Raw genomic sequence first — 107,500 nt, forward strand, 5'->3', positions numbered from 1 at the left:
ACACACAAACACAACAACAACAACAACAACAACAACAGCAACAACAAAACAAAGCAAAACAAACAAAACACAAAACGATGCATGAATGAAAAAAAAAAAAAAAAAAAAGAAGAGAGAATCGATGACAATATTATGTATTTCTAAAGGAACTGTGTTTTCAGTCCACCAGTGGACTGACAACACAGCTGTGTATTCAGTCCACCGGAAATAACAATATTTAAAACGGACCAATTATCGATAATGACGACATTGATACTGAGCCTATTGTAAGGTAGTCATCATCAAAAGTGGATAGGCATAACATATGGCAATTTGACGGCTTAATAATATCATTTACAGCGTTTTATTTACTCTCGGAAAGTCTTGAGTGAGAGTTGTTCGAAATCAGGAGCCTGAAATAGATATCAAATCTCGATACCATGGTTGCCAGATAACCATTGGCCTGGCCAAAAATTGACCACAGAAGAGAATAATGTTTCTATAAGTAATCTAAAATTGACATTTATATCTATTTTTGATGTTTCCTGGTCCGTTATAATTTTTATGATTACCAAAACCGATCAGTTTTCCAAGGAGATCATAGTTTTAGTATTGTTTGCCCAAGTAAAGTTCTATTTGGTCACTTTTCACATCGATCACTGGCCTCGGGCACGCCTGTGTACTCCCTTGTTTGTTTTTGTTTTGTTTTAAAGGGTTTTACGGCGCTTGCAACACATTTAGGTCATATCAGCTCCAGTAAAAAGGAAGAAAATGGGATAGTAAAAAGTTATAGAATTGCAATGAAAGCATCCAAGAATAAAGCAGACAAAGGGGAATTTGTTCAAATAGGGAACAGATGTAGAATCCAAGAGCGCACTATCAGTGTAATTAATTTGAGATCACCCAAAAGTCTCATCCAGACACAAGCACAGGTCCTCACTAAGAGGGATACACTCAAATGTTTACAAACCATATATAATACATAAACAAAACATAATACAGTGCATGAAAGAGATGATTTACAGGGGGGGGGGGATATCATCTCCCAAAACTAACTATACGTACATTTGACTGTTTCCCTCCCAGTCAGGGTATCCGGTCATGTCCAGGGCAAAACCAAGCAAACTCATTCCAAGACAAGGACAGAAAGCATGTTGGAAAACAGACATAGGGGGATAGAAGACACAGAATGTACCTCTCTGCCCACTGTGGGAGTGTGTACTCCCTTGGCAAAAAATTCTTAATTTTCAAGTTCAACACGTTGACGCCATTCCTGGTGACTCGAGAAGTTTGATCGACTTTTAAATTTGTAAAAAAATGATTTACTTTTACTCACTTTTAAGATTATTATTTTAATTTAGAACACAGTGAGGCGTCAAAATGTATTGCCTTGTGTATTTCTTGTTGTACATAACAGTATGAATCCGGAGAAAAACGAACAAACAAAACAAAAACCAACAAAAAAAAATAAATAAAAGAAAAATAGAGTGCATCTCTATAGTTATAGGGTCTTGAATGTGTTTAAGGGAGCGTCAGAGAGAAAAGGGGGGCGGGGGTGGGAGAGATTGGAGATAGCGTATAGAGAAATAGATAGATAGATAGATAGATAGATAGATAGAGAGAGAGAGAGAGAGAGAGAGAGAGAGAGAGAGAGAGAGAGAGAGAGAGAGAGAGGGGGAGACTGCTTTGTAGCTACTTGTACTCGATTTTTTAATTTATTTTGGTTCCTATCCATATTTATAATGTTACAGCTTGGGACACTTTTGGTGTAGACAATATCGACGTGAGCAGCAAGGAAGATGACTGTACATTCTTTTAAGGACTCTTTTGTTTTTAAAGGTTTGGTGGCGCTTATAAAACATTGAGGTCATTTTAGGTCTAGTAGAAAGGAAAAAATGGGATGCCAGTCAAAAAAATAAAAAAAACAGTTTTAGAAGACACGATAGACGATGAACAATAGACCAGTCCTACAATTCAAAGGACTAGGGATGATTTTGAAAGAAAAGGATCTTGGAAGAAGACAAAGACAAGATTGCCCGGGGGGGGGGGGGGGGGGGGAAAGAGGGGGAAGGCCTCGAAGCACAGCCGTACTCAAGGCCAGTGATCGATGTGAAAAGTGACCAAATAGAACCTTACTTGGGCAAGCAATACTAATACTCTGATCTCCTTGGAAAATTCATCGGTTTTGATAATCACAAAAAAAAATCTAAAGGACGAGGAAAAATTAAAAATAGATGTAAATGTTAATTTTAAATTAATTGTAGGAACATTATTCTCTGTGTGGTCAATTTTGGCCAAATTGGCCAGGCCAATGGCTATCTCGCAGCCACGGTAAGAATCTCGTCAATGTTTGATAAATCGGTTTCGAGAATTGAGATCTATTTCAGGCCCCCGGTTTCGAACAACTCTCAATCAAGATTTCCCGAGAGTAAATAAAACACTGTAAATTATATTATTCAGCCGTGGAATTGCTATAAATTTTATGCCTGTCCATAAAAACACTACGATTTCTGATGATGCCTATAATAGGCTCGGTATCAAAGTTGTCACTATCGATTAAGGTAAGTATAGACGATAATTGGGTCCTTTTTAAATATTTTTATTTCCGGTGGACTGAATACACAGCTGTGTTTTCAGTCCACTTGTAGACTGAAAACACAGTTCCATTTCTAAAAGGAACTGTGTTTTCAGTCCACAAGTGGACTGAAAACACAGCCGTGTATTCAGTCCACCGGAAATAAAAATCTTAAAAAGGACCAAATATCTTATATAGAGCAGTAAAGTTAGGTGGCCCAAACGTAAACAAAGGTCGAGAAGCACGTGGCAAACCACATGTTCCTGTCTTGACAGCTCACGTTCCAATGTAAATAATAGAAAAAATAACCTTTAAAATTTGGCTGTTAGGTGGCAAAAGAAACACATATTCATAAATACTCGATCATGCATCAAATAATGTCTAGATATGGATATTTTATGGAACAAAAGGTAAAATTTTCTAAAATTTATCAAAAGTTACAGTCTATCTATTTTTAGACCAGAGCAAATTATTGCGCTGGTGTGAACAAAACGAGAATTATTCGGAGCCTGATTTTCATAATAATTTAGCCTTATATTATTATTTCTGCAACTGTTAGATTTTATGTAAACATATTTTCAATACTGAAAGTGTATTGCCTACAACTCAAACTACAAAATTGGGAGACCTATATTATGCGTAAATTATTCCGGTCCCTAACGGAAATCACTAGCAACTTGTTATTGTTTACGTTTGGGGCACCTAACTTTACTGCTCTATAATTGATACCTTAATCGATAATGAAGACATTGATATTGACCCTATTAAAGGCATCATCCGAAATGGACAGGCAAATAATTTATGGCAATTCAACGGCTTAATAATATCATTTACAGCGTTTTATTTACTCTCGGGAAGTCTTGATTGAGAGTTGTTGGAAATCCGGCTCCTGAAATAGATCTCAATTCTCGATACCGATATATCAATTATTGACGAGATTCTTTGCTTGCTGCCAGATGACCATGGGCCTGGCCAATTTGAACAAAATTGGCCACATAGAGAATATTGTTTCTACAATTAATTTAAATTAAGATTTATATCTATTTTTAATTTTACTTAGGCGGTAAGAATTTTTGTGATTATGAAAACCGATGAGTTTTCCAAAGAGATCAGTTTTAGCATTGTTTGCCCATCTAAGGTTCTATTTGGTCACTTTTCACATTGATCACTGGCCTTGAGCACGCCCGTACCTTGAGGCCTAAGGCCTAAGGCCTTCATCCCCCCCCCCCCCCCCCCCCCCCCCCCCCCCCCCCCTCCCACCCGTCCCAGTCTTGACTTTGTCATCTTTCAACATCCTTTCTTTCAAAACCATTCCGTGTCCTTTGTCTTGTAGAGCTTGTCCATTGTTCATTGTCTATCATTTGAACAATGGCTACTCAGACGCATGAACCCTCGAGTTCTTCGCTTGATTTGTATGTTGGAAGAAAGTTTCTAAAACCATTGTTAATTCTCATTTGGTGCGTAGCAGGAAGCAAGAGGTGACACTGGGTAAAAGCAAGGGTGGCACACTTATCTACGCAAATAAATTATATAAGAATATGACCATTATCGGAGTTCTTATGATCAATGGCAACTACAAATGTTTGCACTTGGAACAGTTCTTTCAATGCAATGGAAGAAATAAATCCATCAGCTATTCTATTATTTATATTGCTTTGTTCATGTACTACGTGTTTTTGTTTTATTTTTTTATTTTTTTTTTATATTTTTTTTGTTAGAACAGTTTATTTGACGGAATAGCAAAGTTGATTTGCCAATAAGGAGCTTTCAGTCTAGCTGCTAGGACATTGCTTTGCTCTTGGATCTATGTTATACCTACTTCTTTTCTCTGTCAAATTAGTTTCCCTTTGCTTTAAATTTTCATTTGGTGCGTTAGCAGGTAATTGCAGGCTTGACATCTGAGTGCAATTGGAATGGACTGTTTGAACATCATTATTACGGTATTATTATTATTATTATTATTATTATTATTATTATTATTATTATTATTATTATTATTATTATTATTATTATTATTATTATTATAGTTGTATTTTTTATTACCATGCACTTTTCACTACATTTTGTCTTGCCTTTTGAAATAAGGTCGTTTAATAAATATTGGACTGAAATCAAACTACATACAACCTATTTGTTTAATCTTTTCCCTCATTGTTACTTTGATTTTATGTCACTCGTTGCATCTTTGTATTCTGTTCTCGAATTCATGAACAGCCACTTGAATATAGGGGGATAATTAATTCCAATAAACATTGTGAGATTTTGTCCTCATCCTGGAGTACTGTGGGTGGAATTCCCCTTAGGGTAGGGGAAAGCTGACTGTCTTGGGTGGTTGTTGATTGGCCCTTTACTTTGCTGTCTTCCCCATCGCCCTTTTATCATTTATTCTTTCCATGTTCTTGTTCTGGAACAGAATTGAGACCATGTGGCTCCCCCTGCCTGGAATCATAGAGTAGGAGAGAGATAGTTAAATGACTTTGCCCAGCATTTGACATGTCTGTGAGAAGTGATACTTTTTTTTTTTTTTTTTTTTTTTTTTGTAAATCATCTCTCTGACTCTGAGTCTTGATAAAATATGAGTATGAATAACCATCTAGTATTTGTCTCCTTTTGGCGAGAAACCCCGTCTCAATGTCTGTGTGTGTTGATACTTGGTGGTCATACATTGGGTAGACTGCTGTAGGCTTTATTCTTAGGTGCCTGTGACCCAAGATTGCAGGCATTTTTTATGTTTTGTGTACATTTTTCTCTTTCATTAAAACGACCGCAAAACGTCATAATCACACCCCCTTCGGTGGACTCTTCATCGGTCAACATCCTGACTAAACTATCACTTTTTCCCTCTATACTAGACCATTTGGATTCCATGTCATTTACTGTCACCTCTTTGTGTACAGTTCTTCGGGACCCTTTTGTTTAGCCTGGGCCTGGGATCTTGAACGAAACGGTACATATGTTAGCTTTTATAATAATTTCCATTTGCACCCATTTGAGTGTATGATATGCTATCTACGTAGGTCTTTTAAATGGCGAATTTGTCCCCAAGTGGTAATTGCCCCCCCCCCCCCCCCCCAAATCATGAACAGGGAGATCACTTGCCCCCCCCCCCCCCCCCGCCTATACGTTTTTGCTCCTGTCTTGGAATAAAATTACTTGGTTTTGTTCTGGCCCTGATCGGAGACCTTGGCTGAGAGGAAAGCAGTTATTTGTGTAGTTAGTTTTTGGAGATTATGGGGTTTCTCTCCTTGTAAGTCACCTCTTTGTTTTGTAATTTATGTAGGGTTGTATTTTTTTGTTGTGTGTGTATAATGATTTGTAATCGAGTCTATCTGTTTCAGTTGTATCGTGTCCTTGTGTCTGGTGAGACTTTTGTGTGATCTCAAACTAAGTACACGGATGGTCCGCTATTGGAATCAACATCTGTTCCCTTTTTGAACCATTTCCGTTTGCCTTATTAATTTTTTCTCGTGTGCTAATATAACTTCCTTTCTACTATCCCTAAAATCACCTCAATGTTTTATAACTATTATAAGTGCCATCAAACCTTCAAAAACAAAGTCCTTGAAAGAATGTTTTCCCTGCGGCTCACGCCGATATTGCATAAACCAAAAGTGTCCCAAGCCCGTAACCTTAACTTATAAATAAAAATAGGAGCCAAAAAAAATATTTTTTTTAAATCGTGCGGGTGCAAGTAGCTACAAAGCAGTCCTTAATCTCTCTCTCTCTCTCTCTCTCTCTCTCTCTCTCTCTCTCTCTCTCTCTCTCTCTCTCTCTCTCTCTCTCCCTCTCTCTCTCTTTCTGATGCTCCGCTCCCTTAAACATATTCAAGACCCTATGACTATAAAATTTTGTTCTCTTTCCTTTTTTGTTGTTGTTGTTGTTGTTGTTTTTGTTTCGTTTTTCTCCGGACTCATATTGCCACGTACAAGAAATGCACAAGGCAATAAATTTTGACGTCTCACTGTGTCCTAAATTAGAATAATAAACTTAAAAGTGAGAAAAGTAAATAAATAAAAAATGTTAAAAGTCAATCAAACTTCTCGAGTCACCAGGAATGGTGTCAACGTGTTGAAGTTGAAATTTAAGAAATTTTTTGTTAAGTAAGTACAAAAAAAGAAGAAAAAAAATTAAGGAAGAAAGACAGAAAATATGCCTAGAAAAGTAACATTTTTTTGCATTACTAAAAAAGTGTATATTTCATCCCCAGCCAGGCGGAGTTGTCGTTCTAGTAAGGTCAGGGGTTCGAGCCCCAATCACCGCTGCGAAGTTTTTATTCTCTGTTGTCTTCTGGTACTTTCCTACTCACTTCATTTCTTGTTATTATCAACATAAGTGCCTGCTCCACTCACTTTTTGAATTAAAAATTCACCCCAAATACCGGGGCATACTCAATGTGTCAATCGTTTTTATGTTACATGTTTGTGTTGAGAATATTGTCCATTAAGCTTAAATGCTGGCCAACTAAATTCGCGGCGTTTGTGTATGTTAAACCCGTGACCTCAAGTAGTCGGGGAGAGAAGGCTCTAGTTAGACTAAGCTTTGAAGTGCCTTTTTTTTTTGGGTCGTGGATAGCTCATACGGTAGAGTCACGATCTCCCCGGTCAGGCGGAGTTGTACCAGTAAGGTCGCGGGTTCGAGCCCCCATCGCCGCTGCGATGTTTTTATTCTCTGCTGTCTTCTGGTACTTTCTTACTCACTTCATTTCTTGTTTTATCAGCATAAGTGCCTGCTCCACTCACTTTTCTGTATGTCATCCGTAACGCTGAAGGTACGCTCTGTTCATTTACTCCTCTTTGGTATACAATGATGACGTCACACGAGTAAATAATTGTGTTCCATGATTTCCAGGTTGGATTATTTTAATCCAAACAGCCTATTTAAAAAAATTATTTTTGACGTCTTTGGATTGTCATTTGAAGTTTGGATTTTAAAATTATTTTGCCTGAAAGAAGTTTTCAAAATAACATTTTATTTCATGCAATAACAATAACTGCGAACAAAGGAATTTTGTCAAAATTTAATTTTTCCCCTGAGATGTAGATTTATTGCATCTTGTAAACGTAACACAATTAGAAAATAATTAAAATACTAATGGACCCAAATAATACAAAGAATCAACAATGTTATGCAGATAACTTAATTTCCCACTAAACCTTCCATAATTTAAATTGTCAAAACATGCATACACGGTAACCGGGCATATTATAATCTCATTATCCACTTACACGTTAATCGGGTACCATACTTATCGGGGTTGTGGGGGGGGGGGGGGGGGACCTCAGGCCCACCCATTGTTTATCTTGTGGTATAAATCTAATGTAGGAAACAAATCAACCAATCAGCCAAGTGGTGCTGAATCTATGGCAGACATCGACGATCAGGACTCTTCAATCCTCCCTGTGTTCTGATCCTCCTGGCAAGATGATGTTTGTTTTATTCATCATTGCAGTAAACGTCCTGAAACACGCGTTACGTATAGCCTGAGCATTGTCAACCTATGCTCCTATTCCATCATTTTTTTCTCTCTCAACTTCATTCTCTGAACAGATGGCCAAGGAATTTCAATCGTTTTTCTCATTTAGCATTAATTATATATCTTATCATGTCTGCTCCAATAAGTCCTGGTTAATCACCCCCTTTTCTAGAATATTCTCATGGTTCTTGTAAAAAAAAAAAAACAACAACAAAAAAAATAAAACAACACATTCCTTCTTTCTATTTCTTGGTTGATGTCCCCTCACAGTCGCTCAGACAGGGATTGATCATATGTCTCTTTATTTACGTATGCTTTAGTGCTAATTCAAATATTTCTGTCATTCATTATTAGCTTCAAATTGTTGAAGTGGCCAATTGTCTCAAAACGGTATCATGTTGGGACGAAGAAGATGACAAGAAGTGAATAAATTGTTAAAATGGTCAGAATAATGAAATTAATTATGCACGTCATCAACCTAGACAGTCTCATCCATGAGATACATAAACATATCGCAAATGTCATATCTTTACTATTACGATTTTGCTAGTATCAATATCATTCCGAGGTAACAACGTTTTTAAATGGTCGGTCACGAAAGCATCATAAATTTTTAAAAGGCATGTTTTTCTATCTACCTCATGGAGGATTTTTTCAATCAGATTATATTTGATATTTAAGGTGATTGAATTTATAAGCTTATTTTATTTGTTGGGAGTTGTGATGATGTCGCTTGCGGAAACTGTCGATTTAATCGAAGAAACAAAAACACAATGTGTGTGTAAGTGTTCTGTAAAAGACGGCATACACATTTCCTTTGCAAAAAAACCGTTGGTTTTATAAAAGTCGACTACTATTTACTATAGAGCAGTAAAGTTAGGTGCCCCAAACGTAAACAAAGGTCGAGAAGCACGTGGCAAACCACATGTTCCTGTCTTGACAGCTCACGTTCCAATGTAAATAATAGAAAAAAATAACCTTTAAAATTTGGCTGTTAGGTGGCAAAAGAAACACATATTCATAAATACTCGATCATGCATCAAATAATGTCTAGATATGGATATTTTATGGAACAAAAGGTAAAATTTTCTAAAATTTATCAAAAGTTACAGTCTATCTATTTTTAGACCAGAGCAAATTATTGCGCTGGTGTGAACAAAACGAGAATTATTCGGAGCCTGATTTTCATAATAATTTAGCCTTATATTATTATTTCTGCAACTGTTAGATTTTATGTAAACATATTTTCAATACTGAAAGTGTATTGCCTACAACTCAAACTACAAAATTGGGAGACCTATATTGTGCGTAAATTATTCCGGTCCCTAACGGAAATCACTAGCAACTTGTTATTGTTTACGTTTGGGGCACCTAACTTTACTGCTCTATTACGATAATAAAATAACATTAACTAATGCTGCAAAGTGAAAATCTTCCACCCTATTTTATTTCTCTCGGAAAAATCATCAACATAACAGCTGTAAATACATAATATTATGTTCATTTTTAAATGTTTCAACCCTACAAAGCCTTAATACACTGCTGGACATAGCCCTACGAGTACGATTGCAGAAGAAAATCGACGTCTGAGTAGTGCTCCAGTCCAGTGAAAGCCGAAAGCTGAAACTGAAACTTGATTACTAAGAACGACCCTTTTTTTTTTTTTTCAAAATAATTATTTTGTGATCAAAACTATAAACAGTTGCAACAGGCATGTCTACCCTATCTCGGTGATATTTACAATTTCGCAACCGCCATGGCGCTTCTAACAAACAGTCTGGGAGTAGATGATCTTGACGACTGGTTTAAAATTGGACTCGAAGAGAGTAGGAAAGAACCAACAGCAATCGCAAAATCTGCTTTGGAAGGGAAGCTCTTTAACTCAGCAACAGGTCGTCCGTATACACAGGAAGATTTACAGAAAGATGTGGATGCCAATACTCCGAAGTTCAGAAAGTAATAACATTTTAATGATATGATTTTATTTGTCTAGAGGGAATAAAACGAGAGGTTTTTCACATTGTGCGTGAACTTAACAGCAAAAAATCAAATTAACCCGAACCGTAAATGATAAGGCCACATAAAAAAACAAAAAACAAAAACTGTCACTAGACAAGAAAGAATGGGTCTTAAAGACACAAATAAAAATTATGAATCATTTGAAAAACAATAGATACTGCCAATACTAAAGTTATTTATAATCACAATACTTGCCCTGACAAATGGAAAAAAGAAAATGCAATAATTACTCAAGATTTCATATTCATATTCATAATACACTTAATGATGGGGATATCCAAATTATCTTTTAAAAAAATCAACTGATTTGACATATGAAGTCTACTAAAGGTGTATAAAGAATTTTAAAAAAAAATTGATGATAACCTGTATTAAGATTTAAAAAAAGTTGTTGTGTAAAAAAAAGAAAAGACTAAACACTAATCTTAAAAAACAAAAAAAAAACTAACAAATTTTAAAAAATAATAATAAAGAATTCCCAGACACAAACCCTAAACATGGCAATTTTCTAAGAGATATTGTTTCATCTCTAGATTCATTTTTATTACGGGGCTTTCAGATTTTTTTGTACGAATCTAATCTACACTATACACACAATTTTCAAGCTGAGGCATCCAGACTGGATGCCCTTCATTGTTGCAGTGGCTAATAATGGGTGCCATCAAGGCAACCGCTGTGTCCCTTTGATGAAATTTAATGTGTTTGAAACATAATCATTTTAGCCTGCTATTCTTCTCTTTAATTTGTTTTCTTTTGTCAATTATATGTTACTACATTGTATTGTAAATTACCATTCAAATAAGATCTGACATATTAATCAAATATTTACATGTTGTTGCAGATCCTAGTCTGACCACCAAGTTAGTGAATGGCGGCAAAGGTTGGTAAAACAACTAAGGTCAGCCAAGCTTTACCAATATGTACATCATGATCTCCATTCTTTTCCTTTCCACATGACGAGTGACATAGAGAAACGTAAACAATCCAAGAAATTAGAAGGATGCAAACAGCCCAAGAAATGCTTGCTTTGTTGTATGCCTATACCAATTGTTTTTTTTTGTCCCAGAGAATGAGGGTGACAGAGACTGTTAGGCAATCTTACAAGTTTTTTTTTTCCTACAAAGACAACACTGTTCACGACCAGGTGCTCATTTTACACCTGAGTATGATGATAGAATTTGAGTAAAAAGCCTTTTCCAGGGACTCAACTATTCGCTGCTTAGAGTGGGATTTAAACCTGGACCTTCTGATCCAATGGCGAGAATCATACCAATAGACCACATAGCTGCAACAGTACATGATTAAATAATTATTGCTTTGCATTTCAGGCATCAACAAGCTCCAGAAAGACTTGACTATGTTGCTGAATACAGACGCCAAGATGAGGAAGAGTTGTTATCATCACATGCTGCTAGTGTATGTATTTTTTTAAAGACAAAATTTTCAAGTTTTCAATGCTATATAGATTTAGTAAATATGAAATTATACTATAACTTATAATTCGTTTTTGATATTACAATTTGCAATTTAAGTCAATGCAATATTTTATTATTGAATTTTTGAATAAACGAATCCCTAAAATATAAGTTTATAAGTGAATTATATTGAATATGGATCCTTGGGATGAATGCCACAATTTGACATTTGATTAAATAGTTTAGATATACAACTTCAATAGGGTTCAATAGTCGTGATGTCACATCTCTCGTAATGACGCATAGTAACTTAGTAACTGGTTCTAAACTATCGGAACACTGGCGGGTGCCCTTATGAAATACTTCTCCGACGAGGATAAAAGTGTATCCAGAGGAGAAAAACATAAATCTGATCATTTTTTACTTTTATACATTCTGATCACATGACATGTAAAAACGTTTTAGTCAGCATGAAGAATAAAAAGTACTGATTTTCTTTGTTTAGAACCAAGCTGCTCGTTGCTGGGCAGACGTGACATCAGACTATTGAATCCTATTGTCAGTTATTAGATATACAGTAAAAACTGGTTAAACCAAAATATGTTGTCATTTTTTCCTCTTTATTTCTGTCAATCAAGTATCGATAAACTGAAAGCCACTATGCTCACCTATCTTTAAACTGAAAAGAAATTGCCAGATAAATGAATAACCTAAGAGAAAAAAGTCCCGTTACAACTGTTACTTGATGTGCTCTCTTGTATCCATTCAACCCACTCACATAGCTCCGTTGACACCCTCTCCACTTTGCCACCAACTCTTCCCGCCCCCTGCCCACACTAATCCACAACAGCCCTATTCATGTCTAATTGTCTCTCTACTCCACCACTCACTTGCCCCTCCCAACCAATCTCACTCCGACTGCATGAGTCTATTCTTACTCGATGGTGAGAATACAAGAGCCATAATGTTGTAACTTCATAAAGATGATTTTGGAGTTATAAAACTATTGCTCTTTGGCACCTACTACCACTACGCTCGTTTGTGTGTACATATAGGTACACAAACACCCCCCCTAACACACACTCACACACAAACACATTACATTACTTTAACCACAGAGTCACATAGTTGAGGAATTTAATGCTATGCATTGAGTGTGATAGTGGGATGAATGATAGCAGTGGAATAATAATACCCTTGGTAAATCATGATAACTTTTTGAGGTATGTTTAAACCGAACTAGAATACCAAGTCCCTTGAATTTCGGTTTAACTGGTTTTTATTGTATGCTCAGGACTTAACAAGAGTGTGGTGCTGTTGATGTCTAAAAATTTACAAGAATGTTCTACTCTTCTGTCATAACTGGCATTCCTTGTGATAGTGACAAGTTTAGCCTTTTATAAGCTGGACTGGAAACTAAAGAGTTGATCATGAATTTAAAGTTCACTATTGGAGTAGTTAATCAGTTTTTCTTTGCTACAATGCATTTAATTATTTTTAATAGTTTTGATTTTTATTATTTTATGATTAGTTTTGAGTAAAATTGAAACTATAATAAAGTAAGATATGTAGATATTATGATATGAAATAGAAATAATGTTGTATAATAAAAGAAATTCTGGGACCAAATTTGTTTTGTAACTTTTAAACCCATAAATGACACTATGATATACCTCGCTTCGTTGTATGTTTTGACATTATAGGCTAGTGGACGTCTATCCCCAACTGCCAGCTCGGTTTCTGACATGATGAATAAATTGGAATTGGACAGCACTGTTGTTGGGAGTTCTGTTGCTGTACCTGATGATCTTTTACCTGAAGGAGCCACAGATGTTTACAAAAACTATAAATTTGAACATAAATACACAGATTTGCCTGTTCTTAACTGTAAAGAAAGGGTATATATTAAGTTTTCTCCTTATAATTTGTTTTTTAAAATACTGGTGAAATTTGATTCATCTAATTGTTTTAATGCCTATATTAATCTTTTTACAAACACCACCAATATAAGTCAATGGTTTTTCTCCTGTATTTAGTTTTACTACCATTTTACTGACGCTGATATGACCTGAATGTGTGGCAAGCATCGTAAAACAAACAAGAATAAATTAATTGCATATTCTAGCATTGCTCCTCTTATAATTTTTTCACTGTTTACTGCTTCATTACACCCACAGATCTTTTGTTTTAAACACCAGTGACTTAAAGAAAGTATCCAAATATCTGCATAAGGATCAGGAATGGAATTATTTTTAAAACCTTTTGTTATGGATAAAGAATATCTCTACTTATTTCATTTTGAACTCGCATGTTTACAATACAAACTTCAACATCTGATATCCAGGAATATTACTGTTCTCTCTTTCAGCATTTCGTAATTAACTTAAGGATATGTTTTATACCCTTCTGAATTCTCTACTATCCTTTTCGAATGTGAGATGAATTTGTTTTATCTTTTCTTTTTTTTTTTTTTTTTTTTTTTAAAACAGATAATGGGAACAATTGAAAGCAATCAAGTAACAATTCTTCAGGGTCCCACTGGTAGTGGGAAAACTACTCAAGTTCCACAGTTTATACTTGATTACTATGCTAAAGAATCCAAATATTGTAATATTGTTGTGACGCAGCCAAGGAAAATTGCAGCTGTCTCTGTGTCTCAGCGTGTTTGTGATGAACGAGACTGGGATGTTGGCAGTGTTTGTGGTTATCAGGCAAGGTTTTGAAAATTTTTTTTTTATAGTTTTGAACATACATACTGAATGTTTAAGGACCATAGAACTCTTGATCACAAAGTAAATTGCTGTTTTGTAATTTGAATTTTTGTTTTATTTTTATAATTACTTTAAATATTAATAAGACCACAATTTATCCTAATGTAAATCATACGATTGTTTAAGTATATCTGTTGATTTAATTCTTTCTTGTACCTGTAGGTTGGTTTGGATCGTGAAGCCAGTGATGATACCAGAATACTCTATTGCACCACTGGTGTTTTGAAGGAGAAATTTATCAACAAAAAGAATATGCATGAATTTACTCATGTGATTTTAGATGAGGTAATATTTCATATGGATTTTTGTCTATGCCATGTTATTTCAGTTGCAATAATCTCTCTGTTTCTTAGGCATCCCCCCCCCCCCTTTTTTTTTTTTAAATAAAATTATTATGGAATTAAGTATGTTAAGTATATTATGAATCGATGTTACTTTCATGTTAACTTTGGATTTTCATTTTGAAACTAATGATTTACCTTCATGATTTGTCTAATGTATGCTTATTTTTTTTCCCCATAGGTTCATGAAAGAGATATTGAAACAGACTTTCTTTTACTTATTGTCAAGAAACTATTAAGAAGTAACTCAAGTCATGTCAAGGTAAGTTTTCACTGGTTTTCATATGTTTACTTGAAGTCCATTGCACAATAAATAGTCTTATAAATTTTGATTTCATGCTGTGTTTGAAAGAGCCATCTGAATTAAAAAAAATAAAGTTCAAGGTCAAATCTGGCCTGGTACTTGACATTACCAGATTTTAGATTTTAAAAAAATGTTAACTTGATTAAGATTCAGTAATTTAGAGACTTGCTTACTGGCATTTCTATTTTAACAGATTTTACTGCATCTGTACTAGTTGTAGTATTTCTTTCAAACAGGTGGAATAGACAGAGTGACGTCATGTACATCAAGATATTATTCCCTTCATATTTAACACATTTAGACACACATTTGGATAGACTTTGTAGGTATTGATTAGAATCATGTATTTCTTGTAAGGCAGGCTTTATAACTTATAATTCTGTATTTGACAAATGTGAATTTAGGTTTACAAATCCATCCTTGCTAAGTTCATTTTATCTTTTCACTGATCTAGGTTATCCTCATGTCGGCCACTTTTGATACAGATGCATTTGCTGATTATTTTGCCATTCCAGTAAGAAATCATCTGGAACCAGCTCCTATCATCACTGTTGGCAGTGTCAATTACCATGTATCAGTATTTTTTGCAGATGAATTGAGTGGAAAGCTTGGAGAGGTATGTAATAATTGAGAAGCGTTCATTTATTTACAGATTGTTATTATTTTGGTTTGAATTTTACATTTAGAGAAAGAACTATGGAGTTGGACATGATGACACTGATCTGGGCTGCATACTTTCTTTTCAAACATTCCCCATCTTTATATAAATAAATGATTTCAATTTTTCCATCTTCAAATAAATTGGATGTGCTCTCAGACTGAATTCAAATGCTCATGCATACCAGGCACAATATTACTACAGAATAGTTACTTTAATTTAAACAACACCATTTTACCAATATTGTTTTCATGAGACCAATTTTCTAATAATTAGCCGAGGACACAAGTCAGTAAAAAGTTCTTGTGGCTAGCGCTTCATTGTAATAATTTGAATGATTAAAAAAAAAAAAGGAATATGTTAATGCTGTAAGTAAATTCACTTCAAGCTTAGGGATCAATTTTAGTGGTACAAGTGCATCAAGTTTTCATTCTACAAATAAATATTTTAGGTATGGACTTGAAATTTCATTCATTTTGCAGTGGAAAATCTGACTGGCATCTGTTAAGTTATTGATTAAATTTTTGGACACTCCTCGGTCCCTTGATCTTGGAAAGGTTGGAATGCATTATCACTATCTTAGAATAGAGACCAATTCCATGCATTGTGGTCTTTTATTTTCAAGGTAATGTAAGGTGTTTTGATTTTGTTCATTTTAAGAAGACAGTGAGCCTCAACAAATATTGTTTACTTGTTAGATGCCCTCACTTTCTCTTCATTGCAGACATGAGTGACTAAACTAAGGATGAGAACCAACTGTCTATTACATTCCCTGCTTATGTATAGTACAGAGCTGCCAACCTACCGCAAAAAATGGGGAATTTTACGCATTTTCAGAGATTGTACGCTTGTACGCATTTCCCCCAAGATTGTACCCATTTTCAGTGTATGGAGTTACTTCAGTTTTCTTTAGTATTATTACTAGCATATTGAGAAACCTTGGTGACCGAGTGGATATTCATATATTTTTTACCAATTATGATCTTCATGCTGGGAGGTAGAATTCTGAAAGGATTGGATTAAATAGTCTTGGGAACATCATTGTTGCTGCAATTGAGCTTGTTTGGTGTGACTTTATGTAAGTTTACCTTCCTCTTACTTTCACATTGGTTGGTTTCCGTCGATTTCAGGATTGTACCCATTTTTATGAAATCTCCCCCATTTTGAGGTCCCATTGTACACATTCTCATCAGATGGGGTTGGCAGCTCTGATAGTAATTGTTAGCATATAGCATCTTTGCAAATAAATGGACCTAATGGATTAGTTTATTGCCATCTCTTAAGTAGATTATCTAAACTTTGATTAAGCATTGTCATGACAGCTTACACATTTTATTACAGGTGCCTCCAGTGGATGAAAGTAAACCAGCAATATGTGAGGCCATGTATGACATGGTGATTGGGCTCATTAAAGAATTTGATTTGCTTGAAGAAAAGGAGCAGGGGTAAGAGAAGAGGGTGGGAAATCTCCAGAGCTTCTTAAATCTCTCAACTTATGATAAAATAGTGTATAATAGTGTAAAATGCATGTCATATGAAATAACCTTAATAATAAATCATGCTAATTTCTCTGAGACTTATGTGTGATTATTATCGTTGTTGTTGCTGTAATGATTATTGTTGTTATTAATATTTCATTATACCGTGAGCTTTGTACATTTATGATTCATCCAATCATGAACAATTTTCAATAATACTTCAGTGGTCTAAAATAGTAATTTTCGACTTTACATTGCCGTATTGATTTATTTCTTCTTATATTCAAAGTTGTGTGTAAAACTGTGAATGATACAATACAAGCTATCTGAGATTTTGTTATTATAAACTATTATATAAGGCATTTAAATGATAATTCCAATATTCAGCCTTTGATCAGATAAGATAGTGCTACGAAGTTTCAGTCATGATGGCTCATTAATGGCAATTTGAACGTCAATAGATATATTAACAGGTCAAATAATGACAAAATAGTCTTGGTAAGACCACGACTAAGTTAAAGTTAATTTGCAAACAACCCTTCCCCATTTCAGGAACTTTCATTTCCACAAATAAGATGTGTTGAAAACATTTCAGTCTGCTCACAAAAATTGTAAATTCTGTCTATTCTTCATTTATAATATTATTAGAATCCATGTCTGAGTTGTCCACTGTTCTAATAATTAAAAAAAAAATAGCCTTTTGATACGGGGGAAAGTGCTATGCAACGGCTATATGTTATTTCTATGAAAATAATTTTTGCTTTAAGTTAATTTTGTCATTATATTAAAAAAAGAAAAGAAGCCATAATGTAATTCATGTTTATTAATCCCTCCCCTTGTTTTTTTATAACTTCTTTTCCTTTGAACAGGAAGAGGGATCCAAATACAAACTTTGCCTCAAACCGTGGCTCAGTACTTATTTTTCTACCTGGTAATTTCTTTGTTTCTTTATTTAAAAACAAACAGACAAAAGTTTATGACCTTGTAACCCAGTCTGTACGTTAAGATCATCTGACTCATTGGGTTTAATTATCAAAGAGAAGTTTAATACTTTAAGCTGCAAATCATTCTCTATCAGGGTCCATTTTAATGTAAAGCTGCCAAATCCTTTTTTTTTGTTTTTTTGTTATTGTTTTTAATGTGTCTTACTGGGTGGGGATCCTGACCTCCCATAGCGGACAGGGAGGTACATACTGTGTCTTCTATCCCCTTATACCTGTTTTCCAACATGCTTTCTGTCTTTGTCTTGGAATGAGGTTACTTGGTTTTGTCCTGGCCCCGGTTGGAGTCCTGGCTGGGAGGGAAACAGTCAAATGCATAATTATTTTTTTGGGAGATGATATTTTTTTCCTGCTAAATCATCTCTCTGTTATGTATTATTATATTTGTTATTTTTAATCAGGTCTGTAAATCTTCCGTCTATTGTCGGATTGCTAATATTTAAAAAAAAAAAAAAATGATAGTAAAAATAAAATTCGTAATGTCAAAGAACAGAACCAATAAAAAATAAAATAAAAGACTTTTATTTCATTCCTTGAAAAAATTAGATTTTATTCCGTTTCAAATGCCGACATAAAAAAACAAAACAAAAAAAAATATTTGTCGCATCAAAGACAAAACAAAACTTGCCGCCTATCTGTTAGCTCTAATATTATGCCACCTGCACGCTCCGCTAGACGTGAATGTATTCACTGCCTGGCCACCGTGCCACAGCCAGCGAGAGAGGGTTGCGAAGTTCGCGCGAGTCGTATTCACACACACACACCCAGTCGGTAAATAACGCAAGCACAGAAGTGTGTCGAACCGGACCGGAAGGTTTCTCTCTATTTTGCTACCGACACACATGCATATCTCCGGTTTTCATATCTTTTTCTCTATATTTTATTGGTTCCATCCCGATGTGAGACGGGAAAAAAATAATGCGAAATAATTATTTTTCTTCGAAAAATATATTCGTCTTCGAAAGTTCTCACACGACCGCACCACCTCCTCCTCTTCTTCTTCTTCATCTTCTTCTTCTTCTTCTTCTTCTTCTTCTTCTTCTTCTTCTTCTTCTTCTTCTTCTTCTTCTTCTTCTTCTTCTTCTTCTTCTATAAGAATTAATCCAAATAAACGAAAGAATCAGCGTAAACATTTAACACAAATAGGAGCAAAGATACGCAGCTTCCCGTGTCAAGCACGAGATACACATCCTTCAAAAGGGTAGGAATTGTTCTCTTCCTTTCATTTTACAACTAACACAGACCTGGACCCTCAAATTTTACCATAAAATAAGGACCTCGTTATAAATAAGTAGGGGAAAGTGACATGATTTGACTAGTCAATTGATGTGTCATATCTGTGTTCCGTCCATATTTTTGTCCTGTTGTGTCTATTTTCACTTGTTCAAAAAGTTTTGACAATTTTTTCACCAACCATTTACAGGCCTGTTAATGTATAGCGTAAGCATTTGAGTGTATTCCTCTTCGTTGGATTATGTGCTTGTGTCCGGATGAGACTTATAGGTGATCTCAAACTAAGTACATTGGTGGTATGCTCTTGGAATCTACATCTGATCCCTATTTCTTCCTAGTGCCCCTTTGTCTTACTTTGTCTTGGGTGCTTTAATTGTAATTCTAGAACTTTTTACTATCCCATTTTCTTCCTTTTTACTGGCGTTGATATAACCTGAATGTGTTGCAAGCGCCGTAAAACCCTTAAAAACAAACAAAACATAATGTTTCTTAAAACATTTCTGGTAGGATTTTTAAAATCTTGTTTTGTCCTTAGAATACTCTTGATAATTTGGTGATAATATGACTAATCTGAGAAGTTCGAATTGTGTTTAATTATTGAATTACATCATAAAGACTTTGAATTCCAGACTGATGCATATGCATTTGTCAGGACTATTATTGTTATTTCCATAGGATTAAGCTGAATTTTAAAATAAAAACGATGAAAACGTTTGTTGAATATTTTTTTTTCAGAACAAAAAAATACATATTTTAAAAGTCTTATCATGTTTTACTTGTGTTATAGGCTCTATTTATGGTATAATTTAGGATTCGTGCACTTTATCGGGAATGAGTTAGAAATTTCAAAGGCAAGAATGCAAAAATCTGTTTCATTATATCCTCTAAGTGATTCAACATTATAATTTCCAATTTAGATATATTTTATAATTAATAATTTGCTTGCTTTTTTCATCCAAAGTTATATTTTTGATGAAAAAAAGGCTTTATGGTTCGGCTGTATGTCAACTAGATATTGTTTTACATCCAGATTTGTCATACATGCCAATAAGCTCTCGTAATGAGAATTTAATTGAATTAGTAATTAACCAAATAAAAACAGGATGCTCATTGGTATGGTTTTATATTGCAGTATTGCAGGCTTAGTTTTAAAAAAAAAAGAAAGAATTTTAGGGCATCCTTTTCTACTCATCCTCTACTTGTTATAATTATTACTAATATGTTTCTTCTTCTTCTTCTTCTTCTTCTTCTTCTTCTTCTTCTTCTTCTTCTTCTTCTTCTTCTTCTTCTTCTTCTTCTTCTTCTTCCTCTTCTTCTTCTTCTTCATCTCATTATTATTATTATCATTATTATTATTATTATTATTATTATTATTATTATTATTATTATTATTATGAATTGTTAGCAATAATTTTCTCCTTTTATTCCCCAGGTCTACATGAGATCACAGATATGTGTACAAAGCTCAAGCCTCTTGAGGACACACATTTGTAATGATTAAGTTATTTGTTATATAGAATTTGTTATTGTAAATGTTGCTGCTCGAAGCTTGAAGAAATAAATAATAACGTGAAGTTGAATGTAAGCTTCAATTTAATTACAAAAACAGATTGCTACTAATTGCCAGAATGTTGATTAAAAAAAAAAAGGCAATAAAAATTAATTATGAATGTTTGATTTTGCTGGCATTCTTCAGGTTGGTGCCCTTTCTTCTTCAATTTGAGAGTTTTCTGATCCTTATGATGGAGATTTGACTTTTGTGGGACACATTTTGGCAGGGCTGCCCGTTGACATCCGGGTTGGTAAATTGCTGATCCTGGGTCATGTCTTTGGTGTTTTAGAAGAATGATCTGTTTTTGTAATTAAATTGAAGCTTACATTCAACTTCACGTTATTATTTATTTATAGAATTTGTTATGGAAGCTGTGGAACAAAAGAAAAATCCAAACTACATAGAACCCTCAGAGAGGCTTCAAAAATAATTAACACAGACCTTAGAAGCCTTGAAACAACTTATATTAATGCAGTTGAGAAGAAATCTTTTAACATTATCAACGAAAAGAGGCATCCGCTGAGCGAAAAATTCCAACTTTTGCGCTCCGGAAGACGGTATCTAGAAGCAAAATGTAGGACAAATCGACATAAGACAACCTTCATTCCAACCGCCATAAAATTAATTAACAAATCTTCTGTGGAAAAATGAGACAACCAATGAAAATAACGAGAAGCAGTGTCGTGAATCATCATCATCGACATTGCTGCCGTCGTTATCATCATCATCATCATCATCATCATCATCATCATCATCATTATCGTAGTCATCATCATCATCATCATCATCATCATCATCATCATCATCACAATCATTGCCATCTTCTTCTTAATATAAGACACTATGTTTATAATATGGTTATCTGCTGTCCCAGCAAATATATCGTATCGTTCTATCTGTCTGTCTGTGTGTATGTATTTATGTATGTATGTATGTATGTATGTATGTATGTATGTATGTATGTATGTATGCATGCATGTATGTATGTATGTATGTATGTATGTATGAATGTAGGCATTTATATATGACATGCTGGTTTGTATGTATGTCTGCATGTATGTATGTATGTATGTATGTATGTATGTATGTATGTATGTATGTATGTATGTATGTATGTATGTATGTATATATGTTTGTATGTACGCTCATTTCTTTTGTATACATGTGTAGAAACAATGTGCAAGCGTGTATGTTCGTGTATGGCTGTGTCTGTATTTGTAAATGTGTTGATGTTCATACCATGAACCAAACTGAGCATTGTTTACCTCACATGAATTGCCTTTAATTTGGACAATAAAGATTATTATTATTATTATTATTATTATTATTATTATTATTATTATTATTATTATATTTTATTATTATTATTATTATTATTATTATTATTATTATTATTATTATTAGTACAATAAAGCATATCTTACTGGGGACTGGCCATGTATGGAAAGAAGTTTGATGCAACATGGCCCGCTGGAGGAATAAATGAAATATTTTGAAATGTATTGGTTTAGGTAAAATAATGGAAAGATGTTCTAAATTTTAAAAAATGTTTATCTCTCTATACTTGACAAAGACACAATAATGATAAATAGATGGTTTTATCCCATTAACGTTGATAACAATACTCATTACTTTTTCGCTCTTTTATCTGTCAGTCTGTGTCCAATTCCACTCCACTCTTCCATCACATTATTTGAACAAAAAAAAGTGTTCAGAAGTCCAAAACATGGATACAGAAAGGTAAATGAAATAATAAATAAAAAGACAATTTATAATGATATAAGATAGATTCGATTAATTCATGAAGGAAATAGCATTATATTTTATTAATGGCTCCTGTTTCAACAAATAGTTCAATTCAATTCACTGAGCTCATAATATCATTGCATATACACAGGTAAGAAAATAATCACCCCTTCCTATAGAAAACTTTTCTATTATTCCCAGTGTTTAGCTATTTCATATGAGTTGAATTGTATGATTTATCTGTTCATATGGAAGAAAATTCAACTTTAAGAGTAATGTTTATTTCAATTTAATAAGTCAACATATTTGAACAGGGAATGGATACGACATTGTCTAGCTGTATTTAGACGCATTTGACACCAGAAAGTGTACAATAAAAATCTGGTTTTATTGAAATTCAAGGTACTTGGTTAGCTATTTTGATTAGACATATTTGGTTTAAGTATAATGACTAAAGTCATTTGTTGTTAAGTATCAAGGAACTATTTTCAGTCATGAGCTCTGCAGTTTTCTGGTTTATTGAATTGCCTTTGTTGTTATATGTTGACATTATCACACACATATTGTCACTGTTTAATCTGAGCGAAGTGTATGACAGTAAAGATGTATGAATGATTAAAAAAAAAAGAAAGAAGGAATAATCAGATTTGTAAACAGTACAGTGGAAGCAATTCTTTTTTGTTGAGCACTAGTAAGGAGACTTACACTTTAACATTTTTTATTTGTTGGCAATGACAAAGAGAACAAAATTACATTTCAAGACCTGCCACTTATACTGATTTAATCAGTATTTACAGATTTTTTAATAAGCCAAAATTTAATAAATTCTGAATTTTTCTCACCAGATTCAGATGTTTTTACCACATTTTTTAGAGGAGAATGGAAGAAAATTTGGTTAATTTTGCGAGAAATGGATATGTGACCAAGCAGAATGTTATGCGTTAATTTTAGAGAAGTTTAAAGTGATATAATGAATATAATGACACTAGGGGTGAAATTATACATTTTGTGTAGATCCAGATTTTTCCCCCCTTTAAATTCCCATTTTCCCCTCAAAAATATATAGATTAAAAAAAAAAAATAGATTCTTGCTTGTGGTAGGTTTGTATCTCAAATTAATTCATATTTATTAATCATATGGTTCAAAGGTTTTATTTAAATATGTTTTACCATGTAGATCTCTCTCTCTCTCTCTCTCTCTCTCTCTCTCTCTCTCTCTCTCTCTCTCTCTCTCTCTCTCTCTCTCTCTCTCTCTCTCTCTCTCTCTATATATAATATATATATATATATATATATATATATATATTATATATATATATCATGTATAATTATTTTGTCATAAACTTTTTTTCCCTCTCATAAATATTTTTTAGATTATTGTGTCAACCAACATTGCGGAAAGCTCCATCACGGTTCCAGACATCAAATATGGTCAGTAGGACTAGAATTAGTATTTAACTAGAAAAAAGTATAATTTTGAATCAAGAGTACTGCAGTGTCTGGGATGAAGGAATGTCATCCAGTCAATCAGGATGGGATACCTTTAGTATGTATACTTGTGAGGCGTATTATATGTGCAACTTCTCCAGTGACCAGTTTTCCACTCCACTGTATTTGTTGTTATGCCTGTGAGCATACACTTAAGCCCCATTGCAATGAGGTGGCAACTAGTGTTTGAAGAAAAAAATGGACAAAAGGACTGGATAGGAAAAAAGTGGTTTTAAAATATCTGAGAGAAATTATCCCCCATCAATCCCACCCCACCTCCCAAAAAGAAAAAAAAAGGAGAAAAAGATTTGTCCTGCTGCCTATTGGTTCAATTTGTTAAAATATTTTTCTGTTACTTTGTTATGTTTGATGTGTTTTGATGTATATGACGATGTTGTTAAATGATGGCTTCACTTTTCTAAAGTTCATGTGAGTAAACCATCAATTCAAATGCATGTGTCAATACAGACATGATTTTGTTATGGAATTCACAGTTATTGATTTCTGCTTGACCAAGAACTTGTGCTGTGATCCAGAGACAAACTACACCCATCTCCAGCTGGAATGGGCTTCCAAATGTAATACAGTACAGAGGAAAGGACGAGCTGGTCGTGTATCCAATGGACGTGTCTATTTCATGGTTCCAAGTTGGTTTTATAATAATGTTCTGCCAGAATTTGGAATCCCTGAAATGCAGGTAGGGGTGGTTTAACTGTGTCTGATTTAACATCATAATTTAACATCTTTATTTTTTTCTACAAACTCTTAAGACATCGTTCAACTTTACTGAAATACTTTATTTATTTATGTTTGATTCACCGTAAGTTAAGAAAGAAAAATGTGACTGGTAATTTGTTGATATTATTTTAAGAAAATTATATTTTAAAATGTATCTTCTCTTTATCAAATTGACAGCGCTCACCTCTGGAGTCCCTGATCCTGAAAACAAAGATTTTTGACATGGGAGAGCCAAAGGCACTCTTGGCTCTTGCACTTTCACCACCAAATCTGGAGGACATTGAAAGGACCATTCTCAGTCTAAAAGAGGTTGACCAATTTATTATTTTTTTTCCCATCGATGATTCTGAAATTCAAATTCGTGTTGTAGAACTTTGCTTTAATTATAATTTGTTTAAAATTTAGAGTTTATGAAAAAAAAGAAAGAGAAAGAATTACTCAAATCATGTACCTACTTTCAAAATCCATACAAATTTGTGATTTGTGTCAAAGCTTACTCCTTCGATTTGATATTATTTAAAAAATTGGACAAAGCTTAGCTCATTTTTTAGTGCATATATATTGGCTAAAATACAGAAATACCCGAAGAAGTTGAAAATCATAAATAATAGAAAACTAATTGCACAGTCATCACTACAAATGTCCCCTCCTCTTATTCTTTTCCCTCTCTGAAGGGTCTGAATCAATCTGTAACCCAATTTTAGTGGAAATTAAAAAAGACTCAAAAGCTTCTTGCAAATTTAAATAACAGGTAACTTTCTGTGAAGTTACCTTAAATATTCATTTTTTAGGTTAGGCTCTTGTCGCTTTTCTATTCCTCAAAATATGTTGTTCCTTCCTTATAAGCTTTCTGTCATTTTCTGGAGTAAGACAACTTGATTTTGCAGGTTCCCTGATTTGAATCCCTTTCTTCACAGGAGACTGTTAAAGAGGTTCTGTTGGAGTTTTAAAAAAAACAACTTTTATGAAATCGCCTCTCTGAGATTGGACCTGTTGGGTGGGTCCTTTTGTCCTCCCATAGTGGGCAGAAGGGTCACTTGTGTCTTCTATCCCCCTATATCTGTTTTCCATCTTGCTTTGATTACAACTTGTATTACTTGGTTTTGTCCTGACCATGGACAGAATCTTTGGCTTGGAGGCAAACAGTCAAATATATAGTTATGGTTTTTGCAGATTTATTTTTTTCCTTTGTGAATCATCTCACAGTCATGTACTGTTATAATTTTTTTGAAATATAATTGATTAATTATGGTTTACTGTACTTGTGTATGGGTGAGACTTTTAGGTAATCTCAAACTAATTACACTGATGGTATGCACCTGGAATCTACATCTGTTTCCTATTTAAACCATCTGTATTCGTCTTACTTACTTTTTCGTATGTGCTTTTAATTGTAAATCTATAATTTTTTGACTATCCCATTTTCTTTCTTCTGGCACTGACATAGCCTAAATGTGTCTAAAGTGCTGTAATACCTGTAAAACAACAAAAACAGATTGTACCAGATGTTTTAATTTTATTGACCATTGTGTGTACCCGTTTCAGCAGAGATGAGATTTAAAGGTGGGTGTTGGTGATGGATGAGATTTAAAAAAGTTTATGCACTAGACCCAAGGTTACGTTGTTGCAAAAATTTACTTCTGCTTTCTTTGAATAGGGCACAATTTTATTTATTTTTATTTTGCTCTTGTCACCACACTGTACCTATTAACAATGAAACGTGTCGAAATTTGATATATGGTGAGATATGATATGATATAATGTTACTAATTGCCAGAATGTTGATTTAAAAAAAAGGCAATAAAAATTAATTATGAATGTTTGATTTTGCTGGCATACTTCAGGTTGGTGCCCTTTCTTCTTCAATTGGAGAGTTTTCTGATCCTTATGATGGAGATTTGACTTTTGTGGGACACGTTTTGGCAGGTCTGCCCGTTGACATCCGCGTTGGTAAATTGCTGATCCTGGGTCATGTCTTTGGTGTTTTAGAAGAATGTATTATAATAGGTAAGTGCTCAATTATTATTTCTCAAATGCTTGTTTTTTAAAATTATTTCTTTATTTCTTTCTTTATTTTTTTGGCCATGCTTTCAAAACTTAACTTGGTTAATATCCACCATTAATAGTAGTTGTTGTGCTGATTGTAAAATGAATGGGATATACAAATTCTAATAACTATCCGTTTCATCCTCAAACTTTATTAAGGGACAGCTAAGAGCATATTCGAAGTAAATTATGCCCACATTTTATAATCTACATCAACAACAGATTTAATGGGTGTGGAATTTACCTCATTCATCATAATTGATCGGGCAGCCGCATTATATACATCATATTAAGTGGTTACCAAGGAAGAATTAAAGTCTTTGTTTTAGAATTCTTACGTTTTTGGAAGGCCAAAAAATAATATGTGTCCAATGATTCTGTAAGGTAAGCTCTCAAATTTTAAGGGTTTTACAGTAACCTTATCTATCATCTATTTGATGTGATACCATCTTCATTTCATAATGGAACAAGGAAATAAAAACTATCTTGATTTGGCAAATTAATAAAAACACTTCCAATTTAGTTATATATGTAGAAACATTTTCAAATTTACCTGCAACTTGTGGTCAGATTTTGACTTGAATTAAAGCACATGATTAATTTTGACATAGAGTCTGTTGATTGTTCACAGTGACATCACATATTGTCAAAAGCCACACTCATTGAGTTGATTAATAATTACCCAATGATTCTTCTCTGTGATCTAATTTTCAACAGCCGCAGCACTGTCTATAAAGAGTATTTTTGCAAGACCATTGCATTCTAGGCTTCAGGCATTTAAGTGAGTAATATGAAATAAATTATTAACATTGTTAAAATGAATTTGACCATTATTCTGTTGAATGATTTTTTGTTTGTAATAATTTCAATTTCCTCTTACTTGAGGATGTTTGAAGAAAGATATGCCTTTTGGGTGTAAGTTCTAATAATCTTTACTCATGTGATTTTCACATGTTAGGAAAGCGGCTAGACCAAAAACAATAGTGAAGAACTCTTTTTTTTTTTGGCAAGAACTCATTTCTTTTTTGGCCTCAATTTGATCAAGGCAGATTTTTTTATAGAATTTGTTTTTGCCTGTTTGGGTTCGATTTTGAGGTTATCAAGACAATGTCAGTGTCTTCTGCTATGAAAGTAAGTTTTATTTTGATTGTTGCCCTGGATTATGTTTAAAAAAAATAAGTCTAATGTATAATCCATATTTGTTTTGAAGCCAATAATTTGAATCTAACCTAAGATGTTCATTGTGTATATAAATCGAGCATTGATTGAAATATTTTGTTTGTTGCTCTTATTCTTCCTGTTTACCTTGGCAAATTAAAGTGTGCTATCCTGAACAGAGATTATTAGAGTTGATATCTGTAGGTTCTCCATATATCGCCCTACTTGTTTCTTTAGCTATTGTTTGTGGTCTATATACTGCTTATACTATAAGTGTTTTATTACGTTTCTATATTTTATCATTATATTCCAAAGCATTGTCTCTGTTTTGTTCTGTAAAGGTTCACTCTATTCTCAGTTCTTTTAAAATGGCATCAATACACCTTCTATTTTGCTATTATCCCTGTCTTTTCTGTAAATTTCCAATGTGAATCATGTAATTCTTGTATCACTCTTCATTTAAGAATATATAATCACCAAGTAAATTATTTTAATTGTTGATGTCATTTTAAGATATTAGTAATTTATTTAGCTTCGGCTGGAGAAAGGTTCAAGTCTTTGATGTTCAAGAATGGACATTTTATTTTTGCCTATCTATTTAGTCATTTACTGATCAGTAAGATACCGTTACTGTTATGCCCAATCTTCATGTGACATTTATTGAATTCATTTTTATGTTAAACTTGTTTTTTCAAGGCGCAAATTGAGCTGGTCTGATAATTCTCTCAGTGACTGCATAGCCATTGTCAATGCTTACAAGGTAATTAAATGTATAATGACATTATAGTTAGTTTAGTTACTTACTCTAATTTGATTTTTAAAAATTTAGTTCTCTTTTTTTTTTGTCTTCTTTCTTTATCACGATGTCTGCTTTTTTAAATGGTTGATATGAAAATAATTTACATTTTATACTTCCTGTTGTGTTTTGTAAAATATTAGATAAAGGCTAAGGCATTTCAATTTGAGTACAGGATTGCTGATCTAAACTCAGTGGAGATATTGTACTGACCCAGTGGAATTACTTATTTTTCACAATGGATGATTGGTCCAATCTTTTTATACAGCTTTTAATTTTTCTAGTTATATTGTCCATATAACAATATTGTGTTTGCAAGTTCCTTTGAGTTTTTTTCCAGATACAGGAAGGAATTCATATTGAATATGTCGCCTGTTCTCTTCAGACTATATGAATATTTGATAAACTTACAATGATCTGAAGTGGCTTTTTTTCAAATATCTTACATATTAAGAGCGTCAGACTCTAATCGTGCAAGCGCCATATGCAGTAAAAAATAATTTCTTAGCTTATATTAAAGCCCAACCCCTCCCTTATCTTTGTGACCAACAGAGACTAACCACAATCCCATTATTTGGCAGGAATAGTTATGTAGTTGCACTGTTTTTATATTTTTCTTAAAATCACCTTTCTCACACTTCCACGGTTATAGTCGTACTTTGGGCAAATATTCCTGCTTATTGTATTATGTAAGTGTGTGTGTGTGTGTATGATTGTGTGTGGTATTAATGAATTGTGCATATGTCTTGTCTGTGCATGTAAGACTATTTGTAAACTTTTTTTTCATGTAACGAAGTGAAAATTTACCGTATGGACACTAAAGATTTATGAAAGTTGTTTTGATTATTTTTCTGTTATAACATTTTAATCACTGCGGATTAAATTATTTAAAAATAAATCCTTTCCAATATTGTGTCAATTGGATTTAAAATTATTTTATTGGAAAAAGATTTAGTTTGATTCTTCATTTGACTGTCATTTTGAAGATAAATATTTGGCATACAGAAGAATTTTCTGATATACTAACAAAATTACCAGATGATTTTCAACATAACAATGAACTAAGAAGTCACAAACAGACGTGTAAAAGATTTTAAATGTAAATTATTAAGGATAACTTACTAAAAGATGTTTGGATTAGGGTTTTAAATTGTTTTAAAATTATACTTTTAATCTCTATTCCGTTAATTTATGCAATATACCTCCCTCTAAATTCCCCTGGCTGAATGATCTGCACAGTTGTTGTCTCGTCTCATATAATGATGATCCCTTCCATATATGGCATTTTTTCTTGTTTTAGACTGAGACTGTATGGCATTGTCTGGAAAGAATCTTTTGCTGACTGGGAAATTGATTATTTCCCTTCTTAATAGGCTTTTTTTTCATTTTTCAAATATTTTGGCGAAGACCATTTTATAAAATGTTTAGATTTTGAAAATGGTGTAATTATTTAGCTGTAAATTACTGCAATAAGTTTAATTATAATACATTAACTGTGCATTATATGTGATAGGTCGTTTCATATAAAATGTTGCTGTCTTACATGCATTGTAAGCCATTTATGAGAAAGGCATACATGGTAAAGTGCTAAATAAATGCCATATTATAATAATAATAAAAATACTACTACTACTACTACTACTACTACTACTACTACTACTACTACTACTACTACTACTACTACTACTACTACTACTACTATACTACTACTACTATATAATAATAATAATAATATAATTATTATTATTATTATTATTATTATTATTATTATTATTATTATTATTATTATTATTATTATTATTAACAATATTATTATTATTATTATTATTATTATTATTATTATTATTATTATTATTATTAACAATATTATTATACATTTTGATGCTTTTAAAAATAGATTTTTGTTTTGTTTTGATGTTTCTTACTTCTGAGCCAGAAATTCTATGACAGCTCTTTATTTTTGACAGGCTTTTTTTGAGATCGCCATTTTGAAATGATGATACCAAACCATAAAAATTTTAATTCATTATGAAACACTTAGAGCATGATTGTAATTATGTTTCGACCATTTAATTTCATTGTTTCTTAACTGGGATCAAGTCGTGCTGTTGGTATCTTTTATTTTCCTCGACCAAAAACTTTGCTCCTCATTTTGCAGTTCTGCACTGAGGCTGATGCCTGTGTTATTTTGGGTCTTTGCTTGAGATAGATCCCAAAGAAAGAGGGGAGGATGAATATATAGAATTGACAAAAACAAAATTTCTACATTCTGACTCCATAGGCCTTAGGACTGTGAAGGACTACTTTCTACTTTATTGCTACTGTTGTTAAGCTTTTTTGTTTGCTTCTGATTGAATAAATATTGTAGTCATTGAAACATTGTTTTTTAATCTTTATTATTATCACCAGGTATGGGATAACCGAGTGAAGACACAAATGTTTCAACGAGTTGGTGAAAGTGAGCGAGAATGGGGCTTGAAAAGTTATATTCAGATTAAGACAATGCAAGAGGTATGAAATGTTATAACTTTCATGAATATATTTTTACCTATTTATATTTAAGTTTTAGTTGATGCCAGGCTCATAGCTTTACAAATATGTTAAAATGCACCTAAGTATGATGTAAGGTCTTGTTCGATTCTCTAATGTGTCCATTCTGAACTCTAGTTTTTTTCAATCATTATGATAATCTAATTGAAATTGAATTACTATCAAGAAACTTGAATATTATATCTTCGCTTGATATATCTTTAAAAAATATCAACTCACACTACTAATTAATCATGACAAAAATGTTGATATTCAAGCAAAGGAATATGTAAATCTGTTGAGATGCTGTCACAGTCACAGTTAATTTAACATGAGAGAGAGAGACAAATTGACAGTCCATTGATCAGTAGGAAAAATGTGTCACTCTACTCATAAATTTTAAAATTAAATTTTGATAGGATTGAACACCTTCACCCTCTCCCCACACCCTATGATTTCTCCCTTTTATTATTTTCATGATTTGGTTATCACTCTTTATGTATGCTATTTCCTGTACTCATCATTTCAATTTCAAATGTTTTCTCATTAGTGCCAATATTCAAAATTTGTTTTTCTCTTTAGGTTCACAAGTTAGTAGTTGAATTGAAGCAAAGACTGGAACGCTTCAATATTCTTTTGCCGCATCAAAGACCAGAATTCAAAAGATCACACACCCACCCTGTAGAAAGGCTGATGTTGAAGGTGAATTTTTATTTAACAGTTCTCTTTTTCCATTACTGATTAATTTACAAGTGTAATAGTAAGTCATTCTTCTTTGCTTCAAGAGTGTGTTAATTCAACTTATTAAAGTCTTTGAGATACTCCAAAAGTGAGTTTGTCAATTCAACTGATTAAAAGTTATTGAGATATTTCAAAAGCCTAATAAGTTTTCAAGGAATTTATTTTACATTGCTGCATTTCATTGCATTTTTAGTTCATTGAATTTTATAGTTTTCACACTTCTGATATGTACTTCTTGAAATGTTAAGACGCTTAATATTTTTTTAAAATCGTGTGCACAGATTGTTTTATGTGGTGCCTTCTACCCCAATTATGCTGTCAAAGAAAGTGTGGATGAAATGGAGGCGGTAAAGGCATTATGTAGTAATGATCCACGCAGAACTGTCTTGGTTGGTATTTTTTAAAATTTTTCTTGAAATAATGTGATATTCTGGAATAACAAAAATTAATGTTCTGTCTGCAAAATAGTATCATAGTGATTCCTTTTGATCGAAAATTGAAAATAATTTCACTGTTCTTGAATATTTGATATTTATTTTGTTTCCAAAATTGGCATATTTTATAATTCAATTATTGGATTATGTCATTGAAAGGGTGACACTGAGTAAATTCATCCTCTTTTTTTTAAATTGACCTATAAACACAGCTTTATATTTATCTTTAAGCAAACTATTGATTTGATTTTAAATTTTTAACAGAGTCCAAAATTTACTGTAATTTTGGTTCAATTGATAGTATTTTTTTCCCATAGGTTGAATTACACCTGGTCACTCCTATTAAATAACCTTGGATAACATGAAAATTCATATCTTTGCTTTTCTTGTATTAGGTAAAAGGTTTGCCTATGAATGAGGGTGTCTTGTATGGAAATCAAATCAAAGACTTATTCAGTGTATGTTGGGAAGGTCCACCACCGTCAATCAGCTTTGGGGACACAAGGTATCATTGTAGTTTATATAAAGAGCGCAATCATAATGTATCACTATAGAGTGTTATACCCTGATACCCAACAAAATTACGTTTTTAGAATATATTATTCTAGTATGTTAGCAAATTGACTTCATCTTTGAGTTACTGAAATATAGAGGAGATTGCTGAAGTCTTTTTGAAATTTGACTTCTAAAAATCATTCCTAGTGGAAATGGACCTGTCTTTAAGATTGTGGGGTTTTTTTTTGTTCTTTCATTTTCTTTTTTTTTTAACTTATAACTGAAGAAAAAGAGACTGTATTGAAACATATATTATTTCTTATATCGATTTATTTTATCTAGCAAATTTCATATTTTGTAAACATTTGAAAAAATGTCTTTTCCAGAGCGTTTGTAGAATTCAAGGGAAACTTTGAGGGAAAGCAAGATGGAATACACCCAGGGGTGTTTTGTGCTTTGAAAATGAGGTGAGTTTATTACATAGTTACTTATAAACAAAGCACAATTTTCACTTCATCCTTTTGCTTATCCAACATGATCATTTAGGTTAGGAAAAGAAAAAATACTGGAATGGATTGCCTCTTTTTTTTTATTATTCTTTACTTCTCTTTCTTTCCTTTGAATAATTTTATTGTTTGAAAAGTCTTTAAAAATGGAACTTTGGAGGATAAAATTGTCATTAGTTTTGAGATCAGCTATCATGATACAATCCCATTAAAATGTAGACTCTGGTTGGATATTCACAATCATATGCCTGTACACGAAATTCTCATTGATAAAACACCAATCAAAAGCTTATGAATTGGCATCAGCATGTCTTCACAAAGGCTAAGGGCATTCAAAACTCAAGCAGTAAAATTTCGAATTGCGAAGCAAATTACAAACAAAATTGTTTTTAAGATTTACAAGATGTTCAATTATTTTGGTTGTGTCACTAAAACCCTTGAAACAGACATTATGTTTAATTTCAATGATTGTCTTTTGGTTTTATTGACCGAAGATGATGTTCTCAGCTCCAAAAGTTGTTGGAAGATTGAGGCTAATGGGGAAGTTTTAAAGCACTCTGAGTGTAATAAAATAAAGGGAAATGGATTTTAAATGCTACATTTTCTTTGTTGTCATATTTTTTTGTTGAAGATTCATACAGTTTTTGATAGATAAACTGTTAAATTGAGGGAATTTTCCAATTAGGAATCTATGTATTAATTCCATTGGAGTTTAAAACAATTAAATATGAAATCATTGTGATTTCTGGCTCAACATTTTTCCATATCTTTTGTAATATCTGCTCTTGTAATTAATACTTTATTTTCTTGATAACTTTTCACCAGAGATCTTCGTATTCCTTTGGCCATTGAAATGCTGGATAAAAGTGAAAGTAAGAAACAGCTTGAAGAACTGGAGAGATCAACATCATCATTTCAAAGAAAAGGAGAACTTCGTACTAACAGGTAGATAGAAATTTTTCATCAATAAGTCTTATTAAAAAAAAAAAGAATTAAATAATTGACTTTAAGTGGTTGTGTCTGATGAAGAGTTATTATTGACCTGATAGGCATGCAATATAATACAACATTGAATGTGATGTTTCATAGTTTTACTCAATTATTTTTTTTCTCATCTTTTCTTTTACTTTTAAAAATTTTATTTTTATATATATAATATTTTATTTGTTTATTTTTTTTATCTCTTTTAATTATTTTCAGAATAAGAGTTGAAAGTGACGGAGATTCCATGGAAGGTGCGAACAATGTTTCTATAAATCCACAGATATCCACCTTGCTGGTCAATGTAACAGAGGTAAAATTTAATGGCCGTTACAACCTTTATATTGCTAATTAAAGATGTTGTTGTATGGAGAGGGACGATTGACTAAACAAATTTTTTAATGTTTTAAATTTGACTATGTTGGATCTTGCAATATTGATATTTATGGTTGTAAATTGTAAATGTTAGATTCAAAAGTTAATTTAATTTGATGGAATGAAATTTGCAAAAGGAATTCAAAATGTGACTATAAAATCATCTTTCCATTCTTCATGTGTTATATATGGATTAGAACATTGGGCAAGATTCAACTGTTAAATTGTATATTGTCTTCATACCATAATAATAATAATAATAATAATAATAATAATAATAATAATAATAATAATAATAATAATAATAATAATAATGATGATGATGATGATGATGATGAGATGATGATGATGATGATGATGATGATGATGATGATGATGATGATGATAATAATAATAAAAAAAAATAATAATAATAATATATGGCATTTATATAGTGCATTTTCATCACTGTGTGGTGCTCAATGTAATTTACAAATAAAAACAAAAAAATGTCATTCTCAACATCATTTATGTGTTTCTTGGTTGTCCACCCACTAAATGGGGTATTGTTTTATTTTTCTAAAATATGATAAATAAACAATGATTTGGAACTACCTTTTACTCCTTATTCTGGCCACATGTCCAAACTATCTTTACCTACATATCACAAACAAAACAACTGATGAATTTCTAACTGGCTTTTCTTAAAATTTCTTCATTTCTAGTTTGTTTTTTCTTCCTATATTTTCCCTAGACATGATATGTGTAATTCCTATTTTTTCTCCAGACATCTTAAGTGAAAAAGAAACATTTAATTTGAATATCTGATTTCGATCCCCTAAAATGACTCAGTCTTTGAGCATTCTGAGGAAAAACATATTGTAATGATATTACAATTTCTTAAATTAAAAAATAATTATTCAAAACATCCGAATGATAAACTTCTCTGATATACGGCTCATGCTTTTCTTATAACCCACAGGTTATTGAGTGTGGCCATTTTTGGGGCCAATGTGATGAATATCAAAATCAAGAACAGCTACAAAAGATATTGATAGAATTGAACAGAAATGAGAAGCCTTTGGAAGTTAGTATCTTTTTATTATTAATTCTTCTTTCTCACACAAGTAGTGGTACTTTATCATTTTCTAAAGTGCATAAATAAATAACCGAATGATTTAATGAGAGAGAGAGAGAGAGAGAGAGAGAGAGAGAGAGAGAGAGAGAGAGAGAGAGAGAGAGAGAGAGAGAGAGAGAGAGAGAGAGAGAGAGAGAGAGAGAGAGAGAGAGAGAGAGAGAGAGAGAGAGAGAGAGAGAGAGAGAGTTAAATATATGCAATAAAAATTATTTTTGATTGCTATTCTAGCCACCAGTGCACAAACCGCATATTGGAAGTATGGTTGCTGCACCATTCATTGATATCACAGAATGCTACTACAGAGCAAGAATTGAGAAACTTAGTTCTGAACGGATGGTATTTGCTGATGGCAAAACTCGGAACATCACAAAAGCAAAGGTATTAACATCAATAAGAAGATAGAATAATATTAGAATAATTCAAAAGTGAGATAGAATAATTCAAAAATGATAATTAATAAGAGGGAAATTTAATAAGTTATTAAACTTTAACTGTTCTCAATTTTTCCCCCTCAATATTTATACAATGTTTTAGTATAATTGTAAGAGAAAATTATGTGTTCTGTAAAAAACCTGTTACCACTTACTTTAATCATTAACACTACTGCTTTGTTCAAGTAAACAATGTGTTTTTTTTTTTTTTTTTTTTTTTAAAGGTCTTCTTTGTTGACTATGGAAACAGTGAAGAGGTTCACATTGATCGATTAAAACAAATTCCTGAAAGTGTACGAAGTATTCCTTTCCTGGTATGGTATTTATCTTTACCTTTCTTACATTTAAATTTATGTTTTACACTACTCAGCTATGCATTATGGGTTTCAATGAATGAATTAGCACCAACAAACATCAAGTATTACAGACATCAGAAATATGCTGTAATTGGTTTAAGACAGTCGCTTTACTTATAAACTCCATTTTTAGATGAATTTCAAACTAAGCCTGATTTGGAAAAGAAAAATTTTCCCTGGTCCTTAAGGGTTTATTTTAATCAGCCCGCAGTTTATCAAATTGTAATTCTGATTTTGTTTAATGAAAAATCTTTATTGTGATATTGTTTAGATGGATTTTCTTTTCTCATAAAAATGATATATTGAGTAAGTTTGCAATATATGATTGGTTTGAAGAATGGTGGTTGGAAAACAGAAAATGCAGATATTTACTCTAAATTGCTACTCTCTTACCTAGTCTGTTGAAATCACTAGGATAAATGCGACTTTGGGGATTGTAATAGTCATAGGCATTGACCTGCTGGATGGTTTTGTGTCAAATAATTAATTAAATGATTGTTGTTATTTTACAGCTTTTGGTTTGCTTTTTTTGTGTGGCTGTGTATTACATATAAAAGATTAGGTTAAAATTGTCAACATGGAATTTTGTGTACATTTAATCGGGAGGCTATATTCAGTGTGTGAAATTAGCATTTATGTTATGCCCAAAGAAGCAAGAATACCAAGCAAAACTTCAAATTCTTCCTCTCCCTCCTCTTCCTCTCTAAGTCTCTCTCACACAGACACGCACATACACACACGCTCTCTCTCTCACCCCCCCCCCCCCCCCCCCTTCTCTCTCTCTCTCACATACACATTCTCTCTCACACACACACACTCTCTCTCTCTCTATCTATCTCTCTCTCTCTCTCAAACACACACACTCTCTCTCTCTCTCTCTCTCACAAACACACTCTCTTTCTCTGTTATAGAATCTACATCATCATTAGTGTTAGTGGAGGTTATTTAAAAAATGTAGAAATATTCCTAAATTGTCACAGTGACCCGAGTATTAAAGAAATAAAATTTTTAACGAATGATTTTCTTTTATAATCTTTCCAACAAGGCAACTGAGTTTTATTTGAAGGAAATTCGCCCATCAGCAACTTTCTGCCCTGATGGAATATGGAGCAACCATGCCAACACGTTCTGCAAACAAAGGATATTGAACAAGACATTCTATGCCAATGTAAGAGAAATATCAAGAATTTAGATTTTTTTCTGTTTTATACTCAAGAAGTTCTTATGTTGTAAAATGTTTGTCTTTGCCATGAACTCTTTTGATGACACTTTTATCATATACTTATCAATGAAATGAATCATATTATCTTAAGCTTGAAAATTTTATAGTTTAATTTCAAACCAAGTCATTTAGGTGTTACAGTATTCAAATTTTCTTTCATTATTAAGTTATTTATTTTAATCAGAAAACATCATTTTATGTACTATATCATCTCAAACTTTAGGTGTTTTCAGTACTTGATAATATTGTGAGAGTGGAACTTGTTGAAAAAACTCCCGGTGGTCGAGAAATAATCGTCAATGAGGAATTGATTCAAAGAGGATTTGCTGACAGAGCTGAAGAATCCTATCTTTCTCTGGTAAGATAAAAGTATCTCAGGTGCAACTTGGAACTACCTTTTAAAGCACAATATATGAAAATGCTATATAAAGTAAATGTTTTTTTTTTATAGAGAAACAGTTAATTCGTTATTCATTATTATCTTTTCTTCATGGTAATTTTATTAAAAAATATTGTCATAAGAAGACTCAGTAGTAATAAATTATATCTTGTATGTCACGATATGATATCATAGGTCTCTTTCTGATCTTTTATTACTTATACAATCATCATCATCATCATCATCATCATCATCATCATCATCATCATCACCATCATTATCATCGTCATCATCATATAAATTATGATCGTTTATACTTTCCAAAATATGTGTAGCAAAACCATGAATGGAGGGAAAGCCAACAAAGGGGAGAGCATTCAAGACCGTCTGAAAATTGGCTACAAGTCAACATTCCATCAATGTCAAGTGGTCACAGGAAACATAGAAAGAGTAGAAAGGTAAACAAGATTTTAAATTCCTGTACAATTTTTACTGTAGTTATATGTTTATCATAATAATCCCCTAATTATATCATTAAAATGTCTACACAAAATATAATCTATTTTTCTTTCAGATCAATCTTTCTGGTCCGATTAATCCATTGGAAATGTCATTTACCAGCACCACTCTCAGTGGAAGACACAGGTATTCTTATTAAAAGTTCTTCTTCTTTTTTATTGTAATTATTTTTCATTTTCAAATTGAATATAAACCATATTACATTTATAGATATTTGTATACCTAATCAGACTAGACGTTTTGTGGTCTTAAATTTTGTCAGCTAATTTTCATTCATTTATTTAATTGATCAATGTATAAATAGTGAATTTTAGTTTGATTGCTGTTGTGTTTGCTACCATTTTACCCTGTGGGCTTAGTAAAGCAATACTAGATTGGTTAAAGATGTATTTTCGAAGCTTACAATTTAAATCATATGTCTTTTCCAACACAAACAAAAGTGCCAGTTATATTCTTTTTTTAATGAAGCAGAATATCAAATGGGATCAAGGTTGTATATACCTTGTATTGGATAAATGTTTTTAACCAATTCAGAACCGTGCGATCTTATGTGGAAAGAAATTATTCCATTTTCAATAGTGATTTTTAAAAAAAGGTTAAAAATTAGTGATTGTTAATAAATGTGTAAAGAAACTTTTTACTTTGAAAGGTGATTTTCATTATTTCCATTATCTCGAAGTGGAAATGATTCTGCATTCTCTTTTTTTGTTTATTTTTGTTTAGGAAGACTAGGATGATATCCTCAAAATTTTGAACATGTTGCCGTCCATTCATATTTTCTTACACAAAATTAAAATATTGTTACCCAAGTATAATTACGCTTTACTGCTTGCTTTGTTTTTTTCTCAATGTACTTTTGCATAAGGAAATCAGCATTCATTCAATTCTTATGAAAACACTTGAATTCTCCATCAGAGTTGTAAAAGTGGATCCAGAGAGCATCAACTCAGTGGCTGTTGACGAGAATCCCCAGAACACATTCAGTCGCTTGATGGTGGCAGCCATGTTGAGTCTAAATGCATCAGGCACTGCCATGATTGCAAGGGAAACCACCATTATGCCTCAAATTCCAGGACTTCCTGCCTTTGTCACTCTTCTTTTTACACCATATGCAGAATTCCGGTATGTATATACAACTTATTTATTTTTCATGTACAGTTAATAATTTGTATTTTTTTTATTTTTTTTAGTAATTAGACAATATTTCCTTTTTTGGTGAATTTGTCTATTAAAGGGTTTACAGCTTTGATTAAATTAAGATTAAGAGTCGATATTTTGCCCTTTTGCAGATTGAATTCCAAACAAAATAAGTACATTGGAGCTCTCTGTGGTCTCGGTTTTGATGATGAGAATCGACCCATTCTGCCTGATCATGACATTGAGTTGACATTTGAAACAAGTTTTGATGATGAGGACATCAACATGGTAATGTGGAAATGGTTACACCACTGCATGACTTAATGTCATAGATAGTAGAGGGTTCAATTTGGTGAAATTTTGTATTGCTGCCTTATTTATCAATCCGAAAAGTGCAATGCTACAAATCCCTTTTTTTTCAATAAAAGAGTACTATTCAAGTTACCAGGTAAGCTATGTAGCTTCAGTGGGATGATAAAACAAAATTTGGTAAAAATTGAGTCACCAGTCAGTAACTTCAAATTATGGATTGTAAGACTAGATTGATAATAATAATAAGGGGCACTGTGGCACAGTGGTAAGGTCTCTGCTTCTTTTCCAGAAGGTACAGAGTCCAGCTGAACTGTGTGACCTTCACAAGTCTCCTTGCCCAAGCTCACTCTGCAGCGCTGCACTGCGTCTGATGCCAGGATTATTCCAGTCTTCCCTTGGAATAGATCTTAAAGACAAATTTCCCCTTGGGGATGAATTTATGGAATTTATGTTTTTAAAGCCATTCATCATATTTTTATTTTCATTTTAATAGCATATCTTTTTTATTTGCCTATTATCATTAGCCACTCTAAAATAATGCTTTTCAAATGAAATGGTGGTAAAATGTGCTTTGTTGCTTTACATCTCTCTGTCTCTCCCACTTTATATAGTTGCACTTAAGTAGTATAAGCGATTGTTTAATTAATTGCTAGCAATAGCTTTAATCTAAATGAAGCAATTAGGAATTGACAACAGGGTTGGAAAACGGTTTATTATAGTTTACATCTACACAATTAAATCAGTGTATTTTAAAGAATTGCCTGTATGTACAATAACTTGTTACAATGAAAAACTTGCATCATTGATATAAAATAAAGGGGCTATTATTCTGGTTTAATTTTTGATTGCACTGCATGTAATGTCCTAAAACTTTAGAAAATCGGTAAAAATGGCCAAAAATAGTCTGAAGTATTGTTAGTGTTCAACATGATTGTTCTTCTGAATTCAGAACTTTTAGAGATTTCAGTCCACTTTTCATATATTATTGTGTTAGTGGAAAAAAAACCTCACTGCTAAATGTTGACTTAACATTGTTACATTGTCCGTCACAAGTTTCTTAACACATTATTGTTTGGACTGTTTTTGATATTAAAAATAATATCCGATTCACTATAGGTATGACTTTTATTGTAGGATTCTATTTTCTTGTGAATCAATTCACCGAACGACACCTATTATAAATCAGCACAAGGGCTTCCAGCACAATGAAATCTAAAGTCGATATAATTCAATGGCCATATGTTTTGAACTAAGCAAACACAATTCTTTAATTTGGAGCCAATATACTCTTTTATACTATTTAAAAATGAAGTGAAAATCAGTTTTCATGATTGGTTTGGTGTAGCTATTTACATAGAGCTGGTTCCAATTAACAAGTTATGCTATATTTCAATTTCAGAGATGATTGTGAAAGAAAGGTGTGGGTTGATTTTCTTATTGGAAAATGTCTTGTTTTCAATTTTGAAGCTGTTATTTGGAAGAATTAATTTTGAATTAAATATTTTGAAATCAAAATTAAGACCTATATTCATAACTGAGTAAGACCCACATTTAAAAAAAAATCATAGGTTCTGTTAATACTTTCTAGTACACTTAAATCAAACTTTGTTTTCTCAATATTTAATTGTAAATTGTTCTTTTTCATTAGCATTAACCTGTTTCCTCAAAACTATTTTAAATAAAATCTTTACACAGATTAATGCAATGAGAAAATCGATCAATAATGCTTTAAGTACAAAGGCCAAAGTATTCCCTTGGGGTATGGAGCATACAATCACCAATCAGGAACAGACCAGAAGTATTCTTATGAAGTAAGTACATATAAAAAGACAGGCTCATTCCCATGCGCTGTTTGTTGGCGGGAGATGAAAACAGTATTTAAATAGTCAAATTTGTCTGTCTTATCTTATCTTATTGAGAAGTGACATGCATGCATTGGATGCCCCGCATTTCAGCCCAGTTAATTCAGATAATATATTTTAGGGAGGTCAATGACCGAGGTATTATTATACAATGCCTCCAATACTAGGTCAAGGACTGAGATATTTTAAACTACATCAGGTTTGTAGTATTATTGTGTACTGTTGGCTACTGTCCCTATGTTTAATTTTGGCAGTGTGTATTTGTGTGTGTGCTTGTGTGCCTATTATTCCATTCCTCATTCTCCCCAAAATGTCCCTCATTTTGACTTTCTGAACTTGGCAGCCCCACAAACAAATCTGTTCATTACATGATTTATCTTCTGGACCTTGTGACTTGGTACTCTCTCTCTCTGGGGGGAGGGGAGGTGGGGGGTCAGGCGCTCATTCATATCCAATTGGGTAATATGTATAAAGTGATTTACCCATGGACACAGTGCCAGAGTGAGAGGGTTTTTGTTTAGTTTTTTTGAACTTTTATATAGCGCAATATCCACTAAACATGCTCAAAGCACTTTACAAAGGATCACTAGCCAACAGCAACACTTAACATGTGGAATGAGTCATGATATTGCAAATTTTTTTTCGGACATAGACAACACTGTAAACGGCCAGGTACTCATTTACAACTGAATACGTTGAGAAAATGTGAGTAATGAGTCTTTTCCAAGGTCTCAACTATGCGCTGAGCAAGGTTCGAACCCAGGACTTTCCGATCCGAAAGCGAGTGTCATACCACAAGACTACATAGTCGTTTTTGTGATTCTTGAATCAATCTGGTCACTCACATCATAATCAAGATTGGTTGACGTTTATTACAAGAACAGACTTTGTACCATTGAGCCACTGCTACTTGCACTGAATGCAATGGAGAAATCTTTGAATATAACCTCGTACTCCTAAGTGAGTATAACAATGTATTGTGCAAGGAGCGAGAGAAAAACTCTAAAAATGGACTTAAAAGCTCATATATTTTCATCTTCAATTTATTTTGTGAGAGAGTAGAGAGAGAGAATGGTCAGTCAGACAGAAGTGAGGGAAAAAAACTATGAAGATAAGCCCGCTGAATACATGAAGCAGTGTTAGTGTTGAGCCCTTTGTGCATGGGGAAACCACGGAAAAGTGCATTATAAGTGTAAATATTTATTTTTCTAGCACGCTATCCAAAGGATAGCAAGTAATTGCTATTGTCCATTTCACGCTTTAGAAACTCCGGCTCCATGGGCTGATTGGCTCTGAAGGACTACTTTTTTTTTTTAATTTAATTTTTTTTTTTTTTTTTTTTAAATGGCTGTTGGTTTATCTTATTTTCCTGAAAAGATTATTTTTCAGTTGATTTTTGGTTTTAAAATAATTTATTTACTATATTTCTGATTATTGTAAAGTTAAGAAATAGAAAGTAATATTGTATCACTATCTATTTTCTTTTCAATGTTTAAATCATGGCTTTCATATTTTTCTTTTACTACCATATGCCTTATTAAATGTTGTATCTATCATCAATGTTGAAGCTGCAACTGCAACAGGATGGGTTGGATTCGATGTATTTAATTTACTCTAAATAGAAAAGTTATACAGATCCAAAATGAAATGCAATAAAACAGGAAAAAGAGTCTGTTGTTAAATTTACTCTAAATGGAAAACAAGTCTTTTTTATAACTTAAATGCTTCATTCTGTATTAAAAGCAGTATGTGACCTGCCATGTCGATTTGGTATTATGTCAGAATGAATTAGTGAAGAAAATGGAAAGTTAAATGATCAGAATCTTGAGATTTAAATTTCTTCAAGCACAAAATTCACTATTATCTCCTGAATCAAAGCATTTGATTTTCCTCAAATTTGATAAGCTAAGCTTGAAATTCAATTTCAAGCATGAGGATCACATCAGCATAACAATGTTTTAAGATGATTGATCACAGATGTGGATTATTTAAATTAAATTGAGCTTTATATAGCGCAATATCCATAAATGTGCTCAAAGCGCTTTAAAGGGGTCCCTGGTCAACAGCAACATTTAACATGTAGGACGGGACATGACGCATGTTAGGCGATATTACAATTTTTCAGACAAAGACAACACTGTTAACGGCCAAGTACTCATTTTACACCTGAGTACGGTGAGAGAATGTGAGTAAAGAGCCTTTTCCAAGGACTCAACTATGCGTGGAGCGTGAGGCTCGAACCCAGGACCTTCCGATCCGAAAGTGAATGTCATACCACTAGACCACATAGCCGATTATTTGGATCTATCTTCCCCTTTCAGAATGTTGAAAAAAAGACGAGAAGCTGTTGAACCTGAAACATATATGAAACTGTATCGCTGGAACCAGGTTGGTGATTTAGAATTAGAAATAAATTAATGTAATCTGAGTTCATATCAGAAAGAAGACATTGTAACCTACCTAACCTCCTCTTTCTGATATGAACTCAGAACATGGTCCTACATTTATCATTTTAAATTATCAATATTTTAAAATGCAAAGACAAACTCATTCATTCAGCAGACAAGTAAAAGAAAATTCCATTCAGTTTATGGGATTGTTTTTTATTGTACAGATTCTCGTTATTTGGAAACCCACTCAATTGGGGTGTGAATGAGAACTTGGCTATATACAGTGTCAGATATTGTAAAACACACACACACACACCAGAGAAAAAATTATGTATAAAATATGACCTGCAAAATTTAATAATAATATTTTCTTCTTTTCATTTAAGTGCTAATGCTTTAGTTCTATACACATTTTAATGTCATTAAATCAAAACTTTAAATCAAGTGGTTATGTATTCTTTTTTCCAGATAAGTCCCGATCAAAAGATTCCTATCAATACCTATGATGATGGGGATGCACTATTTGCATTGCATCAACCACTGATGTTGTCAGAGGAACCTCAGCGTGGAATGGCTGTAGAATGGAAGGAGTATTACATCAAACATTTGGCATTCCTTGAGGAAGCTGTCAGAAGGTTGGCTTGCTGATAATTTCATACGTCCGCCAACCATCTTAAAACAATGTTTATTGGGTTGAGATTGATGCTGAAAATTGAATTTAAAGTTAAAAATCACCATAATCACAAAATTTTAGCTCTTCACAGTTCATGGAATGGCAGTCATTGTTTTTAATAAAGCATATTTAATCTCACTTAAATTTCATCACTTTGATTAAAATTCAGTTTTCTGCGTCCTCTAAATGCTAACCTAACACTATTTGAGGCAGTGGGTCACAAATTTGAATCTCAGATTATCTCTTTTCCCCTCTTTTACCCCAGCCCCAACCAGTCTTGTCTCCCCCCCCCCCCCCCCCCCCCCCCCCTCACCTTCTTACCCCTCAATAGCTGTAAATTTAATCCCCCTACCAATTATTACACCATTTAGACATCTTTTATTTGAAGTTCTATGCAGTGGAAATACATGTGGCTATAAAAATTATCCAATTTCTCTTGCAAATAAGTGTGCCTAATTCGAAAATGTAATTATTTAATTTTCAACTTCACACACATACTGACCAGTGACATTGACACATAACTAGGCAATCATGCCTTCACCTTCCTATTGCAGAAATACTTATAATATTTGAATTAAGTGTGAATTAAATTATTTTGCGTTTTATATGTTTTTTGTATATTCTATTACATGATAATAATATTTTTTTCTTCAAAACCTCCAGCCATCGGCGCATACCAGTGACCTGTGAGTTGTGTCAGATAACAGCACCAACATCCCAGATTCTTGCTGTTCACTTGGAAACAGAGAGGCACCTAAGGAAATTAAACAATCTTCAAGCTGGAATAAAGCCATGATCAAACTAAGTGATCAATTAATCTTTACCATACCTCTTTTATTGGTAGTTATATATGACTGCTGAAAGAAAAGAAATCGGTTATTTTTAAATTCACTGACTCGTCTTGTTTTTATTTAATTTTCCCACTTAATAGTCATGGTGATCTAAGTGACAATTAAAATTAGAAGGTCTAAACTTAATTTTTTAAAAACATTTTTTAAAACTTCGATAATGTTGTCATTGGTATAAGTTATTAAAACTAATAAATAGAGATGCCTAAATGAGTCAATAAAATGGAGATAAAGATAAAGGGAGTAAATCTGACTCATGAATGAACAACACAAAACAAACGGCGTTTCGGCCCTTGGCCTTTTTCAAGTAAACACAGAATACATATACAGTAAAATTACTTTAAACCGAAAGAAGCTAAACCAAAAAATACCTTAAACCGCAAAGAATTTAATAAATTGTACTAGTTTCTTCATTATCTTTGTACTCATTCTTACGATGAACCGAAATACTTCTAAGCAGGACTTTCATTAAACCGAAACAACTTCAGAGCACCTTCCCTTTTCTCTGTCTATTTTTCTTCAAAAATTCGGGAAGATGGCCACACGTAATAATGCCCGGCAATAATAAACAAAGAGTGTAAGTACCTATAAGATGAAGGTGAGTGGTGGGGGTGGGGGTAGGCAAACACTTCAATCACTGATCTTGGGCTTGGCCAACACCACAATCGCACAGATTGGAAAAGGAAGACAACGGGTGACTGGCAGGCGAAAAATGAGGAAAGAGGGGGAGTTGGGGTGTAGAATCATGCAAGCGAGATGTTCTATGTAATTAGGCCTTTGAACCTAATGCTTTTCAACAAAAGAGGGGTGTGTAGTAGACAGCTTAGCATTGACACGCCTTTTCATTTTCATTTCACTTCACCTCTGAGTAGTTGCACATCATTCATTATCAATTATCGCTCATGAACTTTCGATCTTAATTTAGCTTTACATTTTACTAAAAGAAAGCACTGTGCTTACACACGTTGGAGTTTAAAATCAAAATACTATGTGAAGTCGGTAATAAAAAAATTGAGAAGGAGATATGTAAAAAACACAGCATCCCGAACTCAACTCTTTCAACAATTTTGATTGGAAAACGAAAACCCCCAAAAATATTTTTAAAACACACCCCCCAAAAAAAATTTTGTTAAAAAAAATAAATTTAAAAAGGTTATAAAGACGGCATTTATTAAACAACTCCATTTAAGGCGAAACCCATGATATGATTAAATGAGCAAATTCCTTAAATAGTTACTACCCATGAAAAACATCGCAAAACGGGAACTTGCTTTAAACCAAAATGTCTTTAAACTGAAATGGTATAGAAGGTCCCCAAAATTTCGGTTTAAAGTAATTCTACTGTATATTTATATTAGATTGTCATAATAATATAGGCGAAAATTTGTAAATGTGTGTGTGTGTGTGTGCAATGGAAGAGAGGAAGAGAGAGAGAGATGACGTAATGAAATCAAAACTATATATATATATATACATTAGAATTACTTTAAACCGAAATTTTGGGGACCTTCTAAACCATTTCGGTTTAAAGACATTTTGGTTTAAAGCAAGTTCCCGTTTTGCAATGTTTTTCAAGGGTACGGTAGTAACTATTTAAGGAATTTGCTCATTTAATCGTATCATGGGTTTCCCGTTAACTGGAGTTGTTGAATAAATGAAGTCTTGTTACCAGTAAAAAAAATGTTTTTGTTTTGTATTTTTGTTTTGTGTTTTAAAAATATTTTTGGGGGTTTTTGTTTTCAATTCAAAACCGTTGAAAGAGTTGAGTTTGGATGCCGTATATTCTACAGATCTCTGTCATGATCAACTTTTTTTTCATCGACTTACATAGTATTTTGATTTTAAACTGAAACGTGTAAGCACAGTGCTTTCTTTTAGACATCTTTTAGTAAAATGTAAAGCTAAAATAAGATCGAAAGTTCTTGTGCGATAATTGATAATGAATGATGCGCAGCTACTCAGAGGTGAAGTGAAATGGAAATGAAAAGGCGTATCAATGCTAAGCTGTCTACTACACATCTCTCTTTTGTTGAATTGCCATTAGGTTCAAAGGCCTAATTACATAGAACTCCCCCCCCCCCCCCCCACACACACATTTAAACTGGAAATGAAATGGCATGTCAATGGTAAGTTGTCTACCACCCTCCTCCTTATTGTCATCACCCTCATCTTAAACTTACGCTCTTTGTTTAATATCACCGGGCATTATTAGGTGTGGCCACCTTCCTGACTTTTTGAAGAAAGAGAGGGAAAAAAGGAAGGTGCTCTCAAGTTGTTTCGGTTAAGAAAGTCCTGCTTAGAAGTATTTCGGTTCATCGTAAGAATTGGTACAAAGATAATGAAGAAACTAGTACAATTTATTAAATTCTTTGCGGTTTAAGGTATTTTTCGGTTTAGCTTCTTTCGGTTTAAAGTAATTTTACTGTATATCAAGAATAAAGTAGGGGGAATGGGGGGGTTTATTTAAGAATACTAGACAGCAATAGTGTTATTAGTGGTCCCCTACCTTCGCTGTTAAGATATTGAAAGAAAAGAGAAAAAAAAAAAAAGTGATTACTCTCTGTACATGATTGTCTTGTTTTGTTACATTTGAAAATATGATTGCTCATTACACTCACACATCATAATTTCACAGAGATTCACTTCCCTGTTATTTTAATCCATAGTCTACCCAATCATACATATTATATCGTAATCCCTTTCACCCTTATTCATACATTTTTAAAACTTGGTTATTTCAGTTCAAATAAAAACACTTGTGAAAAGCAAATTGTTCTAATTTTCATGTATCAGAGAAGTTGAGAACTAAGCTAATTCATACTTTCTGAACATTAATTGAATATCATTTATTTATGGATTTTTTAAAAGGATAAGCATAAGTTCACTTTTAAAAGTTAATGCTTAGCAGATCTTAAGAGGTTTGGCATTAACTTTGTAAATTCGTTACGCATAAAAATTGTGTCACTTTTGTAAAAATGTACATGAACATTAATTTGTTGTTGATTAATAAAGTTGTAAAGATACTATTTTGTGCTTTTGTTTAATAAGTCTAAATAAATGACGTAATATTCTCTTCTTCTACTTTCAAAGGACCTGAATGCAACCATGAAGAAACTTAGGAAGGCCTCAGTAAAAAAAAAACGTTTAATGACAATTTTGTCTATTTGTCTGGCAACATGCTCATAGGGAAGGAAAACTTCCCTGTGGGTTGGGAAGTTTCTTGATATGTCTACTATTGCTGTCTTGTGCGTCTTCTTATGGTTTTCTGTCCATCTCCTGGAGTGGGACTGGTTTTACCTTGTTTTATGACTGGGATTAATTTTATTACTTTTTTTTAATATACTGGAAGTATGTTATATTCTGTGAAAGATCCTTTTTTTTACAGTAGAGCACACTGTGATGTACATGCTTAAAACGAGGTTATGAAAATAAGCAATACAATTTGAGCCCCGTTTTGTTCCAATCATCATTTTAATGAAATTACTGTTATATATAGAGCTATTTTTTTTCTTCCTCATATTGTTATTTATGCCATGCTCTGCTGCAGTTTTTGCACTAGTACATAAGAGATCTGTTTCTACAGTCTCTCAGCCTATCTCACAAGATAGTGTAACCAAATTTAGACCACTCTACATTTATCAGATTAGCCACTCTACGCCATTGGGCAAGCACTTCTGTCAGTAAAAAACAACTTTCAAAGTCGGTGACATAAAACCCTTTTTTCAGCATCCCTGTGGACACAATAATGTCTTCTACCTCTATGTTAAAAAATTGTTGCTAGAGATGACATTCATTTTTTGGGAACAGGTAATAATCTAAGGGTCAAAATCAGGTGGACATAGTAGGGGTTGGTTCAGTATTTCCAAGCCTTAAGACGACAAGAGTTGGCACGTCATTCACTGCTCCTTTTCATCTTGGTTCAAATGAGACATATTAAACCTCATTTTCTCCAGCTGAGCTGAGCATTCTATAAACTGATGCATGAGGCTCCAAACTTCATTAATTTTTTTCCCTTAAATGTCTTTCCGTGGTCTACTTTAGTGACCGTCTTTATCACAGCAGTGTTTGCATCACTATATACAGTCACTTCCAATCTTTGACATACCCCATAGTCTACGCTAACTTTGGTAGTAATTTTATCAATGAAGAGTGGTTATTTATTGTTGATATGAAAGCTGGTGTATCGAGTTATTATTAAGTGGGCTTGCTTAATAAATCTATTAAAATAAATTATTTCTATTCTTTTTCAGAACTCGTTATTTATACTATACTTATGAACAACATATGAACCGAATGTATTCATCTGCAAGTCTGATTATGATAATCCAAATTATTAATATGGGCTCATTGTTGTCAATTACAATGATAAAACAAGCCCATTTTGCATCTAGCTATCAGACCTGCAAATATGTACCTGTCTGAAAGAACTCTATAGGCTGCTAAAACCAATTTTTAAATGATAGTAGTATTTCTCCATACTATCTATTGCCTGTTAATTTTTTTTTTTTTGATCTCATAAATGGTAACATTCTTACATGAGGGAGATACCCCGTTGGTTGGGTACCTAATTATTTCCCCTCTTGCTACCTCGTCTGTCTTCTCCATGCAGTTTTCTGGCCATGGCCTGGAGTGGGACAGTTTGGTTTTGCCCAGGCTATGATTGGGATTCTTTTCGTTTCATTCCTAGGAAGCTTTTTTTTTCCCTTCTTAATTTTTACACATGCACCAACACAAACTCTTATGGTAGCTTTAAATCCCCTCCAAGAGGAGGAATAATGTTGTGGTGTACGTAATAAGACTAAGGGGTTAAAGAGACTGAACATAAGCAATCTGACAACAGATAAAGGAAACGCCTAATAAATACTGCTGACTGGAAGGGGTAGGTACACACCTCCTGCGAACCAAACTTTTCAGTTACATAAACTGCAGAAATCATATTCTGAGGACTAGGATGAGCGTCTTATTCTTAAGACCCTCCTTTGTGGATAGGTCACTCTTGCAGTCTTCTATTCCCATGTTTTCTTTTTTCCAGGTTTCTTTCTGTTCTTGTCTTGATTTTGTCCTGTTTGTTTTTTTTGGCACAGGTCCAGGCATGATTTCTGTCTCCAATTAGGCACAGACGTAACATTTCATCTACCATTTACTCTTCTCTTTTTGTCATCTTTTATCATCCCGGCACTGTACTGTAATGACCTATTTGTTTAGTATCAAGGGCAGTTAAACTTCTAAAAACAAGCAAAACAAAGGGTTACACTCAAAAAGTGACTACAATGGAATCCGCAGAAAGTCAACACTTTTAAAGTCCTGCTGAAAGTCAACATATCTTGTTGGTCACAAATTTTCTGCAAAGTGTGTTCGCTTGATAATGGATGAAGTCAAAGTTGCTTTAAAGTCAACCAAGTCCAGATGTGTTGGCTTTATCAGAATTCCACTGTATATGTATTACTTTTTATTTCTTTGATTTATCCTTTCTAGGATGCTTGAATTGAATGTTTTCAAGCTGGATGATGAGTTAATCAAAATCATAGAATTTAGATGCAATTACATCTGCTCAAGAATTAATGAGAAAATAGCACAAATTGAGAATGGAAGTTGATATCAAGGGCAATCTTCTTCTGTGTCTTTTCTGAGACAATCTTAAAATGTACAAATAGGCAAAGTAGCTATTTGGCCAAAATACCAATAGCCAAACTATATCATAAAAATGTGAAAAGAAAAAAAAATCTTACACTTGACTGTTTCCCTGCCTAACAAGACTATGGAAACTGCCTTTGCAAAGTAAAACAGTCTATTTCTGGAACAACGACACAAAGGAAAGAGGTAAATTTCTGACAATGGGAGAGAGTAGCAGAGACGTTTTTATTTTTATTTTGTTAAATATCATTCTAAGATAAAGACTGAAAACAATTTGAAAAACATATACAGTACAGTGCAACCCCTGGATAACAACATGGCCCAGAACCGGAAAATTATGTCGTTATTCCGGGGTTTTCAAGATGGCGGCAAAAGGGGGCATTTTGAGACCCGTGATTACAGTGCCGGAGAGAAATCACGTCCTAAAAACGTTAGAATGTGTATTTCTCCTGTTTACAAAGGGTATACCAATTCTGCTTTAACTCTCCAATGGGTATTGTCATTGTTTTGATTGTAAACAGTGCCCAAATCCATTTGACGAAACTAAAAAAATAAATTATAAAAATCAAGTGCCAACATGATAATACCACACAAGAACGCAAGCACACATCTCATTTAGTTTTGGTTTTAATTCAAGTCAAATCCATGCGATACTGCTGATGAGTTTTGAATACCAAAATTTTTATTGAAGTGCATCAAAATTCACAAGCACTTAAAAATTAGTAGATCTACATCTTGTGATATTAAAAACAAAAAAAACTAGGATTAACCACAATAATTTTTTGTCAAAAAGGAGGCAAATTTATCAGTTCATCTGTCAAACTCAAACAAAATCATAACATAAAATATCACAGTTTCGTATATTAGGCACCACTTCTTGTGTACATATATTCTTAAAATGTTAATGTTATTTTTTATGACTTGCCCTTTCCTTAAAGCTATTTTTTTTAAATACCTTCTATTCAAGAGATCTTGCTTTATCTTTAGTACTGTAGGCCAGTGGTTACGGATCTTACAAATAAGACTTTAATAAATTAAAATGGTAAAACTAAAACAGCAAAAACAAAGGTAAAAAGAGTAAACTAAGTTTACCCCTTATAATTGTGGCAGATTAATATCATCTCTCTATAATCAGATGACATATAAATATATATATTTATATATATATATTTATATATATATATAGATAGATAGTATGCAGATGACGTCACTCATGCCTTTGTTATTGTTTTTGCCATCCGCGTTTGTGAGTTGTTCTCACTAAACTGTATTAACCAGACTATAAAAGTTCATGGTTACACAGAGTTTGTGTGTTGGTCCGTTATACTTCCGGATGGCAATGTTGTGAACTCCTTGGCCAAGCGCATTCTATCTATCTATCTATCTATCTATATATATATATATATATATATATATATATATATATATATATATATATATATATATATATAAAGTTAACATGAAGATTGATAGAAGAATGGATGAGAGATATGTGGACAGGGGAAAGATAGAAAGAGAGGGACAAAGAAAGAGTGAAAAAAAAAGAAGAAGAATAAGAGAGAAAGAGAGGGGGAGGAGTGTGTGTGTGTGTGTGTGTGTGTGTGTGAAAGAGAGAGAGGTTTAATTGACGTTTTTTTTTGCTTCTAAATAGGGGCAAGTTGTTATAATTATCTTTTTAAACGGAACTATAACTGTACTACCACTCTTGACCTAATTACAAATAAAATCTAGAATCAGCACCCCTCCCCTTCCTTTTCGACCATCAATTGCCTTGTCTCTCTTACGACATCTGGCGCCAGTTTGTCTAGACTGACGCTATAAAAATTGGAGTGTCACCAAACTTCATACAACTGAGCACAGGTGTCAAAATGACATAAAACATGTTAGTGAATTTTTCACAGATCCACCACTTGACCTGAGCTTTTATCAGAGGAAAATGTTTGACACGGCAAAATCAGTGGAATATTTCTGAGAAAATCCCAAAATCCCGGAGATACACGGAAGATTATCATCACTGTTATCTTTTCCATCATCATATAGATGTAGAGAAGAAAAAAAAATGGAAAAAAGTATGTTTCAATATGAAGCAGAAATCAGGAATTTACAAGCAACAAGTTTGATTATATAAAAAATCCCGCTATGGTAATTGAAAACGCTCAAGTTTGTTTTGAGGGTTTACAGCGCTTGTGACACATTTAGGTCATATAAACACCAGTAAAAAGGAAGAAAATGGGATAGTAAGAAGTTCTAGAATTACAATTAAAGCACCCAAGAATAATTAAGACAAAGAGGAATTGGTTCAAATAGGGAACAGATGTAGACTCCAAGAGAATACTAACATCAGTGTACTTAGTTTGAGATCGCCTAAATATCTCATCCTGACACAAGCACATGTCCCCACTAAGAGGAACACACATGTTTACGAATCATATGTAAAACAAATACAGTGCATAACAGAGATGATTTACAAGACAAGTATATCATCTGTCCAAACTCTAACTATACATTTGATTGTTTCCCTCCCAGCTAGGGTATCTGACTAGGGCCAGGACAAAACCAAGTAATCTCATCCTAAGACAAAGACAGAGAGCATGTTGGAAAACAGATACAGGTGGATAGGAGACACAGCAAGTGCCTCCCTGCCCACTATGGGAGTGGGAGGCCAGGAACCCCACCCAGACGCTCTGTTTAAGTGGAACCTGTGAAATCTGATATGCCCATTGCATCTGTTTTTCTTGCTTTCTCACAACTTGGCCCTTAAAGCCAATGGAGATGGATGATTTCCTGCTTGCAAAAATCAAGACCTAGAGTTATAAAATTATGGATATTTCAGATAAACAGGATGCCACCAGGGAGGAGAGACTTGAAAGAGGCTGCTGTGCCATTGTGGAACTCACATTGGAGTCTCGTAAGACAGGCTCAGGGAGGCCTCTACATAAGTTTATAAACCATTAAATAAATGTTGTCTCAGGTCTTAACACATTCTGCATCATCAGACTGTTTTTTTTCCTTTATCTTTTTCTTGCCCTTTTTCCTCATTGGAATACTGATGACAAATGGCGCCATGTCTGATGAAATGTAGTTTCCTATTTTGGAAATGACTCGTTTGACAGATGCATTAGATTCAAGAGATTGCAGCACACATTCCTCCAATCCTGGAATATGATTGTCACAATTCATTGAGATTTCTGGTTTGTCTGCCAAGTTGAGACTGAAAGCAAAAAAGAAAAAGAAAACTTCACAAAACAACATGGCAACGAATAAGAAAAGGCAGCATTGTTCATGAACATCTATATTGGCTAAAAAATAAATCAAATTTTAAAATTGAACTTCAGGGGTTAGAGCTCAGCTATTCCTTAGTTTAATTAAGTTACAGTTACAATTGGTTTTAATATTTGCTGAATTAAAGTTGTCAAATACTTCTGAAACTAGTGATTAGAAAGAAATGCGTTTGTACAAAACCAGACCTTCTTCATGGTCCAAATTATACGAGTAATATGCTGGTTCTGATTTAATGCCTTACCATATTGATCTAAGGTTGGAGGAAGTCAGATATTATGTATAAACCGTAAATAATTTCATAGAACTCTCTCTCTTCCACCCCCTCCTATTTCTCTCTGTACAAGTTAATATTTCAGACCAAATTTTCATTTATTCTTCACTTATTTTTATTCTCACCTCTGAAGTAACCCTATCATCAATGATTACTTTCGTTGCTAGTCAAATATAAAACTAAATAGAGGCAAAAACCGTTGGCTAAGCGAGAACTTGACTACATCTGGGAAATTATCCAGCATGCCAATTGACATTTAATTATGAAAGGGAGTTTAGGAGCAAAGAAAGATAAAAAGTAAAACAAAACAGTTTTGTATGCCATCAAACATTCTCTCCTAATAAAATAACATTCCATTCCAAACAAACTTACTGAATATTTAGATGAGGCAGCTCTGAATGAATTTTGAGTCTTGCATGGACTGCCTGACACAAAACTGTCATGGCTAAATCTTCTATTAGTTTTCTACCATCATGTTTAGAGTTGTAGGTGACATTGTGAATTGTTGGATAATCTTGACTCTCTGCTGATGTTGTAGAAAGTGGAGTTTCTGTTGTGATATTATCAAATGCGTTAATATTAGAATGAATCACAAGAAGAAATCATAATGTTTATTTTGACAAAAATAATATCAATTTGTTCCTAAGATATTAAGACAGAGTAAAATAATCATCATACATCGCTATTTGCTTAAAATCAACACAGAAAACAAACAAAAAATGATTGCCTTTTGATGTTTAATGTCACACAAAAGTGTACCACAACAATATGAATATGCGCTTATGGACTTGACTACTTCTCTGTGAGTGGGTAAAGTGGTTTGGAAGAGTACTGCTTAGCACTTTCCTCCCTGTCTGTCATTCACATTTGAACCAAATTATTTTATTTTCAAAATGTAAATGAATCAGTTCCTCTATGAAATTACATATAAGGCTGTGGAAATAATCAGGGCTTTAATACAGTTGACTCTGCTTAATCGCACACTCTGCTTATACGCCACACATTCCTGAATAACAGAATTTTTGCGATATAATCACCCTTCTTAATCATACACCTTCTCCGCTTAATCGCTACACCTTGATTCCATCTTGATTGGAGAAAAATATTTTTAAAATACGCAAAAAATTAATGATTCGATCAATTCGTTACAATGAACAACAATATACGCATCAGCAGTGAACTGATATCTCAGCAGCTGCTCAACTCCGTTTAGCCACAGAAATGACAATGTCTGGATAATGTAGATTAGGATGAGTCATCAGAGTGTGACACACTACCCCCCCCCCCGATAAACACTGAAAACTTGACATGCTGGACAAACTATGCCGCTTTATCCAAGAATAATGCTTGACAGAAGATGCACCAACATTAGAGACAAGTGTTTATAAACAGCTTGCACAGAATAGAAAGCAATCAACGCTCCACGATTACTATTTTTACAAACAATAATGTCACATTTTGTTGTCGATAAAACATGAAAAAGAAAAGAAAAATAGAAAAGAAAAGAAACATTCTAATGCGGCCATATCTTAAACATGACAGTCCCAAGCCCGTAGAAAATTCAGAGAGGAAGGTCCTACATAAATGCACATGAAAGCTGGTGCTTAGATGCTTTTATTTTAACTTCTCAGCTTAATTGACACACTAACCCGAACCCCCGAGGGTGTGTGATTAAGTGGACTTGATGTAATATTAAAGAAGGAAAAAATTGGATCTTTCGGGGTTTTTGACATCAAACAAATTGACTTCTTCCAAAGTGCAGTGACTTTAGAAAAATACGTGGCTGATGAAAGCTGTAAAATGTTACTTTACTTTCATTATTTTATAAACAAAGATGAATTTAACAGCCTATAAAAAAAAATAATAAAAGAACAAAGTATATAACAAGGATTATTTCAGACAAAAACCTTTTGCTCAGAAGCAGCAAAAATAATATACACTCCAGCATGGTTTCCTCGAACTCATTCAAATGTCCCAAATTTTTTCCTTATATTCTTTATCATTCCATTCCTTTCCTTCCTAGAACTAATTTTTATCTTGAACCAATTTCATCCAGTCAGTTTTTTAAAAAAAGAAAAGAAAAAAGATTAATTAACGTTTTTTTTTAAAAATGCAGCCGCTGATTTTGGCTACTGATGATTTACTGTGACCTTGACAGTTCCGTTTGTAGCTATCTACACTGCAGGTGTGTGTATACAATATTATACACAAGCAGACACTCAAAGACTATATCACTGTTTCACATAACCGACACCCCCATCAAGTCATCTTTGGCAAGGAGTTTGAGGAAACCGTGCTGGAGTGTAGATGGTAATACAATGGTCAAGTCCTTATGACATGCCTCATAAATGACAACAAAACTAGGTTATTAGCCTGAGTGGATTATTGGGCAAAAACACCAAGGACTAACACTGAAAAATATTTAAGTGGCAGAAAAAAAACAAAGAGTTAAGACGACCAAATTTTGAACAAGACAGCTCTACAACAATTTTAACAGTGTAAGAATCCACTACTTTCCCTTTGTTTTGTATTATTATACATTTCTTTTTCTTTTTCATGTGTGTGTGTATGTAAAAATCCTTTAGATGAGACCCATTTGGTTTAGACTACATACTTCGACTCCTCAATTTAAAAGACCCTATCTGTCATCGACCATTTGATCAACATCGGCTATATTCTCCCCCCTTCCAACCAAAAGACTATATCCTTCATTGATCATTTGATCAGCGTGGGCTACACTCTCCCCTCTCCCAACCAAAAGACCCTATCTTTCATTAACCATTTGATCAGCATAGACTACAAACAACCCCTTTCGTTGACCATTTGACCAGCACAGACTGTCCCCGTGGAATCATGCCATTTTTTGGGCAAATTTATGCCAATATTAAGGAGACCTTCCATAAGCTACTACATCCCAAGTCTTCTTCCGATGTTATAGAGGGGGTTTGGGAAGATGGAAACTTTTTTTTCAAAGTCTCCCCCCTCCCAAACCCCCTTCTAGACGTTCTAGTGTAGGGGGTTTGGGAGGGGGGAGACTTTAAAAAAAAGAAAAAAGTTTCCCCCCTCCCAAACCCCCTACTAGAACAAGAATACTTGGGATGTCGTAGCTTATGGAAGGTCTCCCCAATATAAACGTAAATTATGCCATAAAATCGACATTATGCCATAAATCCGACATTTATGCATGTTCTTGCATGCTTTTGTAACCCACAAAACCTAATTTCTACAATAAATATGAATTCTTATATGTTTAAAAGCTACATTTAGTTGTTTCGTTTCATTAAAAACAATTAAAAAGCAGAAATATATACCAGACTACTTGACAATGTAGAAAGAAGTAGGTACACAATTTTAAAGAACATTGATTTTAAACCCTTAGCATGCTACATCAACCTCTGTGGCAGAGTAGCGTGTTAAGAATGGGTTAATTTAAAAAATGTCACATAAAGTAGCTAACGTTTACATGGTCAAATGATTAGGAAAAAAATAAACCAAACCAAGATACACATGAATGACAATGATAAATAAAAAGAAACGAAATTCCAACAACAATATTTTATTCTTTACTGTAGTAATAACAACAATAGTTGTAATAGTAGTAGTGGTAGAGGTAATGGTAGGAGTAGTAGTGGTCGTAACAGTGGTATTAGTCGTTGTAGAAGTGGTTGTAGTAGTAATAGTAATAGTAGAAGTGGTAGTAATAGTAGTAGTAGTAGTAGTAGTAGTAATAGTAGTAGTATTAGTAGTAGTAATAGTAGTAGTAGTAGTAGTAATAGTAGTAGTAGTAGTAGTTGTTGTAGTAATGTAGTAGTAGTAGTAGTAGGAGGAGCAGTAGTAGTAGTAGTAGTAGTAGTAGTAGTAGTAGTAGTAGTAGTAGTAGTAGTAGTAGTAGTAGTAGTAGTAGTAGTAGTAGTAGTAGTAGTAGTAGTAGTAGTAGTATTTTTATCATTGCATACTTAGCATTAAACTATAAATCATATTAAATTTGATTTTGACAGAAAAAGGATTACATTTTGTTCTTTCCTGAAACTGCTAAAATTCTTTTTGGATTTTGGTCAATACTTGTACTAACATAACTTGATTTCGGATCACCAAGCTAATTATTTAGTCAACTGTTACACAAGCAGCATCAGCAAAATAATCAGGTTTTTGTAAACACAAAAATATCATATCTTACGTGTCTTGCAGAATTTTTGAAGTTCAGTGTACCACATTTTTAAAACAGTCTCTTCATCTTTAAAGGATGCTGAAATACAAGTTAAGAATAAAATGTGCATTTCGAAATGTCTTGCATATCATACAGAGATTATACAATGCAAAAACACCCCCCCCCCCCCCCACAAAAACAAACAAACATAAAAACCCACAAAAAAACCCAAACAATTTACAATTTCAGCAATAGTATGAAAAACTACTTAAAATCAATAAAGTATGCTTGTTTTCATACCTTAAAAACAATGACCTTTTGTTCAATTTCTCTTGTGAACCAAGTTAGCAAGTTAGTTTGACTTTCTATTTGAGTGAAAATAACATAAATTATGACCTTAGGAGAGAATATAGACACTCCTCCTTTTGTTTTCAACAATCTAAACATATGAACAAATCTTTTCAAGCATGAATCTCTCTTATCAACATCTACAGCATATATCATATACATGATATTACCTGATAATAATTGCTGACCAAGATGCCTTGCCTCTAAAGATAACCTTTTGTCATGATACTGTTTTTCAAGTTCTTTCTCTTTGAGCTCCAACAAGTAAATTTCTTCCACAAGAGGTAAAATATAACTGTAACTGAAAACAATAGAAAATATTTATTAAATCAAGCTAACAAAAACATTCCTGTGTGATTAAAATATTTCATGACAATCTGGGTGACTCAGCCCAACTTTCGGTATGTATTTTCGTTTTGTTATCTTCACTATTTTTACCTGAGCAAATCAATAATCCTCATTTCGCTCACCTGGATAAATGGATGATTTTTGTTGACACTGCACAGATCTGCCAACTTTTCTAAATCAAAAAGAAGGAAAATCTTCCGAAGGTTAAGGAGTGACAAAAAATAAGAGACAAACCATAATGCACAAATTTCAGAATAAAATAGAAAACCAACTTTTAAAAAACAAAAACAAATAAAAAAAGAATGTGAAACATGGAGGCCCAATGACATAAAAAATTACAGAGACAATGACATCACAAATTTAGTAAGATACAAGAAAATGTAAATACCGCAGAACATAGAGCAAACTAAGCAGGAAGTGGAAGCAGTCTAAAATCAATGTTGGTTTATCATCCTTCGCAATTTAGGTAAAAAAACAATTAACAAAGTCCATGATTGAGAATCCTCCAGGAAAATTAAATAGTAACAGGCAAGACAGTAAGTTGGATGTAAATCCAGGAATTCTCTGGACAATACAGGATGGTTGGCAGATCTGACCGAACATCAATAATCGCAGTCCAACTTGTGGAAGGTGGACACCTATTTCAGATATACGTGTCAGAGAGACAGAGAGAGAGAGAGAGAAAGAGAGAGAGAGAGAGAGAGAGAGAGAGAGAGAGAGAGAGAGAGAGAGAGAGAGAGAGAGAGAGATGTTTGTTTTTTTGTTTTTAAGGGTTTTACGGCGCTTGCAACACATTAAGGTCATATCAGCGCCAGTAAAAAGGAAGAAAATGGGATAGTAAAAAGTTCTAGAATTACAACTAAAGCACAAAAGAAAAGGTAAGACAAAGGGGAACTGGTTCAAATAGGAACAGATGTAGATTCCAAGAGCACACCGTCAAAGTACTTAGTTTGAGATCACCTAAAAGTCTCATCCAGACACAAGCACAGGTCCCAACTAAGAGGAATACACTCAAATGTTTACCAATCATATAATATAATATGTAAACTAAACATAATACAATGCATAACAGAGAGATGATTTACAAGGAAAAAAAATATAATCTCCCAAAACTATAACTATACATTCGACTGTTTCCCTCCCAGCCAAGGAACTCCGGCAAGGATCAGGACAAAACTAAGTAATCTCATTCCAAGACAATGACAGGAAACAATTGGAAAACGGGTATGGGGGGATAGAAGACACAGCATGTACCTCCCTGCCCACAATGGGAGGTCAGGATCCCCACCCAGAGAGAGAGAGAGAGAGAGAGAGAGAGAGAGAGAGAGAGAGAGAGAGAGAGAGAGAGAATCAGAGAAAGTTGCTAAGTGTGTGTTATGTCCATTCAGTACTGAAGGACGAGTTTTCTGGCTCAATCTTTAAATAAACGAGCCTTTACAGAGTACAGCAGTTAACTGGTTAAATAATGCATTCTCACCATGCAGCAATTTCCTGGGGTGGCTTCTTTGTTACACGAGAAGTTTCCTTTTCTAATGCTCTCTTTTCACTCTTCAAACGCGATATTTCAGAGTCAACATCATACTGCTTTGAAATCAACTGAAAAGGAGAGAAAAGTTAGAAAATGTGTGATGGGTTACTTTTAAAAAATAATTTAAAAATGGTAAAACTTGCCACCAAAAAACAATCATTTGATTCTATTTTTAATCATAGCAACAAATATTGAGCAAGTTTTAAGCACAGAATGGCAAAAGCCATCAGGTTATGAAGGTTTTGCTCTTCAACCTAAAATATTGTTAAAATCATGTCTTGAAAATTCTCCATATATAACCTATGGAAGGCCTTGTGAAAGCTCCTCATGCTAAGGGAAAGAACCCAAATATTCCCTCAACTAACCATAAGAAAAAATATAACCTAGTACCTTTAACTTATCCTAATAGTAAAAACAAACACCCTAGCACCTTTAATAAGACTTATGATTAACTGGAATAGAAAAAATATGCTCCGACCTAGATCTAACCCCAATAGAAAAAAATGAAGTTCCTAATCCCAGTAGTACTGTGAATAGTGATTTCACTGTGGAATCACTATTCGCAGTAGTAGAAGTGCTCTCCCATCTCTGAGAATTAGTCTTTGCCCCCTCACTGAACACAACAATGTATTTTCTATTCAAAATGGCGTGTTGTCAAATGGCTTGAAGTTGAATGAGAGTTTGTTAGTTTGAGAAGGAAAGAAAAGAGGGGATGATTGAAACATTTTGTGTGAGTTAGAATTGAGATTTTGAACATTTCAACTTTTCCTTCTAGTCTGAAACTTGACAAAATCATGTTTTGTTTTGTTCTTGTTACCCCATCCAATCCATGAAAAATTCCCCATCGCCACCTCTCCGACTTAATCATTCGTTCACATCTTGAAATCTATCAGCTTATCTGTCAGATTACTTTAATGAGAATAGTTCTGTCCCATTTATTGTATTATTTACAGCTAGTCAAATATATTTTATAAAGTTCCAGGAATCTCTCTCTCTCTCTCTCTCTCTCTCTCTCTCTCTCTCTCTCTCACACACACATATGCTCTCGCTGTTGCTGATGACTCATATCTCAGTGTTCCTGCAAATAATAGAAGTTACTATATCAACAAACTACCTCTACTATTACAACCACCACCACATCATCATTACTACCTCAAGATCGTTATGAAAACTACAGCAACCACCACCACCTTTACATCATCCTCCTCCTCATCCTCATCGCTACCACAGCCACTACTACAACCACAACCATCACATCATTACTACCACTACCACAGCGACCACATCGTTATCAAAACTACAGCAACCGCCACCACCATTACATCATCATCATTTTCCCTATAGTCATCATCACTACCACTACTTCATCATCAACAGCACCACTAAAATCACAACCACCACTACACAACAACTACAACAGACACATCGTCATTGACAACGAAACGCAAAATAATAATAATAGTAATAATTAAAAAAGATTAATAAAAGATTAATCAAATAATAATGATAAAAAAATAATTAATAATGTAGTTTATTTATATTTTGCGCCCAATCAATAAAGCTCTAGGCTCGAAGGCTACTACAGGAAATACAAAACGAACCCGCATTTGCAGTACAAGTGCGAATAACGAATACGAACGCTATCTACTTTTATCAACACAACTGCAAATAACTGAATAACGAAAACGAACGCTATCAACTATTTGCAGTACTACTCCGAATAGAGGTGGCCTAGAAAAAAAACCACCTAGGACTGCTTTCAATACTTCACCAAACAAAATGTCGGTGGAAAACCAAAATAATGGTCGTATTAAGGAAAGTTTAAACTTTCACTTATCTATCAAAGTTTGTTCTAGAGTTTTAAAAAAAATGCCAATCTCTATTGACGAACTGAATAAACTAATAATAACTATAAAAGCATGACATAGCAATATACACAGTGAAAATTCAAATTGAAAGAAATGCTAACACGAGGAGCTTTCGGAAAGCGTCCCTAACGTATGCCATTTGTATGATTAAAAATTAAATAATAGTATGATCATGGCATGGCCATGGGTCTTCCCTGAGTGGCGCCTCCGCCTAGGCCTATGTGCAAGTTCTCCCTTTCTGTTTGTTTTTGGCCACATGACGGTAACATACATGAGTTGGCTTCGCCATCATGGAAAGAAATACCAAAAATACTGACTTAGCCTTGGCCTAAGCTGCTGACTATACTATTAGCCAGTAGATTTTTCACCAATCAAAATATGGAATTTGTGACACATCTTCACACGTGCTCGGACAAACATAGTTGGTTGTTTATAAACAATAACGTGAACGAATTCGACCTCCATCTGATCATTGTTATTGTTTTTATATTGACAAATGGGTGACTAAGATCTAGATATCACACGATTTTCTCGATCATATTATATAGGTGGCGTTTTCATACACCTCCGTTGGAGGTGTACAAAAACGCACCGTTTTTATGCACCTCCGTTGGTAAATTAATGAAAATGTTGCTGCATACGTCCATGAGGTTTAAATAGTTTTAGTTTTAGATTGTAGTTTAGCACGCTGCTTAGTGATTACCAATGTACTTACGTTTATACAATGATAATAATAAAAGAATAATAACAATAATTTTATAAAAATCAAATGTAAAAAGAAACATGGCACACAAATACTGATCTCAAATAAATAAATAATTTTAGAAAACTAAAATCGAAGTTGTTTAAAAACATGTTAAAAAGTTTCTGAAAAAACAAAAGAAAGAAAGAAAAAAAGCAAACAAAAATAAAGTAAATTAAAAAAAATTTTTTAATCTACAATGGGAATCGAACCCGCTACTTTCAAGGTTAGAGTCTGACAGCTTATCCATTGCGCTACGGAGCCACCTGACTGTTCATCACATTTAATAAGGTTTTTCTAAAACATTATTTTACCTTCAATGCAACTTCTATTTTCTGGTTTTATATTTTGATTTTTTAAATTATTATTATTTTTATATAAATTTATTAACAAAAACTTCCTGCAAATATCACAATATAACTTTCGCCATGTCCAAATACAGCAACACAATATCGCTGATGACATTGGGTGGGGTGCACATGCGTGATGGAGGTGTATAAAAACGATCCGTTAAGATAACACCGTCAACGGAGGTGCATAAAAACACTACGTATTATATATAAAAACGTTTAAAGTTTACACATAGAGTTAGAGGTCTAGTTTTCTGTGCTGATTCTACTGATCAAGCGGTAGAACAGTTGGTATTTTACTCAACCCATACCATCGATAGTAAAACCTATGTAGCTTGCTGTGTCTACCAATCACTGCCATTGTTTATATGATGACGATTGTCCGAGAGGCGTGGTTATCTACCGAAGAACGCTGTGATTATCCCCAGACAGGTGTCTGGGGATAATGAAAATTCGTTATCCCCAGACACCTGTCTGGGGATAACCAAAATTTATTATCCCCAGACACATATTTGAAACTCCGCTCCTTTAAACAATTATCCACATTCCAGAATATGGAATGTTTCCAAAATGCACATAGAAATAAGGAAAGTTAATAAAATATCTATAAAAACATAAAATTTACCAACATTAAATCAGTTGTTACTACATATACAATATGCGTCGACCTCGAAGTGGGTGTCATGGCCGAATTGTTTAGTCGTCTGCCCTGGAAGTTTTACCAGAATCGACGTTGTGGGTTCGAATCCTGGCTCCGCCACTTTTTTTTTTTTTTTAAAATTCCGTCTTCTTTTTTTTTTTTTTTAAATTCCGTCTTCTCTTTTTTTTTTTGTGCGAGTCTATTCTTTTCTCCTTTTTGTTTGACCTTTTGTTCCGCTTCTGAACATGAATTTCTTAAAATTGTTTTTATTTTTAAAAAAATTATTGTTTGTTTTTTTCTCCTCTATCCGACCATTTGGTCGCTCTCTGAATATTTCTGTTTGTTTGCTTTTTAATTATTTATTCTTTTTATACACTTTTTGAGATCGGAGTGGGGACGAATATGACAATTTTCTAGAAACTAGAAATGAACCAAGAGAGAGAGAGAGAGAGAGAGAGAGAGAGAGAGAGAAGAGAGGAGAGAGAGAGAGAGAGAGAGAGAGAGAGAGAGAGAGAGAGAGAAACAGATGTCTGGGGATAACGAATTTTCATTATCCCCAGACAGGTGTCTGGGGATAATGACAGCCCAGCATTTTCGTTATCCCCAGACAGGTGTCTGGGGATAACCAATTTCCATTATCCCCAGACAGGTGTCTGGGGATAATGACAGCCACCGAAGAAACTGCTACTGCCACTGCCACTGCTCGGGACTCGGGCTGGAATGATGATGAATGTGAAGAAAGCATTAATTACCTCATTTACTTTAAACTGGAAATCGTGAATTGTTCGGCCTCCTTTCAACATATTTGGTTCTTGATTTGCCATAGCACATTTGGAGGGGTGGCACTGAGTCCTTGTCTTTGCAGTTTGTTGCTCTTAGCACCAACGAACTGGGGATTGTTTACTCTTCTCTGCTTCGAGTGCTGAGCACGGACATTTTTTTTGGTGTGAGTTATCTCCCTTCGGCTGAGTTAATCCAAAACTATGCTCAAAATATCGCGGCTTATGATGACGACACAAGAAACTGTTCTAAAAAAAAAAAACAAATTAAAGATCTAGCTCTGTTGGGGGATTCCAAAATAAACTATGGAAATTAGTTTATGTTGATTTATTGGATTAAAATAAACCTAAAATAAAACACAACAGGAATACATTCTGCTTTGGTTTTGTTTGTTGTACAAAATTTGTACTTCCGGTAAATTTCTTCCAACTTCCAACCAAGCGAAGATTTATTTTTGATTTCTAAAATACAGTTCTCAAACTGTTGAAGTCTTGTTCACCGTCGGCTGATTCAAGATTACAATGCCAAAAACATCTTTTAAGAAAAAGAAATACAACGCCCGTTTTCCACCGGTAGTATTCACATATAATATATTGTTACAAGTTACAGTTACAGTCTACACAAGTAGGCACTTTGATAACTCCAGTCCAGTGGCCGCCGAAAGGCTCACTGTAAGGTGAAACTCGTTTTTTGGAACTTTATTTTTGACCCTTTACTGTGTTGGTCACCTTGGCGTTATTTGTGAACCTATGTGACTAATTTTGGTATCATTATAAAGGGCACAAAACAAGCTTTCTAACGGTGTATTTCATTCTCAATTCCTGATTGTATTTCTCAGAAAACTTATGTAATAAAAATTTATAAATTTTTGAATTATAACAACTTTTTAAATTATGGATACATTTTAATTATACTTCATACATCGACAGACAATTAATTGAAGAAAATCTCTGCCAAATTTCATACAAATTGATATACTCGCTCATTATTTTATTTTTCCCGCCACCAACCCCACTTTGTAGGCCAAAAACTAGGCACTTTGATAACTCCAGTTCAGTGGCCGCCGATAGGCTCACTGTAAGGTGAAACTCGTTTTTTGGAACTTTATTTTTGGCCCTTTAATGTTTTGGTCACCATGGCGTTATTTGTGAACCTATGTGACTAATGTTGGTATCATTTTAAAGGGCACAAAACAAGCTTTCTAACGGTATATTTTATTCTTAATTCCTGATTGTATTTCTCAGAAAGCTATTGAAATAAAAATTTATCAAATTTTGACTTATAAGAACTTTTTAAATTATGGATACATTTTAATTATACTTCATACATCGATAGACAATCAATTGAAGAACATCTCTGCCAAATTTCATCAAAATTGATACACTCGCTCATTATTTTATTTTTTTCCGCCATCAACCCCACTTTTTTTAACAAAAACCTCATATTTTTTTCCATTTTCATTTATCCTTAATTTTGTCCATACTTTTCATACATGAAAATGATTTATATGAAAATAAAGCTTATTTTCTCACCTTTAAAATGATACCTAACACTTGCCATTTATTTTTTAATTGAAACAAAATTACTGAAAACAATAAGTGGGCCATGTTGACTGCAAAACTCAAAATTTCCCGATAGCCGCGAGATGCTGGTTTTGAGGCAGCAGTGAGATCACAGATTCTCTCTGTAAAATTGACAAAAAATGTCAACAGAAAAATATAAATAACTCTGGAACCGTAAGTCGTAGATAAACAAATAAGGTATCAAATTTTATGTTTTTTCAAGTCCCATCCCCCTGACTGGGTCAAATTAAGATATTTTGAGTTTGAAAATTTTATCAAAGTGCCTACAAAAACCTCATATTTTTTTCTATTTTCGTTTATCATTAATTTTTTCCAAACTTTCCATACATGAAAATGATTTATATGAAAATAAAGCTTATTTTCTGACCTTTAAAATGATATCTAACACTTGCCATTTATTTTTGAATTGAAACAAAATTACTGAAAACAATAAGTGGGCCATGTTGACTTGACTGCAAGACTCAAAATTTCCCGATCGCCGCGAGATGCTGGTTTTGAGGCAGCAGTGAGGAGATCACAGATTCTCTCTGTAAAGTTGACAAAAAATTTCAGTAGAAAAATATAAATAACTCTGGAACCGTAAGTCGTAGAGAAACAAATAAGGTATCAAATTTTATGTTTTTTCAAGTCCCATCCCCCTGACTGAGTCAAATCAAGATATTTTGAGTTTGAAAATTTTATCAAAGTGCCTAACACAAGGAACTAGAGATCAGTCTGTCTCTAACGACAATTCTAGCTCAGACTCAGGCAGTGGTACAGCAACGATGTCCCTGCCACCATCTTGCTTTGTTTAGCAAAAACCTGGTTGCCACATTAGAATTAGCTATTCTTGTTGAATAGTAAAATGAGGAAGCGCGGGGGGGGGGGGGGGGGGGGGTAGAGAGAGTGTTCATTTATTGCGCTGCATAACTCAAATTCTAATCTATAAATGCTAAGTTAGAAGTATCTATAGAAGTAGAAGGCAAAGAGATAATTGTTGGTAAACAGTAAACGGAAACGTCCATTTGGCACTCCAGCAGTGAACTGATAAATCGCCTAGTGGCTGTGACCCGATTTTTTAAAACTTTTGAGTGATGGGTCTCAGAAAAGTTCCATAGATTTTTTTGTGTATGGATTTAATTTTAATGATTTATGTTTTATTTTCATATTCATGAGGAATTACCCTGTCACTGTCTATTGTTTGGTGTTGTTTATGTTTAAATCAATGCCAATTTAGTATCTTTTGATCATGGATAAAATAGGGTATAATTAAGCTTTAGATAATTTAAAAATTAGAAATTTGTAAATCAAATTCCAATAAGGACACGTGATTTAACTATTAACATCTTAACTTTTTATAGGCAGTTTAGTGAGCAGCAGCAGTGGCAGTCAAATTGTGACCCAACTCGCCCATAGGAAAGTTGTGACTGGAAATTGCTGTTCAGGTTTTGGGGGGTTCAATTAAAGATGCATAACTTCGTTATAAAGAGGAATATCGCAGATATTTTGGTATCATCATTTTCGTCTTTCAATTTCCTTAATGGTACCAATTAAGGAAAAATCCATTAAAAATTCCAGAAGTTATATGAAGTTAAAATTTGGCAATTTTCAAATGCATCTATTTTTTTATTTACCGCGTTCGTTTTTAAAATAAAACCGCTTGTTTTGAGAATAACATCTAAACTTTATTCATGCCAAATTTCAGGGCTCTATATCTATGCTTTTTAACTCTGCACCGAAATGCCATGTATCTTCTCATCATGGCTGCCCGACGATATCGAATATTTTGAATTTAGTCCATAATATTTTCAGTACTATTATTTACTTTATTTTCATTTTGAATACATACTTTCCAACTTTTTTATGGGCATTTTGTGGTTTTTGTTTTAAAAGTTCGTATACAGTGATGCCAAAACTCCGGAAGAAACTCAGGTCTGGAGCAAAACATTCCGGGCTCCGGGCAACTTCCGTCAAATTCCTGTGAGGTCAATTTGTTCCAAGGATACCCCCCCCCACCTTTGCGACTGCCACATCATCATCAATGCCACTTATTACAACTATCATCACTACCACAACTACTGCAACCACCACCACATCATCATCATCATCACTACCACTACCACAACTACCATCACCATTACAATCACCACCACCACATCATCATCACTACCACTACTACTACAACCACATCATCACCACTACTACTACTACTACTACTACTACACCACCACGCCACATCATCATCACTACCACTAATACCACAACCACCACCACCACATCATCACTACCACTACTACTACAACCACCAGCATCACATCATCACTACCACTACTACTACAACCACAACTATCACATCATCATCACGACTTCTACTACTACAACCATCACCACATCATCATCACTACCACTACTACTACAACCACCATCACCACTACATCGTCATTACCACTAATACTACAACCACCACCACTACCACATCATCATTACCACTACTACTACAACCACCACCATCACATCATTACTACCACTACTACTACAACCACCAGAACCACAAAATCATTACTGCTACTACTACAACCACCACCACCACCACATCATCACTACCACTATTACTGCAACCACCACCACCACATCATCATCACTGCAACTACCACTACTACTACAACCACCACCACCACCACCACATCATCACTACCACTCCTACTACAATACCACCACCACCGCCACCACATCATCATTACCACTACTACTACAACCACCACCACCACATCATCATCACTACCACTAATACTACAACCACCACCACATCATATTCACTACCACCAATACTACAACCACCACTACATGATCATGACCTCTACTACAACAACCATCACCACATCATCACTACCACTACTACTACAACCACCACCACCACTACATCGTCATGACCACTACTACTACAACCACCACCACAACTACTGCAGCCACCACCATCACATCATTACTACCACTACTACTACAACCACCACCACCACCACATCATCACTACTACTACTACTGCAACTACCACCACCACCTCATCATCACTGCAACTACCAATACTACTACAACCACCACCACCACATCATCACTACCACTACTACTACAATACCACCACCACCACCACCACCACATCATCAATACCACTACTACTACAACCACCACCACCACATCATCATCACTACCACTAATACTACTACAACCACCACTACAACATCATCATCACTACCATTTGTACTACAACCACCACCACCACCACATCATCATCACTACCACCACTACTACTACCACCACCACATCATCATCACTACCACTACAACTACAAGCACCACCACCACCTCATCTTCATCACTACCACCACTACTACTACAACCACCACGACATCATCATCACTACCACTGCTACTACAACCACCACCACCACATCATCACTACCACTACTACTATAACCACCACAACCACATCGTCATCACTACTACTACAACAACTACTACTACTAGGTAGTCCAAACTGCCCCGATAACGGGTTCTGGACGTAAAATGAGCTGATTTCCATCAAGTTCCCACTTAATCTTCACCACGTATTTTCATTGTAAATGCAATGAAATATATATCAATAAAAAGATCAATCTTTGATCTTTCCAATGATATATTTGGTTTTAGCATGCACAAAAAACTGACTTTGTGCTTTGATAACGAAAATAGTCACTTGAGCCGTTTTTTATCGCTCGCCGAAAAAAAAAAATCATACCGCCTCAACGTAAATAGCCAGGCAAACTGCGCCGTTCGTTCAATCTCGCCCAAACTGGTTTCAACAAGATATGAAGTGAGTAGAAAAGTGCCAGAAGACAATAGAGAATAAAAAATTTTTTTTTTTCGCGGCGGTGGTGGGGTTTGAACCTGCGACCTTATTGGTACGACAACTCCGCCTGGCAGGTGAGAGCGTGGCTCTACCGTGTGAGCTATCCACGAACACAAAAATATTCGTTTCAAACCCAAGTCATTTCTAGATCCCTCTCTCACCCACTTCTGGGACCGCCGATTCGTTCGCCCACCACCATCGCGAAGTATTTTGACCAGCAGTTAAGCTTAATAGCCAATATTCTCAACACAAACATATAACATAGAAACGATTGAGACATTGAGTATGCTCCGGTGTATGGGGTGAATTTTTAATTCAGAAAAGTGAGTGGAGCAGGCACTTATGTTGGTAACAACAAGATATGAAGTGAGTAGAAAAGTGCCAGAAGACAATAGAGAATAAAAAATTTTTTTTCGCGGCGGTGGTGGGGTTTGAACCTGCGACCTTATTGGTACGACAACTCCGCCTGGCAGGTGAGAGCGTGGCTCTACCGTGTGAGCTATCCACGAACACAAAAATATTCGTTTCAAACCCAAGTCATTTCTAGATCCCTCTCTCACCCACTTCTCGGACCGCCGATTCGTTCGCCCACCACCATCGCGAAGTATTTTGACCAGCAGTTAAGTATTTCCGGTGGCGCTCAATGGCGACGCTTGGTTTTTCATTGCTCTGTTGTTCATCAGTAAAAGTTTGTATTCTTGTGTTATTATCTGCCATCGTTTTTGTATATGGACTTATTATTTGTAATTGGAATACAGGTATGACTATATTTAAATATTTCTATTTGTGGTACCTATTTCAATAATGTGTAGAGCATGAAAAGTTACAACGAGTGAACAATGTTGTTGTGTTCGAAATAAAAACAATATGGCGACCGTCGTCTACACAAAAAACGAATTGCTTGATATTGGACAAACAACAATCAAAACAAATGATCGAAAAGGTTTTATTGTTTCAATCAAGAAAAGAAAAAGAGGAAAACGTGGAGGCGTCAAGCAAAGAATTCGAAGAACTGGTAAAGTACCACTACCTATGATTATACTTTCAAACGTTCGTTCTATCAGAAACAAGCGGACAATATTAGCGCGTTGTGTAAATTTGATCCTGATTATGAAAACTCAAGCATACTGTGTTTTACAGAGTCATGGCTTTCAGACTTAGATACAGATAAAAGTGTAGAATTGGAAAATTTCATAATACATAGGCGTGACAGAGATAGCTCAATGACAGGAAAACAAAAAGGTGGTGGTATTTGTGTGTATTTCAACAAAAACTGGTGCAAAAGCTGTCGAACTACACGTTCATTATGTGAAAAGGACATCGAGCTCATTTCCCTCTCTCTTAGACCCCACTATTTACCTCGGGAATTCCCACTTATTTATGTCATTGCTGTGTACGTCCCTCCTGATGCGAATGCTAACACAGCTTTACGGGTAATTGAGGAGGAATCATTTAATTTTTTAAGAAAACATCCTGATGCCCCCGTAATAATTCTTGGTGATTTCAATCACTGCCCTCCTATAAATTCTTTTTATCAACACGTCTCTGTTCCTACCAGACGAGATAAAACCCTGGATCTGTGCTATACAAATATTAAAAATTCATACAGAAGCGTTCAAAAAGTAAAAATAGGAAATTCAGATCACAATAGTGTGTTGTTGATTCCAACCTACAAAACTAAATTAAGACAACATAAAGCGATTGTGAAAGAAACTCGTCTTTGGTCTACAGAAAATATAAACAAACTCCAAGGTTGTTTTGACTGCACAATATGGGATGAACTCATGTCTGATAACATGTCACTGGACGAATGGGTTGATGTTGTCACGTCTTATATTCATTTCTGTTGTGATTTGTGTGTGGACACTAAAAGGATTAAAATATTTAACAACAACAAACCTTGGGTCAACAAACGAGTTAAGTTATTTATAAATATGAAGAAAATCGCTCATATGAGTGGGGACAAAAAAAGCAGCACGAGGCAGAAAAACAATTAAAGAGGGTAATTTATGAAGAAAAACGTAAATATAAAGATAAAATGGAAACAAACCTTAAAAATTCAAATGCATCGCAGGCGTGGAGGATGATTAAAGAAATGGGTGGCGTTAACAACAAAAAGACAGATTTTAACAATGACACACATATGAATATCGAGGAATTAAATAAGTTTTACTGTCGATTCGACACCATTGACAACGTACTTTCAAAAATTAATATCATAACAAAAAATACGTCTCCTCCGCCAGAAATCGAAGAAGAGGCGGTCATCAATGTTCTTAAATTATGTAAAAAGAAAAAAGCACCAGGTCCAGATGGACTTAGTGGGGAACTCATTTCAAACTGTAACAACCAACTAGCTGTCCCTTTCTTGCCTATTTTCCAACGTTCAATAGATGAACAGAAAATCCCAATTATATGGAAAACATCGACTATAATTCCAGTACCCAAAAAGAATCCACCAACTCAGCTGAATGATTATAGACCTGTTGCTTTAACATCAATTATTATGAAATGTCTGGAAAAAATTCTGAAAAGAGAGCTGTTGCAATTTATATATGACCAACACATACTTGATCCATATCAGTTTGCCTACCAACAAAATCTTAGTGTGGAAGACGCACTCCTCACAGTGATGCATTCAATATCAAATCACTTGGATGTTTCACCCGCCAACTACTGCCGAATCCTATACGTCGATTTTTCGTCTGCCTTTAATGCCATGAAAACCAACATATTAATCAGTAAACTGCATGCTCTAAACCTTCCCCATTACCTCATCAACTGGTATAACAACTTTCTCATCGATCGCCCCCAACATGTCAGAGTAGGCTCAAATATATCATCAGTAAAAACTCTTTCAAACGGATGCCCACAAGGGTGTGTAAGCTCACCTCTACTTTACATCCTCTATACAAACGATTGTGTGGCTAGCTTTGATAACTGCCAACTCATCAAGTATGCTGATGACACCGCAATACTCGGCCTGCTCAATGATTCCGTCTCCGAATTTAAATACACTGAGCAAGTTAGTAAATTCAGCAAATGGTGTGCCGATAACTGTCTAGAGCTCAATGTAACAAAAACAAAGGAACAACTGTTTGATCACAGAAAAATAGGAAAAAGAGCAAGACAAATAACAAAAATTAACAATCAGGCGGTTGAAACTGTTGAAACGTTTAAATACCTTGGTGTAATTATAGATAACAGTCTAAGATTTGAATCGCACACCAACAATGTCATCAAAAAATGTAACCAGCGCTTGTATATACTCAGAAAATTAAGGTCTTTCAATGTGAACAGAAAGACCATGATACAAATCTACAAGTCATTAATATTGAGTATCGTTTCGTTTGGCATCACAACGTGGTATGGAAGCTGTGGAACAAAAGAAAAATCCAAACTACATAGAACCCTCAGAGAGGCTTCAAAAATAATTAACACAGACCTTAGAAGCCTTGACACAACTTATATTAATGCAGTTGAGAAGAAATCTTTTAACATTATCAACGAAAAGAGGCATCCGCTGAACGAAAAATTCCAACTTCTGCGCTCCGGAAGACGGTATCTAGAAGCAAAATGTCGGACAAATCGACATAAGACAACCTTCATTCCAACCGCCATAAAATTAATTAACAAATCTTCTGTGGAAAAATGAGACAACCAATGAAAATAACGAGAAGCAGTGTCGTGAATCATCATCATCGACATTGCCGCCGTCGTTATCATCACATCATCATCATCATCATCATCATCATCATCATCATCATCATCATCATTATCGTAGTCATCATCATCATCATCATCATCATCATCATCATCATCATCATCATCATCATCATCATCATCATCACAATTATTGCCATCTTCTTCTTAATATAAGACACTATATTTATAATATGGTTATCTGCTGTCCCAGAAAATATATCGTATCGTTCTATCTGTCTGTGTGTGTGTCTGTGTGTATGTATATATGTATGTATGTATGTATGTATGTATGTATGTATGTATGTATGTATGAATGTAGGCATGCATATACGATGATATGCTGGTTTGTATGTATGTCTGCATGTATGTATGTATGTATGTATGTATATGTGTTTGTATGTACGCTCATTTCTTTTGTATACATGTGTAGAAACAATGTGCAAGCGTGTATGTTCGTGTATGGCTGTGTCTGTATTTGTAAATGTGTTGATGTTCATACCATGAACCAAACTGAGCATTGTTTACCTCACATGAATTGCCTTTAATTTGGACAATAAAGATTATTATTATTATTATTATTATTATTATTATTATTATTATTAATAGCCAATATTCTCAACACAAACATATAACATAGAAACGATTGAGACATTGAGTATGCTCCGGTGTATGGGGTGAATTTTTAATTCAGAAAAGTGAGTGGAGCAGGCACTTATGTTGGTAACAACAAGATATGAAGTGAGTAGAAAAGTGCCAGAAGACAATAGAGAATAAAAAATTTTTTTTCGCGGCGGTGGTGGGGTTTGAACCTGCGACCTTATTGGTACGACAACTCCGCCTGGCAGGTGAGAGCGTGGCTCTACCGTGTGAGCTATAAAAATTTTTATTCTCTATTGTCTTCTGGCACTTTTCTATTCACTTCATATCTGGTTGTTACCAACATAAGTGCCTGCTCCACTCACTTTTCTGAATTAAAAATTCACCCCATACACCGGAGCATACTCAATGTCTCAATCGTTTCTATGTTATATGTTTGTGTTGAGAATATTGGCTATTAAGCTTAACTGCTGGTCAAAATACTTCGCGATGGTGGTGGGCGAACGAATCGGCGGTCCCAGAAGTGGGTGAGAGAGGGATCTAGAAATGACTTGGGTTTGAAACGATATATTTTGTGTTCGTGGATAGCTCACACGGTAGAGCCACGCTCTCACCTGCCAGGCGGAGTTGTCGTACCAATAAGGTCGCAGGTTCAAACCCCACCACCGCCGCGAAAAAAAAAAAAAAATTTTTATTCTCTATTGTCTTCTGGCACTTTTCTACTCACTTCATATCTTGTTGTTACCAACATAAGTGCCTGCTCCACTCACTTTTCTGAATTAAAAATTCACCCCATACACCGGAGCATACTCAATGTCTCAATCGTTTCTATGTTATATGTTTGTGTTGAGAATATTGGCTATTAAGCTTAACTGCTGGTCAAAATACTTCGCGATGGTGGTGGGCGAACGAATCGGCGGTCCCAGAAGTGGGTGAGAGAGGGATCTAGAAATGACTTGGGTTTGAAACGAATATTTTTGTGTTCGTGGATAGCTCACACGGTAGAGCCACGCTCTCACCTGCCAGGCGGAGTTGTCGTACCAATAAGGTCGCAGGTTCAAACCCCACCACCGCCGCGAAAAAAAAAAAAAAAAAATTTTTTTATTCTCTATTGTCTTCTGGCACTTTTCTACTCACTTCATATCTTGTTGTTACCAACATAAGTGCCTGCTCCACTCACTTTTCTGAATTAAAAATTCACCCCATACACCGGAGCATACTCAATGTCTCAATCGTTTCTATGTTATATGTTTGTGTTGAGAATATTGGCTATTAAGCTTAACTGCTGGTCAAAATACTTCGCGATGGTGGTGGGCGAACGAATCGGCGGTCCCAGAAGTGGGTGAGAGAGGGATCTAGAAATGACTTGGGTTTGAAACGAATATTTTTGTGTTCGTGGATAGCTCACACGGTAGAGCCACGCTCTCACCTGCCAGGCGGAGTTGTCGTACCAATAAGGTCGCTGGTTCAAACCCCACCACCGCCGCGAAAAAAAAAAAATTTTTATTCTCTATTGTCTTCTGGCACTTTTCTACTCACTTCATATCTTGTTGTTACCAACATAAGTGCCTGCTCCACTCACTTTTCTGAATTCCAAACTGGTTTCATAAGACACGTAAAAGAGGGCCGATTATTTTGGTACCAAATAGTAGTAGTTCTTATTTTTGGTTTTGAAAATATCGCATTTTTTATAACTTTTCAAGGCTAATTTTCATTATGATCAAGTTCTATTTGGTATTTTTGGAAAGCCGTATTTTTCCTTTTTATAAATACGAAAACAACACTAAAAAATGTCCAACGGCGCAGAATGCTTAAACCGAAACAACGCATCACTTTATGAATGAAATTCTTTTTCCCACCGGCCGGCAGCAGTATCAGACGTCTCCAATGGCTAACAAATAAATCTCGCCTGAATCAACGCTACCGTTCGAAATTTCTCGATACAAGGTTCTGACAGGTAAATAAATATATAATTCACTTATTAATATCATAAATTAAGAGGTATTAAGTTTAAATTTGTTTATTTTATTGTTTTATCCAACATCGTCCTCAAACCCATCTTCTCAAAATGGCTGAACTCTGGGTCCGTCTCAGAAAATGAAGAGCCTATTTATTTCTGATTTTCAGAATAAGCTGTGATACAGTAATTTGCTTTCTTCAAGCATTATATTTATTAAATAAATTAATTTTGTGTTACTGGCAATTAATTTTAAGCCACTAGAACGATTTTTACAACCCTTACAAATATCTAAGAAAATCCAAGATGGCGGACATCGATGATAGTAGTGATAGACAGACCTGGAGGTAGAGAATTATTTTCCTTGGCTAGATTATATATTTCCATTTGTGAGTTGTTTACTACTTCACAATAATGTAAATAAATATGACTTATTCATTTTTTATAGTTGACTCTTTATAAACATTATTTTTTTTCTTTTCATTGACTTTAGAAGGATATTCTGTTTTGCTGAGATTTTTTTTTTTTAATTTATGTTTTTTATTGGAGTGAGTTTTTTTTAAAAAGGAAGCAACAAAATTCCAAAAGTGAAAAAATAAGAGAATATCGGTTTAAATTTAAAATGTCCTCATTTTTCCTAAACATATGAAAAACATTAATTTTGCTTTTACTTTACTTTGTTTTAAACAGATGATGACCAGTACAGGTCCCTTAAAAGGACATTCCTGGCTGTGGGAAAGGGGAGACGGGCAACCTTACCATCCGTCCTGCATAGAATGATAAATAAACCTTGGTTTTAGCTATTAAGACATGTCTTGTTCCATTATTTTGAGAAAATAGCTTCTCGGCCACCACTGGGTCTGGGTACTTTTGTCCAAATTCTTAAACTTGGCAACCTTTTTCCTCTCTTGAGTTACTGATAATGATCTTACAGAACTTATATATCACACCATTCAGATAGAGCTTTAAAACCTGATTAATTTGATATATAATATGTCATCCTATGTCAACAAACAAAAAAGTTACGACAGTTTGAAGTTGCGTCTTTTTCGCATGTTTCGGCAACTTTTTGGAAACTGCTTTTCTGTGATTTTTCTGAACTTTGAAAAGTTATTGTGGTAAAACTATTTGTAACCACAAGCGATTTTAGATCTGTATCTATAGTAATAATGATTTTGGGGTACCCCAAACTTGGGAAATTTAGTATTTTTAACTTTTCCCGTTTTCGGCCCAAAATCCATGATTTTCAAATTGCCATAACTTTTTTAGTTTTTGACCTAGGAAGACAAATCAAATATCATAGTAATCAGAATAAAAAGTTCTACAAGAAAAACATTGAATGGGTGTGTTTCTTGCAAAAAAAAAATTCAGTTTGGACTACCTACTACTACTATTACAACCACACCACCACTACCGCATCATCATCATCACTACTACTACTACTACTACTACTACTACTACTACTACTACTACTACTACTACTACAACCACTACAACATCATCACTACCACTACTAATACAACCACCAGCACCACATCATCATCACGACCAGTACTACAACCACCACCACCACATCATCACTACCACTACTACTACTACAACCACTACCACATCATCACTACCGCTACTACTACAACCACCACTACCACATTATCATCATTACCATTTGTACTACAACCACCATCACCACCACATCAACATCACAACCACCACTACTACAACAACCACCACATCATTATCATCACGACCACAACTACTACAACCACTATACCACCACCACATCATCATCACTACCACTACTACTTCAACCACCACCATATCATCATCACTACCACTAACAACAACCACTATCACATCTTCATCATTACTACCATTATTACTACAACCACCAACACCACATCATCCTCACTACCACCAGTATTACAATCTCTACCATTAGGTTTTGGCGCTTTGCTTCATTTGAAATAAGGAAACTTTGGGATTGTGTTTGGCAATGTGTTTATGTATCATGAATCATAATATAATTCTTATCAGTTATCTATTTAGAACTATAAAATATGTAAACACAATACCATTCCAATTCCTTTTTCTTGTGTGCGGAAATTCCTCTTTCCGCATTGAAATTCCTATGAGTGGTGTCTGAAACTCCTGTGAGCCAAATTTACAATTGGCGTCTCTGCGTATATTTCTTCTCTTTGTGAAATTCGATATTAATAAATATCGATATTTTAAAAATACCAATTGCTTTGATTTGATTTTATTTTGCCATCAAGTCATCAAGTTTCTTTCTCATATGTTTAGATATGTTTATTATCATTTGTATTCATATTCTAAAGGCCTTAGCCTCAATAATTATTATGGTAAGAAGTTCTACTAGTTATAAATTTTGACACCCCTACACATTAAGAGAGAAAGGGGGGGGGGAGTGGGGGAATAAAATTATATTAATTGTCAGTTCAAATGATGGAATAGTAATAAACCCGAAGTGGTTCAGCAGAATTGTTTAAAGTATTAAAATTAAAAGCCAGAACTTTCCTTCTAATTAAAATAGAGAATCCATTTCAAATTTAATTGAACTTTTTCAATCTACCATTTTATTTATATGCAGTTAATAAATTGCCAGAGGTAAAAATAAACTCATTATGTCATAACGCAACATGTTTATATCTTTTCATTTAAATACTCTCAAACCTTTTTTTATTCTCTATGTATTAAATCAAAGAGGGGAATTATTTGCAATTGTTTCAGTGAGATATTGGGGATAAATCCAAAGCCAAAAAAGTGATACGGCAAATTGTTTCTTACGTCTTTTAATTATGTAACATTTGCATCATATTATGTAATAATGTGTTAATTGGAAATGTTTATCTTCCTCTTTATTAATGTAAATGCATTGTCCTCGATAAGACAAACATTTTGGTATACAATATGTGATAAGAACTCCATATTGACTGTTTTAACCATTTTTTATTAACATCACGCGATTTCGGTCACAACTTTGCAATGGTAATTTTGGGGTAAAATCGGTCTAAAATTTCAGACTTTGAACTGCCGTAACTCTATTTCTAATCAAGATAGAAACAAAATTCAAACTGTTTTGTAATCTGGGTTGCCAGCTCTTTCATATGACATTGGTTTCAAGTGTGTGACTTACATTTAGAATTTCTATTAAACTCCCTATTTTTTAATTAAATTAAATTCACGGCATTTTGGAAATAACAGCGACATCTAATGTGCGCTCCTTATCATTGACTTTCTCAGTCGTATATGTATTTTAATGCTAAAAGTTTCCTATCAAGAGCTATTTTATTATATTCATATATGTCTTTAGCAATTTTAGTTTTAAATTTTAGATTATTCCCATTCCTTGTTTTGGCAGTACGGAATATAAATGTATTCTTTCTAATTGAAATATAGTATCTTGAATTCATATCCGCGCATAAGTGTAATTGGAAAATAATTTTTTAAATCGCTGTATTTTTGGATATCAAAGCCGTGAACTAATTTAATTGAATTGAATTTTTACTTTTTTATTGCATTTCACATGATAAATCTGCAAAATAAGTTCACTGATGATGAATTTTTGTCATTGAATTATTTACTTGACAATCCCATGTTAAATATCTGAGAAACAAATGCTTTTTTTAAATAGTGGATTAATCTTCGTCATATTTTTTTCTTATAAGTTAGTCAACAATGATTTGTGTTGCCAGGATGGACCTGAAATTTTTCAATTTTGTTTTTATGTTTTTAAAAAATGGCCTTTAAAATTTCATTGTGTCATAGTGAAAATGATCTTCGCATACTTGGGCTGAGAAATAGATTTTTATGTGAAGAGAATCTGCCATTGTATGAGGATAAAAAATTTCTCTAGATACAAAGAAACTTTGAATTTTTGTTTTTCTTATGATTGATCAAATCCGATCTTTTGCCTTTACTTGACCCATTGGTCTTATAAGGTGTATTTGAACAAAATTTGCCCTGTCTGTATCATTACATGTTCCAACTGACATTTTTTTGATAATAGTATTTATGATATGTCCACAGGCAAGAATTAAAAAAATTATGCAAATGGATGAAGAGGTTGGAAAAGTTGCTGCGGCAGTTCCTGTCATCATTTGTATCCTTTTGAGTGAATTTTTTAAAAATGAATAAAACTTGCGAAGATTGTCCATGATCTTCATATATGTGAAATATGCTATAAAAACTTTTTGGATTAATTTTATTGCTCATAACTTGATATATAAGGTAAAACGTATGTTTTGCACTGTGTTGCCCATGACATCTTAAAGGCTTCCACCCTGTAATTTATGGGGTCAGATGTTTGGGCCCATGGTGGGGCTTTTGATTTGTAGATTTTATGGGACACCCTGTGCAATAAAACGGAGAGGGCGTGTGATTAAGCAGAGCAATTGTATAATGATACAATCCAAGCCGGTATTGGGGACACCGCTTAATTGGGACGATATGTCGGGAACCGAGCCGTCCCAGTAAACCGGCTTGGACTGTATTATGTTTTTGAGTTAGTAAATTATTTAGGGTTGTAATTATCTTATGTGTTATAAAACAGAGTTTATATATATATATATATATATATATATATATATATATATATATATATATATATATATATATATATATATATATAATCTGATTTCAAAACCTTTTGCATACATCAATCTCATTCGGAGGACTCAAATACTTAGACACCATCAGTACCCGAATAATAATTAGTCTAAGTTGTCCTTTTTGGGGAGGAGAGGGATGTTTTATTTTTTGGGAGGGGGGGTTTCTGGATTAGGAATTGGGGCAAAATCAAGGGAATTCAAAAGTTTTTAAACAATATGCATTTTATATTTACAACTTTGTAACTCAGAGTATAGGCCTATATATTAGTTATTGCATAATCATGTTAATTTATGATTTTTTATTCACAGTCTAAACATGTCTAAATGTCATTTCAAATTTCAACACACTTAAATTGTTCTTATTGATCTGTCTATGGTGATTTCAAAGCATATTTGTATAGAATTCGAATTATCTTATTCCTAGTATCATTATTGGTCATTATAATTATGATAAATTGATCTTAACAATTCATAGCTCGAGCTCTGGAGATGTTCATTGAATCCCTTATGACAGAATCTTCCAAGGTAACTCAGGCAAAGAGTGCAAAAACCTTATCCACATCCCACATGTAAGTTGATGCTAATAAACCATATAATAATTGTAATTATGATGGTTTAATATATTTATATATATAGCACCAATCTCGCATTGCCACAGCTCTAGGTACACATTGATAAGAGGAAATTATACATGCTACACATAACAATTGCAAAAGTCAGGAATAGGTTATAAAAACGTTTAATAGTTCTATTCATTTAATTATTTGGTGAAAAAATAATTGATAAGATGTGTTTTAAGGTACTTTTTGAATGTCACAACTCTCTTTGGGTGATTAACATGCATAATCTCTCACTTTTGTGAGTGATTGTTGAGAATATTGTTCAACTGTATTTTTGCAAGGGGGATCTAACAATAACAAACCTTATCACCCAATTTTGGTGGACAGAAGAGTCAGAAAAAAAAAAGAAGAAAATTTGACTGAACCTACTCTATAAGCAAAGAATGTTCAACTTAGCTTAATGCTTTTTTTTTTCTTCTGTTCAGCCATTAATTTTTTTAGTGAGTGTCACCATTTTTTCAAGTATGGATACAGTGCATCTGGATATTAAATAAATCAGATACAACTAAGGGATTTAAAATTCCCACTCTACTTTTAAAAAAATAAATAATGAATGGCATTAACATCTAACATTTTTAAAGGTGTAAGGTGAGATCCCTTGAAATTGCCATGGCTGAAATATGCAGTCTGAGTCAAGCTTGGTGAAATTTTACAAAATGAAGACAAGTGGCTGAATCAGAATCTATTGGTCCATAACTTGAGACTTTTAAACACAATTGTTGAACAGACAAAAGAAATTGTCAATTTTTTAAGCAACCATTGTCCAGTGTTTTTTTTTTTTTTTTAAGACAGGCGTGTAAAGTTTTAATTGCATCTTCTTTTGTCAATTTTGTAATATTTTGACTATGTTTCATTTGTTTTGGGTTTTTTGTGTGTGATCTTGCTGTTCATTTATTTCTATTTTATTTTTTTCAGTAAACAGACTATAACAGGAACAAAACAGTTTGATTTCCTTCGAGACTTAGTAAAGGATGTTCCTGATCATCAAGTTGAGGAAAATGGAGAACCATTGCTTGAAAGAGAGCCATCTACTTCGAAAAGAGGGAGAGGCAGGTTAGTTAAATTCTCTAGGTTGAATAGGTGTTAAGCTATTACAAGTATTAGACTTGAAAACTGTTTCTCTTTTTTTAAAGTTGTCATACTAACTTTTATTCAATACTTTTAAAAGTCTGTAGATTGTGATATTGAATAATAAAGTCAGCATTAGCTTTATTTGTGCCGTACGGTTTTCTGATCAAATCATTTGTGCTCTGGCAACAGATTCCCCACTCTCTCTCTCTCTCTCTCTCTCTCTCTCTCTCTCTCTCTCTCTCTCTCTCTCTCTCTCTCTCTCTCTCTCTCTACTCCCCTCTCTCTCTCTCTCTCTCCTCTCTCTCCTTCTCTCTCTCTCTCCTCTCCTCTCTCTCCCCTTCTCCTCTCTCTCTCTCTCTCTCTCTCTCTCTCTCTCTCTCTCTCTCTCTCTCTTCTCTCTCTCTCTCTCTCTCTCTCTCTCTCTCTCTCTCTCTCTCTCTCTCTCTCTCTCTCTCTCTCTCTCTCTCTTCTCTCTTTTTGTTTGTATCTATTGTTCTCTTCTCTCTCTCTCTTCTCTTCTCTCTTCTCTCTTCTTCTTTCTTCTCTTCTTCTTCTCTCCTTCTCTCTCTTCTCTCTCTTCTTCTTCTCTCTCTCTCTCTCTTCTCTCTTCTTCTCTCTTCTCTCTCTCTCTCTTCTTCTTCTTCTTCTTCTTCTTCTCTCTCTTCTTCTCTCTTCTTCTTCTCTCTTCTTCTTCTTCTTCTTCTTCTCTCTTCTTCTTCTCTTCTTCTTCTCTTCTTCTTCTTCTTCTTCTCTCTTCTTCTCTCTTCTTCTCTATTCTTCTTCTCTCTTCTTCTTCTTCTTCTTCTTCTCTCCTTCTTCTTCTTCTTCTTCTTCTTCTTCTTCTTCTTCTCTTCTTCTCTTCTTCTTCTTCTTCTTCTTCTTCTTCTTCTTCTTCTTCTTCTTCTTCTTCTTCTTCTTCTTCTTCTTCTTCTTATCATTTGATCAAATCACTCACTGCTTTTTCAAAAATTTCAGGCCTCGAATGAGTGACGGTTTAAGGAAATCAAGGAAATCAAAGGGAAATAAATCATCTTCAGTAAGAAACTTTGTATCACTCTTATACGGTGGTATTCTTTTATAAGCATAATTCAATCATAGGCATGCTCAGAAACAAAATTTTATATATATATATATATATATATATATATTGACTCCTTTATAAGCACACTCGCCTGAAGGATTTCTATTATCTTTTGACCTTTTTGTCAAACATGAAGGTGTAAGTAATATATTCTTATAATACACGAATGCCAATTTTATTACAATAACTGGAGTCCATAAATCCTGAAGTTAAGTCAGCTGATAAATCTTTATTTTTATGCAATTTTTTTTAGATTGGAGTATGCAATTACTATCATATCCTATACACATGCATACTGTGTTATTTCAAATCCCATTCTCTCATCCCCATTCCTGTCTGTGACATCACAACAAGATTTATGGATGTGCTGTTCTTTGTGTTTGGACAAGATTTGAAAATGCTTTTGATTTAGTTTGTAATTTGTAATATTCCTCTTTTCATGAAGGAAGATGAAGATGATGACGACAATGATGATGCTGAAGATACAGAGACAGATGAAGAGTCTGCAACCATGTCATATCCCGTTGATATCAAAGCCAAGGCATCACATTTGCCTATTGTACAGCCAAATACATCATATCAACCAAATTTAATGCCAAATGGACAACAACACCAAGGAAAACCAAATATAGAACATCTATTGCACGCAGCATCCTCTCTTCAACACCACAGTAGTCCATTTCATCCATCAGTATCTGATAATTTAGTGAGCCACAATAACAATAATATTATCCCACCACCTTCTGCAGGATCTGCCCCCACTGAGGGTCTTTCTGTTCTTAAAAATTCATCAGGTAGGCAATTAGCTCTATAATGATAGACAATATGATTCAGTTTTTTAACATTGTTTGAATTTGAAAAATTGAAAATTGATTTAAAATTGAAGTCAGTTTATCAGATGGTGTGCTGGTATGCCTTATTGCTTGATCTAATTCAAATGTAATGGTTTTCCGTTTTAAGGATAAACTCTTCAAACAAAAAATCAATGATAGCTCTGTGATCGGCTTCCTTCTTATGTTTTGATCATTTTAAAAAAATTAAAAAATTGATGGTTTGTTCACAATATTATCATTTAGTTTGTGTCATCAGTAAGCAAAATCCACTAAACGTGCTCAATGTCCTTTAAAGGGGATCCCAAGCAAGCAGCAATGCTTAACATGTAGGACAAGACATGGCACGTGTAAGGCAATATTTCAATTTTTTTCAATACATAGAATGCTGTCAGTGGTCAGATAGTCATTTACAGCTGATTGCAGTGAAAGAATGTCAATAAAGAGTGTTTTCCAGGGACTCAGCTTTGTGCTGCTCATAGCATGACTCGAACCCGGGACCTAATGGTGTGAAAGCGAATGTCATATCACTGGGCCACAAAGCCCAACATATTTTGATATCTTAAATTGCTAGTAGGAAGATATTTATAATTTCTTATGTTTTTGATTTATTAATATATATTTTTCAGGAAAAAATACTGCACCGATTTTGCATCATCAAAGTCTTCCTTTAAGGTAAGCAATGAATTCATATGACATTATACTGTTTCCATTTCAACTCTCTCTCTATCTCTTTCTCTCTCTCTCTCTCTCTCTCTCTCTCTCTCTCTCTCTCTCTCTCTCTCTCTTTCTCTCTCTCTCTCTCTCTCTCTCTCTCTCTCTCTCTCTCTCTCTCTCTCTCTCTCTCACACACACACACACACTGAACATTCAGTTCAGTCTATTTTTCATTCGTATGTCTACTGATTTGGGCTCCCATGAGAGAATGCTTGAGTCATTTGCTAATAAAGAGCACTGTCTAAGTATTTTAAAAGGTACACTGAGTCTAATGTAAGCATCGCCCAGAAAAAGGAAAATGTAGATTGGCAAAATATGTTGTCTAATGAGCCATCGTAATAGTACAGTCAGTTCTACCATTTATATCAATTACAAGTACATCATACTTTTCAGGTTTATCTTGAGAACATGTCTTTCAGACTTTGATATAAATTGTTGCCATTTTATGATTAAAAGAAAGGGAGTGATTATTTGTAGGTACCACAAGCGAAAATTTCAAAATTGAGCTATCATAAAAAGAGTTAAACCACTGTAAAGTGCTTTGAAATTAATGAACAACACAAAAAGAATTATGAAAATCCGTCAACAAATAAATGAAATATGATAAAATGAATTTTATTGAACTTACAATTTTTTCCCACATATTCCGGTTACGCATTTTTTGCCGACTTTATGACGCCATAAACAAAAAAGTTGGTTATATAACATTTAAAATAAACATTTTTTGCATAAACATGCAATCATAAAACAAAATAAAAGCAGATATTAAGATGAAAAAACAATGATACTTAAATGAAACCATCCTCAAATATGACAGAAACAGCATCAAAATATAAAAAAATGGGAAATATAGGCCCAGGGACCCATATTTGGAGCCTCATAGATAAAAAAAATGAACATGTATACTACTCAAACTCAATATCTTTGCAAAAAAGTATATAAATTCTTAGCCTAATTTTTTTTGTTAATGTGGAGAAAATAGTAATTGCTCTATATTGAGCCGAAGGTCACTGCCAAGCTCAAAATTACGGCATGGAAAAAATGGTGTCAATATACTGAAAATACACAAAATCAAAATATTAACAAAAAAATAACTAATAAAGATAGGATGACATACTTTACATCAAATTACTCGTCATTCTTATCTCTATCCAATAGAAGCAAAAGCATCTCAACATATTATCAATGGCATCCAAAATTTTTTAAGGATTTTGGATAGAAATTCAATATTAGGCATAACTAAAAATATTAGATACCTTTAAAAATTCATAGAAAATCGTCAACAAAAGACATACAAACATAACTTATACCAAATGAATTAACTTCTCAAGCTCTTTCAGACAAAGCCATATACAATCAATTTAACATAGAATCTGTCCGGTAAATACCTTGCATCCAGAAACTGATTAAACCACAAAACAATGAATGTAATTGAGAGGAGGGAAAGAAAGAGAAAATAAACCACCTCTGCAGCTCTCAATCTGTTTTTAAAAAATAAAGCAAGCCAGGTATAGTATGATGCAATAAAAACAAATAAAGCCCAATCAACTTGTTTGATGATAACTAATAAACTAATAAACGAACCCCCCCCCCCCCCCCCCCCCCCCCCCCCCCCCCCGACTAGGTCAGGGTTGCCAGATTATTTTTCAACAAAATGCCAGGGGAAGACTCAAAAAATGCCAAAACACTCCAAAAAAAAAAATGCCAAAGTCTGTTGACTCCCACCCCCACTAAGAAAACTAGTCACTTTTGATAGACAATTTACTATCATATCCTGGTGGCTTGCATGTTTTCTTTTCTTTTCTTTTTTTTTGAATTATACTAAATTTCCTGTTGGGGTATTTTTTACCTACTGACTACTAAGTGGAGTGCTAAACCACTACACCACGGTTGAGAAAAGGTGTCATTTGAAGTATAATATACAAGAAAAGAAAATGCCAAATGCCAAATGATTTTTCTATTGCCAAACGGTTTTCAAAAATGCCAGATTTTTGGAATCTGGCATTTAAAATGCCAAATTGGCAACCCTGGACTAGGTTCTTTTCACCAGCGGGTTTATTTTTTTCATTGTGCCGTGAAAATTCATCCGATTTGGTTGTATTTGATATCAAAATAAAGCTGGAACATTAAACTCTCTGCTTATTTAAACAGACGTGAGCGAACATCGCTAAAAGTATTAAAAAATGTTAAAAATAGCACGACAATGTGCTTTCCTCGCCACTCGCTCCGCCATTTTGAATCTGATATCGGGGCAGGAAGTGTCAAAAGAAAGAGGAAGTTTTGCCCTTTCTAATGATACTATTCTTAGCATCATACGCCAATTCTCCGCGGCACAACCTTGATTTTCACAACGTGAATGAAAAGAGAAAATCGCGACCTCGAAATTTTCTCGCGATCCGCTAGGCAAAATTATCTAAAACCGGGTCTCGTTCGCGATTGATTATGAAACTCTTTTTAATCGCAAAAGTATGTTTTAAGATGCATTACAAAGATCAGAAGTTGATCTTTAAAATAAAACAAATTGTATTTTGTTTCGAGCATTAGAAGTTGAGATATTGTGAGGTAAAGTGGAGAGTTTTTCACGATCAACGCCATCGATAACAACTTTCCACCGATTCACGGCGCTCGCCTGTGGTACCTATTATTTGTGGTCCTGAGTTTTACTAAGACAGAAATTGACCAATCCAGGGTTAAGCAACCATTGTTTTTCCACATTCCTTAATTCGATGCTGTGGAATTTGGCATGGAAAAACTTGACATAGGACCGTTACCTCTCAGCTCTTTACAATTTTCCTCCCTGGTTTTGATATAATTTATTTGAGACAATATATTCAAATTGGTGTTAGACAGCCGAGAATGGGTTGATTAATCAAAATGGTCCGCCAGCTGTCATCTTTACCAGGTTTCAAAGACAGAATCTATTAAAGTTTTTTGTTTTTATCGTCATAGCCAAAATCTTATTCCTGGTTGCTTTTATCAATAATAAAGGTATCGAATTTCTTCATCTTGGGAAGATTTATTTGAGTTAGAAGTTCTCTTTTTCATAAAGCATTTCTCAACATTCTAGTCTTCACTCAAAGGTTTGAGGTTGGAACTCACGTTTGCTGATTTTACGGCAACCCAGAGTGTTGCTTATCACTTATCAATAAAATAATTCCCCCAAACCCATAAGGATTAATAAAGTAGGTAGGTAACCAACAATTTAAAAAAAAAAATCAATTTGGTAATATACAGTGAATATAAAAGAGACCTATCACTAGAACATGTGTCAACTTCATTCCATCAAGGGTTCAATTGTACCATTCAATCCATTTTATAAAAAAAAATAGAAATCCACATACACCGTTGCTTGTATTAAAAGTTGCCAAAAATATGCACCAATTTTCTTCATCTAATGCTGATTGATTTGATCTTTGCCATATTCATTCATTTGATAGATGTGAAATGTTGATTTTTGAACTAAAAGGGCGTGTATTGAGTTATCAATTTTCTAGATGGTGCCTTTCACCTTGCTGTTAGATGTTAATGTTTACTTCTGTTTTATTTCAGCTCGAACTATGAGTCACCTCATTCTCTGGTTAAACAGCCATTGTACCAAATGCCCTCCAATTTCGAAATTCTGCCTTCTTCACAGATGCCCTTAAAGGTTTCTTTTAACAATAATGGTACTAACCCTCTTAGTAGTTCACCCTACATACAAAGTCCTGTTTCACAGAAATTGTCAATGCTGCAGCATCAACCTATTGATTTATCACACCCTCTGCGGCAAAATGTTGGAGAGGATGATGACTATGATACTTGATAGCCATATTTGTGATATTTATACGACTGTTGAGATAGACTACGAACTGTTGAGATAGACTACGAACTTTATTTGTGTTTCAACTCCCTGATATGCTTGATTATTATTCCAACTAAGTGCATCTGACAAATATTTTTAGCATAATAATTTTGGAGTCCAAGAGCTCCAACTATCGCTAGTTTCAGAGCTAAAAGACATAGGAAAAACAATACAGTAGAACTCAGATACAATGGTGGTAATGGGACTTACAGAAAATCCTGATATAGAGAGATACAACTCGGTCATTGATAGCTTCTTGGACCTTGAACAATGATTTGTGAAATATGTATAAACGAAACATGTTATATATTGAAATAAAAAGATATTAGTAGAATGCCATTTTAGTGTGCTACTTTTGTTTCTATACTCCTTCAAAACTTGATTGTAATCAAGTTAAAAAGCATAACTACAACAGAGCTAGTAATTTACAGTGAGAAAAAGATAATACAGTAGTACTCAGATACATTGAAGGTAATAGGACTTACAGTAATTTCTTTGTATAGTTGTGATCTCTCTGTTCTTGAATGTGTTAATGTATAAATTTGATTTTAAAAAAATAATTTTTTTTTAATCTGGAGGGGTTTTAGAGGGACGTTTCTCATTGCTTAAACAAATAGCCAGATAAAGAGACATATTTAAAAAAATTGAGCTTTATATAGTGCAATATCCACTAAGGGGTCCCTGGTCAACAGCAACATTTAACATGTAGGACGGGACATAACGCCTGTTAGGTGATATTACAATTTTTCGGACACCGACAACGCTGTTAACGGCCAGGTACTCATTTTACACCTGAGTACAGTGAGAGAATGTGAGTAAAGAGCCTTCTCCAAGGATTCAACTATGCGCCGAGCACGAGGCTCGAACCCTGGACCTTCTGATCCGAAAGCGAGTGTCATACCACAAGACCACATAGCCGCACAATGGAGGAAACTAAGATGCGTTTTCAACTCACTTACATTAGAAGTCGAAATACTTCATCATACCTTGTTAGATGAATTTCCTTTTTATTTGGTGACATCTCTCTTCACACTCTTGTGGCATGGGTGCCAGGAAATCTACTTGCTATTGGTATGCATAGATGAAATGAATTATAATGACCATAAAAGGTAAAAACCCCAGTTGTAGCCCAGCTTCCATTGTACTTGAATACCTTGTATCAGTGGTCTGTTGTAACCATTATCTCCAAAGGGAAAGAAAAACAACCAAACAATTTTTGATAAACATTATTTTAATTTATGCTGATACCATTAATAATGTAATTATTCCCAAGCATACTGCCATGCCTATTTTCATATGAATACTAACATTTTTTTAATGCTTTATTTCATATGCCATATCATGAACAAAATTATGAATCTGATAGTGGTGTGAATAGCAAACAACTCGTGATCAGATTTTTGAATTTCTATGGCTTATATTTGCTGTTCATTCAGTACTACTCAGGCTATTTTTCTTCTATTGTAAAGATAGTTTGGTAATTATGAAAGCCACATTTTGTTTGGTAATTATGAAAGCCACATTTTGTTAATCGGTTCCTTTTTATTTTGAAGTACAATTTATCTTAACCGGTTACATCCTATTATATGTATATAAATATTGGAGTCAGGTAAAAAATAAATATTGGTATTAATGTTATTACAATACAAGGTGACATGATAGATTTTAGAATCGGATCTGGATTTCTGTCTAATGACTAAGAGAAGGATTTAGGATTCGTCATTGTTGATTTACTTACTTAAAAATATTTTGTGATATTAATTTTGAATATTAACCTTAAGTTGATAAAATTACTTTTATTTTGTTTATGAAAATGATGTCACCTAAATTGTAAATTCTTTGAACTTAATGGACACACATAAAAAGTAAATAGAAATGTATTGTTTTAAAGTAAATTTTGGATTATTTAAAAAGAAGCAGGATTTAAAATCACAAAGGAAAGCTTTAAGGGGTAGCAAGTCACCTCGCCCTAGCTTAATTTGTAGCGCTGCACTGCGGTTGATGCCTGGGTTATTCCAGTCTTGGAATAGACCCTAGAGACAAATTTCCCCTATAGGATAAATAAAGGGAATTTTATTATTTATTTTGTTATTTTATTAAACTGATTGAATAAGATCAATGCAGTCTTTAGTTAATGTGGAATAAGTATGCATTCTCTCCTGTACGAGGGTTGATCAAATATAAATTACCCTGATTATGAAGGAATGTTCCAATTCTTGAAATTTTGAAGAATTACTTTTAGGTTTCTACATAGTCCTCAGGTCAAGTGGTATACTTGTCCCATTTCTCCTTGACCTTGAAAAGTCCTTCAAAGTAGAAGGCTTTAGGAATTGCCTGTAACTAGTTTTCTGAAGCTCTTAAGATTTCAATTTCATCTTCAAAATGCTTTCTTTTGTGGTCTTTCTTCAATGTAAGAAACATTAAAAATCAGAAGGGGCCAACTTGAGAGAGTAGGAAGGATCAGGTAAGGTTTCTATCCTGCAATCTTCTGCTGTTGACACTGTGGTACGATAAGACAGCGCAATGTCCTGCAAAAGCAGAGCTCTACTTCAAAGCTTCCTTGGATGCTTTATATCCAACTCAGTCTATTCAAGAGTTGTAAGTCGGGTTTCCGATTCATTGTTTTGTTCTATGAAAGATAGTCGAACATAAGGATGATTTCCATGTAGCAAAAAGCAGGGACCTTTATCACAGAGTGGCTCATCTATGCCTTTTTTGAGTATTGGCTTTTCATGGGTTCTCCTTTGCTTTGAATGGCATTTCATCTCTAAATCATATTGACAGAGCCAAGTTTCATCCACTGCTGCCAATTTGTCATGGATTTATTTTTCAGAAATGCTAGGAGAATTTCTTATCAGCGTTTATCTTCATCTTCCATTTGGTATAATTTCCTTTTGACAAAGCCAAATTTCTGGGTTGTTTGCAGTAACACATCAGAGTGCATATCAGAAGTTTCCTTTTTTTTCTCCTGCAATTTTATGAAAAATTTATAACTTTTACCTGAAATTTTCATTCAAATCAAACAAGTCCTTCATAGTCGGGGCAATTCATATTTGATCAACCCTCTTATTGGTTGCAAAAATTTATTTGCATGAAAATTTGTTATTTTTTGTATTTTTGAGAATACTTTTCACTGTTGCTGTAATGCTGATACCATGCTGATACCTCCCTATTAAAACAGTCTGAATTTGTGTCATGATGTTTTAAAGATAATTGTCTGTTTTCATTAAACGCCTCACATGTAAGCTTTTACTATACAATTTGAAAGATATTTCCTAAAAAGTTATGTAATGATGTTTGAATAGATGTCGGCATAAAGTTGTTTGGAACAATGTTTTATTGATAAACAGAGAAGCAAAAATGGATTATAACCAGTGTCACATGGATCAGAAAACAGAGAACATAAACATCTATTGCCCACAACACATTTGCAGTCCGAATCACTGGTTTTATTTGAAGCAGTCAACTGGTTGGAAAATGGAAGATAAAATTTGGGAGTCTTCAGGCAACACTGACAGTGTTGGACATGCTTAATATTGTTTTGGCATGTCATGAAAGGCAGCCTATTAAAAAATCTGTTTAGCCAGAATTAGTACTGTTAACCCATCAATATTGCAAATATCACTCCAATCATAAGAATACAGTGGAACCTCCCGATTACGACACCTCCGAATAGCGACAACCTCCTGATAACGAAATTGACCCCTGGTCCCGATTTTTTTCTAAGATCAGTAAAAAAAAACCTCCAAATAACGACGCACTTTTTGATGAAACCTCAGAATAACGACATCATTTTGGCGATTTTCGGCAGTTTTTGTAGATATCTGATACTAAAAATACAGAGTATGAGTACTCAAAGTTTATAAAAACGATTCCTGCTTGAACCAATGAGAACGCAGCTTTTGAAACCAATGAGAACGCAGCTTTTTTTTGACGAATCTTGGCTGATATGCATTAATAAAAACCAAGGTATAAATGTTAGTGTAAGCAAGTAAACACAAATTCTTGGAAAATGTGATATTATGTGGTGATAGTAGTAGTAGTAGTAGTAGTAGTAATAGAAGTAGTAGTAGTAGTAGTAATAATAATAATAATAATAATAATAATAATAACAATAGCAGTAGTATAGTAGTAGTATAGTAAGTAGTGGTAGTAGTAGTGTTTCTGTGGGAGGAAAAGGAGTAGGAATTTTATCTAACTCTCAGCGTCCGAATTACCTGATTTTGTTTGTTGTAAAGGGTTTTACAGCGCTTGTGACACATCTATGTCATATCAGCGCCAGTAAAACGGAAGAAAATTAGATAGTAAAAAACATTCTAGATTTACAATTGAAATGACATAAGAAAAAGTAAGACAAAGGGGAATGGTTTAAATAGGGAACAGATGTAGATTCCAGGAGCACACTATCAATGTACTCAGTTCAGATCACCTAAAAGTCTCATCCAGACACACGCACAAGAACCCTCTAAGAGGAATACACTACAATGTTTTGTTTGTTTTGTCAGTGTTAATAAAAACTGGTCCCGCGGGCCTTACCACGCCCACTTTGTCCGCCATCTTGGAAACCTCTAAATAATAACACCTCCGGATAACGACATAAAAACTCGGTCCCGTGGCATGTCGTTATCGGGAGGTTCCACTGTAGATATATATATATTTTGAACTCGGCACATCAAAATGAACAAAGTTCACGCATTGCCTGCTCATTATAATGCTTATTGTCATTCATGTTTTTCACCATGATAAGTGAATGTTTTACTTACCAGTTAACTGAAAAGTTGACACTCAGTTTCTGGGTGGGGTTCCTGACCTCCCATAGTGGGCAGGGAGGTACATACTGTGTCTTCTATCCCCCTATGTCTGTTTTCCAACATGCTTTCGGTCTTTGTCTTGGAATGAGATTATTTGGTTTTGTCCTGGCCCTGGCCGGATAACCTAGCTGGGAGGGAAACAGTCAAATGTATAGTTTTGGGAGATGATATTTTTTTCCCCTGTAAATCATCTCTCTGTTATGCACTGTATTATGTTTTGTTTATGTATTGTATATGATTTGGCGGGTGGTTGGATGGGAGCATCACCCTTGAATCATATACCTATGATGTTCGCATGGGTGTACGATCCGATAGTGATGTCGTTTCTTCTTCTCTTTACTAGCCTATCCTGCTTCTTCGGTTTGTGATTGTATTTTTGACAGGGGATATTTTTTTTTTCTGTAAATCTTCTGCCTGTTTGTTCTTGGTTATTTATAATTTAGCTTATGATATCTTTAGGTTATGATTTTGATTTACATTTGTACTATTTTTGCTAGATTGCTTGTTTTTTTGTTTCAGCGGTCTCTCATATAACCTCAATTGTGTTGGAAGAGACCTTAAGCAACAAACAAAAAAGTATATGATTTGTAAACATTTGAGTGTATTCCTCTTAGTGCGGACCTGTGCTTGTTTCTGGATGAGACTTTTAGGTGATCTCAAACTAAGTACACATAGTTATTGTGTGCTCTTGGAATCTGCATCTGTTCCGTATTTGAACCAATTCCCCTTTGTCTGCCTTATTCTTGAATGCTTTAATTGTAACTCTAGAACCTTTTACTATCCCATTTTCTTCCTTTTTACTGGCGCTGATATGACCTTAATGTGTTGCAAGCGCCGTAAAACCATTCAAAACAAAAAACAAGACTCTCAGTTTTACCGAATGCTTCTAATTACAAGTGTGTCATGGCCATAAGCGACAAAATGCCCTCTGTAACAAACTCTTGATGGTGGTCTTCACAATATTAGTACTTGGTCCTAAAATTAATTTTTTTGAATTATCATTCAATACATTATACATATTGCATTTGCATCATTTTCATAACAGTTGCTACATGTCATTGTGTTTTTGTTTTTTTTACTTGTCCCTTTGTCTAGCTTTTTCTTGGACACTGATAAGTGCTCGTGTAAGATATAAGTTTATGTTTTTTGTTTGTCCTGTTATCCTTTTTCCCTAGCACTAAAGGGTTTACAAGTCTCATTAAATTCCTAAAAACAAACATAAAACGATGTGTCATTGCTTTTCATTTATCTTGGCCAAGTGATGGAGCTGGTTTGAGCTCTGATGCCAGTTTATTTTTAGATAAAAGTTATTTATTTGTTGTAAATACAGTCGAGGCTTTACTGGCTTTTTTATAGCCCTATATTTGTCATCTCCTTTCATAAGGCTTACTATTGTTTTTCTGAATTTGACTGGGATTCCTTGTTATACATCAATATAGGACATTTTTCTTTTACGATTGTTTCCCCATATAAATCATAAATTTTTGTTGTGATATTGTATGTTGGAAATCATCTTGGGTAAGGTCTTCTGAGCTCCCATGGTGGGCAGAGAGGTCGTTTTACTGTCTGCTGACCCCTTTATCTGTTTTCCCATTCTATGTTGTTCTCGTCCTTGTTCTAGCCTGACATTGCTTGCTTTTTTTTTTTTTCTAGTCCTGGTAAGTATCAGCTGAGAGGGAAGCAGTTGAATGTATGGTTTCTTTCTTTTTATTTTGAGATGTTTTTTTTTCCCTTGTAAATCATCTCTCTGTCTCCAACTACCTAGTGTAGGGTCTACGAATTCGGACACTCTACCTCACTCAGACTCGGCATCTATTTTAACACCTAAAGGTAATAAGAATTATGGCATAGAGCTGGGTTCGGATTTGACATAGCCAGAATTAAACGCATGATAAATTTAAGCCAATTTCAGACCTTGTCTGTGCCGTCTAATTGAGATACTACAGACCCAACTACCCAATCACTGCTAAGGTCAGCCACCCAATCAGGGGAGTCAGAAAAAAAGTGTAACTGAGATCAATACTGGCTTCTTTGTGTTTCAAAGTGAATTATCTAACAACTGAGCTATCACGACCCCCTTGTTTTACCAGATTTGAGTTGTAACGTGCTTTTGCACTGGGCTAATTAGGCTAGTCAAGTTGAATACTAAACATCGCACATTCTGCTCCCTCTGTGTGGAATGCCCTTTCAGTTTCAGCAGACACTAATTCCCAGTCCTCCTTTAAAGCCTCTTTAAAGACAAGAGTACTTCCTTTCAGTTTTCAGTGAGTGATTTTATTGAATGATGTATATTATATATCATTCAATAAAATCACTCATATTATGATTGCATGTGCATATATATATATATTTGGTGGAAAGGGGCGCTATAGAAATTACGCATTATTATTATTTTTACAAGTGAGGTTACAAATCACAAATACTTTTCTACTTCATAAAAATAATTATTGTGATTTTTATGGACAGAACATGCTTTGCTTTTTTGGATAAGCTCCTTTATTATTATAATTATATATTATAGAATATGATGGAAACTGCAATGAAACTCATACAATAATGGGAAGGGAACTTTTTTTTGGCCTTTGTATGCTTGGGTACAATCGTCAAGTCACAAAGAAAATGAAACACTTTACACAGCATTGAGTCACTAACATTTAAAACATGCATGAACAGACATAACATGGTTTCAGATTCTTATAGACTGCGATGTCACTTAATTGTGCTGACATTCTGTGATTCAATCATTGATTATTAGAAAACAATTAGAGATTACTGTTCTGCTATAATTGTGAGGTTCTGGAGTTTTTGATATGAATAAAGACTGACGCTCCGTTTTGAATCTTGATCGTCTTGTTACATTACACTCTATAACTTTAAAAAAAATCCTCTTTGGCCAGCCAGACTATATTTTGGAAACAGCATTGCAGACTATGATTTACACCTTGCAACCAAATTATTGCACAGGTGAGCTACATATGCTGTATGTTAGCTAGAGTAAGCACATGCGATTGGTTGCTTTCATTCCCTGTCCGGGAATGAGATTTCTTGAATTTGTTCTCATCCTGGCTAGGGTTCTTAGCAAAGTGAAATCGGCGGGTATATGATTCTTTAATTTTCCTTGTAAATCATCTCACTTAAATGTATTTTTTATATGCATTTTGTTAACATTTGAGTTTTTTGTGTATCTATTATGATTGGGATTCTGTGGGTGGATCTTTTAGATGATCTCGGACTTGTCAAACAGACATATGCTCTTGCTACCTAATTATTTTCTCTATTTGAGCTAGTCTCCTTTTATTTCTTCTTCTTCACTGGTTTTTATTATTGGAAGGAAAATTACCTCATGGGGATGTCTTATATGTCATTGTGTGTTTGTGGTTAGCCAGGTATGTTAAAATCTTGTTTTTCATAATAGTCCTCTCCATTCAGAAAAATACCTCATTGTTTTCTCTATTTTAATCTTTCAGAGGGATGGGAATTTTTTTTTTTCGTCTCCTCAAATCATCTCCCTGTGCTGAGGGTAGCAAGGCACCATAGCTCGCGATGAAAAAACAAAACACAAACTATCCTAACTGGGTCGAATCATACCCTCTAGCCATACGTCATAACTTACTGATTGACCCAGAGTGTTTTTTTTGTGGTTTAAGTTTAAGGAAAATAATTTACTGACGGGGATTAAAAATTTTGTCATATGTTTCAATTGTTGGGTGTTAAATTAAAAAAAAAAAAGATATGTGAAAAAGGAATGAAGGACAATAAAGTTCAAATGCATGTTTTGTTTAGGTTTTATTCCATCTTTAAAGAATATGAAGTGATATGATTAGGATTAATATTATTTGGAATTGCAAGGTTATCAATTTTTACCATTACCATTATGTAATACTCAACATCCTAACATGGACAATAAAACAACCGAAAGTGAAATAAAAAATTTTACATCATAAAAGTTATGAGCTCTGAATAGTTTATTTTTACATATTTCTCTACATCAATCAGAATTTAAATTTAAAAAAAATAAATTTTTAATTTAATTATTTTGCAGTTTTTTTTAATTATTCATAAATGTATAAAAACTTTAAGCTATATAATATAATGTTTGACTTGGTTGGCTATCACAATGTCTTAAATAGAATAAAAAAAAACAAACTTGAGATATATCAAGTCCCAAAACAAGATGGGTTTTCTATTTTATGAGCTCATCTTCAATTACACATTCATTACACATGTGCTCACAAACCTTAAGAGCAATGGTACCAATTAGTAACAGGACAGTTGTTGCAGTTGGAACATCACTCTTCTTTCAAACTTAGTATCAATATCAATCATGCGCCCCTCAACTCTCGACTACTGTTGGGACCACAATGAGACCTGCTAATGTTTTGTTTGTTTTTAAGGGTTTTACGGCGCTTGCAACACATTTAGGTTATATCAGCGCCAGTAAAAAGGAAGAAAATGGGATAGTAAAAAGTTATAGAATTACAATTAAAGCACCCAAGAAAAAGTAAGACATAGGGGAACTGGGAACAAATAGGGATCAGATGTAAATTCCAAGAGCATACCACCAATGTACTTAGTTTGAGATCACCTAAAAGTCTCATCCAGACACAAGCACAGGTCCCAACTAAGAGGAATACACTCAAATGTTTACCAATCATATAATATAATATGTAAACTAAACATAATACAATGCATAACAGAGAGATGATTGACAAGGAAAAAAATATCTCCCAAAACTATAACTACACATTCGACTGTTTCCCTCCCAGCCAAGGAGCTCCGGCAAGGATCAGGACAAAACTAAGTAATCTCATTCCAAGACAATGACAGGAAACAATTGGGAAACGGATATGGGGGGATAGAGGACACAGCATGCTCCTCCCTGCCCACTATGGGAGGTCAGGATCCTCACCCAGAGACCTGCTAACAAACCCCGCGAACTCCTTACTGGATGAGCAAATTAAGCTATCCGCCATCCTCTGTATGAAATAAGACATGGTATAACATAAACATATAGGACACGCATGGAATACCTCCGATATTGGTAGTAAGTTTGAAAGCCATATGTTTGTGTGGCTGAATAGCTCAGTCGGTGGTTGTGCGACCACTCTCTCTCTCTCTCTCTCTCTCTCTCTCTCTCTCTCTCTCTCTCTCTCTCTCTCTCTCTCTCTCTCTTTCTCTTTCTCTCTCTCTCCAGCGGAGGGTGTCGTGTCAATTTGATCTCGAGTTTGGCACTGACCCCGTGACTTTTTATTCTGTTTACATCTGGCATTTCCCCATACCTCATCTTTCTGATCAAGTTATTGAGTCCTTTGAAATGGCACTGCTGGTTTTGAGTATTTGGAATCATACTTTTTTTTCTTTGAAGGACATCAACGATACTAGTAAATTTGGTTTAATGATGATGATTAGGAGAGGAGGAGAACAAGAATATACAATCATGAAAATATGTTTTCATTTGGGTCACAGTTGAAAATGTTGGTATCTTTACAATTGGCTAAGAGACTTCCAAGTTATTTGTCATTTGAGTAAATTGAGTTCAATGATTGATATTTCATGGGCCCATCTATATCGAGGTGTTCCCACTGTCGAGGACACCTAAAAGATCATTCACTACTCGTATAAGGGGAGTTTCTGTGCTGTGTCCTTTGCGATACGCTGACTGGAACTGTTCTTGAAGTCCGTTTTTCGAAAGGTGTTTTGTAATTGTGAGGACTATATCAGCCATTCCAAAATTGAAAGGGAAACAAATGAGAAAATGCCAGAAAATAACAAGGGAATCAGTCTTGATTGTTTGGTGGCCTTTATTAATAGGGCTGATTTTGAAATTTATGACGGTTCACTTCATTTGACTTTATTAATAGTCTAATATTTTGGTCCGTGTCTGACGGCCAAGAATAATTTTATGGACCCTTTCCTCAGGCAAGGATCTCAAATAACGAAGCGCCCTCATGAAGTTGCTGTGAAGAACAGCGGTGGATCTTGACAGCTACTATAGTGGCATGGCCGGAAACTGGTCCCAATGGTACCTTATCCTCATCTGACTCCACATCAATGGCGTCTTCAAAAAATTAGTCGAGTGGCCTCCAGACTGAGTACCAGTAATAGTGGATTGGCCATGCCCATAATATCGAGACCGCTGAGCTGAGCATCGGCACTGCACTGCACTTTAGAGAAATTGAGAAATAATTTTGTTCCATTTTCATTTTTATTTTTTTATTTTTTTATTCTTTACTTGGGGGGGGGGGGGGGGGGGGGGGGGGGGGGTCTGTCTCATTTATCGATACTAAGTCTCGGTTCCATACCGGGATTGACCGTACAGCTTGCGAAGACAGATAGACAGTGGGCGATGTGGGGAGCGTTTCTCGTTAGCTTATCTGTTGAAAGCCAAGAATATTGATATCGGGTTTCCCGTTACAGGTATCAGAACCGAGATATGATAGTGATAGCATGGCCGGGGCTAGGTTTGACGGTTGACATCACGATTCTGATCAATGACGATTCACAGGATGTTATTGGACAATAATCATGGTTTTTCTTTGACTGTTATTTTACACCACAGCGGGATTTCTCTGCATTTTCATTGCTGTGTTTTACTTCACTGCAAGATATCTTGACCTTATTAAATTGTTTTACCTAAAGACAAATTATTGCCGGTATCAATGGTTCGTATGTCGATATAACCGTTTTGTGGTAAAATTGCTGTCGATATAGGCGATAATTTTTACTAATGTTATTTAGCGAAAAAAAAAGGGACTTTGATGTCATGTCGATATAGGGGTGATGTCGATATAACTTGTCGATATACCCGCTCTGTACTTAGTATAATAATAATAATAATAATAATAATAATAATAATAATAATAATAATAATAATAATAATAATAATAATGATGATGATGATGATGATGATGATGATGATGATGATGATGATGATAGTAACAATAAAGTGAAGTTATATTTTCCTAGTCTAATTCGACTCTATTACAATGGCTGGTCTTGTGTGGTGGAAACCAAGATCTATCATGCTAATCCTGCATCCTTGCACATGTCATAGAATATACCTTGTTGTTGGATAAGACGTTCAGGCGAATCAAATTCTTTGACCATACCCACGTCCATCACGATTACTCTGTGAGATAGACCGGAGGGATGAAGGGCAAGAAAGAAGGGGGTGGGGGTGGGGGGGGGGGGGGGGGCAATGATAACATTTATGGCTTTATTATCTGTAAAAAAATGTGTGTGTGTGATGTTGTCTTACTGCCTACATAACGATTCATGCTCTTGTTAAGGCTGATTGTAGAATATATTATTATTATTATTATTATTATTATCATTTAATTATTTTTTGTGGTCTTTTTTTTTTAATATACCTTACAAAGGCGATAACTGCGTGCATTAATAATAATATATGAAGAAAAACAATTGAAATAAGAAAATGATGTAATAAAGGGGAAATAATGTTAAAAAAAAAAGTATACCTGTCATAATCCATAATTGTTTGAAGACGATGTGCAATGGCAAGAATGGTGCAGTCATGAAATGCTTTTCTGATGGTGGCTTGAATGAGGGCATCTGTCTCCATATCCACAGCTGCTGTGGCTTCATCGAGTATCAAAATTTTTGTCTTTCTCAGCAAGGCCCGTGCCAGGCACACTAGCTGGCGTTGTCCTACACTACGACGCATAAAACAAAATGAAACATATGATTGAAATCTTTTGTGCATTCCCTAATGTTGCGCTCTTCTAATCCACTCTAAAACAAGAATTTGTTAAAATCAAATGCTGGGTGGGGTTCCCGACCTCCCATAGTGGACAGGGAGGTACTTGCTGTGTCTTCTACAATTCTATATCTGTTTTCCAATTGCTTTCTGTCTTTACTTAGTTTTGTCCTGACCCTGGCCAGAGTCCTTGGCGGGGAGGGAAACAGTTGAATGTATCGTTATTGTTTTGGGAGGTGATATTTTTTTCTTTGTAGATTATCTCTCTGTTATGTATCTAGATATTTTTTTTTATTTTCAACATATGATTTGTTAACATTTGAGTGTATTCCTCTTTACGGGTGCTTGTGTCTGGGTGAGACTTTTGGGTGATCTCAAACAAAGTACACTGATGGTGTTCTCTTGTAATCTTCAAATCCCCCTTTGTCCAGTCTTACTTTTTCCTCAAGTTCTTTTAATTGTACATCTAGAATGTTTTTACTATCCATTTTTCTTCCTTTTTACTGGCGCTGATATGACCCAAATGTGTTGCAAGCGCCGTAAAACGCTTTAAAAAAGCCAAAAACAAACAAACATAAAATCATATGTGCCTAGTCACTGAATCCGGCTTGGAAGAAAAAGCTCGGTGAATCCATCAGTGGTTCTTAAACATGGTATAGACAAAATTTGCTTTGCCAGAATTCATCAACTTAAGCAAGAATAATACAGTAAAAGTAAAGCATACATGATATACAATAAACAGTCCGGTGGAGAAAATATATTTCAACTCGTGAAGAACTGAAATTAAATCACGAAAATATAAACAAATCTATTCAGACTACTATTCGACATTCATGGTAGAGATTTTTTTCCTTGGAGTTAAAGATTGAAATGAATAATCCTTCAGATAAATAATCATTTGTTTTATTATTATTATTATTATTATTATTATTATTATTATTATTATTATTATTATTATTATTATTATATTATTATTAATAATAATAATAATAATAATAATAATAATAATAATAATAATAATAATAATAATAATAATAATAATAATAATAATAATAATAATAATAATAATAATAATAATATTTACTGTTTTTTTAATATATGCCTAAAACATTAAGATAATAAACGGATAATTTGATAGTGCTTCTAAAATTAGTGATACATATTGGCACTGCACGAAACTGGGGAAAAGACGCAAAGACTACCTCAAGTTTGTTCCCTCCTCGCCGCACTCGTACATTAGTCCATCCGGCTGTCCAGCAACAAAATCCTTTAGATGCGAGTGCTCTAAAGCCAACCACAGCTTGTCATCAGTGAATTCGTCGAAGGGGTCAATGTTCATTCGGAGACTTCCAGAAAAGAGAACTGGATCCTTGAAGAAATGACAGTGAAAACACATTTACAACTTTCTTCGCTTTTTGAGGCACTTATCTCATGAACTTTCAGGGTTACCTACCTATATTGCCTATATTGAAGATTTTCATTATACATCTTTGTATGTATACTTTCGAATCACAATTGAAACAAATGAAAACCTTTCTGAAGTTTACAAGAAATAGATTGAAAAAAATAAAATAAAAAAGACACGATGCGCGCGATGCGTCATTTTTTGAAAATACATTTTCCCCCCAGTTTGACAACATAATTTTACTCCTGTCTGGTAACATCAACTATTCTGTTGTCACTTTTTAAAAAAAAGGTAGTTCATTTCTATTTTGAAATTAGCAGTTGTCATGATGTAAGCTTTTTGGCATAATTTACCTGTGGCAAAATTGTCAGCTTCTTCCTCAAGTCATGAAGTCCAATCTTAGCTATGTTGATTCCATCAACCTGGATGAGTCCCCCGGCAGCCTCAATGATGCGAAATAATGCAAGGGTCAATGAAGATTTGCCAGCACCAGTGCGACCTACAATGCCCACCTTAAATAAGAAGCTATAATATCAGTATCAGTAAGCCACTCAACAAAAGTAATTGGAGAGATTGGTTTAAAGTTTGAATGAGCAATAGTAAAAGGGCTGAACTGATGACGGAAACACGACTTTAGTGGTATAAAATAAGGCATTGCTATGCTCAGTTAACTGTGAACAAATACACTATAACAAACAAAATCTCGAGCGTTTAAAACGCGCGGTATCCACTAAACGTGCTCAAAGTGCTCTACAAGGGTTCTCTAGCCAACAGCAAGACGTAATACGCTGGACGAGACCTGACACTAATTCTTTTTCTGTTAACGGCCGGCTACTTGATTTTATCAGAATGTGAGTAAGAATATTATTGTGAAATGACGTTCTTTCCTACGTAGCATTTAGTGGTCACTCAGAACCATAAAACCACGGAACTGGAGTTTATCCTCGTTTCTAAAACGTGAAATCTTCAGTAGCCATTGCTTGCTACCATTTGGATAAATCGTTACTCTATCGCAAGGTATTATCCACCAGATCCAACAAACCCAGCTACCCAATCACTGCTGAGTAGAAACGAGGAGAGAGAGAGAGAGAGAGAGAGAGAGAGAGAGAGAGAGAGAGAGAGAGAGAGAGAGAGAGAGAGAGAGAGAGAGAGAGAGAGAGAGAGAGAGAGAGAGAGAGAGAGAGAGAGAGAGAGAGAGAGAGAGAGAGAGAGAGAGAGAGAGAGAGAGAGAGAGAGAGAGAGAGAGGTAGGGGGGATCAGAAAAAAATAACTGACCTCCACCTGGGATTGATAACCGACCTCTTTGCAAGTGCTTTACCAACTGAGCTGTTGGTGGGACACCCCCTCCCCCACCCGCATAATCACCTTTACTTTTGCCAAATCTAGATAGATCCAGCTACTCACTCACAGCCAAATCGGTGAACACATCGTCAGGATCCAGGACCCAACTGCGCTCTTGGGGTTAGGTGGTGAGTTCGCTAACAACACTACCTCCGCTGATTTTAAATAAATGACCCCCGTCCCACCAAAGAAAAATGTAGAAAAAAAAGTGTCTAGGACTAACATACATACTTCCGTGAAAAACTTGTACCACCATAAATATAAGAATATTCAGTATAAACGGAGTTTTCTCTCTCTCTCTCTCTCTCTCTCTCTCTCTCTCTCTCTCTCTCTCTCTCTCTCTCTCTCTCTCTCTCTCTCCCCCAATGGCCCAGTATAATGTAGAATGACAAGTTCAATTAGTATCTGTAGTAGCCGATTCGTGAAAAAAAATTCAAAGTAGCTCCCAAAGTAATTTTAGAAAATAGTACTAGAGTTAAAACATTGATTAAACACCAGTAGTTAGAAATTACTATAAGTATAAGACACAAAATTAAATTCCAAAGCAAAGAAAAAAGATATAGGCTATATAAAAAAAAACAATAAAACCCCAGACTATGAAGAAAAGTAAAAAAAAAAAAAACAACTTAAAAAAAAACGAATAACAAAAACAATAACAAAATAAACAAAACAACATGATCTGTAGTTAACTTTCCTACCTTTTCTGCTTTTCTTATGCTACAATTGACACCTTTCAAGACCAACTGAAGACCAGGTCGGTAACGTAGTTGATAATCACAAAATTCGACATTTCCTTCACTTGGCCAATCACTAGCAAGGCCGGCACTAGGGATGGATAGACCAGCCTAAACCAAGAAGATAATTGTCTTTAACCCGCTGCAGACGTTTCCCTACGGCTAAGATATGCTTGTTGTCTCACTCAATTTTGAGTAAAATTTATGGCACTAAGCCAATCAAATTGGTACGAAAAAGGCTAATTGCTGTTACTGTTAAAAAACTTGACAATTGCAGGGGGGAAAAAAGCAAGAACATATCTAACAAACGTCTACCCATTTTGAGGGGATTTTATGGGGGGGGGGGGGGGGGGGGTGGCATCAAGGGTGCATTTTACTTTGAGGGTCCTAATCCATAGATATAAAGGCTTGTTTTCTACAATATAAAATGTAGAATGTACACACGTCATGTGTTCATTTGTTTACCTATTTGAATATTGTTAGTGTATCAGGCACGATCCTCAGAATCAAACAGAGCGTGCTTATAGCCGGATCGTGCTTATAAGCGGATTCGGATTTTGTTTTTGTTTTTTTGTTTGTTACGTCTAGGGTTCAATACTCACAATGCTGTAAAAAATAAAAGTTTTCCCTCTGAGTTTCTAAATTTATAAATAATGATATGCACCAGATTGCAGACTTGGAACTGTCTGTCGTGATCGATGATTAATTATGAGCACCTATTGTGAACACAATGGGAGGCGGCGTGGCTCAGCGGTACGGTCTTTGCTTCCTACCCGAAAGAGTTCGATCACCCGCCGCTGCGTTGTGTGGCCTTGAGCAAGTCACCTCGCCTTAGCTCAATTTGCGGCGCTGCATTGCGGCTCACGCCTGGGTTATTCGAGTCTTCCCTTGGAATAGACCCTAGAGACAAATTTCCCCTATGGGATGAGTAAAGGGAATTTTATTATATTTTATTTATTAAATATTTAATTCTAATGTAGCTTATA

The 107,500-nt window shown here is 34.3% G+C and overlaps 4 protein-coding genes and 1 long non-coding RNA gene across 10 annotated transcripts in view; 3 read left to right on the forward strand and 2 right to left on the reverse strand.

The window, feature by feature from the left end:
• The first annotated feature begins 9,406 nt into the window (after positions 1–9,406).
• On the forward strand, positions 9,407–49,104 carry LOC144962878 (ATP-dependent RNA helicase TDRD9-like). 4 transcript variants are annotated; one of them, XR_013643536.1, is made up of 38 exons: positions 9,407–9,983; positions 11,375–11,462; positions 13,165–13,359; positions 13,951–14,172; positions 14,395–14,517; positions 14,755–14,835; positions 15,332–15,493; positions 16,877–16,980; positions 17,883–17,944; positions 20,680–20,737; positions 22,455–22,539; positions 23,919–23,976; positions 24,528–24,730; positions 24,949–25,080; positions 26,616–26,778; positions 27,535–27,598; positions 28,672–28,735; positions 31,181–31,282; positions 31,883–32,002; positions 32,323–32,430; positions 32,871–32,980; positions 33,357–33,437; positions 34,302–34,421; positions 34,677–34,770; positions 35,794–35,898; positions 36,178–36,327; positions 36,605–36,694; positions 37,782–37,904; positions 38,182–38,316; positions 38,673–38,795; positions 38,912–38,982; positions 39,772–39,978; positions 40,146–40,281; positions 42,001–42,116; positions 44,489–44,555; positions 45,026–45,192; positions 45,894–47,002; positions 47,944–49,104. XR_013643536.1 is itself a non-coding variant. In XM_078896242.1 (37 exons), exons 1-37 carry the CDS (start codon positions 9,784–9,786, stop codon positions 46,024–46,026), a joined length of 4,422 nt encoding a protein of 1,473 aa, XP_078752368.1. In that variant the 5' UTR covers positions 9,407–9,783; the 3' UTR covers positions 46,027–49,104. The 4 variants fall into 4 exon arrangements, 1 of the variants encoding a protein (XP_078752368.1); XR_013643537.1 differs by having other exon boundaries at positions 45,894–46,499; positions 48,340–49,104; XR_013643538.1 differs by having other exon boundaries at positions 45,894–46,195; positions 48,382–49,104.
• Positions 49,105–53,342: 4,238 nt separating this feature from the next.
• On the reverse strand, positions 53,343–66,184 carry LOC144962880 (uncharacterized). Of its 2 annotated transcripts, none has more exons than XM_078896245.1 (6): positions 65,989–66,184; positions 61,586–61,704; positions 59,931–60,061; positions 59,443–59,511; positions 55,638–55,815; positions 53,343–54,923 (listed from the first exon to the last, which is right to left on the reverse strand). In XM_078896245.1, exons 1-6 carry the CDS (start codon positions 66,058–66,060, stop codon positions 54,680–54,682), a joined length of 813 nt encoding a protein of 270 aa, XP_078752371.1. In that variant the 5' UTR covers positions 66,061–66,184; the 3' UTR covers positions 53,343–54,679. The 2 variants fall into 2 exon arrangements, with proteins under 2 accessions (XP_078752371.1, XP_078752372.1); XM_078896246.1 differs by having other exon boundaries at positions 54,540–54,923; positions 65,998–66,172.
• Positions 66,185–66,219: 35 nt separating this feature from the next.
• On the forward strand, positions 66,220–96,541 carry LOC144962879 (uncharacterized). 2 transcript variants are annotated; one of them, XM_078896243.1, is made up of 8 exons: positions 66,220–66,588; positions 81,766–81,838; positions 82,822–82,915; positions 83,882–84,019; positions 85,013–85,073; positions 85,564–85,912; positions 86,578–86,623; positions 90,215–96,541. In XM_078896243.1, the coding sequence occupies exons 1-8, from the start codon at positions 66,538–66,540 to the stop codon at positions 90,465–90,467; spliced, it is 1,065 nt and encodes a 354-aa protein (XP_078752369.1). In that variant the 5' UTR covers positions 66,220–66,537; the 3' UTR covers positions 90,468–96,541. The 2 variants fall into 2 exon arrangements, with proteins under 2 accessions (XP_078752369.1, XP_078752370.1); XM_078896244.1 differs by having other exon boundaries at positions 66,411–66,692; positions 90,215–93,756.
• LOC144962882 (uncharacterized) lies at positions 77,578–78,525 on the forward strand. Its single transcript, XR_013643539.1, has 2 exons — positions 77,578–77,718; positions 78,409–78,525. It is a non-coding gene; the product is annotated as an uncharacterized LOC144962882 (long non-coding RNA).
• Positions 96,542–101,588: 5,047 nt separating the features above from the next.
• The window catches only part of LOC144962883 (multidrug resistance-associated protein 1-like), a 53,945-nt gene continuing 48,033 nt past the window's right edge, over positions 101,589–107,500 (reverse strand). Inside the window, exons 30-34 of the mRNA XM_078896247.1 lie at positions 106,479–106,625; positions 104,793–104,951; positions 104,237–104,403; positions 102,796–102,990; positions 101,589–102,446 (exon numbers count right to left, since the gene is read on the reverse strand). Of these exons, the coding sequence (XP_078752373.1) occupies positions 102,338–102,446; positions 102,796–102,990; positions 104,237–104,403; positions 104,793–104,951; positions 106,479–106,625 (777 nt within the window). The 3' untranslated portion in view covers positions 101,589–102,337. The remainder of the gene's footprint in view (positions 102,447–102,795; positions 102,991–104,236; positions 104,404–104,792; positions 104,952–106,478; positions 106,626–107,500) is intronic.

Source organism: Berghia stephanieae, chromosome 1 (assembly GCF_034508935.2).
Source record: "Berghia stephanieae isolate SIO BIC M18660-M18661 chromosome 1, UCSD_Bste_1.3, whole genome shotgun sequence".
Classification (NCBI taxonomy): Eukaryota; Metazoa; Mollusca; class Gastropoda; order Nudibranchia; family Aeolidiidae; genus Berghia; species Berghia stephanieae.

What these genes read in the sequence shown, in the direction of transcription:
- LOC144962878 (XM_078896242.1), top strand. Translation starts at nt 9,784, where the DNA reads ATGGCGCTTCTAACAAACAGTCTGGGAGTAGATGATCTTGACGACTGG. An exon ending in AATACTCCGAAGTTCAGAAA is followed by an intron (nt 9,984 to 11,374) that starts GTAATAACATTT and finishes TTTGCATTTCAG; the next exon opens with GCATCAACAAGCTCCAGAAA. An exon ending in AAGAATCCTATCTTTCTCTG is followed by an intron (nt 38,317 to 38,672) that starts GTAAGATAAAAG and finishes AAATATGTGTAG; the next exon opens with CAAAACCATGAATGGAGGGA.
- LOC144962880 (XM_078896245.1), bottom strand. Translation starts at nt 66,060, where the DNA reads ATGGCAAATCAAGAACCAAATATGTTGAAAGGAGGCCGAACAATTCAC. An exon ending in TGGTCAGCAATTATTATCAG is followed by an intron (nt 59,512 to 59,930) that starts GTAATATCATGT and finishes CTTGTATTTCAG; the next exon opens with CATCCTTTAAAGATGAAGAG. An exon ending in CTGCCTCATCTAAATATTCA is followed by an intron (nt 54,924 to 55,637) that starts GTAAGTTTGTTT and finishes TTTTGCTTTCAG; the next exon opens with TCTCAACTTGGCAGACAAAC.
- LOC144962879 (XM_078896243.1), top strand. Translation starts at nt 66,538, where the DNA reads ATGCCAAAAACATCTTTTAAGAAAAAGAAATACAACGCCCGTTTTCCA. An exon ending in GGCAGTTCCTGTCATCATTT is followed by an intron (nt 81,839 to 82,821) that starts GTATCCTTTTGA and finishes AACAATTCATAG; the next exon opens with CTCGAGCTCTGGAGATGTTC. An exon ending in TGTTCTTAAAAATTCATCAG is followed by an intron (nt 85,913 to 86,577) that starts GTAGGCAATTAG and finishes TATATTTTTCAG; the next exon opens with GAAAAAATACTGCACCGATT.